Genomic DNA, 125,753 nt, shown 5'->3' on the forward strand with positions numbered 1-125,753 from the left:
TGGCCAAACCAGCCATGGTTTTCTGAAATGATAGACATGCTGTACAGCTCACCATGGGACACACCGCTGAGGAGGGATCTCCTCTCTCAGACGCACGGCACAATCTGGTATCCCCAGCCCAAGCTGTGGATCCTGCATGTGTGGCCCCTGAACGGAGTGCGCTAAACACACCAGAATTGACACATTCAGTCATGAACACCATTTTACAGGCCAGAGCACTGTCCACAAGATGCCTTTACGTGCTAAAATGGAATGTGTTTACTGATTGGTGTCTCTCACATGGCAAAGTCCTACTAAACTTCCCCATACATGAAATTCTCATATTTATTCAAGAGTGATTAGATGCAGTACTCACTCTATTTCAGGTGTACGGGGCAGGATGGGGGGGGGGGGGCTTTCTGGTGCCCCCCCCCAGGGTAAGATGGTGCCCCCCAAGGGAGTTGGTGCCCTACACAGACTGCGTAGTCTGCTTATAGGGAGCGGCAGCAGGATGGTCTTCTCAAAACACAATCGCAAGGTCTCACTCTTCAGTCTCTACTCCTCTCTGTTTAGAGCACTTGCTATTCATTGGCCAAATATATATATATGCTGATCCCTTTAATGACCAGCTCCCCATCTTTTTAAACAACCGCCTGCAATCAGGCCATTGTAATTTACCTTAAGTCACAAGCACTTGCATTATAAATGAACTCCCTTCCCGACTGGGTTTGTGAAGGAGTTAACTCGTACTATATGGCTTTAGTTCATATATTCATTCTGAGACTCCCCTCCTGGCCCAACATAAGGGTCACACACTGTAGAATACTCATGTTGAACGCCATCCCACGAGACTGTGGCATCAGCCTTCTTTTCTGGGAGGTTATGTCCTGTAGTGTGGCGTGATGGGATTCTGTTCCCCATATGCATTAATAAACACAATGTCAAGTGTACTGAGTCATAAGGGAACGTCTCGGTTATGTGAGACCCCTCTAGTATTGGTGTGGCCTTCTTTACTCATTTGGATTCCACTCATCTCTGGGGTGATAAACAGCTTTGACTACAAATGTCAGATCACATTACACAAAAAGGTGGTTGGGCAATCTGCAGGCCACCATATGAAGACACTGAATCACAGATAAATGAACACATGTCATGCATAACTTAAATATGCTTGAAAGGGGCCTTAAATTATATTTTACTTATATTTTATTTATTTTGTGTTTAATATGATTCTTTTGTAAACTGAAATAATATCTCAGATATGCCAAATCAAGCATTATGTCCTCTGACCAAGTCCTTATTCACCCTTCCCATCTCTCTCTCATACACTCTTTGGATGCGGCTCCACCATATATAGCTGTAGGACGGTTGTGCTAATATAGCTTAGGTTATACCATATCTAATTTGAGAACAATATTCACTAAGCAGCTTTAGCATGGTTTTTAAGAGCAATCAGTGAATAAAAACATATACCGCATCATATACACCAAAGTAACAGTGGTCATAAAATGTGGGTGTGCATGTCGTCCACCAAAATCGCATTCATGTAGTGACAGTTTAAAACATAATAATAAATGTACAGAATTCAAAACATTCTCACAATGCACAGTATACATATAATATACAATATACACATACAACACAGTATACAGAATGTGTAAATACTTTGCGGTTTCAGTGGCAGTTGCAGAGCTTTACAATATACAAAGTATACATGTCATACATGTGAAATGTGCAGATGCAATGGTCCTTTAAAAAATATATTGACATCAGACAACTAACTAGAGCACAAAACATTTATTACGAAATGCTTGCCAAGGAAGTATAAATAAATAAAATTATTGTTCAATCTTATTACTAATAAATACAATATTGTTGCCTACAGTAGTGCAGTAGAAGTTACAGAAGGTTTTGAAGTATCTTCAGAGAAGAAGGTCAGAGGACAATGGTTATGGGCCCAGTTGCCATGATTAACAGTATGAAAACCCTTAAGTTACGAAAAGCCATTGTAATAATTGTAAGGCTGTTGCAACTAAGGGTTTTCTTAACTTAAGGGGTTTCTTGCAACTAACTGCAGGCCCTAGAAAAAGAGGGAACATAGATTGTTGTTTTATAATACAGAGATGCAGTGCTTTTGGATTGAAATCATTTTGCTGTCCATCCATAGCACTGGTACTCCCAATAATTGCAAAAGAATTTATGCTGTTGAACTAATCTACAGGAAGAGTGAGCTTAAATCTTACAAATAAAATATAATAAAGCTGAAGATGTTGGAAGTATCTAGAGTAAGATGGGGGAAGGAAACAAGTGAAGGAGAAACTAGCAAGATATCAAATTAACCTTAAGAAGGAAAAGAATGCATAAAGAAGACAGAAGTGGACAAGAAAATGACTGATGAATTGAACAGAAAAGAAAAGTAGAGTACAAGAAGCAGACAAGTCTGTTTGGCTATTTTGGTCCCTCTCAGCTGTCCATGCAACATGTTGCCGCCTCCTTTTCTTAAGCCTCAAATTTCCCCTCTATGTCCCCTACCAACCCCTCACTGAGCCGTCCAATTCTTGTGTGCACAAATCATCCCAAACTGAGGATGAGAAGAGAATAATATACCTGCACATAGAGCAGCCTCCCTTGAGGCTCCACAAATCAGATCTCACGATTTCTATTAATGGGTGACTGCAGATAAGAAAGTGAAAAATGGGCATGGCATATGGTGGAGGAGATTGTGTTTTGGGGGGGGGTTTAGGGGGCTCAATCTTTTGGCATCACTATACTTGGAAAGGCATTAAAACCTATTTTCGATTAGGGCAAATTTAGAAAGTGGTGAGGGCAAGGGTTAAGAAGCCAGAATAACTTCTTGCATACCAGATAGAGGCATGTACACATCCTTAGATCAATAATTGTTACTAATTATCACTAATTATTAGTCTCTATTACTGTAAGTCCCCACACCCAATGTTCCAGTTATAGAGTTGTTATATAACTGCATATAATTTTTCAGGTTTAATCCCATTTATTTCAAGAGTTATGTGATTGTCCGTGCTAGCATGTCAGTGTCTGAAGCCCAAACAGTCCCTTACGTTCATGGCCATATTAGTCTACATGAGACATGAGGACTGCTGCCATATCCCTGGAATATCAGATTTATCCCATTCCAAGACTCACATAGCTATTTCTGATCACTGTAAGATGATAGGGCATCCCACCCTCTATTCCTTCATCTCTCTCTCCCCCTTTATAGTTTTCCCTTGGTCTATATCTGTTATTTCCCAAGCCACACTTAAGGTTGGATCTATAATTAGCAAGAGGCCTTGTGTAGTATATAAGCCCAAGGAGAACAGGTCACTATGCGGCTTCACACTATCTTCACTTCTTGTGCTTCTTAGGCTTCACACCGTCACATACCGTCTTGACATGGTGAGTAACCTATAACTTAGCGGTTACCTGTCCACCTGTCCATCTAGGTGGACACTTAGGAACCAAGAATATTACACACGTGAGGCTGTAACACTCTCATGGATAAGAGCTCGATTTTGAGCATCTTTTTCTTGGATGCTTCAACTGTGGACTTACAATATGACATTGCTTTTTTTATCCCAAACTTGTTTTTGGAACAAGGACGTTAGGATTTAGGTTGAAATCTGAGCGATTTTACTCTTTTTTTTATTAAATAAAACACTTTTCATAAATTAAGTTTCATAAATGATTATTTTAATAAAAATAAATATGAAGGGATATCATATAATATGATATAGATTTTTTCTAGATAATATATTGCTAGCTAATGCTAGATAGTAGATACCATTCAACAGTTGAAAAAACTGTAAATAACTACAGGCCCTTGAAACTTGTTTATTTATTAATTATACCTGTGGTCTATTGATCATTATTTGGATGTATACCATGCATAAACATTTTTAATTAATGTGTAGCTATTCATGATTTTATTTGAACTAATCAATATACAGTAAGCCACAGTGTGCTCATTAGAATGTGTTAAAGCAGAACAAAACTCCAACTTTGTTCTGAGAATCTGGTGTGTGTAAAAGGTGCTATGTGAGGCAATGAAATGTAAATGTCTGTAACCATTAGCTGATTTTGAAATTGCATTAGTCAATTAGTCAAAACAGAGGAAATATCCACATGATGCATTATATGTGCATGCAAGTATGTTTTTGTAATGTATTTTCATATAGCTGTGCTGCTAGTTGCTATAAACGCTATATTTGTGCATATCTAGTCACCCAAGAAGGCCAAGAGGAGGGCAGGAGGAGGAGAGGGTTCCTCCAATGTCTTCTCCATGTTTGAGCAGAGCCAGATTCAGGAGTACAAGGAGGTGACAACCGTTACTTTATTTAACCTGACAGCTAACGTGCTAGCATGTGATAAATGTTATTTTGTCATTCTCAGCTACATTGGTGCTTATTAGAGGTCATATTTTGATGTTATTATGTATTGTGGGATGTTTTAGGGATTATGATTACATTTATTTCACATAATTATGGATTATCAAATCAAAATCAATAAGATGATATCGGTTTAATCCAACATTAAACAAATGATCACTGTGAAATACCTCACAGAGGCTGTTTTGAATGGGAATACTTTTTTTAATGTTAATTCTGAGTCACTTTTAACCTCCCACAAAGAGAAAGGCCACATCTATAGGTTTATTTGATGGTCAGTTTTATAGTAAAGCCAGCAGCTGTTCTGAGTCAACAGAGTGACTTAATCCAGTCTTTGTCTTATGTGTTAATTTAAAAAGAAATATCACAGCCTTCCTCTTCTCTGATCTCCCATTTGCCAGCAACTACTTCTGCTCTGATCCCACTGGACCACAGTGCATATCTGACAGATAGACAGATAGATAGATAGATAGATAGATAGATAGATAGATAGATAGATAGATAGATAGATAGATAGATATGATGAATATGATGGATTGATAGATAGATATGATGGATGAGACAAAAGAGAGAATAGAGTGAAGATTCAAATTAATAATGTAACACCGAATAGGCCTATATCTTGGACTGAAAGGACATTATTTTAATGTGTCCTTGTTACAGTGTAATTACAAAAGTAATTACTGATTATTACTAATTAACAACATGTACTTACTATAGGTTTAGGGTAAGGGATTGTTGCTTGTAATTACACATAATTAAATGTTGTTACTATAAATATATGTAATATGTGTTACAAGGACGCATTAAAATAACGTGTTACTATTTTTTAAGGTTTATGTTGAAGGGCAGATTTAGTGGTTGCAGGAAAGGTGCATTAAATGTACATTAGCTTTCTGATTGGGCCTTGAAATTACAAGAATAATGCACAAAGGAAACTATGGCGAATAGGTTCATTCAAGTAGTCAAACCTCCTTATCGTTCTTCAAACTCATGATTAACGGGCATCAGCATCATTATATAAGAGACTAAATAAATATCGTGCATATATGCGTGTATGTGTACACGCTAAAAGTGTGAGGTGACAGTGGAATTTGTGTTAATTCTAGGTAATGTGTGATTGAGCCAAGTAAGGATATGAAATGGTTTGGGTAGTTTGTAAGTGATACAGCTGTCGTCAGTGCTACTTCAAATGTCTTACATTTCAGTTGGGAACACTTATCACAGATGGAAAGATGCATCAGGGAGGGTTTCTGTGGGGGCCGGGTGGGAGTTAGCAGCTGTCGTTATATATTTAAGCTAAAGTGCATCATCTTGTGTTTCATGTGACCGAGAAAGGACATTTTACTAGAGTCAGGCAAGATATAAAAGCTAACAACAGAATGGAGATTGAACATACAAGAATTGAAAAAATCCTTGGGTTCACAACCATTACCATTGGTTGGTCCCTTATTTCTATCATGGCTAACACCTGTAACAATGTTCTTGATTTCTTTTTCTGTTTTACATCCACAGGCTTTCACAATCATTGACCAAAACAGAGATGGTATCATCAGCAAAGACGACCTTAGGGACGTGTTAGCCTCAATGGGTAAGTCAGTTTATGTCCCATTCCAGTTTGTGTTCTATCATCATAAATCTGTGATCACTCATTCCTGTGCTGATTATTCTCATTCTGTAGGACAGCTGAATGTGAAGAATGAGGAGCTGGAGGCCATGATCAAGGAGGCCAGTGGCCCAATCAACTTCACAGTTTTCCTGACCATGTTTGGAGAAAAGCTGAAGGGTATGCAAAAGGTTTTTTTCTCTTGACTATTGTTGTATTCAACGTTTTGCAAGTGTGATGTAACTTGCTCTCCATGTCTCTGAAAGGTGCTGACCCAGAGGATGTCATCGTGTCTGCCTTCAAGGTGCTGGACCCCGAGGGCACTGGCAGCATCAAGAAGGAATTGTGAGTCTTTATTTCCCAGTGAAAAGCAAATCACAGACTTCTGAATCAATTGAAATTCCATCTCTGACTGCTCCTCTTGTCTTTTTGTGCCTTTCCAGCCTTGAGGAGCTTCTGACCACTCAGTGCGACAGGTTCTCTGCAGAGGAGGTGAGATCAAATTTTGCTCTCCTGTGTTTTTTGGGATTAGATCATAAGTCAACAACTTGTCAGCATTTTTAATGTTGGTTAAATATAACAAGTTCTTTGTTCTTTTACCACACATTTAGATGAAGAATCTGTTTGCCGCCTTCCCCCCAGATGTGGCTGGCAATGTTGACTACAAGAACATCTGCTATGTCATCACACACGGAGAGGAGAAGGAGGAAGAGTAAAAGACAAGGGGAAAAAAGAAAATGCATCCGCTGCTTTTCTCTCCCAGTCTGCTCTTTGTCCTCCTTCTCTTACTTTGTGTTTCTTCCTCCCTTTCTTCCTTTCCATCCATCTTTGTCAATCTCAAGCACTTACTCTCACTCTCTAAAACAAAGACTTGTCTCATCGAGACTTAATCAGGAGGGTGGAGAGGCTCATGACCACAGTGTCTGTCAGTGGGGACATGGGATTGTTTTCAATAAAATTATCTTTTTACAACATTTCCATATCTCTCACATACTCTCTCTTTCTCCGTTTCTCATTACTCACCACCTCTCTTTCATTTTTCACTTTTCCATCACTGTCAAAAGCATGCATTAAAGTTGCAGCATCTTCTGCTATTGTCTTGAGGACTGGAATGAAGACATCTCATGCTCTTTTCTGCCTTTGGCTTAATCAGCTCTCTAGCTATATCTGGAAGAGTGTTGTGAGCCCGATCTGGGGAAACAGAAGCAAGACAGTGATCTCACTCTATAATAGAGGAACCTGTAATCAGTCTAGTTTAGTTCCCCCACCGGTTGACTAATGGTGAAAAAATGACCAAATGAGGTTTGTACTGAGAGAGCTTGGTTTCCTAAAAGTGATGCCAGCCTTATCACTGAGAGAGCGAGAGAGACAGACCATCCAAGGAAAAGAGGAGGGTGGGGACTGAAAGAAAACATATCCTCTTCACTCCCCCTCTCCACTGAACTATAGCTCTGTCCATGTCTTTTTTTTTTTTTTTATCTACCCACTCTTTTACTTTCTGCATCTGGGCCTGCTTTCCTCTGTCAGATACTCTTCTGTAACCAATAAAAAAAAAAAAACTATGAATAAAACATCTATCTTTTGTAGAGCTGTGTCTGTGTGGTTTTTGCTCATTCTTAGTGAAAAATCACTCACAAAGACTTGGAGTTTTTGATGCCAGAAAAAATACTTTATTATCATATAACAGAGCTAAGTTGTCCTACTGATAGAACTTATACATAAGTAGGTCTAACAAGGCATGGATAAAACACCCCATAGATTTTGTTCTGTGTCTTCAGCCAGTTATTTTTAAGAAGGGAACATCTGGAAACTTTTAAAGGGGCCTTATTCAATGAAAAGAGGTAAATAACACAAATGCAAGATAGGGAAAATTGCAATAAAGCTGCAAGTATTTGATGCCATAGATCTTAATGTTTGGCTGGTTAGCAAGGGCAGTAGATTCCATAACTACACCATCATTCAGGTGTTGTGCCGAAATCTGACTGCCTGCCAGATTCTGACTCCCTACCACCTGTTTGGTCCTTATTCCTAAAGCCCACCCCTACACCCATCCCTAACCTCATTGGTCCCTACCCCTAAACATAAGGATATTAGGGGGTTCAAATTTGACACTACACCAGCATCTTTCTTCACTGCCAGTCATTCAAAAGAAGCAATATATTCCGATTATACATTTAGTCATATAGCAGATGCTTTTATTCAAGGAACATAGCAAGCAATTTGGCTGAAGTGAATGGAGTAGTATAGAAGCTAGAGAAGAAGAAAGAGACAGACATTTTTATTTTTAAATAGTAAGTGCATTTAGTGAGGATTGGTTAAGTGCTCTCAGAACAGACATGTTTCAAGCTGGTTCTTGAATGTTAAAGCTGGTTTTGATTTAACACAATATGCAAAATACTAATGAAATACAACTTTCAGGAAACAAAGAATAAATCCCAAATATTTTGTTATGTTTTGTGAGGGACCAGTTTTTAAGGGCTCTTAAAAGCATTGAATTCACAATTTTCCTATCTACTGCATTTGATATCACAGCTCAGGATAATATGAGTGAAGGTCTTAGTACGTTGCACGTTTTGGTTGTGCTATGTGCCGAGTGCTATGTGCAGAGTGATTAGTCACATGGCATATACACCAATCAGCCACAACATTAAAACCACCTGCCTAATATTGTGTAGATACCCATCATGCTGAAAAACAGCGCCAACCCACATCCCAGAATAGCATTCTGAGAGGCTATTCTTCTCGTACAGAGCGGTAATCTGAGTTACCATAGACTCTGTCACTTCAAACCAGTCTGGCCATTCTCTGTTTACCTCTCTCATCAACAAGGTATTTCCATCTGCAGAACTGCACCTCACTGGATGTTTTTTGTTTTTGGCACCATTCGGAGTAAATTCTAGAGACTGTTATGTGTGAAAATCTCAGGTGATCAGCAGTTACTGAAATACTCAAACCAGCCCATCTGGCACCACCAATCATCCATGCAATTATCTAATCAGCCAAACATGTGGCAGCAGTGCAGTGCTAAAATCAGGCAGATAGAGATCAGGAGCTTCAGTTAATGTTCACATCAACCATCAGAATGGGAGAAAAATGTATCTCCGTGATTATCTCAGCCGCTCACTCTCAGAGGGGTGAGATCTGCATCAATGCACTTTGTGAATATTTGAGGAGCCAAAGACAGTCCGAAGGGCAGGACTTTGAACTGATATTCTGTTCCTTTGAATGCAAATCTCAAAAACATCCTGTGATGTAGTACAAATTGGATATGAAAGTACGCATCCTTCAGATCTATCAACGCAAACCAATCTTGTGGGCGTACATGCGATAAGATCTATTTCTGAGTAATTATTTTGAATAGGCGCTTTACAAGTGCATGATTTAAATGTATCAGATCCAGGATTGGCCGAAGCCCAACGTCTTTCTTTGGAACCAAAAAATAAAGGCTGTAAAACCATTTTGTGCTTGAGAATTTGGAACAATCTCTATCGTGTTTTTCACAATGAGACTGTGTATTATGGCTCTTAACACTTGCACGTCATCAGACGAAACCGTGGAAGACAGAATGCTGTTGAAATGGGGTTGCCGGTGTGCACCCATTCTAAAATACCCGTTGGGCTCGCCACGCATCCGAGTAATGGGACAGAGGGCAATTTGGTTTGCTCACCGTATATGATGCGGCGCTCACTATAGGGAAAAGGGGCCTTTATTGAGAATGTGTGAGCATCTCGTGCATTTGCAATGAATGCTGTATTCTTTTTTGCACTTATAGCAATTTTGTATTGCATTTATTTGAGTCTGACACAACACACGGTCCTCATTTTTTGGTAAATTATTATATTTTCCCCCCCGAGTCAAAGCATGAGATTACACATAAGTAAAGCTCTACTGTGAAAAGCAAAAACAAAGTTATTATTCATAATGTGTATGTAAAACGATCCAAGTTCGTGGGCAATGGAGGAGTCAGGAGACAGCGAACATTTGAGTATTTTATTCACACACTTTAGCTTAATATAAACAAGTCTCTGTCTTGCTGCTGGTCCTTCAAACACTACTTCTCTGATCCACATTCTCTCTCCCACACTGACGCTCTGCCGTGCCTTTTCAGGACTCCCTCCACCTTCACTATAATGAGAGACAGGTGTTAGAGATAACTTTGACCCAGGTGACAAGCCTACCGCTCTCTCTGGAGATAAAGCCAGCCACAACCATCTGTGCCCCCAGTCTGTCGATCATCTCAAACTTAAAGGCCTGAAGAGCCAGATACCAACAGGCGATCTGCATGTTAGTATCTTTCATGCGGTGGAGCCATTGCAGAGGAGCATGATCGGAACAGAGGGTGAAGGCTCACCCAAGCTGGTAGTAGTGGAGGGCAAGAACAGCACACTTAATCGCAAGACACTCCTTCTCCATGGTGATGTATTTTGTCTCCTTGAAGGAGAACTTGCGACTAATAAATAGCACTGGCTGTTCTTCCCCTCCCACCTCCTGTGAGAGCACCATGCCCAGCCCCCTGTCAGATGCATCAGTCTGCAAAATAATGGGGAGAGAGAAATCAGGTGCATGTAAAAGCAGCCCCCACACAGTGCAGACTTAACCTTAAGGAAAGCCTGTTGGCACGACTCTGTCCACTGGACCGGATCGGGAGCCCCCTTTGTAGTAAGGTCAGTCAGCGGCCTGGTAACATCAGAGTAGCTAGGCACAAACCTTCGGTAGTAGCCAGCCAGCCCCAAAAAATGCCTTGCCTCCTTTTTGGTCTTGGGTACCGGGCAGGCTGCGAGCACTGCGGTTATGTTAACCTGTGGACACACCTGCCCATGACCAAGTGGAAACCCAGATACCTAACTTCCACCCACCCAATTGCAGATTTCTTCGGGTTGGCCGTGAGTCCCGCCTGTCTCAGTGATCTCAGGACAGCCCTCAGATGTTGTATATGCCGCCGCCAGTCATTACTATAAATGATAATATCATCCAGCTATGTAGCAGCATATGCTGTGTGCAGTCTGAGGATCTTGTCCATAAGGTGCTGAAATGTGGCTGGGGCTCCAAAAAAACTGAAGAGTCACAAATTGGTGTAATCTGAACAGTGTGGAAAAAGCCGCCATTTCTTGGGATATTGGAGATAAAGGGATCTGCCAATAACCCTTTGTTAAGTCCAGTGTTGAGTAAAATTGAGTCACACCCAACTGATCGAGTAACTCGTCAATTTGCGGCATTGGATAAGCATACAATTTGGACACCGCATTCACTTTCCTGTAGTCAACACAGAACCGGACCAAGCCGTTGCTCTTCGGTACCAGAACTATCTGGCTCTCCCAATCGCTGTGCGACTCCTGTATTACGCCCATTTCAAGCATTACCTCTAATTCTTTCTGAACAAACTTTTCTTGTGTTCAGGAAGATGATGTTTGACGAATTTCTGACTGAGAACAAGGAGTGCGTCGCTCGTGCCTCAAGAACTCTGAGTCTTGTAGTGCGGCTAGCGTTCTCAATGTCTCGTTCCCTTCGTCATAGGGAACCGAGGTTACGTATGTAACCGAGACGTTCCCTTACGACTCAGTCCACTTGACATTGCGTAGAAATGCATATGGGGAACAGAATCCCATTATGCAGCACTACACAACATAATCGCACACCACCCCCCCAATTTGTGTTGGAAGCATCAGTGGTCACCACTTTCTGCCTGACAACTTGGGACTTCAAGTACCAGAGGGGGCAGTGGGTATTCTCCACTGAGGCAAATAGATTGATTTGCCAGATATTTCCCAAATCCTCAATACAGTTTGAGGGTGAAGTCTCCTGAATTCCGCCTTGGCGGTTTATATATGCCACAACTAGTTTTATATTTCTGACTGAAAGCCTTTAAGGCTAGACAGCTGTTGGCTGCAGGCACTGTGTGACACTTGCCCCAGCGTGACACCTCGCTGGTAAAACGCAGGAGGAGCTGTCTGTGGTGCTAAACAGTGGCAGGATATATTGATGTGCATGTGTCCTTTGCACTAAGCACGTCGCCGCACACAGCGCTTCAGCCAACACTGAAGAGGTCTCATGTGTAAGAGAATGGAATGGAATGATGGCGGATGCCAATGCTTTCTGAAACAAGTTTCAGTGGAAATGTTCTCCCCAGTTTGAAATGAGATACACTACATTCTATAGAGGGACTATTGAGAGCATCCTGAGCAGCTGCATCAATGCCTGGTTTGGATCTTGCACCGTTACAGACCGGAAAGCCCTGCAGAGGGTAGTGAGAACAGCTGAGAAGATCATAAGGGTCTCTCTTCCCTCCATCAAAGGCAATTACATAAAACGCTGCATTCGCAAAGCAATCATCATTGTGGACGACCCCACACACCCCTCACGTGAATTCTTCACCCTCCTGCCGTCTGACAAGAGGTACCGAAGCATTCGGGCCCTCATGGCCAGACTGTGTAACAGCATCTTCCCCCAAGCCATCAGACTCCTCAATACTCAGGGTCTGGACTGACACATACACACACACACACACACACACACACACCTGTACACCATCCAACTTTTGCACATGTCCAGAGTTGCACTTTAATTATTGTCACTTTATACCTGGCTGCTACCTCAATAACTGCTATGTCCAAAGAACACTTTTTCATAGTATGTCATGTTTACATCGGTGCCTATTGTCCTGTTCCTTTTAGTAATTTATTGTACTGTCCCGTACTTTTTGCACAAGTTGTGCACGTGCACTTTATGTAGAAATGTTATTTAGTCTGTGTAGTCTCATGTGGTTCTGTGTTTGTCCAATGTTGTTTTAAGTAGCACCATGGTCCTGGAGGAACGCGGTCTCATTTCACTGTGTACTGTACTAACTGTATATGGTTGAACGACAATAAAAACCACTTGACTAGAGATGAGATGGACACTGTAAAATGGCTGAAGCAGTAAGTCTGCGTTGGCATAACAAAGCCTCTGATTGCAGCAGTTACAGCCAATTGTCGAGGTAGTAAAAGATGCGCATGCTGCTCACTCTCAGAGGGGTGAGATCTGCATCAATGCACTTTGTGAATGTGTGAGGAGCCAAAGACAGTCTGAAGGGCAGGACTTTGAATTGATATTCTGTTCCCTTGAATGCAAATCTCAAAAACATCCTGTGATGTAGTACAAATTGGATATGAAAGTACGCATCCTTCAGATCTATCATCGCAAACCAATCTTGTGGGCGTACATGCGATAAGATCTATTTCTGAGTAATTATTTTGAATAGGCGCTTTACAAGTGCATGATTTAAATGTATCAGATCCAGGATTGGCCGAAGCCCAACGTCTTTCTTTGGAACCAAAAAATAAAGGCTGTAAAACCATTTTGCGCTTGAGAATTTGGAACAATCTCTATCGTGTTTTTCACAATGAGACTGTGTATTACGGCTCTTAACACTTGCACGTCATCAGACGAAACCGTGGAAGACAGAATGCTGTTGAAACGGGGTTGCTGGTGTGCACCCATTCTGAAATACCCATTGGGCTCGCCACGCATCCGAGTAATGGGACAGAGGGCAATTTTGTTTGCTCACCGTATATGATGCGACGCTCACTATAGGGAAGAGGGGCCTTTATTGAGAATGTGTGAGCATCTCGTGCATTTGCAATGAATGCTGTATTCTTTTTTGCACTTATAGCAATTTTGTATTGCATTTATTTGAGTGCAAGACACAGAAACAAAATTTTGAACAATATTGTGAACAAAAATATCCCTTACCCGACAAACAATAGTGGGGAGATTGGGAACAGTGTTTTGTGCCTCTCCAATCTAGCCTTTTTTGGAGCAGACCCGGAGGGAATCGCGGGCTCTGCTTTCCGCTTCAAAGGGTTTTGCCCGTCAGGAGTGCTTTTGCTGCGTGTGCTGATACGCAGGTGCCTGTGAGGCAGCAGGTATGGGCACGCCCGGATTAAGAATTCAGAGACCCCTGGGCACAATGTCTTGTAGGGCCCCCCACCCCACCCACACAATCAAGCTTTTGAATTTTTGGATACTATTTGCTGGTAACACCTATAGCGAGCAACTAGCTGGCATATGCAAGCACATAGTGCCTCACCTTTACCAATCCAGTTATATGAATCAAATTCTTCCATAATTAACACACAAACACGTACACACACCCATTAATGTAGCTTTCCTGTCTGTCTCTCTCTTCCTCTCCTGTCCTCTACTCCTCGGCTCTACAGGGGCTGCCGCTCTTTGTCTCTCTCCCCTCTCCTCTTCCTGTGATGAAAAGGATGCAAACAGTACAGGTCATCTTAACTCAACTTTTTTACTCTTCTTTATACTAAAAAAAATTCTGCACTTATGTATTTAGCACTTTATTATTCATGGCCCCTAATGGCACTTTGTTTAATGATTGAATGATAGTGAAATGGTAGTAGACACATTACAAGATGCTGTAAGTATTATGGTATAATATTGGTTGCTTACAATACAAATTACAATTGCTGGTGTATGACCTGTCCAACTATTGACAAATGTACTACATGTAAGTCGCTTTGGATAAAAGCATCTGCCAAATGCCCTAAATGTAAATGTAAATCAAATGTAAAATAAAGCAGATTGTTTTTTTTTTTTTTTTGATAATACTATATTTCATGTAAGTTGTTCTCTCTCTCTCTCTCTCGCTCTCTCTCTCTCTCTCTCACACACACACATGTTGTGTTTCCATGTTTTATGGGGACTTTCCATAGACATAATGGTTTTTATACTGTACAAACTTTATATTCTATCCCCTAAACCTAACCCTACCCCTAAACCTAACCCTCACAGAAAACTTTCTGCATTTTTACATTTTCAAAAAACATAATTTAGTATGATTTATAAGCTGTTTTCCTCATGGGGACCGACAAAATGTCCCCACAAGGTCAAAAATTTCGGGTTTTACTATCCTTATGGGGACATTTGGTCCCCACAAAGTGATAAATACACGCTCACACACACACACACACACACACACACACACACACACACACACACACACACACACACACACAATACCTCCTCCTCTCCTCAGGGTCTGTCTGTCTGTCTCATGCTCTCCTCCTCTCCTCAGGGGCTGTCTGTCTATCTGTCTGTCTTTCTCCTCCTCTCCTCAGTTTCAGGGTCTGTCTTTCTCCTCCTCTCCTCAGGGGCTGTCTGTCTGAGTCGCTGCTGCTGCTACTGGTAACGTTACAGCTAGCAGGTTGTGCTGCGCTGCTAACACTAGCCTCCTCAGGTCCCTGGTTAGCTTGCTCGTCAAAGTCTACCACACATTCTTCTTCACCCTGATTTTCCTCCTGGTCCTGGCCCTGGGCCTGGCTACATTTGAAGAATGTTTTGATAGATGGAACCTGCCTTAATAAAGACGCCTCCCTCTCCTCTTTTTCTCTTTTTCGTTTGAGTTTAGTACAACCGCTTCTCTCACTAATTTTTTTCTGAATCACAGTCCGCTCGATTCAGCGCGGGGTTATTTGAAGACTGCGCAGTACCTGCATGTGTTGGGAAAAGGGAGAAGAGCGAGTTCGGCAAAAGGCGGATTCGAACTCTGGCCGAACGCGTCAAAAGCTACCATCATGCACCTCACGCCTTACGCTACAGTAGTTATTTTGTGTCGAGCGTCTTTTTGCTAAAAAGACAGGCACCGGGCCGGCACGTAGTGCAAATAGACGCTCCGTTTTCGGAAATGAAAAAATAAATAAATAAATAATAAATAAATAAATCTAACCCTCGCTTGGGCCCCAAGTGCGCATGGGCCCCTGGGCTCGTGCCCATAATGCCCATTGGGTAATCCGGGCCTGGGTATGGGGCTTTAAGTTGGGCGCTGGCTGGAAACAGAGCGAAGGCGAACCGGCTGTGATATACTCCGTGTGGGCATAAAGTATCTCATAGCCAGTGACTGCTGTGAATCGTGATATACCGCTCAGCAAACGTATTCATAGAGCCGCCAAAAGAGTGGCTTTTTCCTTATCACTCATTTCTGCCCTGGAGCACTGCCATTGTGATGATTGCTGATCCAGCTTGTTCTGCTGCCGAGTAAGCTTTTCCCACCAGTGCGGACTTTTGTCGACACGGTTTGGAAGGATGCACGTTACTCGCTGTGCAGAGGTGTGCCGCTACTGCCTCCTCCACAGGGGGTAATTGGGCATAACCGTTTTGTTTCCCGTGATCCACATTAAAGAGGATGGCGTCACCGTGCGAGCGTGGGATACAAGGTCGCGTGCCAGGACTGGAATAGTTCGTTATGAACTTCAGGGAAGAATTGTGCGGGATTCTGCCGTTTGACGGCGTCCGGACTGCTGGAACCATTCATCAAGGCGAAACTGTTCAGGTTCCTCTGGGGGAGACCAGTCAGAGTGAAGCTCTTGGACTGCCAAACGAGACGAGGCCGCACGCTCCTTCAGAGACCGGAGCTCGTCTCGCACATAGCATACTGGGAAACATGCACTTCATGGATATTGAGGGGCTCGTGGGGCGTGTGCCAGGACGAAATCCACCTCAAATTCATTTTGCTCGATCTTGCAGCCCCGCCTCCCCAGGATGTTTATTTTATTATATTTTAGATATTATATATCTATATAAAATTTATATCACAAAAATACAATTGCTTTTTAAAAGGATGCTCTACACCTGCCCTCGCGCTGCGGAGAATCAAGATGCTGAGGTCCGTTCACCAGCGAAGCGTCAAGCGGCGAGGCAGAGAGATGTTCGCCGGAGCACTGCAGGGGAGCAGAGTCTTCTCGCTGCCGTGAAGATTCCGTCCGCTGACTAATGCATCAACGCCGAAGGGTAGAGGAAGAAATTCTGAGGAAATGGTGTCTGTGCACCTGTTTTATAGCGGTCAGTTTTGCCAATATTGGCGTTATTATAGAGAGGTTTCAAATAGGTCATGTATGAAGGCACTCCCCATATGTGTTACTACGCAATGTCAAGTGGACTGAGTCGTAAGGGAACGGTTCAGCAGTGACGTCAATTTGTAGGCGAACTCAGAAGTTTGGGTTTGGATTTTCCTATTGGGTTTTAGAACTTATGAATAAACTAAAGGTCTGTGGTACACATTACCTGACCCATGACAATTATCTTTCGGGTTTTTGGACAAGCTGAACAGCTCTATTCGTCTAGGGATTAATACTCTCTGTATCACCAGTTACATTTGTGACATTTCAAAAATGACTCCAGTTGCTCCAATTCCAAAAATACACCAACAAGAAAGCTTTTATTATATTAGTATTTATTATTAATCACAACTGTCATCAAATAAATTTTAAAATACACTGTGAACTTCCTTTTCTGTAGTAACTGAACAACCGTCTAAATGGTTTAATTAAACCGGTACATGGTTTAATGTAAACTTAGAAACAAGCTTAAGACATACAAGTGACAGGATGAGAGAACACTAAACCTAATCAAAAACAAAAATTTAAATAAAAATTTAAAAATAAATAAAAATTAATTTTACAACAATCCTACAACATACATTGGGTCATATTGACCAACGCAGAAATCCATTAGACAAGTCAAATACTTTACACCCTGTCCCAGCGTGTTAGTAAACCAACCTTGGATGACCCTTGCATCAAATCTTGATGAGCGTAGAATACAAACCATTTCAAGTCCATCAGTTTTAACCTTTGCGATACAGACAAGAAGGTGGTGTTATTAATGTTGGCCTGATAGGTGCAAAACAGGTTTATGTGAGTGGCTTTTATTCTTCAGATGAATCTAGATGATCAAAGTGATCTAATTTTAATTAGATCTAACAGGCCAAAGACACCACCACTCCACCCTTTCTACAGCAGTTCCAGTGCTGATATCTGTTTTCAACAGATAGAAACAGTGAAGTTAGTTTGGGCCCTGTGGTGGCCACAAATTATAGATCAACATTACCATTGTGCAGACAGTTTGGAAATTAAAGTTTGCATAGACATCATTTGTTTGCTTTCCATTTGAATAGTTGTGCCATTAGAGGAAGCAATGACTTCTAAGGGCCAGGAATGACACCACTGGAGTTGAGAATTAACAACTTAACAACCCAGTCCATAAACTCAAGAGATGCCATTAAAACATTGACAGAATATTTGGCAACCATATTGCAAAGGAAATTTCTCTTCACCAAGGCTCGGTCCCGAGAAATCCCACTTCAGGTCTGTTGTCTTGATGAAAACTCTAGAATACTATATACAGAGTATGAGCCTTACAAGCACAATAAAAACCTATGAAAGGTCAAATCACCTAGTGAAGTTATCAGAATAATTCATAACACTGATGGGGTTAATGGATAATGGTGGAGTAAGTCCTCAATTTATCAGTGTTCACTTAACATCAAGAGTAACAATGTTCAGGTGAAGTGTTTCATAAGGACACTCTTTAATAATTTAACTAACAAAGAAATGCCAAGCAAATCTTATTTTGAGCATGTCTGGACCCTCCTTCTCTCTCAATCATAAAGCAACTCTAATGTGATGGGCACATAATTGCAAAAAACTAAACGAAAGAAATCAGAATAGAGTGGAATAAATATCAGTATGAAATCACAATTACAATCTCCCATAATTTAAATACTGCAGCAACATCAGACACATTTGTGATTTAAAAATTTCTAAAATAAATGAAAACTGCTTGGCTTTGTTCTCCAGGAAGTTGGAAGAAAATATGCAAAAATAAATTTCAACGCTTTACAAATAAAACAGAAATAAATCCTGTGATTAAATACAAAGTTCTCCACAACACTCTCTTAACAGTGGGCCCTCTTTATGGTGAAAGCTCACAGTCATTCCAGTCTATCAGGCCTCCATAAACTGTAGTTGCATAGAAAAGTAAAAAATCTAATCCAAAAGAAGACTAATAGATATCATATGATTTTATCTGATTAAATTAATACAAGTTTGTACATCAAAACATTACAACCTGAAGCAAAGAACTTCAAATATTAATGGTACACTGCTGCACCAAACCTTCCATTCCAAAAAGCACAGATTGAAGTAGTCAGGTGAACTGTATTAGAGAGTGCCCTACATCAGAATCAATCAAGGTTAGTGATGAAAATCAGCAGGCCTCAGAGCAAAACTCAATCCACATTATTAGATTATTAACATCAAACCACACTGAATGTTTGGAGTTTTGTACACGCTTGGCAGATGTTAACATGTATTGCAGTTTATGCTAAATCAAATCAAGTTTTTGATTTTCTGGGTCAGAGAAAATGAAGTGTCAATGAAACAGCGATGGACTGATATTTAAAGTTTCTGCAGTTATTGAGAGGTAACACTTTTTTTTAGTGTCTCCCCTTAAAGTCAATTTACATATTAGAGGCTGCAACATTAGTCAACAAATCGTGCATTCAGATCTTATTATCAGCTCTTTCACTCCCCCTAAAGGCCACTTCCTAACTCTTTTTGCTCACTTTCAAATTACGTGGGTGTGACTGGAAGGAGAAGCTGAAAAGAGAGAAGAACCTAACAAGAGCTATCTGCAGCACAAGACTGTTATACAATTTACTATACTGCCAAGGCACAAACAAATAATAACACACACTAATAACAACATTACAGTGAATAAATAGGTCCTCCAGAATATTCACACTTTAACAATTATTACTAGCACAGGGGCTAAACTTATTTTCTTGCTTTTCTCTGTGCATTCATTTTTAGAAATGTTTTATTCGTTCTGTATATTCTGGTTGAGACGCCTCTCAGGTGGTGTACAGAGGGGATTGTAGGGCTGGCACAGATGGGCCCAAAGCCGCAAGTGGTTTATGTAAACCATGACACCTAATATACTAGAACTTAGAACTACTTGCACTGTCAGGCGTCCACCTTCAAAAAACTAATAAAAAAAACCTACGTCAGCCAAATAATAATTAATTTCACGTTTCGTCAGGTTGACATCAGCTTTGAAAGCAGAAGCAATGATGAGAGGTGGAGCATGTGGTGCAGGTGCAGTGATCCAGTTATCCATATGAAATGAGCACTTCAGATGAAATGGACGTTACAGGAGATTGCTCATTTATCCTCTCTGTCTCTCCCTCTCTTTTATTCTCTCACTCTTTTCCCCACTATGCAGTCGCTTTGATTCCTTGTCCTCTTTTTCCCCCCATCCTCCTCCTGCCCTCCTATCTGAAGGAATGACAGGTCAGGAATTAGGCCAAATCTTTTGCTGCTGCGCCTCCATTCTTCTCCCCCATCTCTCCACCTCCTCCTTTGTCTTTTTTCTTCCCCCCCTTTTCCTTTCTCTTCTCCTTCTCAGCTTTCTCCTTATCTTTCTTCAGCCGTTCCTTCTCGGTCTTTTCCCTCTCCTTCTTTTCTCTGGATTTCTGCTTCTCCTCCTCTTTTTCCCTCTTCTTGTCCTCCTTGCTTTTCTTTTTCTTCTTTTCATCCTCTTCTGCTGCCTCTGCAGGTGCTGTTTTTGTAGACTCGGGGCACGGTGGTAATGGGGCATTGTTGGCGGTGGGTGAGGGGATGGTGGGGGTGATGTGCTCAGAGATGACTTTTGGTTGGTGTGTGTGCGCACTGGATGCGTGTGCTGTTGGAGCTGGTGCCGTGGTAGTAGAAAATGATGCAGCTAGAGGACTGGGACCATGTGGTGCCTGTGGACGCCCCCCAGCATCATTATTATAGGGAGGTGATACAGGAGGCTTTAAGTGTGTCATCCCGGTCGAGGATGGTGGTCCCACTACACTAGTGCCGCTTCTAAATGGCTGCAGTGGGACAGCATCCTGGCCTGAGCTGCCAGAGGTGAAGCCCTTCTTATTCTGAGAATGGAATGGTGTCTTAGACTTTCTAAGGCCGGAAAGGGAAAGGAGGCTTGATGAGGCACGCAAGGGGCCAGGCGGAGGACCGCCCAGGAAGGACAGGCTGCCCCCAGAGCTGATCGCAGCAGCCCGGTGCTTTTGCTCGAAGATCGCCCGTGTGCCATGCAGCCTACGGCCTGGCTGGTGGGTCAACTCTCCACGAGATTCCCGCCACTTCCGCACCTGAATACTGCATTCTCTCTCTATGAGAGCCTCTGTCACAGACAGAGTGACAACCTAAAGAACAGAAAGTGGAGAGTGGGAGTATCTCAATACTACTACTCCATTCTGTCTTCTCTTTAAAGCTCTATTTCTGAGTGTGTTTGTGTCCTTACCTCTTGCACAAGAAATTCATCTCGGATTGCTTCAGGTGGAATGTTCCTCAGTCGCTCCATGGTCTCGTACATGCCCTGCAACTCACGGAGCTTATCCACAGATCCTAACATTTGCTTGAGTAGAACCAGACCCACCCGGAAGACAATCTTTACTCCTGACACAAAACATTAATAATACTGCTTGAACATCTGAGAATTCCACATACTGGACAAGTACACCCACGCACAGTGTTCAAAGCTTAAAAGCCTTTATAGTCACAAAATATTTCTGTAATGCAAAACAAGATATTCAACAATCTCAAAAATGTAGGACAGGACTTGATTTAATCCATCAGGAACTGATAGGATGGTGAAAATTGTCCATTTCATACAGGAATGGAGCCAGACCTGAATGAGAGTTTTCTAAAACAATGCCTAAACAGCAATTTGTTCATTTTAATTTCATGTTGACTATTAACATACAGCACAAACCGATCAGGTTTCTTCATTCTCTTTAATGTGTAAAAGACTGACCTTCACAGAAAAACATGTCCCAGACACGTAGGACGGAGGCCCAAGGCAGAGTACGGGAGAAGATACACATGAACCACTCTGTCATGTACAAGATGGGGTCAATCTTAAATTTCTTTAGGTGACGGTAAGCCATGGGACACACTCTCCTCAGCAGAGAGAAAAAAATCTCTCCATCAAGTTGGATAGCTTCCTGTGAAATAAATTTGAAAAGTATAACAGTATCTGCTTTATTTTTGTGGTCCTATTAAGATTATAGAGTGTTTGAGTTTGAGTACTCACCAACCCAGCACTGTAGTACCCAGGCAAGTATTTCTCACAGATTTGCACGAGACACCAGAAGGCTTGCTAAAAGAAAATGACACCAAAGATGGGGTTCATTATGAAAAAGCAGGCCCACTCAAAATCTTCACCCACAGAAAGTATCACAGATTTTAGCAGAATTTAAAGACTGGGTCATTCACAAAGTTCCACACATTCCGCCTCCCCTTGTATGTATGTTTATTAAATATTTAGGTTAATTTGATTGTGCTTTCAGGGAGCAATAAGGGTGCATTACTGTAACACAATTTTATCATGTCTGAATTAGGGATGGGCATTTTGGTCATTTTATCTACTCTAATACTCGGACTAATTACTCGAGTACTTGTCGAGTACTCAAGGGGCAATTACATGTTCATAACATGTCTGACAAACGTCTATGGCTGCTGCATTGTGCCTTGTTTTTCCAGTGTATCGTCTATTAATTATTATAGGCTGTTATAAAATAATATGTTACAAAATGAATCTTCCTTCAGGTTACCGTAGTAATTTAGTAAGCACATACCAGTTTTTTAGTAACTGTCTGAACCGTCTATTTTCAAATAACAGGAGATGCCATATCCATTTCGTTTTTAATATGCGTGTTAAATTTAAGAACAGTTTGAAGACTGCCCTCTGTCTAGCTCTGTCTAGCTGTTCGAAACACTCGCCTGCTGTATATGGTTTGCTTCAGCGTGTTGAGTCCACTGCCACACACGCCTGGTGTGTGTGTGTGTGTGTGTGTGTGTCCCCAAATGTTCGCTCTTGTGAGGAAAGCAACGATGCTCTGTATTGTTGTTGTTGTGGTGATTCATGAAGCATTCCAGTCAACTTGGAGAGTCTGAATTTCCACCTTTCAACTAGGGAAAGTGCAACGGAATGACACTTTATATTGGACATCTAACTTGGAAACTCATGAAAAAATCTTTAACTCCCATTTCGTCAAGATGCAGGTGCGTGTTACTTCATGCAGGGCAGGGAGGTTTACAGTCAGTGACAAACATTTACATTTATTAAATAATATCCATTAACGAGTCAAAGTTCTTAAATTAAATGATAATAAATCGTGTTTATCCAACATTTTGCAGAGACAGGGGTTCAAAATACAGTTAATCACACTCTCTTTTGATTATCATAATGATAGCATTGCAGTGTTGTATCAGTTTGGTTGCTATGAGACGTTTCTGACAATCAATGTACCCCTCAAAACCACAACGTAATCAATCTCAAAATTTAAAATAAGCTCCCTCTTTTTAGTGTGTTTTGTTGTCAAGTAATTGTCACCGGATTTCAAATTAAGTGAAAAGTCACATCATGCGAGATCACCATCGATCATCGTTTTCATGATCGATCATTGCTGCAATGTCCGAATACCAGAGTACACGTGCCCATCCCTAGTCTGAATCCATTCCACAGATTCCCAGAAAATCAGACCAGAAAATGTGAAAAGTCTGCAGATTCAGTCTGGGTCTGACTGAGGTTACGCTTTGCATTTATTAATGATAGTTAAATAAACTCTCTCTCACCTCAGCAGGCATGTGCATGAGCAGCACTGCTGCCACTGGTGCCTGGGCCTGACAGTAGCCCTCATCAGGCCGGTAAATGGTGTAGGCTTTCAGTATACGGTACAGGTCCTGTTGGCTGGAAACACACATAAAGGTTAAGAAATAAGACTCTGACCCATAGCAGAGTAGAGGTTTGAGGATATAGGGAAGTTTAAAACAAAGAGGTAAAGCACTAGGCGAACAAAGAGTAAGACTCATCAAATGTCACCATCTACCCATGATATTGATTTTAAACACTCATGGAAAAAAAGCCTTCCTTCAGATTCCCTTTGGGCTCTTCAGATATAGGTAATGCTCAAAATAAAAGCCTTACATCACCCTATCCTTTGATAAACCCCTCAGCTGTATTTACCCATGTCCTCCCCGAGCAGCAAACATCTCATGGAATGGGAACTGCCTGTGCAAGTCCTTCTCAATGATGTCCAACCACTTTGGATCCCCCGGCTCTTGCTCCAGCTCCTGTGAGACAAAGACAACAGGGGATAGAAGAACAATGTGCTTGTACTAACAGAAAAAATTCTCAAACATAGGCGGTGTAAAAAAACCTGATAATACCTCAAACTTTCCAGGATTGGAATCAAGAAGCTCCTGGCTGTTGGAGAGCAGCTGCCAGGCTTTAGCTCTGAGCGAAGAGGGGATTCCTTTTCTGCAGCGCTGTTTTACCTATAGAAACACATATTGTACATATATACATAACTGCATAGTTACCTAATCAGGTTGTCAAATGTCATTTACAGTGTTGTAGATAACAGTTGTTTACTGCAACTGTGACCTCACTAGAATAGTCCTTAGTCAGAGTAGACATCATATTTACTTTAATTAATGAAAACGAGGATGTGAGGGTAGTTTGTTCAGACTTACTGTGTACTTAAAGGGATAGTTCACACACAAATTAAAATTCTCTCATCATTTAATCACCCTCATGCCATCCCAGAAATGTGACTTTCTTCTGCTGAACACAGATGAGGAAGATTATTTTTAGAAGAATATTTTAGCTCTGTAGGTCCATACAATGCAAGTGAATGGGGTCCAACACTTTTAAGCTCCAAAAAGCACATAAAGGCAGCATAAAAGTAATCCATATGACTCCAGTTATTTAATCCATGTCATTTAAGGCAATTTAGTCAATTTTGGGTGAGAACAGACAAAAATATAATTTCTTTGTTTTATTGTACATTTTGCCATTGTAGTCTCAAGACACGATCATGATTTCAAGCTTGATTATACTTTACACAATTGGCAATATAGGAAGTGCAATTGAGTTTGAAACCATGATCGCCAAGGAGACTGCAGATGTCAAGATTTATAGATAAAATTGAGTTACATTTTGGTCTATTCTCATCCAAAATCGATGAGATCACTTCAAAGGACATGCATTAAACAACTAGAGTCCTATGGACTACCAATATGCTGCATTTGTGCTTTTTGAAGCTTCAAAATGTTTGACCCCATTCACTTGCATTGTATGTGCCTACAGAGCTGAAATATTCTTCTAAAACTCTTTGTGTTCTGCAGAAGAAAGTCATACACATCTGAAATATTATGAGGGTGAATAAATGATAAGAGAATTTTCACTTTTGGTGAACTATTCCTTTCATAGTGATTGTTCAGTTGACATGGGTTGAACAATTATTAATTACCTAAGACTTTAAGACAGTACAACATATTGAACCGACTGTACTTCTGTCCCTTACAGGCTGTCTTTCGTGTCAAATTAAATATGGTGTTTACTCCTACTAAATTCTATTCACATTCAAATTAATAGTATTTTCTAATCCAGTCAGGAATGCTTCAGTGACCCTTTAAGGAACAGACCTTTTGAAATCGTCGAGATATCCACTTGTCCCAGTTTCTGAACATGTCCAGCCATTTCATCTCTCTTTGTCTTGCCACAGCCACCTGCATCTCCGCCTCACTGTAGATTCACAGGAATTCACATAGAAGAGATGGAACAGACATGGCATAATATTACAAGCACCCATCCTGGCCCCAGATCACTATGTTTAGGCTTTTGACAAATGGCTCAAGACCTGAGAGGGTTTATATGAATTCTGAGCAAATAGATGCATGCAATATAAAAAAAAAAACCCAGCCATTTTTATTCTAAAAAAACAAACAGAAGCCCCGGTATTAGCGGTTACTGGTGAATGTGGATTTAAAAATTGTGTTTGTAGCTTTATAAAGTCATTAAGTAGAATAAGTGAACAGGCATAGCGTTGCACAGTAATAGCGATACAAGTAATTGACACCAGAGAAGGAAACTTGAGTTTGAGGCTTGGACACAATTCACACCAAAGCCACAAATTGTCTTAATTTGGACTCCAAATTAGAGAACTCATATCTGGTGCAAGTGAAAAGAAAAGATAAAAAAATAATGTCTCTGAATATTGCTACATGGTTTAGATGCAAGAGAGTCTCTTGTGCACTCTATATTACCAGAGGTAATGGCGGTAGAAATATCTATATAAAAATAAAAGTCCTTCACATAGCACATAAATGGACAAGTCATATCAAATGAAACCTCTCATACCCAGTAGTGTGACTCTACAGTATATTTTGTTGTCCTTATATGACAGTATCACAAAGAATCACAAAGTGAAATTAGATTTCTGTAAATCAAATACAAACGTCTCTTTTAATTTAAACACTGATCACTGCTACTGTAAGCAGTGCACCAAGTAGCCTTAAATATACAAGGCAGAGATATTCAATGAAATAACAAAAGTGGTGCTTGAACTGAAAATTAGACTGAATGTCTATAGATGAGCACATTTATGAATAATTTGAGTATTATTTTTAATTTGGGGGGTTTTCTGAAAAATGTAAACTAATTTTTTGCAATTAGTCCACAATATGTGTGAATGGTGCGCTTTTAAATTTGAGTGTGTAAAATTGTGGGTGGCAGCACAAAAATGCACTAGAGTTTATGTACAAGGAAGTCCCTATAAATAAATAATTTAAAAACATCTATGACATAAACAGGGGCTATAAAACAAACATATGGCAAAGAGAAAACTGTTACTAAAAGTGATTTAAGATTTGCATGGACTTGTGACAAAGATTTGAACTTGACCTTTGAAGACTTGACTTCAGGGTCTTGTGAATGTGTATGACTGACAATGATTGAAAGAAAAATCGTTTCATAAATGTTTCGGAACATTGCCGAGATGAGAAAGTCTAATTTAGTCCTAACCCACACTGGCAGATTTTAAATAGCTGAAAAAAGCATGTGGTGGTTAATAAGTTAATGCTGAACATGAATAAAAAATAAAAATAAAAAAAAAGAGGAAATGTTCAGCCACTCTGCAAACACAAAGGACAGTGTTAGTGCCCATTTTAGCAGAATTAGTCAGTACTAGAGATAAAGCGGAGACAGTCAGGGGGAAGACAGACAAAAAGTGAGACAGTCAGTATACACTGATTCAGATAAGGCCTCTCAGCACAATCTGAGTCACTCACAACAAAAAGAGATGTAGGACACACAAAGAGAAAACACACTAAATGCTACAGAAGGGCAGAGATGATTTAAAAATGCATTTGATGTGAATAAACAGATGGATGGGTATGGCATTATACACTTCCTCATTCTGCTCTCAGTTGAAGGCATCAATTATTAATAGCCTTGAACACTTCACATCATGTGCTGCCTCACAGAGGACACAGACATGCTGTGAATCTGCACTAATTATCAGACAATTAACTTAACTGCCTCATTTATGAACGCTTCATCTGATTTACTAAACAGACCACAAAACATACAGAACCATACAGCAGAAGGTGAGAATAATGAAAAACATTTGATATTAGCCTATTTCAATTATATACAAATAATTATCTTGAAATACAACTCAAGTCTACATGAAATCAAAATGGACCCCATTTACTTTCGTAATTCACATGAACTTACAGTGCAAGATTCATTGCTGGATGTTTTCCAATTAAATTAACTGTTTGTCTTCATAATCTTTCATCAAAATGTGATGAGAAACCTTGCATCTGACATCACAAATTGCCCTTTCTTTTTCAAAAACTCCCCTACAACCACCTGACTCCATTCAAGTAGGTAACGTCCACTTTTCTCGATTCAATTTCCAATGAATAAAATCAGTTTACTGACATAAAATGGGTTGCGAACAGCATTTAATGTTGACTTTACATATAATTATATAACTGACATTGTAATACAATTATATTAATCTTAGAATTAAGATATCATTTGGAAGCACATGAGTAGTAATAATGCAAAATATATATATATATATATTTTTTTTTTAAACATCCTGAGAAAAGGAAGAATTTAAACATTCGGAAATACTCTTTTAATGCTGAAATGTGTCATTTCTGGGCCACCAAACGGAACTGCAAAAATAGATATTGTTTTCAAACAGCTTTTGCAGAGGCCTGTTGCATGAAGCCAGTTTCAGTTACAAACCATGTACTGTAAGTTGGAGATTAGTGTCAAGGAAGGTGGGGTTGTATTTACTGGTGTTCATCGCTATAGCAACTTATGCTACACGGCTAAAATGCTCCAAAACTGGTTTTATTCTTGGTTACACATCGCAAACAGATACCGAACCTATCAGCTATGAGTAAAGTGACATCTGTGATGCAATGAGGTCACTCCCCCTGTATCTCACACTACAAATTTAAGCATGCTTCACAGGGAAATTTCAATATTTAATTAATTTAGATATATATTAAGATTTAATGTATTAGACCTATATAATAAGATATTATAAAATGGTTTATTTGAGAGATCAGGGAACATTATATCTTTTGAGCAGCACATTTATAATTAATTATTGAGTTTCTTTGCATTTAGTGGGCTAAAGCACATAACTGTTAATCAGAAGGTCGCTGGTTCGATCCCCACAGCCACCACCATTGTGTCCTTGAGCAAGGCACTTAACTCCAGGTTGCTCCAGGGGATTGTCCCTGTAATAAATGCACTCCAAGACGCTTTGGATAAAAGCGTCTGCCAAATGCATAAATGTAAATGTAAGGATGGCCGCAAAATATTTACATGCCCATAGCAAGCATTGTCTTTCATAGACACAATGGGGTGAATAAGCCATTTGGTGTTTCCCAAGTGAACTTGACTCACTAAATATACACTTGACTGACTGAGGAAGCTGGGCGCAATTTAAAAAAAAAAATATTTTTTGTGCTGTTCCGCCTAGTGACTGGAGTTTGTTTTGTGGAATAAATCTCCTTCGGGACAGTTATGGATGAATCTGCATGTTCCTTGTGTTAATACCTCCTATTGACTGGAGTTTGTTTTGTGGAGTATTCTTTGCAGGACATTTGAAGGACTAAGTCATCTGCTGCACTCATGAACTGCGGCACACTGAACATCAGTTTGACTGTCCGAGGAAACAGAATTATTATAATTTTTTTTGTGCTGGTTCCGCTAGTGGCAGGAGCTTGTTTTGTGGAGGAGCATACATTTGATACAGTTTTGGGAATTAATCTACATGTTCTTTGTGTTTATTTTGCCTATTGGCTGGAGTCAACAAAGTTGTCACGGGTGGGTTCTCGTAGGCGTACATGGACTGTTTGAGTTTAGAGGGATGGACGCCGGTTGGCACTGTTGTGCACTCGGTTAATGCACACGTTTTTCTTTTTCCTGTTTGTTTGGTTAGGGGGGTTTGATTGTTGCACTAATGGGGAATGTGTTCTTTATAATTTTTATTTTTGACATGTCAAAAGTTAATATGAATGGATTATCTCTCTCCACATGGAAAGTGAATGGGTTGGGGCACCCCATAAAAAGAAGGAAGGTTTCATAAATGCAAGAAATATGATATAGTGTTTCTGGTATTTTATTTTTGTGTATTCTATTTTGTGACCACAGGGGTGTTCGATGGGGGTGGGGCTGGTGATTGGGGAGGGGTAATAGTGGGTGTTAAATGTTGTCTCAATGTATATATGTTGTGTTTTTCATTTCTTATATGTTTGAGTATATTAAACAATATTAAATTAATTTTATTTTTTTTTTAAATACAAAAACATAGGAGAATATGCTTTCTGTCATTCAGTCCAATGTGTTCGTACACCCACCTGGCCTCACTATATTGCGTTCCTCCCAGGAACCCATATTTATCAGTGCGTCGCAATGGGCCGTTGATCTCCGAGTCGGACCCCAAAGAACTTCCATCCTCGCCGAGCCCTGACAGAGAATCCAGCGTGCCCGACATCATGCTGGCCGACTCCAGGTAGCTCAACGTGTCTGGGGCCGGCCGTGTGTAAGTGTGGGGAAGACCAAGGGACCCACTTGACTCGTGAACCAGTACGGCTGGGGGCTCAGTCTTTGAAGGTGTGCAGGGAGGCTCAGAAGTACTGAGGGAGCTGGGAGTGTTGGGTTTGGGGTTCTGGGTGGGTGCTTGTGCTTCAAAAGGACCTGTTGATATTTGGCCAGAGTACTGTGATGAGTGAGAGGGGGCAGGGTTGGAGGTTGAGAGATGTTCAGTGGAAATGTGAACAGAGGGAGGGGGTAGCTCAGGTGGAATGTCATTGGAGGGTGCAGGATGGGAGATCTGGTTGACTTGAACATTGGGGTACAGATTAGGACTGGGATAAGGAGATGGCATCTGTTCCTCCTGCTCTGAGCCCTGAGTGACTGTGTGGCCAATTATAATATTTTCCTCATAAGTTCCTCCATCTGCTGCAGCTAGTACATCCACAAGTGGATAAACAGGACTCTTTGTTGTTGTTGAAGAGGGAGTGGCACTGTTCTGGTTAGGTGTGGTCTCCCAAGTTGAACCTGGGGAAGAGGAGTTTGTCCCACCTCCTGCCTGTAATGTAGGATTCCCCATCACTGCTCGGTCCCCATATAGAGATGATTTTGGGATGGGTGTTTCTGACAGGAGAGGGAGTGGGCTAGAGGGAGCAGGCACTGATTGGTCACCCATACCGGGAGGTGAGGAAGTGAGGGCGGAGATTTCAGCCATAGCTGCCCCTCAATTTAACAGCTGAGAAAAATAACAAGAGAAAAAGCCAGTCAGTAATTATTCCTTGAAACACAAGATTAAAACAAACAAGATGCATTTTTAATACTTATCATATACTATATATAAGCACCAATCCTTTCTGCAAAGCTAATGGCTACAATCAAAGAGGTGTTCGAATGTGACCTATCCCTTTAGTGTGCAGGGAAAGAAAGGAAATGTTGACTTCCAAAAAATACCTCTCTTAGATCAGATTACATCAGCATGACTCAAATAACTGCTCTCTTGTTTCACCTTTAAATAATAACATCCACACAAAATACAGATAAAACTTGCTGTGCCAAGAACAATCTCTGAGCACCTCTGACTATCTCTTTCACAATTAATAAGACTCAAACATCAGCCTTTCTATTCATTTAAAAATGATTCTGTAAAATACTATCTATTTGTGATATAAACTGCATGGGGTGGGAGGCTGCACTTCAATCTAGACTCAAGAAAACCCCCAAAAAGCAGCCCAGATAGGGAGCAGTTCTTATCTACTACGAATACAAATTCCAAAGAGTTACCATCCAATTACCCTGATTCTAGACATTAAAATATTGTAAAAAATGTGGGCCTGGGTAGCTCAGCAAGTAAAGAAGCGGACTACCACACCGGAGTCACAAGTGATTCAAGTCAGGCTTCCTATGCAATCAACAGGCCTGGTTGCTAGGGTGGGTAGAGTCACATTGGGTTAACCTCCTTGTGGTCAATATAATGTATGGTTCTGTTCTTGGTGGGGCACGTTGTAAGTTGTGCTTGATGCCGTGGAGAATAGCGTGAAGCCTCCACACATGCTAGTTCACCGCGGTAATTCGCTCAACAAGCCACATGTCAAAATGCACGGATTGATGTCTCGGACGCAACTGAGATTAGTCCTCCGCCACCTGGATTGAGGAGAGACACTACACCACCACAAGGACCTAGAGTACATTGGGAATTGGGCATTCCAAATTGGGAAGAAAATCCAAAAATAAATAAATGTCAAAAATTTTGGATAACCAATTAAATAAAGTTATGGCATCTCTTATAGATCAGGCAGGGTTTATTTGGAGCGGTAACTCTTCTGATAGCATTAGGCGTTTCATTAATGTCATCTGGGAAGTAGCGAACAACCAGAATCTCACTTGACTCCGAAAAGGCATTTGATATAGTAGAATGGTCTTATCTTTTTAAGATTTTGGAAATGTATGGGTTCAGGAATACTTTAATTGGGTGGCTTAAGTTACTTTATAGACACCCTGTAGCAGCGGTTCAAATGAATGGATTAATTTCAGTTTCTTTTATTCTGGATAGGGACACCCAGCAGGGTTGTCCTCTTTCCCCCTTATTGTTCTATCTTGCCCTGTAACCATTAGCAGTCATGATGATTTTTGAGGGGTGATGGCAGGAGGTGTGGCACATAGGGCTGCACCTAATGATTATTTTTTTTATCGTTTAATCTAACGATTAATTTTCCAATTAGTCGGTTAATCTAACTTGCTGATTTTTCTACAGATTTTTTATTATTATTACTTGATTAATATAACAATTAATTAACCAAAAATAAATATAAAAAAACTTGTCTCATTAATATTTCAATATTTTAATAAATTATCTTCTGTTAAACACAAACAAATGTACAAGAAACAAAGTGTGCACTGCAGGGCATTATTCTGCAACAAAAATAGCCATGTCTTAACTGGTAATCTCCATTTTACAATCCAACATTAATTTAATTTTGGAGAGCTTATATGTCGGACTGCTAAACTCGAGGTTGCACAATGTTTTGATATTCCTCCTGAAAGTGACTTGAATTTTACATTTGTTTCATTTATTTTTGTTGTTGATTTGCTAAATAGAGTAGATTGCACTTTCCTTTTACACAAATTGAACAAGCTCTTACTTAAAATCACTCCAAAATAAAATTAAAGTAATCTACATTTAGCAATCCAACAACAAAATAAATGAAACAAATGTAAAACTCAAGTCACTTTCAGGAGGAATGTGCAACCTTGAGTTTAGCAGTCAAACATAAAATCATTTTACAGTAAAAAATAGTAAAGTAGTGCAATTTGAGTAACACAAATGTTTTTCTAACAGGAATAACTAAAACTTGTGCATTCTTAATCAACTCTCGGTAATACACACACCCAATTTAGCACATACACACAATGTCTCTCCTCCTCCTCCTTTCCCTCCCTCCACAATCCACCTCTCCTCCTCTCTCCCTCATCTTACAGTAAAATGAGTGCAATTCGAGCAACGGTTAACGTTTTCTAACAGGAATAACTAAAACTATTGCAATCTGCATTAAATCTCAGTGGGGCAAGGAATATAATTGAAACGATTTACAGACTGTAACAGTCACAAAGTTTACGCCATTTTCTCACTCATACATGGATGTTAAAGTAAACAGAAAATATAAACGGGCAAATAACAAAATTAGATGACGCATGGTGTAAAGTTACGTTAGCAGCGGTGCAAAAATTTGTTTTAACATGGGGGCGATGAGGAAACATTTAGAAAATCTATTTTAAGTGACTACTACTAACAGAAACACGTGTTGTAATACTATGTTTTTAATACATGTTTGGGTGGGGACAAAAAGAAAACAGGACTTACAGTGCTGCCGTCTTGACAAGCACTCCGGGATGCTTTCGCTTCAAGTGTTCGTTCATGGCAGTTGTACGCCTGTGATAAGCCATTTCCAATTTGCATATCTTACACAGCACCACATCATTGGGTCTCCGGCTAAAATACTCCCATGCTTTAGATCACCATAGGCAAGTTTTTTTTAGCTGCAGCTTGTTCTTCGGGGAATCAATGCTTAAACCGGGTGCTGCCATTTAATTATTCCATTGCGGCACACCAACGCATGTTATGCAAATCGACGTATTTCTGTAATCGATGACGTCAATTACGTCGATGAATCATGCCAGCCCTACTGGCGCATAAGCTTTAGCTTTACACAGATTATATTTTACAACATATCTCCGACCCTACTAGATCTATGCCTTGCCTCCATAGAATTATCAATTCCTTTTCTAAATTCTCAGGATACAGAGTGAATTGTTCTAAATCCGAAGCTTTGGCTCTGACAGCATATTGCCCTGTAACAGCTTTTCAACCGGGCATGTTCCAGTGGCCCAAGCAGGGCGTTAAGAATTTGGGCATTTTATTTCCAGCAAATGTGATAGATTTGGGGCTATATAATTGATAACAATTTATTCTGTGTATTCACGCACTGTTTGTTTAAATTTGTGTATAGAGTCAATAAAAATTGTTAATTACAAAAACATTTTTTTTTAATAATACAAATTCCAATTGTGTTTTGCAGACGTGAATGGTACTGTGGAGATTGTGTGGAAGATGGTATATTATTCTTATCACCAATCATTTACAAGCTTTGTAATATCACCCATTTATCAACACTAGGTGCCTTCTAGACTACTAGATTAATTTACAAACCTCAATGATGAAATAATATATGTCATTTGACCACCAATTTACCTTAACCTTCCTTTGGTATTTGCGGTCATTTCTGACCTGAAGGTTTATGATGATGATACAATTTTTTTCATCCCTTAAGTAAGAACGATTAAATAATGCATTTATTTGGGGATTTTATGCTATTTTTATCTTATTTACATCTCAATTTTACCATTAATTTCCATATACAAATAAGCCAAAAAATGTAAAAAGTTAAATTAGGAACCTACACTTCAATAAGTTGAAACATGAAGAAAATAGAAGAATGTGACATACATAAATTGGTGAACAATATATAAATAACAAGACAGTAGATGGCTTAAAACACATCTTGAAACTTTAACTACAACTGCCACTGTTGACATGAAATGAGGTCTAATAGATTCTACCGTTAGACTTTTTCATAAGAAACTATAACATTTTGTCACAATATAACAGTTACTTTTACTCATGTAAAATTGTGAAACAATTTTGTAAAGGTGATGTCTAATAAAAAAAAACTTTTTTAGTGCATATAGTGTTGCTCTTTTCCTCAGTGCCGTTTTAAACTAGAAAACACTTTAAACTAGAAAAGTCTCACTTGAAATTGGGTATATTAGTTTTGAGGACTGCACTCAGCAATAACAAGGGAAGCCCAGTTGTTGCACAAGCGCCAGAGAGCAGAGTGTATCAGGATCGCAAGCTAGTTCCGTTACACTCGTGCGAAAGTGCAGATGAGAAGCCTTTAGCTGATTGCAAGATTATCATTAAATCTGCATCTTCAATGGGAGAACCATGGCATTGTTCTTTCCCTGCTGTCCGCGACCCAGTCCGAATAGACCTGCGACACACCATTTGAGAAACACTACCTTAACTCACACACACACACTCACTTATGTCAGACCCCCTCGCCTGGCTTCTCCAACATTTTCTCTGCTGCATGTGTGTGGGGCGCAAGTTGATGAGTCTGAAAGGCAGTCGAGGAGGAAAGGAGATGCGCATGCGAGATTCTCCATCCGGTTGCATTTTTTTCTCAATACCGTAGATAAGCAAATATACATGGTATGATAACAGTCAATTTTCATACCATGGTATACCGTGAAACCGGTATAGCGCTGAAACCCTAGCTCACAAATGGTGAATCATTAAGATAAGTAGAAAAACCATAATGATTTGATTAAGATGTAAGGCTGCACTACACCACACAGGTCCAGTCTAGCTATAGTGTAAGGAACAGTTACTGCTATTTTCTATTAAACAAAAATCTGTCTCCCAAACTACATGTTCACAGGAGGTAAAAATGAAATTGTTCCTTGAGAGAAAAACGTGCATCCCAAAACGATCGCACACGCCTAGGGAGGGTAAAAATGCTGTCTAGGTAGGCAGCTCACAAGGTTTTGAGACACTGTGGATGTGGAATGTTACATAAAGCTAAACAAACAATCACACACAAACAGCCAAATAAACTATTATTAATCTGAATGCAACGCTCTAATCAAGATGCAGATCAAAGTCAGTCACAGTTCAGCTCAGCACATGTGATGTGACTGGACAATAAAAGTGTACCAGATACCGGTGTTATGGATCAACTGGGGATTGTGTTAACAGGGTATGTGCGTGTGCACGTGAATAATTTTACTTGCATTTTCAGCAGATTCATATTCATGTAAATTGCAAAGGAGCCAAGTAAATACGTTTGGCACATCATAAAAAACATGTTGTATCATTATTGACCTGCTTTGTATGATCAATGTCAATTCTAATGAACCTGACACAGCTTAAGAGCGATTTTAACAGTTTCACAGGGTAACAAGGGACATTGGTTTGAATGGGAACTGGGGCCGGTTGCACTACTATACCTACGTTACAACTTAGCCTAGTTGTGGCGTAAATGTCCACGAAATATTTGAGAGTTGCACCATTAAACTTAGGTAGGACGTAACCCTACATATAAACTAAATCTCAGCAAAAAAGAAATGTCCTCTCACTTCCTACTGCTTTTATTTTTAGCAAACTTAACATGTGTAAATATTTGTATGAACATAAAAAGATTCAACAACGAAGACATAAACTGAACAAGTTTCACAGACATGTGACTAACAGAAATGGCAAAATGTGTCCCTGAACAAAGGTGGTCAAAATCAAAAGTAACATTATCTCAACAGTACTTGAGATCTAGGCTCTTTGCACAGAACGAGCAGTATGGCTGATGGCATTGTCATGCTGGAGGGTCAAGTCAGGATGAGCCTGCAGGATGGGTACCACATGAGGGAGGAGGATGACTTCCCTGTAACGCACAGCGTTGAGATTGCCTGCAATGACAACAAGCTCAGTCTGATGATTCTGTGACACACCGCCCCAGACCATGATGGACCCTCCACCTCCGAATCGATCCCGCTCCAGAGTACAGGCCTCAGTGTAACACTCATTACTTTGAAGATAAACACGAGTAAGACCATCGCCGTCTTGTGGTGAGACAAAACCGCGACTCATCAGTGAAGAGTGCTTTTAGCCAGTCCTGTCTGATCCAGCGATGGTGCGTTTGTGCCCATAGGCGACGTTGTTGCCGGTGATATCTGGTAATGACCTGCCTTACATCAGGCCTACAAGTCCTCAGTCCAGCCTCTCTCAGCCTATTGCGGACAGTCTGAGCACTGATGGAGGGATTGTGTGTTCCTGGTGTAAGTCGGGCAGTTGTTGTTACCATCATGTAGCTGTCCCGCAGGTGTGATATTCGGATGTACCGATCCGGTGCAGGTGTTGTTACATGTGGTCAGCCACAGCGAGGATGATCAGCTGTCCTTCCTGTAGCTCTGTCTTAGGCATCTCACAGTACGGACATTACAATTTATTGCCCTGGCCACATCTGCAGTCCTCATGCCTCCACGCAGCATGCCTAATGCACATTCACGCAGATGAGCAGGGACCCTGGGCATCTTTCTTTCTGTGTTTTTCAGAGTCAGTAGAATGGTCTCTTTAGTGTCCTAAGTTTTTGTAACTGTGACCTTAATTGCCTACCGTCTGTAAGCTGTTAGTGTCTTAACAACCGTTTCACAAGTGCATGTTCATTAATTGTTTATGGTTCATTGAACAAGCATGGAAAACATTGTTTAAACCCTTTATAATAAAGATCTGTAAAGTTATTTGGATTTTTACAAAATTATCTTTAAAATACAGTCTCCTGAAAAAGGGGCGTTTCTTTTTTTCTGAGTATATTTACGGAAGCCTCCGACCAGAAGTAACTGATGGAATAAAGAAGCAAACTCCTTTAATGACATCAATGAGCTCATATTTTGGTTGACAGGCTTCAATCCTTTCGACAAATATGATCATTTACATTTACAGGAGAAAACATTATGTAAAAACTTAAATATTCAGCATGAATAGTGCACTTTCTTGTGTACTCAAGTTATCAAGTTTTAACATATCGGCTACGAAATATATACGATTTTAAAATTAATAAATGCCTATTTTTCCAGCCTGTTGTATAAGCAATTATTTATTTATTGTCCCTTATTTGTTTTTGATACAGTTATAAAATATCGTTATTTACATAGGCTAAATATAGCATTAATGAAATCTTGTTTTATTACTGTGGAGCAGAGGAGGGTGGGGCCAGGTTGGAACAACGCATACAATTACATATCGAATGGGGATATAATTTATTACAACTGACAGTTACGTGAGCAAACAAGGTTTGAACATCAACCATGACAAGATCAAACTGAAACTCACAGCTTTTTAACACTTCTGTGTACAAATTTCAAGTCTTATTGGATTATTGGATCAATTAAGGTAAACGTCATATTATGCGACCACGCATTACTTTACGGAGAGCTTACGACCAACTAATTAAGTCTTGCCTTAAGAACAGGTGGTGCAAACAAAATTAAGCACTGACTTTTTTAAACTAACTAGCAGTTACTAAGCCCTTAGTGTGAACTTTATGTCCTAACTTACGTGAGAATTTACGCACAGCTGGTGCAACCCTACCCTGGTGATTACACTTGTCAGAGCAGTATATCACATGTGGATGTCTTTAATTTGCAACATTAACCCTCTGGGGTCGACTGACGCACCGACGCATCCTGCACGATTTTTTCATCATTACAGCGAAAACAAAATAAAATTCTCTGTCATTTTGGGGCATACAGATAAGTGTAAGACATCATTAGAGACTATAAAGGGTCTACTTTTATTTGTGTACACGCACAATAACAGCAAAACCTTGTGCTTTTGTAAAATAAAGAAAATAAAAAGGGTGAGCTGTAAGCAGTCTCTGGGTTCGCGAACATATATCTGAAACGCTTCACAAAAATGAACAAACTCCGCGAAAACGTATCACACAAACATGAAACATATGTCTAAAGAAAGCTTAAAATGTCTACTTTTAAATAAAACAATTCAAATTTAAAACAAATATTCTCCTGCTATGTAATTTGTATGAAACAAAGCGATGTAGTTTTTACTGGCTCAGCTAATTTATCTCTAATATGATCACACCCACCAGCAGAGCACGCCAGTCATACGCTAATGTGCTGAGACGATCAAATCAAATGGTTAACGCCCCCGACTGTGCCTTTAAGGGTAACTAAACCCTAAACCAACTTTTTTTAGTTAATGATCTGTAAGCATGGGGCTTTATTAGTACTGGTCATTGATTCAAGTAATTTTTTTGACATTTGTGTATAAAGTGTTTTAATTCTACAATATATGGTGTAAAAACATCTGAGTGCTGCCCTCTTCAGGTTGAACGGTGGCTACTGCAGTTGAATTTTCCTATTGGCTGTTGCGGTACTTCCTGACGTAAGCGGTGACAGCTGACGTAAGCAGGTTCCAGCTCACCACGCCAGATTCATGTACATGTCGTCTTGCGACCGTGTGAGGAATAATAATAACATAGAGTCTAACAGCAGCTGTCAATTAATCCGTCACTACGAGTCTCAGGTGCCGCCCCCCCGCTCAGCCCCGCACTCGGTTCGTTCCCTCTATCCCAGCCTGGGGCTGCCCACTTTTCCTGCATTTTCAAATATTTCTAGTGGGTGGAGTCAGACTCTGAGCAGGTGTTTAGTTACCCTTTAAAAACAAAGTCATTCACTTTTCTGCGCATTTTAAAGACTTTTAGAAAATCAAGTTGTTATAAAAGCATCATTTACTTTTCAAAGGTTCTGTAAATGACAATGTCATTTGATTATGACTACTCATAACACTGCTAAAGGATGATCAGCGCAATTTTTTGTGGAGCACAATGTACAAGCAAATTGACCAATGGGTGAGAATAAATGGTAATCTGAGGACGCATGAGAAAGTTCTTCAGAAACATAATGATTTGGTTTGTTTGGCAAAATCTTAAGATTTTCAATCTTAAATCTTAAAATGTATTGACTAGTTTTAAAACGACTGTTAACTATGTGACAAGATAGTTCATTTTTTTTTTTTTTTTATCAGTAATTCAACCATTCTAAGAAAAGTCAGTAGATTTAAATTATACTGTATTTACTGGCTGTCAGATTCAGTGTCAATTTTGATATATTTTTTTAAAGAATATAATAAAGTGTTTTTTTATCCGTGTTATACAAAATGATTTTAAATAGATCTGTTATAAATACATTATAACCTGCAACAAAGCTACAAATGATCCAAATTGATCAGGATTTGAACCCGGGTCACTATGTATTCTACCCCGTAAACTTACCATTAGACCAGCACCCAACGTTACATTTCTTTGGTTGGATAAAGTTACTCAAACTTTTATGGTTAATCAAGCCATTACTCATTACAAGAAATATAAGCAATTGAAAATATATTATTGGCACATGACAGCCTATATTGCTTTAGTGTTAAAAGACTTCCACGTGCGATTTACTGTTCTGACAAGTGTAATCGCCAGTTCCCATTCAAACTAATATCCCACGTTAACATGGGCAACCATGTTACCCTGTGACTGTGGCACCTGTGGCTGTACGGCCATACGCACTGTGCATACCATGAGCACTCTGACTGACCTGAGATATATTTACTCTCAGAATATTTCACAAATCATGAAATATGCCCCGTATTTCTGTTGGCTGTTTGAAAGAAACAGCTATGCCCAATTTGCGAATGGATCATTCGGAGTCAGTTCTTTTCAGTGAATTGGCCAAACAGGCTTGTAAAATGGTCTGAATCATTCGTGATTCAGTACAATTAGTTTGGACTGCTCTCTCAATGAATCATTTGGAGAGGTTTCTCACACAGTAAAACAGTATAGGGATATTTACGAATACAGAGAACAAACAGCACTGGATACATTATTTTCCATGTAAACATTCGCTAGAAGGATGTCTTTTGACAACTGCGTCATGTTTCCCTGTGTTTTTAGTATCTCTCATGGGAATGCTGCATTTTTGACGCTGTGTCAAGTTAAAAAAGAACTTTAACTGTGTCTTGAGACACCTGCATTCTGCTCTATTCATTGTGGTGCACCACTACTGCATGAACGCTACTCATACTGGGGAAAATAAATAAATGCTTATCTCAAAGTCACCAGAATTGAAAACTTTGGTGTTGTTTCTTGCACACAAAAAACGCCCCCAGACCCCCTAGGTTTATTAGGCAGATTTATGTACATACCCTAAGATTAAATTCAAATCGCTTTTTAACTGTCAAATTCATTAGAACAGACAAAAAAAAAAAAATCTGTTTAATGATATATTAAAAAAAACGTAATGTGCAAACTGTCTTTTCTTTGGTCTTGACAATTCACATTCTACGAATCTGCTGAAAATGCAAGTAAAATGATTTACGTGCACGCGCACATCCTCAGTTAACACGATCCCCAGTTGATCCATAACACCGGGAAAACCCAGTTTATGAAAGGTCAACGTTCGTAACGTTTTCATGAAAACTACATGCTTTTACATCGCACGACTGCAGTCGTAAAACACATTCCAAGGTCATAAAGTGGGTAGATAGCAATTGAGATTGCTTAACCAGCAGGAGTCAATGGGTTTGTGACTGGCAAGTTTAACCTAAAGCTGCTAATCAGGCCCGTCCTGACGGATCAGTCATGCAACCAATCCCTTTGAGTCTTTATAATATATAAAAAAAATCACCATCCACACCATGCTACATAACATATATAGAAAGCGGAGGAAGTTTTAATTCTAATGTACTAATCAAAGTGGTGAAATTGGCCTGCTAACTCGCTAGCTTGTGCCTTCGGTTCGGCCGATCAGCTCAACTTCCCGGTTTTAAGCGCAACGAAACGGCGTTATTACATCGACTCTGTTCTCTGTTGGCCACCTTCGAGTATATATGTCCCGACTGAGATTAGATATCATCTTTGGTATAGTCAAATGATCATCGCCCAGACTCACCCGCCGCTGTGTTTTCCGTCCCGGGGGGGGCTCCTGTCCGCTTCGGTTACCTTGACCCCCCCGCCGCTGAACGGATGAAAGGTGTGAGTGTGGCAAGCCGTTGGTCAGACTTTAAGATGAGAGTAAAGTTTGAATTATAACATCAAGAGAGAGCGGTAACCCGTGTGGTTAGGGCTCTTTCTCTGGAGGGTGGTGTGTTGTTGGGCTAGCAGATGTGTTAGATAAACAATGCCGCTGTGCGCTGCAATCCCACTCATCTGCATGAAACCTGATCCTCGTTAATATTGGCATTGAGAAGACATTTGCGGTTCGCTGTTAAAATTCATGAAAAATCCCTGAAGTGTGAATTGGGCCGCATCGCTGGAAGAGATAAGCACGGCCCTGCTTACATCTCGTCGTGTCCGCATTTCGAGTGACAGGGACGTGCGCGCACCCGCAGGTGCGAGCCATGAACTGAGCTATGAACTTCGGACGCGCGCAGCAGCGACTGACGTCACGACGCACATCAATGCTGCATCCCTTTAGCTTTGTAGAAGGTTTTAGGGCGGCTATGCTATCACCTCATACATATATTGTTACCAGTAAGATAAAGAACAACATATTTGAGTTAAATAATAAGTTGTTTACACAACCTCATGCCATCCTGTGTATGACTTTCTGTCTTCTGCTGAACACAAATATTTTTAGAAGAATATTTTAGCTCTTTAGATCCAAACAACAGCTTACCCAAGATTTTTGGTGATTGCAGAATCTTCTTTCTTCATTATTTACACACGTCATGTTGTTCCAAACCTGCATGACTCACAATTCTTTAGATGAACAAAAAGTTGACAGGCAGAATTTTTGCCTCAGCCATCATATATTTTATTAAATTAAAGGGATGTATATAAAAGTGACTGAGGCTCAATTTAAATCTTGTAGGATTTAGGGGATTGTAGTGTGGCCTTGTTAAAGCAGACATGTGGGTATTATTATTATTACCACTAGATGTCGTAGTTGACCTACAGTTAGTTAAAAATTTTGTTAAAGTGTTTGTTTTATTCATGATCACTAGTTCAAATGGAAGAAAATGAGAACCACTCCTGTTATAAATTCACTTCTTTTATTTGAAAATTATAGATTTAATTATACCAGCATGGAATTTAAACTGGAGTCATTCTGCATAAGTACTATTCTTACCCCTGACACTGTGTATTTCAAATAGTACATAAGAACATATAAATATTAACAAAGTAATAATATTAATATTAGTTGAGCAGGGTGTTAAGAAAAGTTTTTATTGTATGATCTTACTTGATACGATACATGATGCATGATGATACAAAGCTAAATTATTTTTTCTGATTTTACATGTGTATTACATTTTGAGGAAGGTTAGTGGGTCTAGGGGGACCCACCCAGACACATTCAGACACTGGTAGTACCACGTCCTCAGGGTTAAACCTCAAATAGTTGGTGTTGTGTTCAGCTGTTTTGGACAATATTCCACTTTATCACTAACATAAGTGTCAATATTATGAAGGTCACTATGGAAACTCTCTTTTACGAAGACTCCCTGACATAATTCATTTCAGTTTAAGGGAATACCCTTGGATTGAAGCCAGTTAGGAACACCCTCTCTTCTTCAAGGTTTGGACTGTTGAAGAAAACAGCCCAAGAACCCTCATAATGGACCTCTATACTGTATAATCCAACTGCCACAAATTAGGCAAAAAAAAAGACACTCTTCTCTTGTATATAATGTATTTCAAACCATCTTGTAAATATGTGGTAATATTTAAAATGACATGGCTAAATGTGCAACACTTTTTTATTGCTGAATAATACACAGATATAATATCAGTTTGCAAAACTTTGTTCCTTGTCTTCTGCATTGCTATTATACAACCACTATAACAATGGGAGCTAATGTGGCTGCGTATTAACACTCATCTGGAGTAAATATGTTGCCTACAGTTTGCATCTGCTTCGTTACTAATCGCTAGTTTGTGCTCAAACATCTTTACCTTTGTACTGAATAGTCACGTTTACAACAGTGGGGAGTGTCAATAGATTAAAATAGGCCTACTTATCATAACTAACCCATTTAATGCCAACATTTTCCCAGCTACTGTAAGTGAAGACATGTATTTTACTACAAACAACAGGTCTTAAAAAAGTTAAAGTGTTTGTTTTATCCTTGTTCACAATCCAACCGCGGTCTACAGATATCGAAAGCATTAAACTAAAATAATGTAATGAATTTTACTAACTTGCATTTGTGAGGAAAAAGGGAATGATAAACCAAGAATATTGCATATTTCTTTTTAATGTTACTTTTTAAAATGTATTATAACAAAACTTTAAAAATCTGCAATTTTATAATGAAACTCAATTCCTGTACAAAAATAAGGCTCTGTTTTCCCACTGTTCACAATTATGTCTGCCAACATGTTTTTTTGACCTGTGAGTATGATTTACATGAGCCAGAGCAATCATATTAATAAATCAATAATCTTTTTTTTATATATATATATATATGTAGCAAATATGGTAGTTGTAAGTGTATTGTGACAGGTTTTACTTGCTTACTTTTATGTAGCTTTGACACAGTCATCATCTTTCAGAGGGACACAGTGGAATTGAATGGCTCTAGTCACATGAGAAATTGTGCCACCAATGTAAAAATGTACATACGAAATCAAGAAACGATGCACTTTCATATATAATTGACAACTCTGCGTAAAATACATCAACAACTGTTTTTATACCCCTCAAATATCAAACTAAATTTTGGTCATAAATATAACCGGTGGGTTTAAATGGGTTAATTTAGTGATTCAAGACGTTTCAGGGACTGTAAAAATCAAATGTGATAGGGCTACACCATGATGTTAGATAATTTCAGCATTTTAATTAGGATGTTACATTTTAATTTTATTAATTTCTTTAAATAATAGTCATCTTGAGGCCACACTGGAAGTTTGCAGATTCCCCCAACCCCCTTGTTGAGAACCATTTTCCTAGGAAATGTTTAAAGTACTATGTTCACCACTGGTTTGGGATGTTAATCAAATCAGTTAAATCACTAGTTAATATGGAAGAAAATGAGAACCACTCCTGTTATAAATTCACTTCTTTTATTTGAAAATTATAGATTTAATTATACCAGCATGGAATTTAAACTGGAGTCATTCTGCATAAGTACTATTCTTACCCCTGACACTGTGTATTTCAAATAGTACATAAGAACATATAAATATTAACAAAGTAATAATATTAATATTAGTTGAGCAAGGTGTTAAGAAAAGTTTTTATTGTATGATCTTACTTGATACGATACATGATGCATGATGATACAAAGCTAAATAACTTTTTCTGATTTTACATGTGTATTACATTTTGAGGAAGGTTAGTGGGTCTAGGGGGACCCACCCAGACACATTCAGACACTGGTAGTACCACGTCCTCAGGGTTAAACCTCAAATAGTTGGTGTTGTGTTCAGCTGTTTAGGACAATATTCCATTTTATCACTAACATAAGCGTCAATATTATGAAGGTCACTATGGAAACTCTCTTTTACGAAGACTCCCTGACATAATTCATTTCAGTTTAAGGGAATACCCTTGGATTGAAGCCAGTTAGGAACACCCTCTCTTCTTCAAGGTTTGGACTGTTGAAGAAAACAGCCCAAGAACCCTCATAATGGACCTCTATACTGTATAATCCAACTGCCACAAATCAGGCAAAAAAAAGACACTCTTCTCTTGTATATAATGTATTTCAAACCATCTTGTAAATATGTGGTAATATTTAAAATGACATGGCTAAATGTGCAACACTTTTTTTATTGTTGAATAATACACAGATATAATATCAGTTTGCAAAACTTTGTTCCTTGTATTGTGCATTGCTATTATACAACCACTATAACAAAGGGAGCTAATGTGGAAAATGTAGCTGCATAGTAACACTCATCTGGAGTAAATATATTTTTAGTTGTCCACACAGAAATGGAACTTCTCAGATTTTGGGAGAAGGGGATGGGTGGTTATGGTGAGTGAGTCAGCTATATAATTATTTATGTTTGTGGTGGTTTGGAGAGCAGAAAAGGTGTTTCGAATTACTTATGCTATTAAGCTATGTGTAAATAAAACCTGCAAGTGTTGCATTCAAACGACTAAATATTTTTAAGAGAACTACAATAGTTAAGATAATTACATATGTATTATAAACAAGTAAATGTGGTGGTGTGTATACAATGTTGTATCACACTGATAAAGACCTTTCCTGTAGCTAGCAGACAAAATAATGACACATTTCTGTATTGCCAGAGTACTGCCAACAAACATAAAAATGTTGCATGTGATGTAAAGCTTATGCATCCAACTGCTACCATTACATCAATCATTAAGTCATATTCATTTTAACTATCAACAGGAAATACATAACACGTGTAACACATTATTTATTTATTGGTTCCTGGGTAGTAGGTGTTGTTTCCTAATTGTTTAAGCCTCAAAAGAATAGAAAATGGCTATTGTTCCCCACAAACTTTGCTTTTGTGACCGGGACATTGATATTTTGAAATGCGATTGTTAGTTGGATACATATCTGCATTTTTCTGAGATGGCATCAAGACGCTACAAGCATCCCGGCAGACACATTTTGCTATGCCTGTGGCCAATTTATCAAGACAAGAGTGAAAAAGCATCTGCTAATATGTGGAAGGCCTACAAGACATATTTCGGCATGCCTAAAGGGGATCAAGACAAACCCTGGGCACCTCATTTCACCTGCGAGCACTGCAAAAAAACTCTGGAATGTAAGATGGACAATTGTTGCTCAGAATGTTATGTTATAAAAAAAATACTTTTTAAAACTGTAAAAGTTTTTAATTTTAAAATGTTTTTTTGGGATGCCTTTGGGACAGCAGGGATACCAAGGCGCACTACCACAGGTGGAACTGGCCACACCAGACAGAGTTCTCTGTGGGGAGGAACAACGTCAAGTGGGAGCCACTGGCGGGCTGAGGTGCAGATGCCACCACTGCACATCAAATTGGACCTTATGAAACAATTTGTCAGAGCTCTAGAAAAGGAGTCGGCAGCCTTCAATTACCTTGAAGACTTCTTCCCTAAGCTGTCTGAGGCAAATGTCAAAGCCAGTGTCTTTTTCAGACCAGAGATAAAGAAGATCCTGGAGTGCAATGAATTCCACAAGAAGCTCACAAGTAAGGAGAAAGCAGCTTGGAACAGCTTTGTCACAGTGGTTCGGGGCTTCCTTGGCAATTAAAAGGCCAAAAACTATGTGGAGCTGGTTGAGACTCTGGACAAGAACTATGGCACAATGGGCTGTAGGATGTCCCTCAAAGTCCATATATCCTTGATGCTCATCTTGATAAATTCAAGGAGAACATGGGAGCGTACTTGGAGGAGCAAGGTGAGCGCTTCCATCAGGATATACTGGACTCACCGCTACCAAGGACAATATAATGAGAACATGATGGGTGAATACATTTGGGGGCTGATTTGTGAAAGCGATTTACAGTATAATCATAAATCTCGAAAACGACTTGCTTCTAAATCTTTTGTAGTAAATGTTTTTATTACTTTAGTATAAATAAATGTTAATTTGGATTCATGTTGTTTTTTTCTGACTTTGTGAACTAAAAGACACAAATTTGCCCGTTTTATCATTGGAAATGGGTACATTTCAAAATATCAGTTTGTGCATAATAATAGCCATTTTCTATGCTTTTGAGGCATAAGCAATTAGGAAATAACACTTACTACCAAGGAACAAAAATGGTGTTACATAGTGTAATAGATCATGACAGCAGTAATATTATGAAACTGTGTTCCGTTGAACTATGCTTGTTCTAAATGTTAACTGTGCTGTAATATATCAGATTTAAACAGTATGGTCTTTTCTGAACAGTCTGGCATTACAAAAGCTATGGGTGAGAGAAACCTATTGCTTGCCACAAGAAATTGACCACAGGTGTTACTGTAATTATATATTAAGCAGCTGCTAAGTGTTCTTACTACTGGTTTCTAAAGGGAACGTGTTCACCCAGCATTGTGTACGTGCCTGGCATTGCTCCCAACTGTAGAGTGGTTTGTATTGAAAGTGGCGACATGCCTTGTCTGTGCTCACAGTGAAGGATGTGCGGGCCACGGCAAGTGTGTATCCGTTGAGCAGTGGTGTGTAGTTGTAAAATGGTTTAAGGAGCCAGCGCAGCAGGTCGTTCATCCATGCTACGAACCATAGCACCCACACTGGCATGTGCAATGATCGGAAGTTGAAGGCCGAAAGAAACTGCATGTTGAAGTCTTCGTAACTTTGGTATGGGGAGTCATCGTAGCAAAAATAAAATTGCCCTCCCAGCTTTTCAGGATGCTCTCGCAGAGCACGTGCTGCCAGCAAATGCATCCACGCCACATTACCTGCGTGCACCAGAACACATCCATGCTATTTAAAATATTACTGGGTGGAGTGGATAGAAGTAAATTAACGACAAATGTCTTTCAAACAAAAAAAAAAAGCACACTAAATTGCACCCATTTAAAAAATAAACACATTGCATTTCCAGTGTTTGCATTTTTTGAAGGTGCAATTTCATCAACATTCGCCACCTAGTTGTGTAGCGAACACACACACAAGATGAGACAGTCACAATGTAAGTCAACAAACTGCTTTTATTAAATAAAGAGCAGGCGAAGGTACAGTAAGGAAAATCCAGAGGGAGAATGGTCAGGGAAAGCGTAGAGTCGAGAGCCGGGGAACGAGGATATAACAAAAGGGCAATAGCAAATAGAGTGGTCACGGAAAGCAAGGGGGTCAAAGCCGGGGTAATCAGAATAACAATAACAAGAGGGTCGAGGACGGGAAAACAGTTAACAACTAGGGAGCTGGCAAGCTAAAAAGGTAACGAGTAGGGAGGTCAAAACTAGATGAGACTAGCGGGGGCAAAACTAGATGAGACTAGCGGGGGTCAAGACACGGGGAACTAAATACAATAACCAACAGGATACAAACGGAAGGATGGTGTATTTATAGGGGCGAGTGCAGGTGTAAACAATGACAGGTGATAGGGACGAGTGCAGGTGTATACGATGTGTGGGGATTGGAAGCGCGTGAGTGCAGGTGGTCATAATGTTCAGGCTGAAGCGCGTGAGAAGCGAGCATGAGTCAGAGGGGGGAGACAGTTTACGAGCGAGAGCTCGTAATAGCAAAACCGGGCGTGGAAGCCCGAGGGAGGAAAAAGAGCGTACGAGCTCAAGGGGGCGGAGCGAGGGAGTGGGAAGCGAGCACGCTTGTGGAGTGAATGTGTGCGTGCTCGCGGAAGCGGAGATGGGGCAGAGGAGCGGGGTTCGTGACAGTACTCCCCCCTCTGAATAGGACGGCTCCTGACGGCCACGCTGGGTTGCGTGGAGCGCGAGGGAACAAAACGAGCGTGTGGGCTCGCGGGGGGCAGAACGAGCGTGTGAGCTCGCGGGGGGCAGAACGAGCGTGTGAGCTCGCGGGGGCAGAACGAGCGTGTAAGCTCGAGGGAACAGAAACACACCAACAAAATGAGGGCAGTCCAAGGGGGACAGAAGGCACAAAGGGAAATGAAACAGTCCATGGGGGTCTAATGGGCAGTTCAAGGCAAGGTCAAGGGGAACATAGCGGACAGGCGGGTGGTCGGGAGATCTAGGGGGCAGCCTTAGGGCAGAGACTGGGTCAGGGGGTCTGGAAGGCGACTGGAGAACAGGGACTGGGTCCGGGGGTCTGGAAGGTGACCACCGGACAGGAATAGGGTCCGGAGGCCAGGGAAGAGGCCACTGGACAGGTAGAGGGTCAGGAAGTCCGGGCTGAGCCGTGAAAGGCGGAGCCGTCAGAGGCGGCACCGTAGGTGGCTCTGGAGGTGGGGTCCTGGAAGGCTCCGGAGGTGGAGCCGACGGAGGCTTTAGGGGCGAAGGCCTGGAAGGCTCTGGAGGTGGAGCCGAAGGAGGCTTTAGGGGCAAAGGCCTGGAAGGCTCTGGAGGTGGAGCCGAAGGAGGCTTTAGGGGCGAAGGCCTGGAAGGCTCTGGAGGTGGGGCCGAAGGAGGCTTTAGGGGCGTAGGCCTGGAAGGCTCTGGAGGTGGAGCCAAGGGGGGCTTTAGGGGCGAAGGCCTGGAAGGCTCAGGAAGTGGAGCCCATGGAGGTGGCGCCGTAGGAGGCTCCAGAGGTGAAGCCCTGGAAGGCTCTGGAGGCAGAGCCGAGGGAGGTGACGCCGTGGGAGGTGGCGCCGTAGAAGGCTCCAGGAGTGAAGCCCTGGTAGGCTCTGGAGGCAGAGCCGGGGGCGGTGGCGCCGTAGGAGGCTTGGGAGGCGGAGCCGCAGGAGGCTCGGGAGGCGAATCTCTAGAAGGCTCTGGAGTCTTAGGGAGCAGAGCCGTAGGAGGCTCGGGTGGTGGAGCCGTGGAAGGCTCGAGAGGCGGAGCCCTAGGAAGCTCTGGAGTCTTTGGGAGCAGAGCCGTAGGAGGCTCAGGTGGTGGAGCCGTGGAAGGCTCGAGAGGCGGAGCCCTAGGAAGCTCTGGAGTCTTTGGGAGCAGAGCCATGAGAGGCTCGGGAGGTGGAGCTGTAGGAGGCTCTGGAGGGGGAGCCGTAGGAGGCTCGGGAGGCATAGCCATAGGAGCCTCTAGTGGCCGAGCCCTGGAAGGCTCGAGAGGCTTGAGGGGGGGAGCCATGAAAGACTCGAGAGACGAAGCCATGAGAGGCTTGAGAGGAGGAGGAGCCCTGAAAGACTTGAGAGGGGGAGCCCTGAGAGGCCCGAGAGGGGGAGGAGCCCTGAGAGACTCGAGAGGCGAAGCCGTGAGAGGCCTGAGGGGTGGAGCCATGAAAGACTCGAGAGGCGGAGCCCTGAGAGGCGGAGGAACCCTGAGAGACTCGAGAGGCGAAGCCGTGAGAGGCTTGAGGGGTGGAGCCATGAAAGACTCGAGGGATGGAGCCCTGAAAGACTCGAGAGGCGAAGCCGTGAGAGGCTTGAGGGGTGGAGCCACGAAAGACTCGAGGGATGGAGCCCTGAGAGACTCGAGAGGCGAAGCCGTGAGAGGCTTGAGGGGTGGAGCCATGAAAGACTCGAGGGATGGAGCCCTGAGAGACTCGAGAGGCGAAGCCGTGAGAGGCTTGAGGGGTGGAGCCATGAAAGACTCGAGGGATGGAGCCCTGAAAGACTCGAGAGGCGAAGCCGTGAGAGGCTTGAGGGGTGGAGCCACGAAAGACTCGAGGGATGGAGCCCTGAGAGACTCGAGAGGCGAAGCCGTGAGAGGCTTGAGGGGTGGAGCCATGAAAGACTCGAGGGATGGAGCCCTGAGAGACTCGAGGGGTAGAGCTCTGGGAGGCTCGTGAGGAGTAGCCCTAGGAGGCATGTGAGGAGGGGCCCTTGGAGGCTCGAGAGGAGGAGCCCTGGGAGGCTCGAGAGGAGGAGCCCTAGAAGGCTCGTGAGGAGGGGCCCTTGGAGGCTCGAGAGGAGGAGCCCTGGGAGGCTCGAGAGGAGGAGCCCTGAGAGACTTGTGAGGCGGAGCCCAGGAGGGCTCTGAGGGGCGAGCAGAGGCTGACCGAGCCGTGGAAGGCTCTGAGGGCGGAGCAGAACCTGGCAGAGCTGTGGAAGACTCTGAGGGCGGAGCCGAACCCGGCAGAGCCGTGGAAGACTCTGAGGGCGGAGCCGAACCCGGCAGAGCCGTGGAAGACTCTGAGGGTGGAGCCGAACCCGGCAGAGCCGTGGAAGACTCTGAGGGCGGAGCCGAGGTCGGTAGAGCTGTGGAAGACTCTGCGGGAACCTCTGCGGTCTTGAACACAAGACGAGACTGGGGAGAAGGAGCCCTCTTCCTTCTCTTACGTCTTCGGCCAACAGGGGACGTGGCCATGGGGACGGTCGAGGCTACAGGTGCTATCTCTGGGGCGGTCGAGGCTACAGGCGCTGGCTCGCTGACCGTGGCAGACATGGGCGCTGGCTCGTTGGCCGTGGCGGGCATGGGCGCTGGCTCGTTGGCCGTGGCGGGCATGGGCGCTGGCTCGTTGGCCGTGGCGGGCATGGGCGCTGGCTCGTTGGCCGTGGCAGGCATGGGCGTTGACTCGCTGGCCGTGCCAGGCTTCGAGGCTGGGACCGTGACAGGCCTCGGGATTGGGGCCGTGTCAGGCTTCGGGACTAGGGCCGTGTAAGGCTTCGGGACTGGGGCCGTGTAAGGCTTCAAGACGGGGTCCGTGTAAGGCTTCAAGACGGGGGCCATGTAAGGCTTCAAGACGGGGGCCGTGTAAGGCTTCAGGACGGGGGCCGTGTAAGGCTTCAGGACGGGGGCCGTGTAAGGCTTCAAGACGGGGGCCGTGGAAGGCTTCAAGACGGAGGCCGTGGTAGGCTTCAAGACGGGGGCCGTGGTAGGCTTCGCTGGTTCAGTTTCTGCCTCCCCCACGGTAAACGAGGAACCAGCGTACAGTAGGGCGAGGTCAATAAACTGAGCCAGGTTAAGGGAGCAGCGACCACCAGGCATTAATGATGAGGTTGGCTCATTCAGTCCACATTGAAAAATGTCTTTCAGAGCCACCTCATCAAAATTCACCTGGTACGCCAGGGCACAAAAATCAAACCTCCAAGGGTTGACTCCCCTGACGCAACCCCAAGAGTCGGGCTGCTGGCTCCCTAATGTCGAGCGCGGGGTTATGGGTTACACAACCGCTGCCTCGCATAAAACCCCTTGGTCAGCGTCTGAAGAGCTGAAAAACCTCTCCGGGGGTGGAGAGCTCACAGCGCTCGGACATGCATAGGACGCATAAACGGGCTCAGGGGCAGACACAGGTGAAATCGGGTGAAAAAATCAGAAATAGCGCATACCTGCTGCCCCGGGCCGTGAGCGCGTGGTCATCACTCCCAGCTGCAAATCCGCGCACAGAACGCGCCGCGACAATCCGCTCTATTGAGCTGCGCGAATCCTCCGCGTGAAACATTGTGACTGTCTGCGGTGAGGTTGGTTATTCTGTAGCGAACACACACACACAAGATGAGACAGTCACAATGTAAGTCAACAAACTGCTTTTATTAAATAAAGAGCAGGCGAAGGTACAGTAAGGAAAATCCAGAGGGAGAATGGTCAGGGAAAGCGTAGAGTCGAGAGCCGGGGAACGAGGATATAACAAAAGGGCAATAGCAAATAGAGTGGTCACGGAAAGCATGGGGGTCAAAGCCGGGGTAATCAGAATAACAATAACAAGAGGGTCGAGGACGGGAAAACAGTTAACAACTAGGGAGCTGGCAAGCTAAAAAGGTAACGAGTAGGGAGGTCAAAACTAGATGAGACTAGCGGGGGGGGCAAAACTAGATGAGACTAGCGGGGGTCAAGACACGGGGAACTAAATACAATAACCAACGGGATACAAACGGAAGGATGGTGTATTTATAGGGGCGAGTGCAGGTGTAAACAATGACAGGCGATAGGGACGAGTGCAGGTGTATACGATGAGTGGGGATTGGAAGCGCGTGAGTGCAGGTGGTCATAATGTTCTGGCTGAAGCGCGTGAGAAGCGAGCATGAGTCAGAGGGGGGAGAGAGTTTACAAGCGAGAGCTCGTAATAGCAAAACCGGGCGTGGAAGCCCGAGGGAGGAAAAAGAGCGTACGAGCTCAAGGGGGCGGAGCGAGGGAGTGGGAAGCGAGCACGCTCGCGGAGTGCATGTGTGCGTGCTCGCGGAAGCGGAGATGGGGCAGAGGAGCGGGGTTCGTGACAAGTTGTGACGTATAGTAGCAGAGAGTGAAGATTGTGCATCTGCACTCTACTGCTTTTCCTGCAGCAAAAGGATGTACAAGTTTAAAATTTCAGTGGTTAATATTCGGTTGGAAATTCAGAGACCAAAACAGAAATATAAATGGACTGAATATTTCCTGTTGAATAACAAAAATTAAATTTTTAACTGAATTTTGGAAGGTAAATATTTATTATTGAATTTGTAATGATTTTTAAATTTCATATTTACAGCTTAAATATACAATTATATGAAATTGCATCTCCAAAAAATGCAAGCACTGTTGATGCAATGCATTTATTTTTCAATTAGTGCAATTCGGTGTGCTTTTTTGTTCACTTCAATAGGAGTGCATGGTGTCGGATTCCAGAAAGAAATCTTTTAACAGGGATACATAGTAACACCTATAACAACTGTAAAGCCATTAAGTAAATATAAACATCACCAATAAAAAAAAACAAAGTCCCAAGTACTAGGTTAAAGTCAAGATGGAAACTATTTTCTGAACCAAAAAGACATGGGTAGGGTTGCGCAAACTGTCCGTAAGGTCTCACTTAAGATGAGACGTCAAGTTTACACTATTGGCTTAGTAACTAATAGTTAGTTTGTAACTTTTGGAGAAAAGCTTTTGCCAAATGCATAAATGTAAATAAGTCAGTGCTTAATTTGGTTGCACCACCTGTTCTCAAGGCAAGACTTAACTAGTCGGTTGTAAGTAATGCGTAGTCATATAATATGATGTTTACCTTAATTGATCCAATAAGCAGACTTGAAATTTGTACACAGAAGTGTTAAAAAGCTGTGAATTTCAGTTTGATCTTGTCACGGTTGAAGTTCAAACCTTGTTTGCTCGTAACTGTCAGCTGTAATAAATTATATCCCCATTCAAATACAATACGTAATAAAACAAGTTTTAATTAATTACATACTTAGTTATTAAATATCGTTATTTACATAAGCTATCTAAAACGAATAAGGGACAATACATACTAATACAACAGGCTGAAAAAATTAAATCAGAACCAAGAGTCTGATGGCTGACCTGCATAGACCCGTCCATGCTCTGTATCCCGTGGAACTCCTCTGATAACCCAACCACCTGTACGGATCCCAATGTTGTAGAAGTCCTTCATGAGCTGATGCTGTTCCCCATAGATACCTGTTGGTCGCAGAGAACATGTGTAGATAGTAGCTCCTCCCTTTACCTAAACATTGTAAGTGGGAGAAAATGAGAGAGAGAGAGATAGAGAAATAAAAATGTATTTCATTATTTTTTTGTAGCAGAAAAACTAATAGGATTACATTAGAAGTCACCCAGATGTAGATCTTTAAACAGCATTACAGATTTTGAAGCGTCTAAACACTGTCGAAGATTTATATTGATCAGTGTGAAGACAGGCCAGTGAATGCATGTCATTCTGAAACACCAAGAGCAAATGATCTAGACCTCTATTAGGATTCCAGCATTAGTCAATGCAACAAGTGATTGTTTCCCATGGGTTTGGCAGGGTTCAGTATTGTGCAAAAACTGGAAAATGGCAACTAGGCCAGTGTAAACATCAAACAAGTTTAAACAAATTCCATCAAACGTTCATGGACAAAATTGCTATTATATGTTTGTTGTATCATCATTCTTGATGATAAATTGTCATTCAATATAATTTATGGAGTAGTCTATTAGATGATCCAGTTTAAAGGAAGTTCACACAAACATAAAAATTCTCTCATCATTTCCTCACCCTCAACAATATTGTGTTATCTCTACATCCGTTTTTGTGTCATGGTCACTGAATTCAGATTGTGAAAGAGAGATCATGTAGTACCTTTGTTCCATTGGCTTCCAGCACCATTCTTTCAGCTGCTGCTTTGGTCTTAGGGTAAGCCATCTCATGGAATACATTATATGGTGTATCTTCATCCCCTCTGTGTCAAGGGACGGAAAACACAGAATGGTGACTGATTCTAACATTTTCCTTTTTGTCCTTTTCCCGTTAAGTTGAGGCCCAGATTTTGTCTTATTTTTTTTTATATAGTTGGCTAATGCAGCACAGGAATTTTCCAGCAAAAACAATTTTTATAATTGTAAACTTAGAAAGACATGTTCATGGCAAGTTACAGATTTTTAACAACACTATTAAATATCAAAACACACCACAGGCACCAGATCAAAAAAAGATGAAAGATACAATGAAATAATGTGATCATTACTGACAGCTGGAGAGGATGAAATATAATCTTGTTGTTTATAAATTCCTGTGATCAAGGGAATAAATGTGTGTAATGTGTTTGTTAGCATAGTTCCAAAGATATATAAGACTTTGATATTTAATCTGTAGGAGGCAGGAAAACAATCTTAAAATGGAATATGAGTGCATGTTAGTTGCTCTCCAGGGTAAATGTTAATGTTTGCAGCACGTGGCAGTAACTGAACAGTTTCCAGGTTTTGCTCTGTGTGTGTGTGTGTGTGTGTGTGTGTGTGTGTGTGAGTGTGTGTAATTACAGTTCTATGCACGGCTTCAGTTAAAACCCTTTATTTTTGAAGCAAATGTGATACAAAAGTCATCCTTAAGCTGTAATTTAGATATAACCTCTACAAATCTTTATTTAAAAGATTGTGTAACATATTTTTCTTTGAAAATAGCCAATTACTAGAACTGCAAAGAAAACCCCCTTTGTTTATAACATATTGTGGCAAATTTGATTGTAGTTTCAGCTACCAGTAAGAGTGTAGTTCTCTCAGTTTTGACACATTTTAACATGATTAAATATGTTTATATATATATATATATCACTGATTTTCCTATAAAGTCTGCAAATTCTGTCTGAGCCTGCTGACACAAGATAACAACACAAAAGCATTTTCAGATGTTAAGATAGTACAGAGAGCATTCACAGATTATGGCTGTGGCCTTGTGACAGATATTTCAATATATGCATGAAATGTTGGCATTCTGTCTGGAATGCTGGCAAGACATTCTGTAATGAATTCAGCATCTGCAATCCAATCCAGTGATGTCTCCCAAACATTCTCTCAATAATATCTACAGTACATTCTTTAAAAGTCTAAAGTATTTAAAATGTATATAATATTTTTAAGATAAACTCATATGATTATGTGGAGACACTTTACATTAAAACAAAGCCCAAATTTTAGATACATTTTATATAAATACCTGATAAAATGATCTCCTTTTACATTTGGACCAACCACCTCCATGGAGCTTGTATAGATCAGATACTGAATGCCAATTTCCACACAGACATTTATTACATTCTCCGTTCCTGTTGGATAATAACATTGAGAAAGAACAAGATATCAAGTCAGCTTCTTTCATTTAACTAAAAATCATTCAAACACATGACAAACAGTTAGAGAGGGTGAAGAAAACAGGACTGTCTCACATTGGGAAATCCAATTGGGAAAGCTAAAATGAAACAACAAACAGTAGAAACATTGCATTGATGTGGTTACTTCAGGAATCTTGTTTGAGTCTGTGTTAATATATTTGGTTGGAATGAAAAAAAAAAAAAAAAGTTTATCCAAACCAAAAGAACGGTTACTGTCATAAGGGCTGGACTGGTGATCCGACTCCATTGCTTACAGAGCTGACACTGGCTCTGCAGACAGGGTGGAGTTAAGCGGTGCAGAGTTGAGCGGTCTCTTCACTGCAAGTTGCTAACTAGTTTGTGAAATATATACTGGAAATTTAATAAATAATGACCCCATAATTTTTGCTTTTCAATATAACTAATATAACGTTAACCTTGTCCTGACAACCATGTCACTCATGTCTGTTTTCTGTTAGCCAGCTATAGATTGTCAGTGCAGTAAGTAATGTAGCAGATTGAAAGGTAAACAACAGAGCATCTTTTTGCAGCTCATCAGACAACGGTGCGGTGGTGGATTGTGTCTGTTGAGCGTTCATTTCACACTACGCTGTTGGTGAGATGCTGTTACCTAGTTGGTGAGACGCAATGCTGGTCCATCTTTTACTCTCCATGACAACGAGCTTATAGCTAACTAGCTAACCAAGTAGCTACTTTCATTGCTTGTCAGCGGAGTTGAACAGTTTGATGTATTCCCCAAACTGTTTTGTTCAGGATTCACAGTTTGGTACCCTCTTCAACCAAACAATTCCAGTCATTGTATTTATAAAATGTAATATTTAAGTCTGTTTTCCACCATTGAAAGTTTCCTCTGAACTTGTAAAGCAGAATATGGTGTAACACCGCTGCCGCTATTTATCTCTTGACTCAGCAGGTGTAAATGCTTCTAGTTTTACAACCTGCCAATAATTGACTGTCAGTATTAATATGGTCAGCGTTTGACTGATATTAAACAGTAATGCTGATGTTTATTTAGCTATTTATTGTATTTTTATTTATTCTTTATTTTCTCTGTGTTCATTTCTACAATTGGTTCACAATGTATAATAATAATAATAACAAATATTCTTTGATAAAAATAAGAAAGCAGCCTTCGGAGTAGCTTTGCATAGTCTTATCGGTGCAAAATCGGTGAACAATCCACACACCAGCTCAAAACGTAACTATATCAGCCACCATATCGGTAATCTATGAATTTCCCCCCTCTAAAATTGGTATCAGTATCAAAAATCCCATATCGGTCAGGCTCTAATTTGTATGTTGAAAAAGGCTGAAAAGTAACGAGGTAGATTGTAAAACAGGGCATCAAATCTGTGATGAATGTTGTTTCCACCAGTGTTGCAGTTTGTGCTGAATACATCTAAAATGTCAGACACATTTGGAACTAAGATTGAGATCCATTCAATGAGTTGAAGAATATGTGAGTCATTGCATAGTAAACTAAACCACAGTATTGCTGAAAGCCACATGATGTGCCCCTGCAAATGGGAGGATATTTGAAAATAAACACAAACAACACACAAACAACAAGCAAAAGAAGTACTGCCTTGAGTGAGAGTAAATGATGCACTTCCTGTCCACACTGACTGTAAAGTTTTATGGTTATTGTAAATGTTACTAAAGGAAAACTGTGGGAGAAACCAAAAGCCAAAACAAACACATTGTGACATTTATTTATATTAAAGTATATATTTTTGAGACCGGCAGCATTCAGTGACTCATTGACTCACGACTTACTGTTGTATTTCATTCCTTTGGAGCGTTTATTTGTATTCAATTCCAGCCTATTCATTTTTTTTTATCAAGTTTCTTGAACTCTTTTCCTTCACTTACTTTTAAAGCTGAAAAGTTTAAATTCTGTGCCTCTAAATGCAAAAATAATGAATGTTTTCAGATAGGTTTCCTGAATATACCCCCGTTGGCCATTGGTTGAACAAACTAATTGTCCTGCCCCAAACTCATTGGCTGAGTCAGTGTTGCTGTGTCTGGCATATTAAGCTGGGATAAGAGAAAGAGTTTTAACATCAGAAGAAATTAACACTTTGACATTACTTCTGAAAACCCCTCTCTTTTAATTTCCCTGATTTATTTCTTATAAGTTTTCTCACTCACCTTGTACATTGACTGCATAGATGGTCTTTTCAGGGACTTTGTACCAAACATCAACCAAACTAGCTGTGTGGATGATCAGATCTGCTCCCTGGAAGGCATCCTGTACACTCCTGTAATCTGTTATATCTCCCTGTATCAATACCACCTTCACATGCTCTAAGAAAGAGAAAGAGATTGTTCAGTTCTGATATTCAGGCAACATTTATAGGTATTTCTTATCATTCTTCATGTATTTTATGCATAGGATTTGTTTTTATTATTATTATTATTATTATTTCTTGTTATAAAACAGAATAAAAACACTTAATTTTAATTGAATAAACTAAGAATAAAAGCTTGAGCGATGATGTACAGGCAGTTGCTTTATGACAATTTTATTTAAGGGGCCATTCAAACACAGAGCAACAAATATTACAGAATGCATTTGCCTCGAGATGCACTTTTAAAAGTTGATATTGACTGTGTCCAAGTATGCACACTTTCCTACATATAAACTCCGCAAAAAAAGAAACGTCCTCTCACTTCCTACTGCTTTTATTTTCAGCAAACTTAACATGTGTAAATATTTGTATGAACATAAAAAGATTCACAAAAAGATTGTGACACACCGCCCCAGACCATGACGGACAAAGACAAAACTGTGACTCGTCAGTGAAGAGCACTTTTAGCCAGTCCTGTCTGGTCCAGCGAAGGTGGGTTTGTGCTCATCGTTGTTGCCGGTGATGTCTGGTAAGGACCTGCCTTACATCAGGCTTACAAGCCCTAAATCCAGCCTCTCTCAGCCTATTGCGGACAGTCTGAGCACTGATGGAGGGATTGTGTGTTCCTGGTGTAAGTCGGGCAGTTGTTGTTGCCATCCTGTACCTGTCCCGCAGGTGTGATATTCAGATATACCGATCCGGTGCAGGTGTTGTTACACATGGTCTGCCACTTCAAGGATGATCAGCTGTCCTTCCTGTCTCCTTGTAGCTCTGTCTTAGGCATCTCACAGTACGGACATTACAATTTATTGCCCTGGCCACATCTGCAGTCCTCATGCCTCCATGCAGCATGCCTAATGCACATTCACGCAGATGAGCAGGGACCCTGGGCATCTTTCTTTTGGTGTATTGCAGAGTCAGTAGAAAGGTTTATTTAGTGTCCTAAGTTTTTGTAACGGTGACCTTAATTGCCTACCGTCTGTAAGCTGTTAGTGTCTTAACAACCGTTCCACAGGTGCATGTTCATTAATTGTTTATGGTTCATTGAACAAGCATGGAAAACATTGTTCAAACCCTTTATAATAAAGATCTGTAAAGTTATTTGGATTTTTACAAAATTATCTTTATCTTTAAAATTCAGAGTAGAGCATCCGAAACCTCAGTATTCATAAAACAGTAGGTGAGAAATATCCGGATGACCCACCCACCGAGTGCACATCCACCGGACACTGTACTATCGCATAATACCACAGGAGCCGAGACGTCAAATTCAAATTGCTGAATTAAAAAAAAAAAAAACAGGTGGCTCTTTTTAACTTTAAGTGCCAGACATAGCAGGAAACCTGTTCCTTGTGGTTAAATCAGAGTTGTTAAACAAAACCAGAGTAAAATATTTTCACAGGTCTTGTATTCAAACTATTTGCCTGCATTCCTAAAGAACTTACTTTATTTAATGGCCGTTAAGTATGTTCTTTAATAAATGCAATACATACTCCGACAATATGCAAATCTCGGACACAGACGTTCTCTGATATAGTGTAAAAAGCTAAAAAAAAACGCAGTGAATCACGATCCAAAGTTACATAGAAAAACAATGGAAAAATAGTGCAGATTGACACAAAAAAAAATAATTCTCAGAGCACTTTACGTACGTGTACAGGTGTTCCTAATATTCATGCGATTATCTAATCAGCCAATTATGTGGCAACAGTACAATGCATAATATCATGGCGATATGGGTCAGGAGCTTCAGTTATTGTTCACGTCAACCATAAGAATGGTGAAACAAATCTCAATGTTTTCAACTGTGGCATTACTGTTGGTGCCACACAGGCTGGTTTGAGTATTTCTGTAACTGCTAATCACCTGGGATTTTCACACACAACAGTCTCTAGAATTTACTCAGAATGGTGCCAAAAACAAAAAACATCCAGTGAGTGGCAGTTCTGCAGATGGAAACACTTTGTTGATGAGAGACGTCAACAGAGAATGGCCAGACTGGTTCGAGCTGGCAGAAAGGCGACGGTAACTCCGATAACCTCTCTGTACAAATGTAGTGAGCAGAATAGCATCTCAGAATACACAAAACTTGAGACAGATGGGCTAAAACAGCAGAAGACCATGCCGGGCACTTTATTAGAAACACAATGTTACTAAACTGATAACAAGTGTAGCATGTATTGGACCGCATTGAGATGCATGAATGTGTTTGTGACAGATGCTGTCAAGACCAGCATCTACATTCTCATCTCTTTCATTTACCTCAGAATCAGAATGAGCTTTAATGCCAAGTTCACACACACACGCACACACATACACACACACTCACACACACACACACACACACACACACACACACATGTTGTGTTTCCATGTTTTATGGGGACTTTCCATAGACATAATGGTTTTTATACTGTACAAACTTTATATTCTATCTCCTAAACCTAACCCTACCCCTAAACCTAACCCTCACAGAAAACTTTCTGCATTTTTACATTTTCAAAAAACATAATTTAGTATGATTTATAAGCTGTTTTCCTCATGGGGACCGACAAAATGTCCCCACAAGGTCAAAAATTTCGGGTTTTACTATCCTTATGGGGACATTTGGTCCCCACAAAGTGATAAATACACGCTCACACACACACACACACACACACACACACACACACACACACTTGTTGGTCTACCTATCATTATGAGGACTTTCCATAGACATAATGACTTTTATACTGTACAAACTATAGCTTCTATCCTCTAAACCTAACACAACCCCTAAACCTAACCCTCACAGAAAACATTCTGCATTTTTACATTTTCAATAAAACATTGTTTAGTATGATTTTTAAGCGATTTGAATTATGGGGACACTAGAAATGTCCTCATAAATCACATTTATAGCATAATGACCTTGTAATTACCAGTTTGTAACTTACAAAATTGTCCTCGTAAATCACAAAAACACGCACACACACACACACACACACACACACACACACACACACACACACACACATACACACACACGAGTAGCAAGGGAATGTAATGGCAGGAAAGGTATGTTATGTTGAATAAATATAAATAGACTAAGCTGTGTATTGCCCAGGAAGTTTCCTGATGGCAACATCTTAATGGTCTCATTGTTTGTAAACAATCTTCATTCTTGCTAGGGTCCTGAGTGCACATCACTGACATTCTTGTTGACAAAGATACAGTTATTCACACAGGAACTATACAAAGTCTCTCTTTCTCAATCCACACATTGGAATCTAAAACCTCTCCTTTCCTGGTAAACTGATTTTATTGTTCTCATTCTTACTTACCATTGACTTGTCATAATAATGAACAAAGATATTTATAGATATTCTGCAAAGATTAACAGCCTCTGGAGTCTGCACAGAACAATGCTGCATTCCAAATCTCAAAAAACTATGGCCTCTTTACTGCACTAAAGGCAAACAATAATTATTACTATTGGAGTAGCATAGCAGCAACAATGTTAACATAATGCTCGAGTAATGGTGGTTTACAATCTTAAACAGCATCATAAATAATGTCTGCCTAAGAGCAAATGCTTTGACAAACAGTCATAGAGATTCATGAACATGCAATTTTTGCATGTTCACTGTACCATTGGGTCAACGTTAACTTCTGATAAGAAGAGCTTATATAACCTCTTACTTTTGCCATTTGGACTGTGACCATATGCTAAGATGGAGAAGATTTCACATATCTTTGTGGAGTTAATGCAATTTTCCTTCATTGACCCAAACTGAAATCAATGGAAGCAACTCTTGTGAGACCAACAATACACAAAGGCAGGACAATGGATCCAGCAGAGTATGTAACAAACTCTAGCTAGTAAAGAACATTTAATATGCAAACTGGAACCAGTTTGGAAACCTTCAAATCTAACTTCCAAACTTTGTATTTATTTCTCAGGCAGATTACATAATGAAATAGAATAGTTAAAAAAGGACATGTGCCCCAGCTAAGCAAGTTGTCAACTCACAGCTATGCTGTTCATTTATCAAACTGATTTATTAATAATTATAATTAAGTTTATAATTGTTGTACTGCTGAAATGAGATACTCTAAAACATAACACAATGAGAGATCTGACTCATATGAATTGTTCAAATATAATGCTTTTAACGATTATTGTCAGCTAGATCGCTGAAATCACTGAATATGCACCCTTTGTGCTGAGCATGTCATTGGATGGATGGTGCATCCTGGACCCTGGTGGTGAAAGAGGAGATGAAAGGAGGGAATTGGATCGGATGGGAGAGACTGATGTTGGCGGCCCTGACCTCGCAAGTAATTGCCCAAATATGTTCAACAAAGCCAAGGCTGTCATCACAGTGACGTGAAAGAATGTTTTCATTTCCTATGTCATGTTATGAATACACGTTTTCCCGTCCTTTGCAAAACGGTAACAACAGATGTTTCCCCTTTGATGCACAGTAAGGTATGCATCACTGATATTTGCTAATGGGTCAATGACGTGCCACTCTTTTTTTCTTTGTAGTAACTCAGGATCTATTGAGTTATTCATCAACAATACATTAAAAATTTAATTCATACAAAACATTTAATTGAATACTCCTCTATAATGATGTTTTCAATTTCTAAGTCCAAAGTCTTTTTTATATTTTGTCTGGGGGTTAAAGTCAGAAGTATCCAAGCGGTCTATCTGTCTGTAGCCAGTAAAAAAAAAAAAAAAAGAAGAAAACAAAAAGGGTAAAAAAGCTGAAATTATGTTAGTATAAATAACTTGGAATAATCTTATCCTATTATTTCTTTTAAAAAATAAAAAAGAGGAGAATATACATTAAATATTATTAATATTTCCAAAAACTATTGTCCATCAAATCAAAGTCAAGTGGCATAACCAACATTCATATTTTTTACATTTATAAGGCTTATTTTGTTCAGGTCAAATGGAGTAACCCTAAGAAAACTTGATATCCGTGACTCAAAAATGTATGATATTTGTAAAAAAATACAAAAATAATTATAATTATATAAATAAATAAAATTTTAAAAAAAGAAGTGTAAAACCACTTTGAAATGAATGATTAAGTTGTGTACCCTCACGTCTATTCAATAAGCATTGAAAGTATTTTAATACATTTTACTTGATGGTTACACCACTTGACATTTTTAAGTAATCTTTTTATGTTTTTCATAAATGTATGACACCAACATGCACACAAAGATTATATTTCTACAAACATGACACACGTGTTTTAAACTAGATCTCATTTTTTTCACCTCGGACAATGTTTGTCATTGTCAACGACCCCATACATAGTGAATCACAGAGACAGCAGAATACATATGTGACGAAAAATATAAATGTTATACACTATTGGGGCGAAAAAATTAAGACATAAAAGCAAATGAACTGCAAAGACGACCAAAATGCACCCTCACTAGGTGCGCGCTTCACTAGGATTTGAGACGCAAACATACACGTAGCCTAACATTCTAGTCTAGTATAAATCAGTATGCATAAGAGGCAAACAGCATAAAAAAAAAAGAGTTCCAGACTTACCTGTACTGTGACTAAGAAGATTTGGGTTAATATGTTTATCAAAAAGTCTGATCTCCTTAATATTTTCTTCTTTCTCCAACAAAACTTGCAGCAGGTGCTGTCCGAGAAAACCGCACCCTCCAGTTATCACATACGTTAACTTCGACTTTTCATTCGACATATTTGTACTCCGTTAAGTCTTCTCCGTTTATTGATTGACGTGTTTATCCGTCAGTGTTGCTTGCCGTCGTCAGTCAGCTCTTCACCAAATGTTCTGCGAGCGGAAAACAAGAGAACTTCAAACTAAAGTCCAGCGTAACAAGGGCTTAATGTTAAAGAGGAGCAACTAGATGAGAATGCACAAATTTCCAAATTTAATAGACACTAGACAATTAATATCCTATTGGCTCAAATGTCCCTCCTCCTCAACAACTCGTGTTCAAATTGTCTATAGGTCCCACCAATCAGATAACTCTAAAAATGAAAAAAAAAAAAACGCATTTCTTACCTCACACTCGTTTGGGTATTTTCTTTAAACTTGTTTTGGCAGGAGAATAAAAACACTCAAAAAGTGAAAAATTCAGAGGGCAATGATTATATTTCTTTATGAACAAGATTTCAATTATATAATCTGTGATAGACTATAAAAAATGATAGACAGAGAGACTGCTAAACTGAAAATATGATTTGCCACTGGTCATCATCACTGTTTTTCAGTTGACTTCTTTCATTAGTGTTTTTGTAAATGCTCACTCAATCAAAAATACCACAATGGCTTGCAAATGCCATCTCAGTTAATCATTTACAAGCTAATGAGAAGACATGAATTCAAAGTCATGCAAACATTCAAAACTAGTGTGATAGATTCTCTAGGTTTCCTTATACACACTGTCTGATCAAAACACTATATATGTGAGTCAGAGTAGTATAAGTAGGCTAGTAAACAATACTTAGTTCAGATGGCTAATATGTAGACTGTTTTGTCTTATGTGGACCAGATAGAATAAAGTCTGCTGCCACGTAAAGAGTTTAGTCACAATGTCCGGGTATAGTTAAATATGAACATAATGACCCTCTTATCACAAACCTGTCAAGGACTAAGCCATATCAAATATGCATTAACAGAGTTTACCTGTTCAAAGATAACACGTGAACAGGGTTGGGGAGTAACGAAATACATGTAATGGGATTACTTATTTAAAATACATAACATTAGTAACTGTATTCCACTACAGTTACAATTTAAATAATTAGTAATTAGAATACAGTTACATTCGAAAAGTAATTTGATTACTGAAAGATTACTTTGCATTTTATTGTCATTTGTTTCATTTAATATTTAGTCCTTTCAGATGGAAAACATTTATACATATAAATGATGCAATACAAAGTGCATTTGATCAGCGGTGAAACTCTTTCTTATGATGTGTTACATACAGACAGAGAAGTAAATTTCATGTAAGTTTGGAGCAGAAGAAATATAGAAATATACCTTGTGTAAACTGTCAGCTTTATGCTAAGATAAAATACTATTTATAGCCATTTTACATGCATGTTACCAGACACAATCATATTTTTTATCAAGAAAATTCATTTTGGATCATAATTGGATCATATCAGGGCAAAAATCGTATTCTTGATAATAATTTTTGTATTGTTTTCCTGTACAAATATCTAAAAATCCGTAAAACAAGATCAATTTGATTTATTTTGTTTAAGAAACAACTCTGCATTAGATATTTAGGTTTTTCAGAGAATGTATTTTTAACATGTGTATTTTGTCTTAATTTACTGACAGAGTTTTTATAGTCAGAACAAGTGAAAAAATTCTAGATATGTTGTAAAGAATGAAGAAACAGTTGGCAGTTGCATATTTCAATAACTGTCATAATTCTTCTCTTTGCAGTACTTTGACACTGCATGGCACAAATTGTTCATGAAAGGAAAATGAAGCAAGAGAATTTGCAAAGCAAAAAAACATTTAGCAGTTGGACTGTTACCAAACATCTTTCATCAGAGCAACAGATCTCAGTGAAACTTCACTTAAGAGCTGGAACATTATAAGCAAAGGACACTTAAGCACCTAATGACCTCTCAGTGCCTTTTTTTTAAAGACTTTGGACATTGTGACCAAATTCAAGGCCAGTTAAAAAACAAATAAGTTGAAACAATGAGGCATCACAGTCCTCAGGTTTATTTAATGAGTGCTATCGAAAAATATGTACTGCTGAACAAGTCAAGAAATACTGTACATAATTGGACTTTTAGATGGATAGTTTTTTTGGACAGTATCGCTTGGCAGTTTGAAAGTCTTGCTGTCATCTTTTAAGTTATATAGACTTGATGAATTAGCCTCAGCTATTTTAATGTAAAAAAATGAAATACAATTTTTTTTTTACACTTGTTTGAGACAAAGGCTACTAATCAGATAGCACACTTACATCACCTAGACGTCTATTTGATGTGTCTTTACACCTGAATTACATATTTTTTAGGTTATTTGCTCATCTGCAATATGTCTAAAAGACATTTCCTCTCAGATGTCAACAAGACATATTGCAGATGTCTTTGAGATGTTTACGACCAAGAATGTTTGTAAATCTGATCTTTTTAAGATGTTTAGCTTATGTTAATTAAATAGTGTGATGTTTTTCAGATGAAATGTAATGAAATGTCGAATGTGAATGACATGAACAGGAAATGATACACAAATGTCTGAAGTGGCTATTTGTTATTGTTTGCATAAATGTAAAAATTTTGCCCAACAACTTACAGCCCCTATTTCAAAACCATATCACTATAACCCTATACCCAGTGTGTGGGTAAAGCACAAGTTTACATTTTATTAGGTTTGGGCATCATTGTTAGGGTCAGGGTCCAATTAAGAGGTTGTGGTTGTTTATTTTTTATTCACTTGGCAATGGCTTTGCAAATAAATAACAAACTGCCATAAAAATACATTATGAAATATTTTAACTTCATCAAACCCTAAATATTGAAGAATTTAACAAATAGGCTGTTACAACATCTACGGATGGGATTAGTGAAACTTGGCAAAGAGTTCACGCAGTTCTGGCTCACGCTGCTATTCATTTTCAAACTCATCTGAATGAGGTGCGTTCCATTCAGGAGTGATCATCCCTATTCCCTCTTTCCTTTAAAGACTTTACCCTCCATTGTGAGAGCTTTGAAGGGCTGAAAGGTGTGTGGCTCAGAAATTGTGGTCTTTTGGTCATTTTATTGTAAATTCTGTTTGCAATGTCCCTACAGCTTGGCTACCATTATTATTCACAAAAAAGCCCTGTGAAGTCATAATTTATGCCAAAATCTCCTAGACTACATTATATGTTCATGATTTCAAACTTCAACTATCAAAACTTGCACACAAGCCCTTTAATCAGTTTTAAAATGCTCTCTTATTTCTTTCTTTCTTTGTCTTACTGTAAGTGGCTCAAAAAATGTAATTTGAAACAGTAATGCAAAAGGGTTCTATAATAGGACTGGGGGCTGTCATAGTCAAAGGGCCCAATTGAGGGGGCCTTGTATAAGCTATGGGGCCCACATATTCAAGTGTATATTAAACATTTGTTTTCAAAGTTGATAGGCTGTGAGACCTTACTTAGCCAAGTAGAATTAAATGGGAATACTAAGAGAAGGACTGAGAATCTGTAAAACAGGACTTAACTGACTGGGGCTAAACGATGAGTCGAGAATCTATAATAGAACTTAGACAAATAAGACTAAACGGGTAAAACCGAGAACCTATGGGGACTTACTAATATCTGAAACTGATTAGTTTGTAGTTAAAGGACCTGCCTCCGGGCCGGCACAGGACCCAAATAACATTGAACAAATACAGTATAGAAGAGAGAATTACTAAAAATTTTAAGATACAAAACTTAAATTCAAAGCATGGATACATCAACGAGTTTTTTTCATAAATGGAGTCAGATGAAATAAAGAAAACAATAAAGGATAAGATTAATAAAACATGGAACTCAAATCAAATAATCAAAGTATTATTTAATGCGCACGATAAGACAGAACACGCAGGAGATCTTCAGCCACGCAATTGGGTTCTGTCCTTGGAGCGATAGGTGGACATTCCTTACACACCTATGAGTGAACATAAACTTCAGCATTTAAAAGAATGAAGCGTTTGGCACATCAGCAGCACTGGGAGAAAATTCCTAAGTAATGATTGCATATGTGGACTTAAAGGCTGTAAGCTATCATTTCATGGAATGGTATGCAGAAAATGTTCCTTCATGAAAGCTATTGCTGAAATAAGTGTCCTAAGATATCTCACTGGTGACAGCACTACACTGTAAACAGTAAACAAAACTGTGACCATGGGCACTTTAATGTGCTTTCTGGCTGTCAATAATTTTTGCACGTTCTCATAGTTGATGCGGAACATTCAGGTTTAAGGTCATTTTCAGATTCAAAACTGTTTAATTCATGTTTGTGTTAACATATGTAGGGTACAATGGGGCTAAAGGCACACCTTAAGGAATTTTTTTTTCTGGTCACAAAATGCATCAAGATTCATAAAATACATTTCTTGTTATTGAATATTGATGGAGCAACATCATTTGTGTGCAAAGCAATAACAACAGAAGATTGCTTTGAATAAAATTAATTTTTTAAAGGTGGCCTTTTACCCCACACCAGGGTAAATTGGGGTAAAAGTCCCCCAGGGGGGTTATATTGATATAGTGTCGATACCGGTCTAAAAGTTATAGTCCACAATTTGTCAACTCATGCAAATACTTTTGAGACAGCAAGATGCTTTTTGAGTATCAATTTAAGATAATGCTTATTCAATATATCTACTTTGGAAAAGTTTGCATAATTTCTTGTTAATTACAATCACATTTGACATTTCTCTTTATATATATATATATATATATATATATATATATATATATATATATATATATATATATATATATAGTCACCTTGAGCAACACTGAAAATGATAAATACGTATTTTGTCAAAATAAATGTGATAATTTCCAGGATTTATATTGTATTTATTTACATATTTGGTTATCCACCATGCTTACACAACGCGGCTCAAGACCTGCTGACAGAACAGTTCACCAAACACCTTTAGCGGTGCGTCAGTGTCTCATGAAACCCACAGTCCAAACTGCTACATGACCCGACTCTTTCCCTTTAGGTACAGTGCTAACTATAGTAACGAGTGTATGACGTAACCCTGCCATTCAGAAAGGATGTCTGACTGGCAATGATGAATAAATTGAGAGTCAACAGCTCTATTATTGGAAAGGCGGGATGAATTAATGTTTCTCGATAATGGCATCTGCATTCGCTGTCATTTATGTCCATCAACTGAATATATGCCCAAATATTTAGAGTGGTTTAGAAAACATTAGGCATATAGCAATGACTCAATTTATTTGCATTACACTCCCATTTGAATGAGTTGTTGTCATATTGTTCACCTGCGCAGACTGGTTAGAATCCGGGTGTCATTTCCTCTGCACACTGGGTATTGTGTTTATAAAAGGAGCCCTTGTTTCAATTCAGTGGGATCGAGTTGCATAATTTACATCCTTCAGGGGTTCTGAAGTAATCTTTCTTTAGTTCTGTGAGGGACCGTTGTATCCAGTCCATGGCTCCGCACTTGACTCAGAATGTGGATGCAGAAACTGTGTCACTGCGGCTATGTTCCGTCAACAGTGGAATCCTTTCACGTCTGTTGAGAGTTTGCCAATAAGTAGTCACACGTTCACTACAAAAGCTTTTCTTTTTAGACCAGCACTATACTGTGAACTAAAAATAGCAATAGTTCATTATAAGCCCGCCAAAAATAGCTACATGCTTAACCCTCTCTCCTGCTCAGAAGTGCAGTATTCTTATTATCTTGCTTTATTTATATCATTGTTGTCTTTAAAATAACGAGATTAGTAACTATTAAAAAACAGCAGCTTAACATTGCCTCAGTACCAGTGCATTCCCATATTGTGCAGTACATCCATTGAGCTCTACGTTGATGTTCCTATTTCCTGTTTTATTTCACAGCTTTTGTGAAGGTGGTGTGCATCTTCCTCTACAAATCGTGAGTTTCCGCCACACATATCAGAGAGACTGAAAATGAGTGGAAGAGAGAGCGTCTTTTGATACTTCTTTAGTGGTACATCCAAAACTGAAATAAAGCTGAAATCATACCTTAGTCCTTTCAACTTACAGTTAGTTATATGCCTAAACAATGCCTGAATACACAGGGTTCAATACAAGTTTAGCTCAATCGACAGCATTTGTGGCATAATGTTGATTACCACCAAAAATAACTTTTCTTCCAAAAAAAAGGCAAAAATCGAGGTTACAGTGAGGCACTTAAAGTGGAAGTGAATGGGGGCAATTTTTGGAGAGTTATAAGGCAGAAATGTGAATCTTATAATTTTATAAATGCACAAAGTAATTCTTCTGAAAAAAACAGAACAAAACTATTTGTGCTGTAAAGTTGTCAAAATCATTGTTTTTACAGTTGTTTTAGGGGTTGTTGACATTACATCGTCTTGGCAATGAAGTCAAAGGGGTTAGTAAGTGATTTTATCACACTATAATCATGTTAACATGCACATTGTTTGCAGCTTGCAGTCATACTTTGAAAAAGTGAGTATTTTAACGTTTACAGATTGACCCCATCCACTTCTATTGTAAGTGCCTCAGTGTAACCCAGATTTAAGCTTTTTTTAAGAAAAGGAGGTACGAGTCAAAATACTTTATAACATTATGCCACAAATGCTATCTATTGAGCTTAACTTGTATTAAACCTGGATATTCCCCTAACCCTTCTAATGTCTTTGGCCATTTATGACCAATTTGATTTTTATTTATTTTTAATAAGAATGGTTTCCTTCACCGGAGTGTTATAAGGCTTTATGACTTTTCCTTAATTTGCCATCTGAACACAAAAAATTCTGTATACATTCTGTGAATCTATGTGGTTGATCAAACAGTGTTACACCTTTCGTGTTGCTGATCAAATTTGAGCATAAGAAACAAAAACAAAAAATGTTACTTATGAAGCACACAAACACTCTCTCTCTCTCTCTCTCTCTCACACACACACACACACACACACACACACACCAAAAAAAAAAACTTTTACCTTCATGAGGGTATTTTTGTCTATAATGGGGAAAAAATAGCATGTCATTAATTTGTCAAATACTTCAAACTCAATATAAACTAGATAGGCCCGGAATGGAATATAATTAAATAACATATAAAGGTTAGATGATAAATGACCAGAGGAATTCCTTTTTAGGGCTTTTTTTTTTTTGGCCCATATTTTAAATATTTGCACTCTTAGAAAAAAGGGTGCTGTTTAAGGTTCTATAGGGCTGTCACTGGGGTGGTACCCTCAAGGAGAACTTTTCTGTACCTCTTGCTAAAATGTAGAACTTGTTTTGGTTATTCATCTCTGACTCTACTTATGCCTTGTCTCCACAGGATTATTAATTCATTTTCTAAGTTCTCAGGATACAGTCAATTGGTCTAAATCCAAAGCTTTGGCTCTGACAGCGTACTGCCCAGTAACAGCTTTCCAGCCGGGTATCTTTGAGTGGCCCAAGCAGGTCATTAAGTATTTGGGTATTATATTCCCAGCAAATTTGTGTCATTTTGACCCTTTAATAAAAAGGTTTTCAAGCAATGAGGGCAGGTGGGCTTCATTACATTTATCTATGATTGGGAAGGTTAATGTTATTAAAATTAATTGTATTGTAAAGTTTAACTACCTGCTACAATCTCCCCCTGTAAATTTCCCCCTCTCTTATTTCAAGCAATTTGATAGCATAGCGAAGTCCTTCATTTGGAATGGTAAACGTCCCAGATTACATTTCAATAAGTTACAAAGGTGGGCTAGACCTACCCAAGATATTGATTTATTATTATTATTCATTCAGTCTAAGACATATGGCTCATTTGTCACTTCCACCTGAGAGAGCCCCTCCCTGGTTTTGTATTAAACAGGAAGTCATTGCCCCTATTTTGCCATTGCAAAGTTTTTCTATCAAACTAACCGGAGAAGTCACATCCTGTTATCTCATGGGCATGTTGAATGGGCAAAAGTGCCCAATAATTAATTCAGACATTTATTTAAAGGGGTCATATAATGGTACATGCACTTTTTCAAGTTGATTGTACTGAAATGTGTGTTGGCTGTGCCTGTACACAACCATCCTATTATGATAAAAATCCATCCAGTGTTTTTGTTTTAATCTCCTTATATATTTTCCCCTGCCTCAAATCGAGCCGTTCGACCGTGTGACGTCACACGGTCGGACGCCCGTCCCAGGATTGTTGATTGACAGCAGTGTTTCAACACAGACCCGCCCTCGCTCGTGAGCGAGCTGTCAATCATAGTCCGTCATCATTGTTGATACACTGGAGCAGAATGGCGCCTAAGCGATTGTGGTGTCCTGTTCTTCGGTGTAATAACGAACACAGCAGTCATTTTGATGTTCCTAAATCTGAACCGCTGAAGACGCAGTGGCTGAGTTTTGTTTACGATGGGAATATTTTTCACCAGACTGCTTTATAAACGAGGGTCAGTATAAAGCTGGTTTTGCTAAGAAGTTGCTGCTGAAAAAAGATTCGGTACCAACTATTTATATTCCCTCTGCACCTCCAGAAGAAATAAGTGTAACGTTTTATTAACCTTTATATTAATCTTTGCAAATCGCTTGCACGCTTCACAATGAATGTGGCTAATGTTTACACTCAGGGTACATTACGGCATGTTTTCCATAACGTTACGACGTTCTCAATATAATTCATAATCCCACGTTTATAATGAACAACGCGTTATGGTTATTGTGTTATTAAAAACTGTGTACGCAGGTGTTACAGTTAACATGGTAACACTAAGTTACACCTGGTTTACTTGTATGTTACTGATTAAGAAGTAATGTCAAAAAAACAGTTATACGGAGAATAACTCCAGAACGGAGGGGCGGGGTGACCAAAGCTCATTATCATTTAAAGTCATATGCTCTGAAACGGCGTGCTGAAAACAGAGCTGTTTTTGAGCAGGTAAAATTAGTGTTTACTTAAAATACTAATGAGAATTTTTAATAAAAGTATATTACAAAGTTTTCATTTAGACCCTAAAGATTCATATTAACTTGTACAAAAATGGCATTATATGACCCCTTTAAATGTTGCTTCGAGCATATGGCTGAGCCCAAAATGATGTATTAATAGGTTCCCTTTCTGCTGGACAGAGTGGATTGTGAGGGGGTTACTACACTCGATGACCTATATAAGAGTGGAGTGTTGAGATCTTGTGAGGCTTTAGTTCATCATTTTTGGATTCCCAGTTCTCCGTTTTATAGGTATTTACAGCTGCGTCACCTGCTCTGTATTGTTTTTGCGGCAGATAATTTGGTAGTGGTGATTACTGCTATTGGAAAAGGTCATGAGGCATCAGTCTATTACTCCCTGCTAATTCAGAGTCTGGGGACAGAGCTTTAACTTCTCTCAAGGGATTATGGAGAAATATTTAAACTTGGTATTGGAGGAGGGAGTGTGGGCAAGAATTCTAAAAAAACGTCAAGTTTGCATCTAGAGATGCAAGAGTGCGCCTTATGCAATTGAATATTTAAAAAAAAATTATTTACAAATTTAAGATTTGGACCCCCTCTAGATTGTATAGGCTTGGCCACTTACACACACCCACCTATTGGCGATGCCAAACAGAAGTTGGAGACACAACCTATGTCTTTTGTGGGTGTGTTAAGATCCAAGATTTTAGATTCTGAGTTATTTGTGTGATGTTTTGGGCACTAAAATTTAACTGTACCCCAGACTTTGTATTTTGGGACAAATTATTTTGGTGTGCAGAGATGCGGAGGGTGGCAGCTTTTGACAAAGGGTTATCTAGAAGACTGGAACAGGTGGTAATAGAGGGTATTAAGGATTGATCCTGTTTGTATATGTTTTGCTTTTATTTGTTTAATATATGAATCAATAATAAAAAATGAATCACAAAGAACTTGTTTTGGGAACATAATTGTACCCTAAGGATCTATTATAAACCCAATAATATTGCCATCTAGAATCTGTAATATCAACAAATATGATGTTGCAATACTTAATCATTTTCCAAAGTTTGCTATCCCATATTTTAATGGTCTGTTACACAAAGCTCAGCAATTGTTAGATAGAATACATGAGAGATTCACCCAACATGTTCTTAACTTTCTATCTGTACTCAATCATGTCTGTAAACAAAGCTTGCTAGGTCATATTTCCCATAGTATTAATGTACAGAACCAGTTGTGTCTGACATATCTCTATTTAAGGAGTGCCTTTCATGTGCAACAGATGCATTCACTCTTTTTGGACTGAAAAAAAAAAAAAAACTGAACAGCAAACATTTTTTTAAAAATATTTTAATGCACCATTAATAAAGGGTCCAACGCATTAATACAAGAGAAATATCGCAAATAATATTAAAACTTTAAGTCAAAATAAAAGGGGTAAAAACAACAAAAACAAAACATAACTGAATGATAGCTATGTACAATTATATTCCTGCAATGGTAAGTAGGAAAAGGATGAACATATTTACAGACTAGAACCAGTGTGTTTCTACGAGAAACAAACACCTCTACAATATTTACATGTTATTCTTTAAACTTTTTTTTTGTCCTTTTCCAATTTTTTATGGTTATGCTTCAGTGTATCAGTTTTTACTGAAAGACTGCAATACATCCACATATTTAACAGGTCTTATCTCAAAGGAAAAGAATGCTAGCAAGGCCCTCAAAGTGGAAAAAGGGAAGGAGGGTGTAAGAGGCATGTCAACTTTTCTGGCACTTACTGGCAGAGAAGAGCGAGAGAGAGAGACAGAGAGAGAGAGAGAGAGACACACCAATAATAAGAGAGGACAGATCAACATACATCACCCATTCTAGTTAATCGTTCTATGTGCTTTTAACTCTTGGGGGACTTGGGGACATCCAAATTGCTTTAGAATATGCACTTAATGTGGCACCATTTGCAAAATGCTAAACTTGGCTCTTTCAAGTCTTTTATAAATTATAGATGAGACTGTATACATTTTACAATTGTTCTTCACCAGAGAGAGGAGTTAGGATTAACTTGTCCCAAAGTAGAGTGCATGATCTCTAAAATATCCTCTATTCTTCCACATTTTTAATGAACAATTCTCAACTTTAATGGACCACAAAAAATCCAAGCAGAAGAAAAAACAATTTCATCCTTTTATATTATCTTGCTAAAATACTAATGTGCACATATTGAGCACACACAAAAAGACTGCCTCTCCAAACCAGTCCTCTTTATATGGCTAAAAACTTTGGATGAATAAAGGAAAAATGGATACCATTCATGAAAGGTATGTATTAAAATTATAGTTATCATGATTATTTCAACTTAAGAAAATAAACTAAAATAACCATGTACAATGTGACGAATTGTAAATACTTTATAGTTTTAGAATACCAGCACTACTGTCTTTCTGGTAAGAGGGACATCTTTCATTAAGATCGTTCAGAATCAGAAATATCCCAGAGCGCGAATGTGCCTAAACTGCTCCATATTAAAACTAGGCTGACCTGATTCTGTACTGTTAGTCTGAAGAGGGTACAGCAATAGAGTGCTTAGGTCTACATGAATGCATAAATTCACTGAAATGTGAGAAGAACAGGGATAGTAAATATACTACAATAACCAAAATCAGTACTCTCTCTTACGACTGGGGTGCTGAATTACAAAAGTCTTACATCCATGTCTGTAGGTCTTTAAAAGTTGCCTTTGAAAAAGCCTCCGTAAAATAAAAAATAATAAAAATAAAACTTTAAGGGTGTTTGCCACTGCCAAATTTTGTGCATACATGTGCGGAATATATGTGTGCACAATAATTTAATCAGCTTATCAGTTGTACTTCCAAGCATAGACCTTCGCAAAACGATATCACCAAACACAGCTGCATGTGGAAGAAATAAATTAGACATGGGCCTGGTCAGGAACAGAAAACACTACTTTAGAAGTGAAGACAAAACTATTTTAGAGGTGTAACTCAAGATTTTGTGGCAGTGCTGACATCCCAGTGCTCCTGAGCTGAACATCCAATCCAAGAACTCTTCATGGGGGACTGGTGTGTCTCTTACAGTTAGACAGACTGAGTATGTATGCATGTTGAAGAAACTTTTTTAGAGTTGGACCATATGTTCTCGCATCACACTACCAACATCTGTGCGTTCAGAGAAAAGTAGCTTGTGGGCCGGCAAAGTTGATTGGCAAGGACTAGTTGAGGGTTCCTCTGCAGTTCTCTGTTCCACACAGGCACGGGATTTTATTTTCTTCAATAGGGAACTTGTAATCATATGTGATCTCCTCGTTCACACCAATAGGCTGCTTTGAGTATATGACTATTTTCTTCTGGGACTCAATGGTGATCACTTTGGCGTAGCAGTTGGGCTGTGAACGTAAAAGTATGTGAAACCATAAATAAAACAAAGAACAAATATGAACTTAATGCATTTAATTATGTTCGCTCGGTCTTTGGAACCTTTGTTTTTTATACTGTTTTCTTGCATAGCTCTATTGGGAATGTGCCCAAAAAAAACAAAAAAACAAGCTTATTGTATGGTTACTCTTGATAGAGGGGATGATCACATAAGGTGAAATCATAAATTCCATTCACAGATGGAAAAAAGACAATACATGTCCTTTCTTGACTTTAACAAACAATGTAAAATAGAGCCACATTATTAAACATTTAGGTGAAATCAATGTATGAAAGTCTCAAAGTCGACTCTATTAACTGAGACATGATTAAGACTTGAGCTTCAACTACCATTATGGTCTATTTTAGGCATCATTTAAGGAACCTTAACTTTAAGCAAAAACAACTAATCCACCCGACAGAACATCTATAATCATCTCTTTACATTCATCAGTGATTAACAGGCATGTATCAAATGGGTATGGGAAACAGACTATATAACCTTGATTAACCCTGCTGAACTTAACTGCAACTTTCCAGGAGCCCTTCAGTTTAATCCAAATTTTCTCTGATAGTGGAACTACATGATGCATGCAGCTGTTCATAGTGGGAGTGGCAGACATTTGCTTGACAGAGGTCACTTAACCCAAAGAGTGTTCAATGAGTGTACTTACTGTGCAGCAGTGGTTAATAAATCGAGCCAAATTGCCACACTTTGTGGCATCAATGATGGTGTCATGGTCGACACGGAATAGGTAGCTGCTGCCAATGCCTTCTTGAGCGTAGCGCTTCTCCCGATTATCAGCTACCATCTGGCAACACACAAAGTTTATTAAAACCCATAAAAGCATGTGACTTGACTAGGGTTGTGCCAATACAATCATATATAAATATATATTGTGCCATTTCTTACAATATTACATCAATCATTTAGATTTCTGCATCAATATTTATGGTGTGCATTCTAGGGGTGTAATGATCCATCGCTCTGGATTGATTTAAATAACCATGGATGTGATGTCATCGATGCAGCCATAAACATCAAAGTATATATTTTAAGATGCCTTACACCTTTATTTTGATACTAATGCCAGCCATATCCGTACGCATTTCTGACAGGGATGCATCAACTTTACAATATATATCTCGCTTTATAAACGATAAATATGCTTCTCATGTGGGACACAAATGTGCACAGAGTGATGGAAGCCTGAAATTGGGCTCAGTTCTATCAGTGCGCATGCGTCATCCGTGCTTCCCTTGAATTGCAAGCTCTGGTGACAGGATAGTGAAGAGCAGCTCACATGCGTGATTAATTCAGGCATCAACCAAATTAGCAATTCAAACGGTTAAACAGCTGCACTATTTTGAACAGTGTTGATGAGGGAAAGAGAAAACAGCTGCCCTGCCCCAACATCAATTACAAGACTTTTCACATATTCACATAAACACCCTTACTAACATTTATCACAATAAACTGTAACAAAATGTTTCAATGCAACTGTGGAAGATGTAGCCAAGAAAATACACTGATAGCACATACTCCTGTCAGTGGGTAAGTATTTTGGATTGAAAAACTTTTGAATTGAATTGTTGTAGAGATGACAAATTGTCACTGCAGTGTTTACCTCATACCACAATGCAAATTATCAGTCATCACATGATTGATAATACAAATGTTTTCAACAACTGAAGTACCTTTTGTTGTGGATGCCCCAATCTTGATACTGGATTTGCACTTTTCAGAGAGCTCAAAATATTCAAATTATATTTTGGGATGCATTTGTGAGATAATTTGTGGCTTCGGAACTCATTGGATCTCTATATCAATACAAGAGAATCAATATAAGATCGTATTGTGAAGAAACTTGCGATTTACACACCTAGTGCAGTCATATCTCCTAAAGTTCAATTAAAAAAGAAAAAGCAGGTTGTCTAATAGGCAGAAACTCTGAAACTGGCTTAGTTTAAAGGGGTACAATTTAATTATGTTTACCCATATAAAATTAAACATTATTTAAATGTTTTTTCTTTATCATTAACAATGGTGATCCACTTATGATATTGTGATGAATCACAGTGTATTGAATCAATATTATTAGGGATGTGCACGGATAGTCATTATTTTTGGTTAACCGTTTGTTATTCCCATTTTCGAATAGAGGTCTTAAACTCCAACAGAAGCCATTGGGACCTAGCCTTTGGGCCAGGTTCGGGTCAGTTTTTCAAGGATAGGGCAAGTTTGGGGTCATTCAAAACTGTTATAGAGTGCATCTGCGCTGTTTTTCTGAAAATATGTTGGGTGGACATCTTTGACCGATTTACCACATCTAAGTACAGTTTGTAAAGAGGACTTCATGTGACTGTTACACTGTTACATATAATTCCAGATTTGTTTTCACTACGTTTCAGCGCTTGATAGGGTTGAATTCAGAAGTCTACATAAACTTAGGTTGAAGTCATTAAAACAAATAATTTGTTTGTATAATATTTAAGGATTTTCCATTATACAACAAACACAAATCAAAGAAGAAAAACTAAATGGAAACCAAACCCAGAGAACAACCCAGGCGTATTTAAAAAAAAGCATTGAGTTACGCTACTGAATAGGTAGCACACCGTATTTTAGCACAAGCACGATGTAATGAAAATGATTTTGATCTTTCCTGGTTTGTGAGAATGGAGCAAGTTGGGTGAGCATAAGTTGTAACTCTACGTCTAAGCAAAGAGCACCCACCTTATATTTATTATACATTTTGTTAATTAATCTTCGAAAGTTAAATAATGAAAATCTATTAGGCATAAAGCCTGTTTGGTCCACCTGGACAATTGATGAAATGTATTTATGTAATCCGTTTGCTAACATAAGATTTTCATGTCACAGTTCAATAATGCAATAGGACGAAAAGATGAGGGCTCAGTCTTGTCGCTACACTCTTTTAGTATTAATGGAATACTGGCTTCATATAGTATGTCAGGAAATTCCCAGATGCCAAATGAATGAGTAAACACATCCTAAACAGAAGGGGAGCCAACTGCCCAGAATACTTTTGTACAGTTCAAGACCAAAACCATCTGGGCCCGCAGTCTTTCAATTGGGAAAGGATTTAATAGCATCGAAAATCTCTGGAATAGTTTAAGAGTTTAAGGCCTCTCAGGCAGCATCACTCAACTCATGTCCCCTTTTGCCTTGTATAACTGTTAATAATATTCTCTAAAGCAATAATGTATACCCCTAGGTATCAATAAGTATGTCCCCAGATATTGATCTGTTTTTGTGTATAGCTCTATTAGCTTGTAAGCCTTTAAACTCTCTAGTCAGTAACTTATGGGGCTTTTTCCCCAGCTCAAATTTTTTTTGTCTCATCTTAAACAGTTGATCCCATACCTGGCCAGACAAACTGGTGTTATATTCATACTTCAGTTTAAGAAATATTCTGTAACATGGAAGGGCTGGAGGAAAATATATACAGTGCATCCAGAAAGTATTTACAGCGCTTCACTTTTTCCACATTTTGTTATGTTACAGCCTTATTCCAAAATTGATTAAATTCATTATTTTCCTCAAAATTCTACAAGCAATACCCCATAATGACAACGTAAAAAAAGTCTGTTTGAAATCTTTGCAAATGTATTAAAAAAAATAAATCACATGTACTGTACATAAGTATTCAGAGCCTTTGCTCAATACTTTGTTGAAGCACCTTTGGCACCAATTACAGCCACAAGTCTTTTTGAGTATGATGCTACAAGCTTGGCACACCTACTTTTGGGCAGTTTCTCCCATTCTTCTTTGCAGGACCTCTCAAGCTCCATCAGGTTGGATGGGGAGCGTAGATGCACAGCCATTTTCAGATCTCTCCACAGATGTTCAATCGGGTTCAAGTCTGGGCTCTGGCTGGGCCACTCAAGGACATTCACAGAGTTGTCCCATAGCCACTCCTCTGTTATCTTGGCTGTGTGCGTAGGGTCGTTGTCTTGTTGGAAGATGAACCGTCGCCCCAGTCTGAGGTCAAGAGTGCTCTGGAGCAGGTTTTCATCCAGGATGTCTCTGTACATTGCTGCATTCATATTTCCCTCAATCCTGACTATTCTCCCAGTTACTGCCACTGAAAAACATCCCCACAGCATGATGCTGCCACCACCATGCTTCACTGTAGGGATGGTATAGGCCAAGTGATGAGCGGTGCCTGGTTTCCTCCAGACATGATGCTTGCCATTCAGGCCAAAAAGGTCAATGTTTGTTTCATCAGACCAGAGAATTTTGTTTCTCATGGTCTGAGAGTCCTTCAGGTGCCTTTTGGCAAACTCCAGGCAGGCTGTCATGTGCCTTTTACTGAGGAGTGGCTTCCGTCTGGACACTCTACCATACAGGCGTGATTGGTGGAGTGCTGCAGAGATGGTTGTTCTTCTGGAAGGTTCTCCTCTCTCCACAGAGAAACGCTGGAGCTCTGTCAGAGTGACCATCAGGTTCTTGGTCACCTCCCTGACTATGGCCCTTCTCCCCCGATCTCTGTTTGGCCGGGCGGCCAGCTCTAGGAAGAGTCCTGGTGGTCCCAAATTTCTTCCACTTATGCATGATGGAGCCACTGTGCTCATTGGGACCTTCAATGCTGCAGAAATATTTCTGTACCCTTCCACAGATCTGTGCCTCGATACAATCCTGTTTCAGAGGTCTACAGACAATTCCTTGGACTTCATGGCTTGGTTTGTGTTCTGACATGCACTGTTAACTTCGGGACCTTATATTAGACAGGTGTGTGCCTTTTCAAATCATGTCCAATCAACTGAATTTACCACAGGTGGACTCCAAGTTGTAGAGACATCTCAAGGATGATCAGTGGAAACAGGATGTACCTGAGCTCAATTTTGTGTGTCATGGCAAAGGCTGTGAATACTTATGTACATGTGATTTATTTGTTTTTTATTTTTAATAAATTTGCAAAGATTTCAAACAAATTTCTTTCACATTGTCATTATGGGGTATTGTTTGTAGAATTTTGAGGAAAATAATGGATTTAATCCATTTTGGAATAAGGCTATTACATAACAAAATGTGGAAAAAAGTGAAGCGCTTCACAAGAAACTTCCCATGACAATAACAGCATTCACTGGAAATGTGAACCTTCCTGGGCAGCGCACATATCAGATTACTTAATTTACATATTTTCCATTGGTTAAGAACATGGTTAAGTTTGACTTTTTCATGAATATCTATGTATTGTGCTATTTAGTTTCAAAGCTCAAGAGTGGATTTTGTTCCCTGGTACTTTGAGTAGTGTTTGACACATATCCATTGCAATAAATGTTCTTTATTCCCAAATCCAGACTCCAGATGAATAGCAGAAAAAAAACTTTTGTGAACTCTCAAGGTTAAACATATATTAAAAACAGTTACCATGCACATCGCTAGTTTGTTTTGCAAGGTGTATTGTATTGTGAGGTTGCTGATGATGCCCTAGATGCAAGAGCACTGTTGTATTTATGAAGGCCTGTTATGTAATGACTGTCATTAGATAATCAGATAATAAATAATTTATTAGCTGTAACTTCAACACAAGGTACCAAAAGGACAGGTTAACACTATATAGCGTGAAGAGATTACGTTGCTTACCTGTCTGATATTCTGTCCCACATATTCAATGACCATCTCATCTGCGGCAATGGGTTCCATGGCAAAAAGGCCCCATTCATGGATACGACTGCGGCCAAACCTCAGCTTCTTCTTACGGAACTGAAGGGAGAGGATTTATAAGAATGAAAAATATGTAACCACTTATGTAATTGAGGCCTCACACTAACAGGCTAAGACAAGTTGCCAAGTAGGACTGCATAAATGAAAAAGTGAAAACCATCATTGGTAATTCAGAAGTAACTAGAAGATTCACATGAACTAGATGTCAGTGTAGATGTACACCGCAAGCGACATGACAAAAATAAAATGCTCCTGTTACAATCAATTTCTGCACTGCAAGCGAAGTAAATATAATATTTATTCTGCAGCTTAGTTGATGGGAGTGTCACAGACAGTCCAGAAGTACAGATCAGTGAGCTCACACTGAATATCAACCTGAAACAGAAAGTGAAATCATGCAATATATACAGCTTCGTTGATTATAATGGGAGCATTCTAGGTTTGTTGTCTTTGTCTTGATTTACAGATGTATAAAACAGCAATAAAGTAATTCAGAAACAATTAACAACTTGTTACTAGATCTGAATAGACAAGGCAAACAATTGCTCTAACAAAATAAGGATTTTTATGTAAATTATATTATTTGAAATCATGATTACTTTAACCACATCAACAGGAAATAATCAACATTTAACATTTATTCATTGAGTAGACATTTTTATCCAAAGCTACTCTGACAAATTAGGAATGCAAAAGCGATTTATCCGAGGAAATAACACGGAAAGTGCTGCAATAAAAAGTTCCAAAACTGCTCAGAAGAACAGGCCAGAGTAGGGATAAGTGAGAGAGAATTGTAAATGATTTAAAAAAAAAAAAATAAACATTGAACAGGTTAACCAAGAGTGTCACTTGGTTTTAAAAATTGGTGGGGGAGGGGGTAACATCAAGAAGTGGTGAAACTCATGAATATTCATTTTCTGCAGATAATGTCAAATAAACTTTTACTGTTTTGATACTTTAAGAGCTCCAATAAATAGTTCACATAATTAATTTGATAACTTGATCCATACATCTGGCACTGTCACTGGGATTTTGTTAGTCAGTGGAATAAAAGGATCAGTAAATTTAAGCCAGAATGACTGATTGGTCTCATGGAAAAGTTTTTGCCTCCAGTACAAGTTGTTCTAGGTTCTAATCTGCCCTAATAAAAAAAATTATTTGAATAAACAAAGAGTTCACCTGTAGGTCACTGGATGTATATTATGAGCAGGGACAAATCTGTTTGAGTTTTTTTTTTGCGATTAACTGGAAATTAGTGCGTGCTGCAGCTCCATTAGAGAGAACATCGCCACCCACTGTCACTCAATGCCACTGATAACGGCTACAACGTGCACTCATTATGACATCAAAAAAACCTGAATGGGCCAAATAATTATAATTGCATTCAGATGACATTGACAAGTAGGTGTGACAAAGTTGGTAGATCCTCCTTAGTTACCAGCAACATTGTGCGACTGATTAAAATCTTGCTTTGCAGTGAATAACAGAACAGAACATCATAGGCCCATTGAGTAGTATATATGATTTACTAGCTCCACAATTATTTTGAAAAGGGTGAACATATATTTTGTTTGATTTACTTGACAAAACATGGAGGGTATTCATTCCATCACTCAGTAAGAGGCCATTAAAGCCTAGTGCACACTACATGACTCAAGCTCATCTCCTTTAATGTTTTGAGTCGGCAACTGGTCTGCAATGAAAAGTCTCACAACGAACGGTCTTGTTGTGTGCACATTCCTGCGAAAGGCAGAGACGAGTCCCAGCTTAATATCTAGATGTCTTGTCGTCCAGTGTGCCCACTGTCCCAATGAGCAAAAGACAGATAGTTAGGCACAGCCAATGAAAAACAGAGAGAGCGCAAGAGGAGAGCAAGGTACTAGGAAACAGAAGACAAAAAATTATTAGAAAATAAAAGAACTTCTCCCACATCTCCCTGCCTGCTGTCTTTATTATTTTCAGTTGTTTTTCTTAAATTTTTCCTTTTGCAAATAGAAAAACAGGCACAAGCCCTTCTTTTATGGTTGTTGAAAGAGGAGAGCAAGTTTTTGGGTAGTAGGAGACCAAACATTTTTTTTTAAATCATCCAGATCTCCTTACTCGCTGTTTTTGTTATTTTCAGCTGTATTTTTTTCTCCTTCAAATGGTGCCAATAATAGCAAAAAACAGACGAGATCCATTCTTTCAAGTTTGTAGACTTGTTATCAAGAATAAACTGCATGATCTTGTGAATGAATTTCGCCATCTTAATTTTAAGATGCAATCTGGGCAATCTGTTTGAAACAGGATGACGCTAAAGAGCTGTAATGGCTGGTTTTTCACTGGCTATGTGCAGATTTAAAGGCGAACAAAAGTACTATCAGAATTTAAATAAGTGAATGCACAATAGGGACACAGATATGAGTAGCTTGCACATTAGAAGCTCAATTACAGGTATTGCACTAAAATAACAATGTTGCAAAAAATAAAGAGAAACTGTGTGCCGTTTTTTTCTTTTACTTTTTTGCACTTTTTTATCATTCAGTAATATACAGATGTAATGATTGATGTATGTCCTCATGAAATCAGACACTCTCTCCTCGATATCAGAACACAAATGGTCAAAAGAGACGACCTGGTGTAACGGTGCTGTGTCTCGCTTGTACATTTGTGATCGGACGCATCTCAAAACACATAATACCAGTGTACACATGGGCTCAGTTGGGGATGAATGGTTGTGTAATCGATACACTACAGTCAAGTAGTGTTCACACCAGCACGACTAAAAAACAAGACTAGGCTTAGCGTGCTGACTGCAAATCATGTAGTGTACACTTGGCTTTTAAATAAGGACTTAGAAACAGCCTTTATTTCGAATTCATCAAAAGTTCAACTTTTTGAAATTCCACACCAAGTATACCAACTGCCAGTCCTGCTGATAAGGATCAGGTTTAAAATGTCATTGACACAGGAGCCAGCAGGGTTTATAATCTTGCTTAAATTATTCTATTGCTCAGTGAAAACATCAGAGTGAGAAGGTTGTCCAGTAAAGAGAGATCTGCCACCTGAATCTACCTGTCCAAGCTACTAAATGCCAGACACTATAAGGGTATCATTCTTATGTCAAACATAAAATAAAATGATAGGAATTCTTATTTGAAAAAGCTGAGGGGTGTTGGGAAAATGGAGAAGAGGTCACTGTAATCAATGCTGATAGTACAATCAAGGTCACTGTCGAGTGAATGTACTGAGGAATTTTACCTTCAGCTGGTTCAGTTTCAAGAGGTCCGAATCCATCACTGCTTGAGTGCCGATAGCACTGAGGAGGCGCCGCTGTTCTGAGCGCCTTTCAGACAGCAGACGATTGGAGCCCTGTAATTGAAAAAGATAGGGAGGGATGGTCAGAAGGATAAAAAATATATGACACAGTTATGCTCAACAGAGTAACACAAGGGCAAGTAATAAAAGTCCTTTAGTGAAGCAATCTATTTGAAATAATACTTGATTCCAAAAAATATATATAAACGCATACATTTGAAGGTGAAGTATATCATTGTGTGTATATATAAATAAATATCCTATCCTAGCATCACCAGAGTCAAAAGTTTGATTTCCTCAAAAAGTGTAAACAACAAGTGTAAACACTGTCACGCTATCAAACCATTAGTCTGTTGGTTTGCGCATCCCAACCAGCCCACCAAAGTAACAATGTCTGAACCAATGAAGAGAGTTTGGGGTGGGACTATATGTTTGTCCAACCACTGGCAGGCTTGGGGAATGTTCAGGAAACTTGTTTGAAATTTGCAATTCCATTTGGTTATGATAGTTCTGCAGAAATTACACACTTCAGCTTTAAATTTGACATTATCTTGCCAATCAAACAAACTATGAGTCAGTCTTCAAATACAAGCTGAATGCATTGCTGCATTTCCACAATGAAAAGGGAGCTTACTGCTGTGTCATAGTCTCCAACTTCCTGCACAGTCACTGGTTGGTCTAGTTCGAGGTAGACATCTTTCTCTTTGCGGCTGATAGCATAGTAGCCCTCACTGCGAGCACAGCCTGTAACATGCTCTCTTAGCTGCCCAGATGCTGCCCTCTTTTTCCGCCGAGGGTTCGGGATGTTGGTAAGTGCAGGCAAGAGGTTAAGGATCAAAACATGGGGAAATCACCAACTGAGAAAGCCCTGTGTAAATGAAGCTAGTTTCAAACTAAATATTTGTGGTAAAAATTATCTTTAACCTCTGTTGTTCTGTGCAATGTAATGTTTTAAACAAGTAGCAAAAACAGCAAATGTTGAGGACACAAAAACCTTTTGGCACCTCTTTTCTTTAGTTTTACATTTTTCAGCCTTCATCTTAAACTATTAATTTCATCATATCCTCATCCCATTTGTAAAGAAAATTTACAATTTAATAAAAAATATACAAACTTTTACAGGCACATATTGAAATACATTGCTAAAAATATATGTATCATATCTCTAGAACCCTGAATCTCTTCCATAAGCAGAGGTAAGGATATTGGTATGAGGGACCCAGTGTGTGTCATTGAGCCAGTCAGTTCCACGGTCATCTTGCAGCAGTTTCTCATAGGTGCTCATGAGGAGCCTCATATCTTCCTGGTCAAGGCCAGTGTTCCAAATGTCATACAAGATGGTCATCTGCTCAAACTCACTGCGGTTCTTGTAAGTGGGATGTGGTGCAGGTGCCGGTATGTGCAAGGTGGTGTGTTTGGGCTGCCGCTGGGTTGAGGGGGTCATGCCAGCCTCCTGAAGGAAAAGACGCTCGCTCTTTCTAACCTCTTCCTTCTCAAAGTCCACAGATCTGTCCAGACCAAAGTCCAAGTCTCCAGAATCAGAGCTGGAGCTGGAAAGCTCACCAGACTCCAGCTGCTCAACATCCACATATTCCTCAAACTCCTGACAACAGAGAAAATGTCAAGAGGGAGAACAGACAATATGCACGCATATAAAAATAAAAGGGAAACACATTTTTTTTGACAGTAATTGAAAACGTTACAATATTACTAAGCAATTCTGTAACAAAGACTGTGGAAAGCAGTTTGTGGTGTTCTGTGGGTTTTTAGGCTGTTATTTTGAAAAAGTTCGAAATTTCTACAGGGTAACCCAAAGTGGTGAAATAATTGCATCAGGTGCTACATTTTGACAATGATTGGCTGCAGTCAACTAGGATGTAGACCATTAAGAAAATGTAAGTACTAAAATGTTGCAAACTGTATTGCATAAGCACTAGTGCTGAGAAAATCTCATTGAAACATGCTTCCCAACGTAAATTTTTTATACACATAATTAAACTAGGGATGTGCCAAATGACTAATTTCACTGGCATTTAAATTACAATTTTTAAGCCGACTAGTCTAAAAAGAAACAAATCTTCAGAAATCAGTAAAAAACAAAAAACAAAATTTTATGCGACCTATTTAAAATATTTTATCTATTTAAATCCAGTGCTAAATTCCACTGCAATGGGGCATTTATCTGCAACATGCTTGTCTTGCATTATGATCATTGTACATTAAATTTAGAACATGACACACATTCACTGAATCAATGTTAGCGAATATTTAACAGGCATATTTATTGAAACCAATTGAATGAATAGTACAGGACCAATCGAGGAACCAAGCCTGTTCTAAATGGAATTCACCAAGTAAAAGTTACTTAACATACAGTCAGGAAATTGTTGAAAATAATTAACAGGTAGGCCAAGCAAAATCTGAGACAAAAAAAATGCACCGAAAGTAGCGCATATTTCATGATGTGCGGTCATGCATTAGCCATTGATCTAATATCACAGCTGTTCGGTAAAGAACGTTAAACAGTAACAGTTAATTTATATATATATATATATATATATAAAAAAAAGTAGATATAGGATAGAAACAATAGGCCTGCGATGTAGCTTAAAATAAACCTAATTTATTCTTAACATGATGTACACACAGAATAAAAGATAGTTTAACCGGTTAATCTGTCTGCATATTGTTGAAAATAGCCTTCTTAAATCAGCAGATTTTAACATTGGCATACCTAGCCTAAAACAGTCAATCTGCTCCAGATATCAACTTTTTAAATAATATTTTTATTATTAATTCTATTTAAAATATGTAACATTAATATGCCAGTAATTTAAGTGCGGCCTCTGTAAAAATATAAAGCCAAACGTAAATGTGTAAAAATGTTGATCAGTTTAATGGGGGGAAATATTAACCGACTACTAATTCCAGTGTCGACTAGCAGCATCAGAATCGTTTAGTCAACTAGTCTTGCACATCCCTAAATTAAACGGCACACAATCCACAGTTAGCGCTAACAAATAGTAGTATTTCAGAGGGCAATTTCAGTTTATATATATATATATATATATATATATATATATATATATATATATATATATATATATATATATATATATATATATATACACACACACACACTCACCTAAAGGATTATTAGGAACACCATACTAATACTGTGTTTGACCCCCTTTCGCCTAATCTTCGCTTAATTCTACGTGGCATTGATTCAACAAGGTGCTGAAAGCATTCTTTAGAAATGTTGGCCCAAATTGATAGGATAGCATCTTGCAGTTGATGGAGATTTGTGGGATGCACATCCAGGGCACGAAGCTCCCGTTCCACCACATCCCAAAGATGCTCTATTGGGTTGAGCTCTGGTGACTGTGGGGGCCATTTTAGTACAGTGAACTCATTGTCATGTTCAAGAAACCAATTTGAAATTATTCGAGCTTTGTGACATGGTGCATTATCCTGCTGGAAGTAGCCATCAGAGGATGGGTACATGGTGGCCATAAAGGGATGGACATGGTCAGAAACAATGCTCAGGTAGGCCGTGGCATTTAAACGATGCCCAATTGGCACTAAGGGGCCTAAAGTGTGCCAAGAAAACATCCCCCACACCATTACACCACCACCACCAGCCTGCACAGTGGTAACAAGGCATGATGGATCCATGTTCTCATTCTGTTTACGCCAAATTCTGACTCTACCATCTGAATGTCTCAACAGAAATCGAGACTCATCAGACCAGGCAACATTTTTCCAGTCTTCAACTGTCCAATTTTGGTAAGCTCTTGCAAATTGTAGCCTCTTTTTCCTATTTGTAGTGGAAATGAGTGGTACCGGTGGGGTCTTCTGCTGTTGTAGCCCATCCGCCTCAAGGTTGTGCGTGTTGTGGCTTCAAAAATGCTTTGCTGCATACCTCGGTTGTAACGAGTGGTTATTTCAGGCAAAGTTGCTCTTCTATCAGCTTGAATCAGTCGGCCCATTCTCCTCTGACCTCTAGCATCAACAAGGCATTTTCAGCCCACAGGACTGCCGCATACTGGATGTTTTTCCTTTTCACACCATTCTTTGTAAACCCTAGAAATGGTTGTGTGTGAAAATCCCAGTAACTGAGCAGATTGTGAAATACTCAGACCGGCCCGTCTGGCACCAACAACCATGCCATGCTCAAAATTGCTTAAATCACCTTTCTTTCCCATTCTGACATTCAGTTTGGAGTTCAGGAGATTGTCTTGACCAGGACCACACCCCTAAATGCATTGAAGCAACTGCCATGTGATTGGTTGATTAGATAATTGCATTAATGAGAAATTAAACAGGTGTTCCTAATAATCCTTTAGGTGAGTGTATATACACACACACACATACACACACACACACACATTTTATAAATCGATCAGCCACAACATTAAGACCACACACATTTTATAAATCGATCGGCCACAACATTAAAACCACATGCCTAATACTGTGTAGGTCCACCTCATGCCACCAAAAGTGCCAACCTGCATCTCAGAAGCTAATCTTTCACCACAATTATATAGAGCAGTTATCAGAGTTACTGTAGACTTTGTCAGTTCAAACCAGTCTGGCCATTCTCTGTTGACCTCTCTCATCAGCAAGGAATTTCCATCCACAGAACTGCTGCTCACTGGATGTTTTTTGTTTTTGGCATCATTCTGAATAAATTCTAGAGACTGGTTTGAACTGACAAAGTCTACGGTAACTCTGATAACCGCTCTGTATAATTGTGGTGAGAAGATTAGAAAATAATAACTTCTTTTTGTGATTAGAGCACTAATTCAAAAAGTAAAAAGATACTGAATACCCTAGAAGCAGAACTAATATCACAGTACAGAAAAACACAGTTAATGTAGTAGTACTGCTACTTCTAATTAGTTACTCCCCAAAACTGAATCTACATTATATCAATCCAACTCTCCTGATCAGTCTAGAACAATCCTCACAGGTCAATGACAGTAATTAATTGCAACTGAATTTTCAGGCAGTGAGTTCTCTAATAAGTAGCAGACAGGACCACAAACCTCTAACTTCCGTTTCCTCTGTTTCTTGATCTGTTTCTCCTTCTGTTTCTTGGTGATCTGCAGTTCCTCGTTCTCTTTGTCCTTCCTACTCCTCTTTTTGCTTTTCCCTTTCATCCGCTCTTCCATATGCACCTCCCTAACGGATCCTTTCCTCTTGTGTGGAGGGCCGATGGCCTTGATCTGTGTCTCAGCCACATCCCTGGCTTCGCATAGTATAGAAAGATCTCCGTACAGGGGTGCTGGCTGCCCCCTGTTTGCATGAGCTTCTTCAATAATCTCTTCTGGTGCTTCCTGAACACCATGCTGGTTGAGGTCTGCGGGGAGCAGGACAGTAGGGTCATGTTTCGGTCTCTTTTGAGGAGAGGTGAGGAGTGGAAGAGCAGGAGTTTTAGAGTAGTTATGTTCCTGCTGAACGAATAGACCCTCTGGATTCTGGAGTGACTTGCGAGGGTGAGGAGAAAAGAAGTCTCCCTCTTCCTCCTCTAGCTTGTGCTCCTCTGCCTCATCTGAGGTTTCTGTCTCTTCGGAGTCGATGTCTGCCTCTGGATCCATCTTCAACGCCACGTCAGCCAGCACAGATAGGTCAGGCTTAGGGGCAGAGGCCAGCTGCAGCAGGCTGGACACTCCCAGCTGCTCCCTGAGTTTCAGCCGCTGCTCCAACTCATCTTCATCATCTTCCTCTTCCCAAAGAGCAGGATGCAGGAGGGAGGAGTGGCTGAGTGTTCGAGGGTGGCCACGTTGGCAAATCTTTTGTGTGGACGAAACAGGGACTGGGTCCTCGTAGGCCATTTTGACCAATGAGGCGTGGTCCAGTGGTAGGTTCTGGACCGTGAGACAGACAGGTGCAGCATGTGTTCTGGGTGAGTCTTTGCCCGCCCCACGTTTAGAGGAGTTTTTGGGAGATGGAGATTGTGGAGATGGAAGGGCAGCTGGACTCTTTTTGGGCTCATCAGGCCGCAGAGAACGCACAGGTGGAGAGACGGTAAGAATGGTGGAAGGGGAAGCAGGGGAGGCAAGGGCATTACCCTCGCTTGGACGAGACGCAAATGGAAGGAGCATGGGGAGGGGCTTAGAGGTGGCAGGCAGAGTGGCTGCTGTGCGTGTGCTTCCAGGAGAAGCTGAAGTGGGAATGTTTGGAGCTGGAGACTGCGAGGAAGGAGTGGGAGATGGAGAGGGAGCAGAAGATGGTAGAATGGATGGCTTGAACTCGTTTTCTTCCATTGAAAAAGAAACAGTCTTGCGCCGTTTCTTGAGAGGGGGGAGGAGGAGGATAGGAGAGGAAGGACGGGGGTAAGGAGAAGATGGAGGCACAACTGCAACAGATTTGTCCTCTTCTAGAAAAGAGAATACATTTTGAATGTAAAAATTAACTCTTGAAAATTAAAATCAAGACCGTAAACCCATGTATTTTCACTTTAGTTCCCTGATAACATCTTATCGAAATGGTGATTTTATTTAACTGACCTGCTTTGACCTCTGTAATAGTCACAGATGATTGGTTCAGGTTTGCTTTGTCCCTAAAAGTGACACAAGACAAAATTACGTCAATGTATGTGTCAACTGATGCATCTTCCTTTATTGCTTCACTTTTCTCAGAGAGACATACCTTTCATCTTTGTCTGCATCCATAGCCATGCTGTCCATTGTAGACTCATCCATTGTATCCAATGATTCACTCTCTGCACCCTGCTCACCTTCTTCTTCATCTTCCTCATCTGAGGATGAGGATGACGACGAGGATGATGATGAACTCTCAGAGGAGGATGAAGAAATGCTCTCATCATCACTATCTGCACTATGGGCTTCATCTGTGAAACAGAAGGCATGAGTAGAAGAGAAAATATAATTACTTACATGTAGATCAAAAACACACTGATCTACAAGATAAGATTGGATAAATAATTAAAACCCTAAAAGGTGCACATAGCAACATGAGCTAAAATACTTAAACACAGCTCAAAAGAAAAACAAGATGACTTCTTACCTTCTGACTCAATCACTTTTTCACTGTCGTCATCATCCTCCTAACCAGAAAAATTAGTTAGCAGTTATATAATGACAAAAACATGTCTAATCTCATCTGTTGTTATGGGAATTACTCAAGCAGCAAAGAGGAAGTATTTTAGGGTAAAAGACAAGGAGAGAAATGCCGCCATCTAGTCATTATTCAATGCAATACACCAAATAGGAAAAAACCACAAAAGATCAAAGACCAGCAACATACACATAACGGCTTACAAACATTACAGAGCTAATCAACCTAAATAGCATTTTGGCCTTCATAGGAATCTCAATTCACAAAATTGTTTATATCGTTTTAGACATGGTGCATGGAACTGAGCTTGTTCCTAAATATGTGGCCACCATTACACAGACACACCAAGAGACATACAGAACATCAAACAGCTATATAGAGACACAAATACAAACCTTTTCAGAGGAGGAGCCGTTTGACGTTTCTTCTCCCTCGCTGTCCAAGTCGTAAGACTTGCGTGGCCTCGCTCTGTTCCTTCTGCGGGCTGCTTGTCTGTCTGCTGTCCGCCTTATCTCTGTTCTTCCTGCAGCACAATCCGCAGATTTACCCTGATAGGAGTCTACAAGAGAGAATACACAAAGAATATATATACACTACAGGTCAAAAGTTTTGAAACACTTGACTGAAATGTTTCTCACAATCTTAAAAATATTTTGATCTGAAGGCGTATGCTTGAATGTTTGAAATTAGTTTTGTAGACAAAAATATAATTGTGCCACCATATAAATTGTATTATAAAACTAAAATAAAATAAATGTATGACTTGGACCAAATAATAAAGAAAAGCAGCCAATAAGTGCCCAACATAGATGGGAACTCCTTCAATACTGTTTAAAAAGCATCCCATGGTGAAACATTAAGAAGTTTGTTGAGAAAATGTCAAGAGTACATGTCTGCAAATTCTAGGCAAAGGGTGAGTACACATTGAAGATGCTAAAATATAACACAGTTTTGATTTATTTTGGATTTTGTTTAGTCACAAAATAATTCCCATAGTTCGATTTATGCTATTCTATAGTTTTGATGACTTTACTATTATTCTAAAATGTGACCGTAGTGTGTGTGTGTGTGTGTATGTATGTATGTATATATATATATATATATATATATATATATATATATATATATATATATATATATATATATATACATACACATACAGAAAGTGCATCCGGAAAGTATTCACTGCGCTTCACTTTTTCCACATTTTATGTTACAGCCTTATTCCAAAATGGATAAAAAAAAAATTTTTCCTCAAAATTCTTCAAACAATACCACATAATGACAATGTGAAAGAAGTTTGTTTGAAATCTTTGCAAATTTATTAAAAATAAAAGCTGATCACATGTACATAAGTATTCATAGCCTTTGCTCAATACTTTGTTGAAGCACCTTTGGCACCAATAACAGCCTCAAGTCTTTTTGTGTATGATTCTACAAGATTGGCACACCTATTTTGGGCAGTTTCTCCCATTCTTCTTTGCAGGACCTCTCAAGCTCCATCAGGTTGGATGGGGATCATCGGTGCAAAGCCATTTTCAGATCTCTCCAGAGATGTTCAATCGGGTTCAAGTCTGGGCTCTGGCTGGGCCACTCAAGGACATTTCACAGAGTTGTCCCGTAGCCATTTTTTGTTATCTTAGCTGTGTGCTTCGGGTTGTTGTTCTGTTGGAAGATGAACCGTCACCCCAGTCTGAGGTCCAGAGTGCTCTGGAGCAGGTTTTCATCAAGGATGTCTCTGTACATTGCTGCATTCATATTTCCCTCGATCCTGACTAGTCTCCCAGTTCCTGCCACTGAAAAACATCCCCAGAGCATGATGCTGCCACCACCATGCTTCATTGTAGGGACGGTATTGGCCAGGTGAAGAGGTTTCCTCCAGACATTACGCTTGCCATTCAGGCCAAAGAGTTCAATCTTTGTTTCATCAGACCAGAGAATTTTGTTTCTCATGGTCCGAGAGTCCTTCAGGTACCTTTTGTCAAACTCCAGGCAGGCTGTCATGTGCCTTTTACTGAGGAGTGGCATCCATCTGGCCTGATTGGTGGAGTGCTGCAGAGATGGTTGTTCTTCTGGAAGGTTCTCCTCTCTCCACAGAGAAACGCTGGAGCTCTGTCAGAGTGACCATCAGGTTCTTAGTCACCTCCCTGACTAAGGTCCTTCTCCCCCGATCGCTCAGTTTGGCCAAGCAGCCAGCTCTAGGAAGAGTTCTGGTGGTTCCAAACTTCTTCCATTTACGGATGATGGAGGCCACTGTGCTCATTGGGACCTTCAATGCTGCACACATTTTTCTGTACCCTTCCCCAGATCTGTGCCTTGATACAATCCTTTCTTAGAGGTCTACAGACAATTCCTTGGACGTCATGGCTTGGTTTGTGCTCTGACATGCACTGTTAACTGTGGGACCTTATATAGACAGTTGTGTGCCTTTTCAAATCGTGTCCAATCAACTGAATTTAACACAGATGGACTCCAATCAAGTTGTAGAAACATCTCAAGGATAATCAGTGGAAACACGATGCACCTGAGCTCAATTTTGAGTGTCATGGCAAAGGCTGTGAATACTTATGTACATGTGATTTATTTGTTTTTTATTTTTAATAAATTTGCAAAGATTTCAAACAAACGTCTTTCATATTATGGGGTAATTGTTTGTAGAATTTTGAGGAAAATAATGAATTTAATCAATTTTGGAATAAGGCTGTACCACATAACAAAATGTGGAAAAAGCAAAGCGCTGTGAATACTTTCCGGATGCACTGTGTGTGTGTGTGTGTGTGTGTGTGTGTGTGTGTGTGTGTGTATGTATATATATATATATATATATATATATATATATATAAACACCACAGTTGGTTCCAGTCATCGAATCTGATTGGACGAGAGACGTTCCATGAGCACTGATGGTATGACAGCATCAGCACTCAGAAGCTTCACTGTGTGTGTATCACTCCGCGTTCATGCTGTTCTAAACTAAAGTGCATCTGTTAGGAGTTTAACAGATAAAGGAGGCTTTATTTTTGAAATTACATATGTTAGCCAGCAGGTGGTGGCAAAATATATTTTTTGTGTGTAATATGAGCCAGTTGGTGACAAAGTGAATCTGTTAGTCATTGTTTACATAGAACTGCGCTCCGTGATCTCTGTATTACTAATACATTACCAAAGCTAGGAAACAGCTTTAAACGGCCAACTTCAGGATTAAGGCTCATTCTGAGAGACACAACAGACTGATTTATTAGTGCTCAAGTGCTTAACTTTTATCAGAGTTACCACATTGAATACATACTGTTTAAAATGGCGGAGGATATCGCTGTTTCTATAGTGAATGACTCTTGCGCACAGGCTAGAGCGAAATAGAGAGAAATACCCCGGCTTGGGCGTCTATTTTCCACTGAAAAAGCTAACAAGATCTCTAATTGGGTGTGGCAACAGGTGATTTATCTCGCGCTCTCTCCCTCCCTCTCACATACACACATCCAGCCATCTATCCTTATTTATCCCATAACTTGTTACAAATAGCACAAGCTGTAATACTATTTCTGAAGTGAACATTTTGAATTACTAACGGAGGCTTGGACGCATCATTTGTTTTGAACCAGCAACGGCAGATTCTGATCAGTCGCGTAATAAAGTAGTTCCATGCACAAATGCGTTTTTATGACCGTACTCATTTTTTCTAATAAAATGTACTTGTTCATTGAACTGTTGTATATAAGCAATATCACACTCACAATCGTGCTATACGGCCCTACATCAGCACTGCTGTAATTACATACGGCACTCGGCCTGCGGCTGAATCACAGCAGTGCTGATGTAGGGCCATATCGCACTCTTGCTTGTGTGATATTGCTTTATATATATATATATATATATATGAGAGAGAGAGAGAGAGAAAGAGGTTAGAATCAAAGTACAATTTATATAAACATTTAAGAAATAATGCATGCAATTTATCTGGTCGTAAGCACAAAATATGAGCAGTACCCTCATCTTCCTCATCAGGTGGAGTGGAAGGCCTGGCTCTTTTCAGCTCACCACCATCTTCAAGCTCCTGAGGCTCCTTCCTCTTCACCTGCATTACATATTCCTCATTAGTAAACAGTATTGTACAGATCATAAAATCATGGTTAAGTGTGCCAGAATGAATCCAGCATGTTTATTAGGTGAGAAATAAGGCCAAGTACCTTAAAAGAAGGCAAACGCAATGCTCCCCGCAAGGAAAAGCCCTCCATGCCTCCACTCTTGGCCCAGTCTACAAGAGACATGAGAGGCTCCCGAGGCCGGTTGCTCATCTTCTCTTCTTTCTTTTCCTCCTCACGCACTATTGACACTCCCCGCATGGACGTCTGGAATGGCTTAGCAAACAACAGAATAAGAGGTTGAAAAACAGCTGAAGAACACCTGAGGAGCAATGAATTTTCCAATTGTCCCCAATTACTAAATAAAGAGTAAACTACATTATTTTACAGAGATTGCCCTCACGGGAGCACTTTTTATACTTCAAACATGACAAGAAATAATTACATTGACTTTTCAGATTTACACATTTCCATGAATTTTCCAGGCTTTGAAAAATCGCAATTTTAAAATGTCCTTGTTTTCAATGACTGTGGGAACCTTTGAAAATACAACATCTGATTTGTCTTAGCCAATTATCATATAAGATATGCTTAGTGTTTGACCTGTTACACCAGAGAGGGATTACCAATAATGTATAGTTCCACAGTTTGATTTCAAGCATAAAAACAAGACAAATACAAAAGGTGAACAATAAATCATGAAAGCTACCTTAGCTTTCTGTTCCTTGCGGTCCCACCACTCATCGAAAGTGCCAAAGGCAACGTTCTCTACAATCTTGCGATTCAGGTCCCTCTGCATGATGTTTTTCATCTCCTCGATCAATGCTGCCAGTACCTGCTGCACAACAGACTCATAGGGGTTGTGCCCCATCACGGCTATCTGGTCACCTGCTACACCATACAGCTCTCCATCCACACCAGACACCGTGCCAAATCCAGGTGGAGGGTAGTGGGAGGGGTACTGCTGGGGCTGTAAGTGGTGAAGCCAGGGGCTGTGAGGGGGTGGAATGGTATGTAGGTGAGGGGGAGGAAGCTGTGCGGCATGAGGGTCTGGGTATGGGTACACTAAGTGAGGAGGGATGTAGCGGTGGTCCTGGTCATAGTGGGTGGACACAGTCCCATCTTGGTCCATGTATGGGTGATGTGGGTGATTGGGAGGGGGTATAGAATGGAGGTGAAATGAAGGAGCATATTCAGAGGTGGGCAGAACTTCTCCAGAAGCTGCTGTACTGCTATTGGCAGAAGCCATTCGCATCTGGTAGAGGCGACTGAGCATGTGTGTCTGCATCTGGAATGACATGGGTGCTCCGCCACTGTACTGGCTCATGAGCTCCATGGAGCTGGCATAGTCATACATGTGTGGCAGCAGAGGTGGGTACTCGGGGTGCAGCTCCATGTGAGGAAGCGGAGGGGGTATGCCAGGAGGCGGAGGGGGCTGCAGGGAGAACCCAGGTGGAGGAGGGAGGTGAGGGGGGTATGACGAGATGGGTGGAGGTTGCATTGCAGTGCTAAAGTGCTGGCTGCTGTCTTGGGGAGGGCTAGCAGAGGGATCTGGGGTTTGGGAAGGGAGGGCAGATTGCGAGGAGGTCGTTGGTGAAGAGGATGAGGAGGCAGCGGGATGGGTGGTTGCTGTGGTGATGTTGTCATCTTCATCTGAAATTTCCATATCCTCCCCAGAGGAGTGTGGAGATGGCTAAAAAGAGCGAGAGAGAGAGAAAAAAAAAATAAAAAAAAAAATGGCAAATTCAAGCCAGAACCAAAAATAGTAGTATAAACAGAAATAATACAACACAACAGGTAGGCCGGTCAAGAAAATTATTATTGACTTATTGTACGATATATGGACTAGTGTTGTCAAAAATACAGGTACTCCGGTACCAAGTCGGTACTGAAACAAAATTTTTTTTACGATACCAGAATTTCTGAAGGTACCAGAGTACCAAGTACCGGGTCTACCCGGTTCCCAAGCATAGTCGGGAACTTCTGAACTCTCACAACAAGCAAAATATGGCGACAAGCAAAGCTGCTGCGGAGTCTCAACTGAATCTTGTCGAAAAGAAAGTGGAAAAAGCCAGGTTTGGAAATTCTTTGAATTTGAGGCTGATGAAAAGGGAAACATCATAGATCAGCAAAAACCTATTTGTAAACGCTGCTTTTGCAATTTTCTGACGAAAGGAGGAAACACATCAAACTTAATAAAGCACCTGAAAGACAAGACACCCGGATTAATTCAAGCAACCAAAGCAGGTTAGTTTAAAAGCATATTATAATAATGTCGATAATTAGTCGACATTATCGACAACGTCGGAAATAAAAAAATTACGAGAAAAATGTTCATTGTCGAATAGTCGTTTGATCTCATTTAACGTAAAATTAAATCAAATTAAACTAATGATGCGTGAGAGCAGCACTGCAGTTCACGCCTGACGGAGAAGAGGAATAATCACACAGATCACAGTCCAGATGCACTCGAAACTTTCACAGCTTCTTATGTAGATCCCAAAGTATGTAGGGAATTATAAATATATATATATATTATATATTAAAATTCAGAAGCAGTCTCGTTTTGGAATAAGCGGAGCCGAAGCTCTTTAAATGAAAGAGCTTCGGCTCCGCTAGTTATATTTAATGAGTTATAGATTTATTAAAGTTCAAATAATACAGCAGCAGGTCATGTTAATGACTTTAAACACTGTGTGGTAAGCGCCTCTTCAATGAGTTGCGCGAATGTCCCGATCTAAGGGGGAAGAGATTGAAACTGTACCCGGCTAAGAGTGACTCGTGTGACGCTCATCCCTCGAGCGCTGATGCTTAATGCAGCTAGATTAGAACACGATTGCTCTCGACTGATTTAATCATAATATGTCGCTGTGCATTTCTTATTGTGAAGAAAAATGGCAATATGCAGCTTTATTAATATGAGAGCACTTTGCACATTAGTTTCGAAATAGTTTTTTATTCATTCCATTGTATGCTGGTTTATTTAGTTTTTTTTTAGTACTTGGTAAAAACTTAAGTTGCAAAAGTTGAAGCAAATCTTAAATACTTTAAGCATGGTACAGTTTTGTTATAATTCAAAAATAATATATTTAAATTAAAGTGTTGCTCAGTGGTATATTTCTGTTCTTAGTTCTGCTGCTAATGTTTTGTAGACTTTGTTAATAAAAGAATGTTGTTTTGTAACCTGTTTTTGCATTGGTACCAAAAATGGTATCGAGTACCGTGAAATTTCAATGGTATTGGTACCACTGAACTGAAATTTTGGCACCGTGACAACACTAATATGGACATGACCTCGATCACTTTTGCTGACCTCGATATTGTCCATTGTGTTTACATGCGTGTTTGTTTACATAAGATTGAATGTCACCAACATTTTAGCCAGTCGCGCTGCTTCTGTCCTCTCATCTGCTCTCTGTGTCGAAGACGGGGCTCAGGCAGCTCCTCCTCACACACAGAGCGGACAGCAATAGGTGAAGTGTAAGATGTTACTCGAGGCTAATAGGCATTTTACCTGACGACTGCATAATTCCAGACAGAAAGTTTCAAAGCCGCATTCTACAGCTCCAGTGTGGGAACATATTGGCTTTAAGCTGAATGAGAGAGGAGAGCCCATTAACGTGAACGAGTCGGTATGCCGACTTTGTTTAAAAACAGTGGCAACAAAACTAACCTAAAAGCTCACCTAAAATATAACCATCCCATCCAGTTTTCCAAGCTGGGAACAAGCAGTGGGAGATGAAGAGGGGCCTTCCAGTCTATATTATCTTTTTATTCTTAAGAATTAAAATTGAATTGCTCTTTGAAAGGGTGTACTTGCATTATTATGCAATTATATTATCATTATATCAGTGGCATAAAATGGTCTTAAAATGACAATAATATCGTATAACGCAATTATTTCTGGGACAATATATTGTCCAACAAAATTAGTTATTGTGAAAGGCCTAACAACAGAGCTAGTCAACTAGAGGTTTAAAAAGATAGCTCAGCAAAAAAAAGAATAGTTAACAACAATCAAAAAAAAGAAAACACCATTCACAACCCATTTTACATTCATAATGTGACATATCAGAAGGAATATTCTGAATCAACAACAACAAAAATATAGGATGGTACTTGATTTTATTAATTAGGAATTTAATGTAGAGGACTACTCCTCTCCTGAAACACCTCTAGCACCCAGTTTTTTGGTGACTGAAGGTCAAGTTAGCATCTTAACATATCCAAATGGTAATGCTTCTTCAAAATCTTCAAATCTAATGTTATTCCATATCCAATATTATTATAAGTAATTTTGATTTTAAATCCAAACGTTTCATTTGATATTGTTTAAGGCATTGAAATAGTATGAAAATTAATTTAAATCATTGTGATTCTTTGTTTTACATGTAGTTCGAGTTGTTGACAGAAGAAAAGCTACCGCGCTATATCTGTTGCGAAGGAGAAGAATGAGACACATTTGGGTTCACTCCGTCTTTTATTTAGGGTAAAAAAATCATATATATATATATATATATATATATATATATATAATCATATATGTATGCATATATATATTTTCCAACTTTTGGGACTATAATCATCCTTTTTTTTTCTTGACCCTGTAATTTAGTAACTGTAGAACACATTAACTGTAATTATGCGTATATGATGAAATTATTACAGTTTCTTGTCAATCTATGTCTATTTTAATGTGAACGATGCGCTGCCACTTTAATTCAGTGCGGTGCAGTGCACAGCAAAAATAGACTCTGTGCGTAAACGATCGCTGTACTGCTGTATCCGCACCGCAACTGGAACGGATCGACGGACTGCATCCGCGTGCAGTGTAAAACCTCTAACCTGTTAACATGGGTACGGAAAAAAATACGCACCGCATACGCACTGCAAACGGAGTATGTGTGAAACAGGCGTTAAGTCCAAAGTATAATTCGGTCACACGCAAATCTCGTCATCAGTAGAGTGCTCGAGCACTGAACTTATTTTTCTAACCGTACGTCTTTGAACACGCAGACTGCGCATGTGCATGGAATTATCTGCATGGATCTTCAAGGTGGCAATGCTCACATTTGAGCCATTGCTGTCACGAAGAAACAATCATCGGTAAATAACAGGAGACGAACGTGTGTGTGTGTGAGAGGAGGTCAGGAGATATCTGCATTTGTAAAACTTGAGTCTGACACAATATAAAATACATATTTTATGGGTTTAAACTCCTGAAGAGAAATTGTCTGGCGTCTCATAGTGTGCATGCGCCAAACACGTGTATATGCGAGCGCCGTCAAATGGAGTATACTTTGACATGCTTACATTTGACATAACGCAGAGCGCTTAGTCTATTTGAAGAATCAGATATTCAAATACACAAAGAAATGCTTCCTTCAGTCTTCCTTCATGAGAAATAAGGGCTTGAGTTTAATCAATTAGCCTTAAACTACTGCATAATATAATATCTCGGAGTTCTAAAACAGTGTAAATGTAAAATGGACCAAGACTAATGTTGACTAAAAAGAGAGACATGTTTAAGTGTTTGGAAATATTTTGATATTTATTTATTTATTTTTTTTACATTTAATTCGTAAGTTTTTAAAGCCTTAAAGGAAATCATACATCCCATTGTTATTATATGACTCCCAAGTTAAAAAGGATTAGTTCACCCAAAAATGAAAATTCAGTCATAGTTTACTCACCCCTGTGTTGTTGTAACCCCATATGACTTTATTTTTCTTAACAAAAAGTAAAAATGTTGTGCTTTGTGATATCATACAATGGTAGTTTATGGTCACCACCTCTTTATGCTCATGAGAGTCCATGAGAGCATCAGAATACACAGCTCCCGCTCGTGAGATGGTACGTTTAATTGAAAACTTGAATTTTTTACAAAGTGCCACAACAATGGTAAAACAGAACACAACAGACCTGCGCACAAATCAATGAGCAGAACTTACAAAACATGCCTGAAGCACTTGAAGTCAAAGAAAAGATGCATTTCTATGCCCAGCATTATTTGATAGAATTGGAGTAATTGGATATCAAGAGGAGGCTGATGAGGCCACACATACACACCCAGAAGTTAGTCAGACAGTACAGGAGACTGAAGTGTTTTGGGGTTTTGCTTACCGAAAGTGAACAAATCATCGCCATTCTGAACCAGTGTGTGTGACAGAATAGTCAGTAAGTTTGACATCAAAGTTTTGTATGATATAAATGCTGTTATCCAAACTCAGGTGCACACACATGAACCACAACAAAGTACACTTGTAAAAGGTGGTCTGGGGTACGGTTAATGTGAACTCCAGTATGGTTCGCTGTTGATAAGAATGCTATCGTACCAAATCTCGGAAATAAACTGCTATTGATGATGTATAATTCACATCTTTGCAGGCTTGCGATTGCAATTATGTTATAATGCATATCTCATCCCTGCTTATCTCCAAATAAATTGCCTTCATAGAGCAGCTCACATTCTTCATATCTTATGCAATGCATCCATTAGGGTACAATGTTATAATGCCTCTCTTACCCAGTTATCCAATGTTTGCCGATACCTCAAAGTCTACTGTGATGAGATTTCGATTCAGGGGCCTGTGATCAATATTACAATATTATTATTATCATCATCATCTCACAAGTGCATCAAAACATTATTTAATTATATATATATATATATATATATATATATATATATATACACACACACACACACACACACCGCCAGTCACCACTAAGTGGCAGTGACGTCACCATGGCGCTTGTGCCAGGATATGTGCATGTTAAGGCCACGTGAAGTGTCGAACGCCCGCTGGCAGGAGGTCACAGGACAGATCCAACAGGTGACACGGGTCGATTGACTGAGATGACTGGCTGATGCACCACCTGTGCCCCCTACTGTGCCAACTTGCTGTGCTTTAGCCACCCGGCGCTCTGCTCGTTGTTGTGAGTGTTGCTCCTCTGCCCTCCGTTGTTGTTGGAGGGCGAATGCCACACATACACGTGTGTGTGTGTGTGTGTGTGTGTGTGTGTGTGTATATATATATATATATATATATATATATATATATACACATACATACATACATACACACACACACATACATATATATTAGAGGTTGACCAATTAACCGGCCGGCCGATTTTTTGCATTTTTTTTTTACATAATCGGCATCGGCCAATATCCAAGTATATCAAGCCGATTATTAGGCAGGCGCATCTGTGGGCAGCCTAGTGTTGTTGTGGAACGCGTGTTCGACGCACGCTGCCCCTAGAGTCATTTTCCAGCAGAGTGAGCAGACCTCATCCAGTGCCTAAGGAAGGAGCTAAGTTCCTTGAAGAAAACAGTAAGGATTAAATTTGTATAACTTCTTTATATTTAATTAAAAACTTTTGATATTTTACTGCCAACTTCAAGAAAAAACACGAAATGACGTTCGGCTACTTTGGATATTGATAGCGTAGTTGAAGTTGCATTGTCACAGCAGAAGGGTTGCTATCATGTCACAATAAGTAAGCAAGAATTTTGCAATTACAGACAGTGAATCTGAGACTTTTATTTGTTCTGTTTGTGTGTCTTATATTTGAGAGGGTTGTCACCAAATGCAGAGAAATAAGTAATAAAAAAGATACCAACGCGCTATAGGCTATTGAAGGACTGGCTTTGGTAAGTTCGGACGTTATCGGTTCTGCTGTCGGTACTGGAGAAATTAAGAAAATACATTCTTTATTGCTATAAAGAGAAAGTTATTTTATCTTGCCAGCCATTTCTATGTATAATAATATGAAACCATTTGTCTGTGATGCAATTTAGCTATTCGCAGTCAGAGAGAGAGAGAGAGAGAGAGAGAGAGAGAGAGAGGAGATCTCGCGCACAGCGAGCACAACACGAGCCCTGCTTAATGAGTGACAGAACGAAACATTCAAACGTAGCCTGGTTTAGATCTATGATATTAGTCTGATTTTATTTTAGATTTCGCCTTCCAAAAATTATAAAAAGAATATTTATACATAAGCCGCATTCTGTCTAGCACAACTTCCTTCCCTTCACAGCGGTGCACTGACATTTCTCCCTAAAACTCAAACTTGATGTCAGAATCAGCACGATCGGTGATTGTTGTAAAATACAGTCTAGCTACTGTTGCTAAATTGCAGGACGCGTTTAATAATAAAAAGAGCACAAGAGATACCGTTCCCAAGGCGACTCGCGCTCCGAAATGGACCACAACGAGACAAGCAAACTATAGGCTACTATGGGTTTCATGGCAAAACGACCGGCTTGGAGATTCACTTAAACACAGTTTATGACTTAAATTGACGTAGTTATGGAAATAGTTGGGAGAAAATATGGCGCATCAGGAGCCTATTAGACCCGGTCTTAAAGGGGAAGCAGTCTAATGAACATGCTGACGATTGAGCCATTACTGCGAATCAAACAACAAAAGGCAAAGAGAAAATCACTTACAGCTCTTGAATGAATAACTTCTGCATTAATAAGCATTAATCTATGATAAACTATGCAGTGTTATTTTACAATTGATTACTTTATTAGATTTATTTTTAGACCACACCTGAACAGTAATATTAGTAGACCTTCCTGAAATTAAATCACTGTGCCTATATAACGTTTATCTTTTTAATTATATATATATATATATATATATATATATATATATATATATATATATATATATATATATATATATAACAAAAAGAACCGTTAAGAATACCATTAAAGTACCGGATCGATAAGATGGTAATACCATTAAAACCTTAACGATACCCATCCCTAGTTATGCCTGTGCTTCTCTTGGATGCTCTGAATATTGGATTACGTGTCTGGATTGCCCCTTAATTAAAGCTGCATTTGGATATCAACCTTCGTGTCTCGGAGCAGTTCGTAACACCTGCTTTGTTTATTTAATATATTTGTTATACATTATTTATACAATATGTTTTTATATTATACATTTTTTATTTAAGTGTACAAGTGCAGATTGGTCAAGTGTTCAATAAATGTATTTGTTGAGAAATTTTGTCTATCTTAAGTAATTATTTGTGTTACATTTTATCTTTAAAAAAAAAAGGTTCAAATAAGATGTTAAAAACAAGCACATGTCGGCCAAAATAAATCGGCAGCATTAATCGGCCATCGGCCGACCCGGATTTCAGAAGATCGGCATCGGCCTTAAAAAACCAATATCGGTCAACCTCTAATATATATACACACACACATATATACAGTGGGGGAAATAAGTAATGAACACATCAACATTGTTTTCAGTAAATATATTTCCAATGACTTTATTCACTTTGGTATTAACTCAAGAAATCCACACACAAAGAAATCCAAACATTAAAGTCCATAAATTAAGTTATGTGTAATAAAGAGGAATGACACAGGAAAAACGTATTGAACACGCTAACTGAAATGTATTTAATACTTAGTGGAGAAGTCTTTGTTTGTAATGACAGCTTCAAGACGCTTCCTGTATGAACAAATTAATCAGCCGTGGTATTCAGGTGTGATTTTGTCCCATTCTTCTAAACATATTGTCTTTAAATCTTATAAGATTCAGGGGGCCCTCTTATGAACCTTGATCTTTAGCTCTTTCCACAAATGTTCAATTGGATTCAAATAAGGGCCAATCTAACACCTTGATTATTTTCTCTGAAACCGTTTGAGTGTTTCTTTTGCTGTATGCTTTGGACCGTTGTCCTGCTGGAAGGTCCACCCACATCTCATCTTCATAATCCTGGTGGATGGCATCTGCCCATAAAGGGCTCCATTCATCTTTCCTTCAATTTTATAAAGTCTGCCAGTACCATGCGATGAAAAATAGACCCACACCATGATGCTTCCACCTCCAAACTTCACTGTTGGTATAGTGTTTTTAGGGTGATGTGCAGTGTCGTTTCTTCTCCAAATATGGTGTGTAGTATGACAGCCAAAAATTTCAATTTTGCTCTCGTCTGACCAGACTACACTCTCCCAGTATTACATAGGCTTGTCCAAATGAGTTGTAGCAAAATTGAAATGAGCTTCGACATGCCTTTTCTTTAGTAATGGAGTCTTGCGGGGTGAATGTGCATAGAGGCCATGGCAGTGGAGTGCATTGCCTATTGTTTTCTCAGTGACGATGGTACCTGCTGCCTCAAAGTGTTTCTGGAGCTCTTTCAGAGAGCTCTAGAAACCTCTGCTCCTTGGGCTACTATTCTGACTATTCTTCTGACTACCTGGTCAGAAATCTTGCGAGGAGCTCCTGTGCGTGGCCGGTTGATGATGGAGTGAGTTGCTTCCACTTGCGGATAATGGCCCCAATGGTGCTTACTGGAAGAGTCAGAAGTTATGAAATACGTCTGTATCCGATTCCATCAATATGTTTTGCAACAATAAGGTTGGAAAGGTCTTGGGAGAGCTCTTTGCTTTTACCCATCATGAGATGTTTCTTATGTGACACCTTGGTCACGAAAAGCCTTTTTATAGACCATCAATTTACTAACCCAGCTGATATTAATTTGCTCAGATAGGAGGTATTATTATTATCTAATTAAGAATTTCAGCTGGTTCCTTGGCTTACCTTGCAGAACTGCTTTTTCTGAGCGTCTCGAATACTTCTTTCCTGTGTCATTCCACTTTATTACACATAACTTTATTTATGGACTTTAATGCTGTAAATTCTTTACATTTGTGGATTTCTTGAGTTAATACTGATGTCTGGTGAAAATTTCATGTAAAACCTCATTAAAATGATATTTACTGAAAGAAATGTTGACGCGTTCAATACTTATTTCACCCACGGGGTGTGTGTGTGTGTAATATATATATATATATATATACACACACACACACAGTTGAAGACAAAATTATTAGCCCCCCTATGAAATATCAATTCTTTATCAAATATTTCCCAAGTTATGTTTAACAGAGCAAGGGGATTTTAACACAGTATTTCTTGTTATATTTTTCCTCAAGAGAAAGCCTTATTTATTAAAATTTGCTGGAATAAAATAATTATATAAAAAAACAAAACAAAAAAACAGCTAAGGTCAAAATCATTAGCTCCATTAAGAAATTATCTGTTTGATTGGCTACGGAACCAACCACTGTTATCCAATGACTTGCCTAATTAACCTAACTCGCCTAATTAATCCCCAAGTCTTTAAATTGCACTTCAAACTGAGGATTAGTATCTTGCAAAACAACTAGTGAAGCAATATAAAACTGTCATCATGGCAAAGACAAAAGAAATTTGTGAGCATTAACAATTATTTTTCTGAAGTCTAAAAGCAGGAGAAGGATATACACGTTTATCAAAGCATTTTCAGGTGTCAAGAACTGCCGTGAGAAGTATTATCAAGAAGTTTGAGGAAACCCACACAGTGGAGGAACAATACTTGCAGAGGCAGGAAGCGAAAGAATTCAAAAACCTTGGAAAGAAAACTGGTGAGAGAGGTTTCTAAACAGCCAAGAACAACTACTAAGACACTACATTTAAGCGTTTGGCAGACGCTTTTATCCAAAGCGACTTATAGAGCCCTTATTACAGGGACAATCCTGTAACTACATATTTCAAAGGGGGCTAATAATTTTGTCTTCAACTGATATACATCTACACACCCACATTATATTAATTATCATAAATCATTTGATGAATGCTCCATGCCTTGTGGAATGAGGTAAACACTACCATGACAATTTGTCATCTCTACAACAATCAAGTCTTTCAATCCAAAATACAAAAAAAGTTTTTTTCTTGGCTACAACTTCCACAGCTGTATTGGAAAATTCTATTAAAGTTTTAAAAGTATTAAACATTTGTGATAAATGTTAGTAAGGGTGTTTATGTGTAGATGTGAAAAGTCTTGTAACTTATGTTGGGGCAGGTGTTCTCTCTTCCCCTTGTCAGTGCTGTTCAGAATTGGTTGAACTGCTCCATAATGCTTTAAATAGAAAACTTCTCATGTAGAATTCAAATGTTTTGCATGCGCCACGATATCAAGGGAAACCCGATTTAATGGCAAATGGGTTAAAAAGCACAAAAGTGTTGTTTTGTGTCATTTAAGTTTTGGTGGTAAATACAAAGAGACTAACACTTTAACATAGTGAAGCTGATATCTTCTTGAGATTGTCCTCATGTTGATGACATAATCGGACAGTGGTTTGCACTCAAATAATAAGATGTGAACAGAGAGAGACCAGCGGGGGCAGGGAAATTAACTCAAGCAACTGAAGTGTGAAAGCACCCAAAATAATACATTAGATTTCACCAAACAGTACCATATGCATACAAAACAAGGCAGGAGTAACATACAACAATTTATTAGACTTCTGAATTATACTTTTGCGTACTTCATGAAGCGGTGGTCACCACACACTGCCATTGTATGACATTCGCAGAGTACAAATTTTTTTCAAAATTTCTCCCATTGTGTTAAGAAAAGGAAGGGGTTATAACAACCCAGGGGTGAGTAAACAATGACTGAATTAAACTTTTTGGGCAAATTATCCTTTTAAACATGAATAAATAACTTCTTAAAGTTTATTAAGCACGTATAAACCTTAAGAATGACAAATTATCACGAAAGCCTTAAAACAGACAATTAATCATCATAATCGCAATTATTTGTTTGACAATAAATCATAAGCAAAATTTCATAATCGTGACAGCCCTACCGTAACCTTTATCACATTAATGTTAGCCTAACTCACATGAAATTTCGGTGTTAACTAATGCCAACATTTTAGAAAGGCTTGCATTTTCAACAATAGCCTAAAATACGTGTAAGAGTGCTTACCTGTGTCACTCCGTTGTAGGTGGGAGGGGTATTTGCACCCCTTTGTGTGTCAGAGTCTGTAAACTCCCCCAGAGAGGGAGGAATTTGGCCATGAAGAGACTCTAAAACTAAACCATGGGTGGCAGGGGTGGAGGAGGCAACCTCTGGAGGGGTTTTCCTGCCTTCTTCGCCTCCACCACCTTGCCTCTTCCCTCTACTGCGGCGCCCATCTTTATCTCGCTCTCCTCTCCTCCTCTGTTGCCCACCCTCTTTCTCTCCTTGTCTTTTGTGGTTAAGCCTTTCTCCATCCTCTCCTCTCAGTTTGTTTTCTCTTCCTTCTGTATTCTTATTTACTTTCCTCCTCTCTCTTTCCTCCTTTTCATCGTCCTCATCATCTGATGCAAGAAAGGAAAACTTGGACTTTTGTTCCTTTAGCAACATTTCAATACGTGAGTCCAAGCTGCTGCTGTGGTGCATGAATGGCAGGCTCTCATTGGTGGAATCTGGCTCTGGGGAGGAGTCACGTTGTGGAGGAGGTGGAGAGAGGGATGCTGTAGAAGAGGGGAGGTGGTGAGGCAGGGAGGTAGAGGAAGGAGAGGTGGAGGATGAGGGGATGGAGGCATGGGGAGGTGAGGAGGTTGGCGGTGTGTGAGGGGGAAGGGGTGGGGTGCTGGGATGACGTTTAGGTTTGGTCCACTGTTCTTCTCGAACAGGGCTCTCCTGGGCAAAATCCAGAGAGCCAAGTGTTTCAGCCACAGCAGCTGCAATGACGGAGGCTGGCGGGAGTGGGGGAGGTGGAGGTGGAGGAGCCAGGTGTGTGTGGTGAGAGTGTGTACGGTAGTCATTGTCCATACTCCCTCCCAAACCAAAGCCCTTCTCCCCTGTACCCTGCTGAGGACGGAAGGCTGGTGAGGGCTCCAGCCGTGAGGAGGAGGGTGTGTCGTAAGGGGACAGGTCTTTAGTTGAGGAGTATCCTCCATACGAGGTGGTGGCAGGGGGAGGAGTGAGACTGTTGGACGAGTGGTGGCTAGAGTTTAAGTGGCCTCCATAACGTGGGTCAGAGCTGTTGGAGAAGTCGCCTTCTCTGTCTCTCTCCCAGTCTCGATCTCTGCTACTCCGTCGCCTGCTTGACCCACCTGCCCCACTGCTGTGGTGGTTGTGATGGTGGTTTCGATGCCTACCATGGTCTCCCGAGCGAGAGCCTGAACTGTCCCGCCGATACCCTCTGCCATCCCTATCCTCTCGTCGGTCAGTATGGTGTGAGTGGTGCGAATGGTAAGATTTGGAGGAGGAAGAGTTTGTATCCTGTTGGTAGTGGTAAGAGGAACGACGGGAGCTTATCCCACCTACGTAGTGCCCTGCTGTGTCTCTGTCCCGATCCCGGTGTCCCCTTTCTCTGTCTCTCTCTCTGTCAGACAGAGAAGGTAGCTCATACTGAGGCCCTGGAGGAGGTGGCATAGGTGGATGTAACGGCATCTGCATACCTGACCCTCCTACACTGGGATAGGGATGTTCGTTAGGACGGAAAGGTGTAGATTGGGGATATCCCGGTCGACCCCTCTGGAACATAGAGGATTCTTGTTGAGGTTGAGCATGTAGTTCGTCATAGCGAGGGGGCTTGAATCCTGATGATGAGGACACAGCTGAGGAGGAGCAGGAGGAAGATGGAAGCATATCCTGTGAGGGATAACTGCTACTGAGTGAAGCACTGCTAAATCCACCAGGCCTGAGGGCAAAAAGGAAGTGATCTTATGGACAGTTTTTCTAAAAAATTTTATATTAACATTTTGATTCACAAAACAGGATTGAAGAAACCGAACATACACAGAATCAAATTATATATTCCTCCCTCTGAACATCCCCCACTACAACAAACATCCAGTGATCTAACACTAAATGAAATTATACACATACAAAAAATAAATAAAACAGACAAGAGGAAACACTAAATAGATAATAACATTTTTTATAAAAATCACACATTTAAAACAATAAAACTCCCTACAATGCCCCTTTCCGAGAACTCTCCAAAAAGACCAAATAATTGCCCCATTTTTATTAAACACTTCCATGTTACCTAGCATTCTATGTGACATTCCCTCAAATAGCTGCCACCCTGCCCATCTCTGTGCTCTATTCTTGAAACAAGGGCGCTCCAGCCAACCTCCATCCCCTAAGAATAATTTGTCTGTGAATCATAACACTGGCTAGGACCCAATTTTTTATGTATTTATCCACAATATTAATGACCACCCCATCACCTAAAATGCAGAGACTGGGCAAAATGAAATTTGAGTTCCCAGTATGTCACACTTAAAATTCTGAACCTCAACCAAAATTCTTGGATCTTACCACCACAAAAATACATGGGTTGTTTCCCCATCATCAGGTGGCACAGTTGTAAATATCAAAAGAATAGAAACCTGGGAATCCCAAAATGTTGAACCATATTTTCAAAGGATCTCAACACTTCACTCTCCGTTCACTCTCTAGGTCAGGGGTTCTCAACCTTTTGCAAGCTGGGCCCCCCCAAAGCTGGTTCATTGCAGTTGGGGCCCCCTGCCCCGCCCCATGCTTTATTGTTGTTGTTATTATTATTATTATATAATAATAATAATAATAATAATAATAATTTGCAGTAGCACCAGACTTCTAATGTGAGCTTGCAAGCATTATTATTATTATTATTATTATTATGAGCAGTAGTAGGCCTATCATCATTACTAGGCTAATGCTATATAATTATATGAGGTTACATGCTTTATTGTTGTTATGATTATTATTATTATCATCATCATCAGTAGGCCTATTATCATTACTAGGCTATTGCTATAATTGGGATTGGCACCAGACCTCTGATATTAATTTATGCTTTATTATTGTTATTATTACTAGGCCTAATAGTAGGCATCATCTGCATTTTTTACAGAAGCTTGCTGGTAGGTGATGTTAATGTGAGACCTGAGCCTGCTTTGCCTTGCAAAGATCCTCAATTCTTGGCTAAATGTTTGATAAACATAGCCTCAAATCATCCTCGATTTGTGCACGATTGCGGTATTTCGTTTTGAGTGCAGTCATTTTTGAGAATCCTGCCTCACACAAATATGTCGACGCGAAAGGAAGGAGAATCTTCACGGCGACGTCACAGAGTTCAGGGTATTCCTGCATCAATGCTGCCCAGAATGACAAAAGAGGGCAGGAGCTAAAGAGTTCCTTCAGTCTACTGTCACTCTTCAGCTCAATAAGCTGTTCCTGCATATCAATTGATAGCCCGTTTGCTGTGCACACAAACGGATCTCGAACCCACACAAGAGCGCGATAATCCTCTTTAAAGTATGTCGCAAATTGAAAAAATTTTTCTCATTGCTGACAGGTGCAGGAGACGCTGATTGAAATAGGGAGGAGAAATCGTGTGACGTGCCTGCATCAGTGATAAAGTCTGCAAGGCTGGGGAACATGGCACAGTTCCCTCGACTGATGCGGCCATGCCAGAGGTCTAGTTTTTATGTGAAGGCGTGCACTTTGTCTGCAAGGAGCAAAATATGAGTTTCGCGGCCTTGCAAAGACAGGTTGAAATCAAACAAATGAGCACCGTTTTCTAAAGTCTATGAGCGCAGAACTCACAAATAAACTAAATTGATATACTGCAGTTCAATTTCAAAATGTGGTGTTTTTATATTTATAACATTTGAATACAGTTCAGCAACATACATCACACGACCTGACGACCAAGAGAGCTGACAATTGACCATCACTTAATTTACCATCACCTCACGATTGAAAATGTGACACTGATTTCATATGACAGTTCAACAAACAAGTTAATAATATTAAGTCACTTACATTTTAGATGAAATAATGATTGTTTTGGTCTATTTTAGCAGCGAAAATAGAGCCGATGAATCCAAACAAAGATCACAGCATAGACATAGCGCATCTCACAGCAATACTCAATCGTGTTTTGAATGATTCAGTGTTGTGAACGAATCGGTTGAGTCAAAGATTCAATGACCCATTCACAAACATCTGTCTCATTCTTGATAAATCGGCCGTTTGAACGAATCGTTTGAATGAACGACTCAATGACTCGCTTAATGAAACCGCTTGCTTATCACCTGCATTTGCGCTCACTATCGACAAACCAATCAAATTTGTTCAAAACTTTTTTTTTTAAATCAGTCCAAACACATTTTAATTTTTATTCAGGAGTTATGTATATACAAAACTATAACTTTTTATGACAGTAGTTTAGTGATAAAAAAAAAATGTACCCCAAAAATTTTTTTTTTTTTCAGTTTTTTTTCCCCCTTCCATCGTAGCCTACTCGCGCCCCCCTGGGAGAGTGTCCGCGCCCCCCCACCGGTTGAGAACCACTGCTCTAGGTCACCGAGCGTATTACAGTTTTTCTACTTTAAAGTGCTATGGACCCTTTACACATTTCCATTGTTGGAATGCAGAAGTATATCAAGTATAGCAAAACATACATATTTTCATTTGCTCCAACAGCAAAAAATACAAAATCCACTATTACATTACCACGACTTTCCAAAAGAGGGAAAGCATTTTGGGCGATCCATTCAAAAGAGGACATGTGTCATCGCCATTTACACCTGGTAATGTCCTCTGAACACTTGTTTTAGGATTTTATGGGGACGGCCTCTAACTTCATTATGCATACATCAATTATTACATCAGGGTGTTACTGTTAGATGATAAAGCGCAAAAGAACATAAAAACAATAAGCATGAAAAAAGTTGGGCAATGTTTCGGACAATTATACTATAGCAGTTGTTCCCAACCCTGTCCTGGAGGCCCAACACTACACATTTTGGATCTCTCCCTAATCAAACACACCTGATTCAACTCATCAGGTCATGAGTGAAGACTCCAAGACCTGAATTGGGTGTGTCAGAAAAGGGAGATATACAAAATGTGCAGTGTTGGGGGACATCCAGAAACATCCAGGTTTGGTAACTATAGCATTTAATCCAAGCGAAAACATGATGTTTAGAGCAGAATTCTCAGTTATTTTAATATAGTACCTGTAACTGAGCCTAAGTTGTGTGTGCTTCTCCTCAGTGTCACTTTGTTGATATCAGGCACATTGAAAAGGTTCTGTGAACTTGAGGATGTATATGCAACTTTTCAAATCTTCAGATTGTACGGTTATTTCATTTAGAAGCCGTGAGTAACTGGCAAAGTTTTGAAATCTTGTTTTAGCACAGTGGGTGACTGACAGGTAGAATTTTCACCCATTACAATGGATGCTATGCCACTGAATCCTAGTAGTCCTCCTAATGAAATGAAAACAAGACTTTTACAACTCAGTCTGTCAGAGGGATGGATAAAGTTTTTTTTTTTTTTTTAGCGCAACCTCTGGACATCACAGTCTCAAAGTTGCAATTAACATCCAGCCTCTCCCAGACGACATGGTGCATTACACTGAGCAAGACACTCATAAGTAACAAATGCAAGTTTATTAAAAAATCTGACATCATAAGAAACCCGCAATAACGTGACATTTATTCTCTGCTTTTCACGTTGAATGTGAACGGGTATGAGCACAACACTTGTGCACATATTATTTGCTAGTAATGACGTTGTTAATATTTACCGCTAAAAACAATTATGTGCACCGATCTGTTTTTGAACAATCCTCAAATAATATTGGATTATGCACATATATCGTAAAACCAGAGGTCAGGTTCCACTTGAGTTTTTCAAAATAACATTGAAAGAAGTTTTTTTTACTTACTACTGTCACTTTAGCTTGTTCACAGATGGCTTTAATACATTAAGGCATGCTTTTCAATAATGCTACATTGAAACAAAAGTGTATTGTGAAAAGTGCTATACAAACTGCTTGTGTAGACAAACACATTTTTCTCAAGATAAACATGAAAATTGTGAGTTAATTTGAGTTTCTCATTACAATGAAACGAAACAAATGAATTGCTATTGTTTGAGTTACTTTATTATAGAGCTCTGCTTTTTGTTGCCAATGTCAGACATTTATAATTTAAGACATTTATGTAGAATCCTTTAATGGTTTGAGCGAAACATTGTGTTTTTATTTAATTGTATCATGTGGCTTTGCATCGTATCATGCAATTTGTGTATAGTTATATGCCTAGCTTTGTGGTCTGCGCGGTGATATCAAGTGGCTTCCACTAGTGATCCACTATGCACTATCCTCTTCATCCCACACTTTAGCGCACTGTCTGCAGTGGCTTGGGTGATCGACTAAATATTTTTAATGCAGGAGAAACCTTGCTAAAGAAATTAAACCTTGCAACAGTTCTAATCAAGATTGTGTAAATCCAAAAACCAACCTGCCCACAGAGTAGCCCGAATCTTGGGAGAAAGGGGTCAAAGAGCGAGGGGTGTAAGGAGTGCCCCCACCCTGTGAAGAAGCAGAGGAGCCAGGGGTATAGGGCCCCCCCAGTGAGGAAGAAGGGGTGTCTAAGCGCTGGTCTCCTAATCCAGTGTCCACAGAACAGGGGGTGGTACTGCCTGAGTTGAGAGTGACAGCAGTAGGTACTGCCATCTGGTCAGTAGAGAGCCTCCGCCGGATATCAGAAGACTAACAATAGAAGAAAAGAAAATCACAGCCATTAGAAATTAATAGGATGTGGAACATTTTTTTTTTTTTTAACCAAGGTAATCCAAGACCCCTAGAAATAAGATTGGTTAGGGTTGGGAGGGCTACTTTTGAAATGTATTGCACTACAGATTACAGAATACATGCTGTAAAATGTAATTTGTAAAGTATTCTGTTGGATTACTCTAGGTCAGTAACATATTCTAAATACTTTGGATTACTTCAGCACTGGTAGATTTTTTCACTTGTTTTGACAATAAAAACTCTGTCAGTACAGTAAGACAAAATACACATGTTAAAAAAAACATTCACTGAAAAACCTAAATATCTTCTGCAGTGTTGTTTCTCAAACAAGATACATCAAATTGATCATGTTTTATGGATCTTTAGATATTTTTACAGGAAAACAATACAAAATCAAGAATATCATTTTTGCCCAAATATCAAAGGTCTTACTAGAAAAAAAGAAATTATGATCCAACATGAATTTTCTTGATAAAAACATTTTATCGTGACTGGTAACATGCATGTAAAATGGCTAGAAATAGCATTTTAGCTTAGCGTAAAGCTGACAATTTATACAAGGTTTATTTCTATTTCTTGTGCTCCAAACTTACTTCAAACTTCTTTTTCTGCTCGTATGAATGTAACACATCATAAGAAAGAGTTTCACCGCTGATCAAATGCACTTTGGATCGCATATATATATATATATATATATATATATATATATATATAAATATAAATGTTTTCTATCTGAAAGGACTAAATATTAAACTAATCAAATGACAATAAAATGCAAAGTAATCTCTTCAGTAATAAAAATACTTTTTAAATGTAACTATTCTAAATACCGAAGATTTAAATTGTAACTGTAGTGGAAAACAGTTACTTATATTTTGTATTTTAAATACGAATTCCCATTACATGCATTTCGTTACACCCCAACCCTAAGAATGGTACACATGTAACATGGTTACTGAAAATTAAGATATTGAAACACTGAAAACAATCACATACATGGAGTAAAACAATTTTCAGACTTGCAGTTGTTTTTTAATGAAGGCTGAGATACAAAATAGTCTCAACCATCCTACAAAGCTAGCAGTTAAGTGAGAAAAGTTTTTTTTTCTATCTTGTACCCTTCTTGCCATAAATCCCAATTATGCAATGAGATTGAGGCTTGAGAGATCCATTTCAGACATTTTGTGGTCTACTCTCATACCACAGTGTATTTGAGTAACTGTAGGTTTTTGCTGGTAAAGCACCACACAATTGCATTACTTAAAGGAAAGCAATGCATTCTTTCCAGTGTAGATGAGCTCATGGTACTCACCGTGTCTGGCTGAGTTGGAGCTGGGGGCAGAAATTTCTCTGTGAGAGCCTTGCCTCCAGTTGGCACGGTCTGAGGGGTGTATGAGCCACTCACTATCAGGTCATAGTATTTCATTCTCTGTTGGCCTTGAAAACACACAAATATGAATAAAATTAGAGAAGGATGAATTTATGTCCATTAAGTAATCAATATGCAAATCCTCCAGACCACTTCCCACATTCTAAAGAATTCAATCAATCAAAAAGCCATTCCCCTCAAAGTTCTCAGCATGTCCTTGATTCTGTACTATAGTTAGCAATGGACATATATACAGTAGAAGTCAGAAGTTTACATACACTTGGGTTGAAGTCATTAAAACAAATTTTTAAACCACTCCACAGATTTCATAATAGCAAAGGTGTTTAGGACATCTACTTAGTGCATGACATGAGTATTTTCTTGCAGCAATTGCTTACAGACAGACCGTTTCACTTTTAATTGACTATATCACAATTCCAGTGGGTCAGAAGTTTACATACAAAGTTAACTCTGCCTATAAGCAGCTTGGAAAATGTCCAAATATTATGTCAAGCCTTTAGGCAATTAGCTTCTGATAGGCTAATTGGAGTCAATTGGAGGTGTACCTGTGGATGTATTTTACGACCTACCTTAAAACTCAGTGCTTCTTTGCTTGACATCATGGGAAAATCAAAAGAAATCAGCCAAGACCTCAGAAAAAAATTGTGGACCTCCACAAGCCTGATTCATCCTTGGGAGCAATTTCCAAATGCCTGAAGGTACCACGTTCATCTGTACAAACAATAGTACGCAAGTATAAACACCATGGGACCACGAAGCCATCATACCGCTCAGGAAGGAGTCCTAGAAATTAACGTAGTTTGGTGCGAAAAGTGCAAATCAATCCCAGAACAACAGGAAACGACCTTGAGAAGATGCTGGAAGAAACAGGTAGACAAGTATCTATTTCCACAGTAAAACAAGTCCTATATCGACATAACCTGAAAGGTTGCTCAGCAAGGAAGAAGCCACTGCTCCAAAACTACCATAAAAAAAGCCAGACTATTGTTTGCAAGTGCACATGGGGACAAAGATCTTGCTTTTTGAAGAAATGCCCTCTGGTCTGATAAAACAAAATTGAAATGCTTGGCCACAATGACCATCGTTATGTTTGGAGGAAAAATTATGAGCCTTACAAGCCGAAGACCATCATTCTAACCGTGAAGCATGGGGTGGCATCATCATGTTGTGGGAGTGCTTTATTGCAGGAGGGACTAGTGCACTTCACAAAATAGATGGCATCAAGAGGAAAGGAAATGATGTGAATATATTGAAGCAACATCTCAAGATATCAACTAGGAAGTTAAAGCTTGGTCGCAAATGGGTCTTCCAAATGGACAATGACTCTCCAACGTTGTGGCAAAATGGCTTAAGGACAACAAAGTCAATGTATTGGAGTGGCTATCACAAAGGCCTGACCTCAACCCGATAGAAATTTGTGGGCAGAAATGAAAAACATATGCGAGCAAGGAGGCCTAAAAACGGACTCGTGTTACACCAGTTCTGTCTGGAGGAATGGGCCAAAATTCTAGTTCAAAAATTCAAAATTGTGAGAAGCTTGTTGAAGGTTAAACAAAATGTTTGACCCGAGTTAAACAATTTAAAGGCAATGCTACCAAATACTAACAGTGTATGTAAACTTCTGACCCACTGGGAATGTGATGAAAGAAATAAAAGCTGAAAGAAATAATTCTCTCTACTATTATTCTGACATTTCATTAGGGCTGCCCCTGACCAAAGATTTTCCTAGTTGACGTGTAGTTGTTGGTTTAAGCCATTAGTCGACCAGTTGTCGCACGTTTATTATATTAATTAATATAATAATTTATAATTTCGGAAAATGGTTTGAGTTCCTGGGCTGAGAAAAAATTTTATATGTAACATTGCTAACACTGTTACATAACAGAGAAATACTAATCCATAATAATGAGCCTTTAAAATATAAAAGGCACAAGCACACGCAAGAAGCGAACTGCAGCAACACAGGCAAAAGCGGTAATGATTCTGAATGTGTCTGAAAAACCAGCAAGGAGACTGTCTGAATATTTGCGACTAAACGGCCAATTAAAACTTGGTCGACCAAGACTTTTCTCATTGACTAACGTTTGTTCCACTTTTGGGGGTAGCCCTACATGTCACATTCTTAAAATAAAGTAGTGATCCTAACTGACATAAGACAGGGAATGTTTTCTACAATTAAATGACAGGACTTGTGAAAAAAATTAGTTTAAATGTATTTGGCTAAGGTGTATGTAAACTTCTGACTTCAACTGTGTGTGTGTGTGTGTGTGTGTGTGTGTGTATATATATATATATATACACACACACACATACTGGAGGCCAAAGGTTTGGAATAATGGTACAGATTTTGCTGTTTAGGAAGGAAATTTGTACTTGAATTCACCAAAGTGTCATTCAACTGATCACAAAGTATAGTCAGGACATTATTGATGAAAAAAACATCACTATTTGAAAAAAGCAATTTTTTATCAAATCTAGACAGGCCCCATTTCAAGCAGCCAATACTCCAACACTTTATCCTTGAGTCATCATGCTAAATTGCTAATTTGGTACTAGAAAATCACTTGCCATTATATCAAACATAGTTTAAATATATTTGGTTCGTTAAATGAAGCTTAACATTGCGTTTGTCTTCCGAGTCGCCACAGTATGCAATATACTGGCAAGTCTTAAGGTCAAAAATGGCACAAAAAAAGAAACTGCTTTCTCAAGAAACTCATCAGTCAATCACTGTTTTGAGGAGTGAATGCTTGAAATTGCCAAAAAACTGAAGATTTCATACAAAGGTGTACACTACAGTCTTCAAAAGAAAATACACAACTGGCTCTAACAAGGACAGAAAGAGATGTGGAAGGCCAGATATACAACTAAATATGAGGATAAGTACATTAGAGGTGTGAATCTTCACTGGCCTCATGATTTGATTACGATTCAAAGGGTAACAATTTGATTATAAAATAATTCTCGATGAATCATAATGCATCTTGTCCTTCAATATCTTTCTTTTTCAGTTTCTTCAAAATTATTTTTTACTCTCTATTTTTCCCTTTCAACTTTTTAGTTAACAGCAGTTTTAAAAATCAGAACGAGTCACATTACATAAACTGGCCTTTTACCTTCAGTATGAGCTGTGAACAAAACATGGAACATCCACACGATTGAATAAATGGTTCTATAGTTTAAAAGAGTACCTCAGTTTTTCAGTTTCTTTCTTAGAACCTTAGAAAATAAATCTCTTAAAAGCAAAAAAAAAAACAATATTGGTTCTCCATCAAAACACACTGAATACTATTACTTCAACTGATTATTTTCTTATTTTTAAGCATTGTAAATCATTTAATAGTATTTAATTATCATTTAAAATTAATCTTTGCCATCCTATTAATTTAAATTTTTAAGCACAAATGGAAGTTGTGGTCCAGGATGAGAGATATATCTGCTTCTATGAGAGTTCAGCTGTCACCTTCTCCTCTCCTGCACAGGTGATAGTAAAGCCGTTTATATAGAACAGTTGTTGCTTCAAAAATGTATCAAGCTTCCGTATGTACTGTTCCATCTGTTTGCTCTGCGAGTAGAAGATAAAACATTTATCATCAGGTGTGCGCACTTTCCTGAGAAATGAGTGACCAACAATGACAAAAGCCAATGAAATGGAAAGCGTAAGTGTAGAGAAAGGCATCACCTTTAAATGAAAACATCACCAACATCTCCCGAACCGCTGCCTCATCATTATTCTGTGTTTTCCCCCGTTGTGTGCAAATCAGTGTAATTATGGGAGCGAGCTTGTCTTTCATGTTGTTTGTTGGCTTCTAATCACGAATAAACTCTCCCGTTGCTTTCTGCGTGGGTTTGTGAAAGAATTTCAGGATCATAGTTTCATTCGGGCACAAATGGTCATGTGTTTGAAACAGCATGTCTGCAAAGAGTCGTGTTTGTGCACTTGACTTTAGTGTATGCATTTAACTTGCATCTTTGTTTCCACATCTGTCTTTGTCGTGCACCACAGCTCTGCTGTGATTTAAACCGAACTCAGAATCGATTCAGATTCTTTTGAGAATCGATTCAGAATCAGTTGAGTATCCTGATCTATTGAGTATGCATCCCTGAAATTATTTTTTCCAACAGCTCTTAAGTACATCAGAGTCTCTAGTTTGAGAAACAGACACCTCACATGTCCTCAGATGACAGCTTCATTGAATTCTACCCACTCAACACCAGTTTCATGTACAACAGTAAGAGAAGACTCAGGGGTGCAGGCCTTATGGGAAACATTGCAAAGAAAAAGCCATTTTTGAAACAGAATAACAAAACAAACATTTTTTAGAGTGGGCAAAGAAACAGACAACAGATAATTGGAAAAGAGTGTTATTAGTCCATTACTTTTGAGCTTTTGTGGGATCGGCTAGACTGTAACGTGCATGAGAAGTACGTGAAAAGCCACATCTATGGCAAGTGCTACAGGAAGCATGGGGTGAAATGTCACCCAAGTATCTGGACAAACTGACAGCTAGAATCTGTTGTTGCTGCATGTGGAGGATTTTTTTGATGAGGACACTTTGAAGTAATCTAAGAAGTTCTGAAAACATTTTTTTTTTTAAATTGTAATAATAATTTTTCACGTTACTAATGTCTTGACTATACTTGAGTGATCAGTTGAATGCCACTTTGGTGACTAAAAGTACCAATTTCTATCCATAAGAGAAAAATATGTACATTATTCCAAACTTTTGGCCACCACTGTGTACACACACATATATATATATATATATATAAATATTTTAGATACATTTATAATATAAATAAAAAAAAGAGATACATTTTCAATACAATAAAGCAAACTCTAAATTTAAGATGATTAATGATCAAAGATGATGTACCTTTGATATCCAGCTGGACATGGACAATGTTGCCCATGACAGAAGTATTGTGCAGGTGTTTGACTGTATCCTTGGCCCCTCTAGTGCTAGTGAATAGGACACGGGCCAGGCCCAAGTGCTTTCGGGACTTGGGATGAAACAAAATCTCCATCTCTTCAACCTCACCAAACTTGGCGCACATCTCTGCCAGGAACGGCTCCTTGATGTTGTCATTCAGCCTCGCAAACGTCACTTCCTTAAGCGGAATAGGGCCTACATAATACTCATCCAACTATGGGGAAGAGAGCAACAGAGGAATGGCTTAGCATGTAGAATAAAAGCGATATGCAGCTCTGGAAAACATGTATAGATCACTGCAAAATTATCAGTGTCTCTGGATTTTCTATTTATAAGCACGTGTTTGAGTCAAATGAAAATTTTGGTTTTATTCTATAAAGTACTGACAACATTTCTCACAAATAAAAATATTTAGAGTATTTATTTCCAGAAAATGACAACTGGTCAAAATAACAACAACAAAAAGCAGTTTCCAGACCTAGAATAATGCAAAGAAAACAAGTTCATATTCATTTTTAAACAACACAATACTAATGTTTTAACTTAGAAAGATTTCAGAAATCAATATGTTGTGGAATAACCCTGATTTTCAATGACAGCTTTCAAAGACGGCATGCTCTCTACCAGTCTTTCATATTGCTGTTGGGTGACTTAATGGCATTCCTGGCAAACAAACTGAGTATTGTTTTTTCCAGCAGGACAATGCTCCATGCCACACAGCCAGGTCAATCAAGGTGTGGATGGAGGACCACCGGTTCAAGACCCAGTCATGGCAAGCCCAATCTCCAGACCTGAACCCCACTGAAAACCTCTGGAATGTGATCAAGAGGAAGACGGTTGGCCACAAGCCATCAAACAAAACTGAGCTGCTTGAAGTTTTGCACCAGAAGTGGCATAAAGTCACCCAACAGTAATGTGAAAGACTGGTAGAGAGCATGCCAAGACGCATGAAAGCTGTGATTGAAAATCAGGGTTATACCACCAAATATTGATTTCTGAACTCTTCCTAAGTTAAAACAATAGTATTGTGCTGTTTTAAAATGAATATGAACTTGTTTTCTTTGCATTATTAGAGGTCTGAAAACACTGCATTTTTTGTTATTTATTTTGACCAGTTGTCATTTTCTGCAAATAAATGCTCTAAATGACAATATTTTTAGTTGGAAATTGGGAGAAATGTTGTCAGTACTTTATAGAATAAAACACAATTTTCATTTTACTCAAACACATACCTATAAATAGTAAATCCAGAGAAGCTGATCATTTTGCAGTGGTCTCTTAATTTTGTCATGGTATTTCCAGAGCTGCATACAAAGAGCTTTGTATGACAAATTTAAGAGAAAATCCAGAGAGCACAGAGAGGGAGGCATACCTTAAATTTGGGCACTGGCAGCGACAACTCTGTGTGTCTAGACCAGATTCTGCGGGGTCTTGGATCCCGCAAGTCTCCCACAGGTGGGAATCCAGAATCCTAACAACAAGAAATTCACACAGACATTATATAGTAAATTTCATGACAAAAGCAAAAAATATGTGAAGTGCATCACTTGCTATTTAAGTAAAATAACTTTGGAGGTGGGTTAGATTTTTATAAACAAGATTTTACACAAACTAAAACATTTGAATATCCATACAGGCAAACTAAAATGAACCCCATCATATCTGTAGATTTTCTGAGTAACTCTTCGGAGAGCAGGGTCTTGTACTAGCTTATAGCTCTTCCATTGCAGATTAAGAGTTCGCTGAGTGTCCGCCCCACTGTCTGGATCCATGCTCTCACTGCAGAGACAGAGGAAGATACTGAGATATTATACAGATGTTCACAGCACAGAATGACTCGTGATTAAGTACCAATAAGAATAGCTTTTAAAACATGGCTCATTTATTTCACCAGACAATAAATTTGACGGTGTCCAAATGCAGAACAGTAGCAAGCAATTTATGCAAGGCAACCTTACATTGTTATCAAACACTAAATCACAGACAATGAGAAGGGTGGCATATTAAAAGTACCCACTTAACAAACCAATGCCACTTTCTTTAAACACACACACACACACACACACACACACACACACACGACAGATATTTAGGGAGTTATTAACTGTTCCCATCTGTGGCACCTTTTTGGTGAAAATTATTTTGCTGTCAACCTGACAAGCAGATCTAATATCCCTTATATTAAAGTTAGCCTAGATAAAGATGCCATATTTAACTCGAATTGTTACACATACCACAGAAAATATAGCGGGGAAACTAAGGATTATTACGAAACGATAAACAAAATATTGTACTTACAATAAAAAAAAACGCTATTTGACATACTGACTAGCAACAACAACAAGCTAACATAATAAACACTGGAGATGCTAACTGCTCATAGCACTAGCTTGCTAAAGACAAACTTCCAACTGAGGAGACAGTAAAGCACATAACAACAGCCAATTACTTCTAACAAGCGATTTAAGACTAACTCTTGAAATTAAGAAGTAGTCTTCAACGGTGTGCTAAAAGACTCACATAGCGGAGCGCGGGTCTTGAGGAGGTTTGCCCAGACACCGCGGACGGCCGCTAGCTCGCTACAGCTAGGCCTGTGTCGGGCGGGGGAAAACGGACAACCCTTGACGAAAATCTAGCTCCGTTTTTATGTGTGCACCCTAAATCTGGTCTAAAACGGCGGCGCTTGAGTTCCAGTGCCACACAGTAGCTGCATGAGTGTTTAAATTCCAACAGAAAGCGAAATGTAAATATAAGAATAACATAATACAGTGAGCGGCCATCACTAACCTGTGAGCCTCGCCTGTGAGCCATCAGTCACTAAAAATAACATCCATTGGATTCGGACACGCATTTTCCACACAATTCATGGCGACATGCCTTTACTATAGATAATTTATTTAAAATAAAGTTTACAATTGATTGTCACAATGATTCTTATAAAAAAAAAAAACAGAATATGAACCTAGACTTGCATGAAGTTTACCCTGCCTGTACTTTTCTACAAATACATCAAGATGTTTTTTTTTATTTCGACCACTGTACTTGGCTGTAATCGTAACTTTGTAATGGCGAATCTGCTGTTTCATTTCATTCACACTACGTTGAT

At 39.4% G+C, this 125,753-nt stretch overlaps 4 protein-coding genes across 5 annotated transcripts; 1 reads left to right on the forward strand and 3 right to left on the reverse strand.

Annotated features, from left to right (window-relative positions):
* Positions 1-3,258: 3,258 nt before the first annotated feature.
* Positions 3,259-7,574, forward strand: LOC127652946 (myosin regulatory light chain 11). Its single transcript, XM_052139414.1, has 7 exons — positions 3,259-3,393; positions 4,217-4,312; positions 5,898-5,973; positions 6,064-6,168; positions 6,255-6,333; positions 6,432-6,480; positions 6,600-7,574. The coding sequence occupies exons 1-7, from the start codon at positions 3,391-3,393 to the stop codon at positions 6,702-6,704; spliced, it is 513 nt and encodes a 170-aa protein (XP_051995374.1). The 5' UTR covers positions 3,259-3,390; the 3' UTR covers positions 6,705-7,574.
* Positions 7,575-17,228: 9,654 nt separating this feature from the next.
* LOC127652878 (TBC1 domain family member 10A-like) lies at positions 17,229-41,672 on the reverse strand. The gene is made up of 10 exons (XM_052139298.1): positions 41,275-41,672; positions 29,538-30,448; positions 25,293-25,392; positions 24,033-24,140; positions 23,830-23,936; positions 23,439-23,553; positions 21,895-21,960; positions 21,616-21,805; positions 21,103-21,257; positions 17,229-21,004 (listed from the first exon to the last, which is right to left on the reverse strand). Exons 2-10 carry the CDS (start codon positions 30,425-30,427, stop codon positions 20,117-20,119), a joined length of 2,619 nt encoding a protein of 872 aa, XP_051995258.1. The 5' UTR covers positions 30,428-30,448; positions 41,275-41,672; the 3' UTR covers positions 17,229-20,116.
* A 702-nt stretch (positions 41,673-42,374) lies between these two features.
* On the reverse strand, positions 42,375-64,628 carry LOC127652919 (3 beta-hydroxysteroid dehydrogenase type 7-like). The gene is made up of 6 exons (XM_052139376.1): positions 64,272-64,628; positions 58,512-58,667; positions 56,186-56,294; positions 54,836-54,935; positions 54,055-54,217; positions 42,375-47,703 (listed from the first exon to the last, which is right to left on the reverse strand). Exons 1-6 carry the CDS (start codon positions 64,429-64,431, stop codon positions 47,288-47,290), a joined length of 1,104 nt encoding a protein of 367 aa, XP_051995336.1. The 5' UTR covers positions 64,432-64,628; the 3' UTR covers positions 42,375-47,287.
* A 10,064-nt stretch (positions 64,629-74,692) lies between these two features.
* LOC127652867 (histone-lysine N-methyltransferase SETD1A-like) lies at positions 74,693-125,451 on the reverse strand. 2 transcript variants are annotated; one of them, XM_052139282.1, is made up of 21 exons: positions 125,435-125,451; positions 124,282-124,426; positions 124,020-124,118; positions 122,591-122,861; positions 117,636-117,760; positions 116,031-116,281; positions 109,720-111,424; positions 97,637-98,620; positions 97,033-97,203; positions 96,833-96,920; positions 93,241-93,404; positions 92,795-92,834; positions 92,417-92,618; positions 92,275-92,327; positions 90,811-92,144; positions 86,963-87,359; positions 86,391-86,569; positions 85,700-85,810; positions 82,379-82,498; positions 77,439-77,576; positions 74,693-76,736 (listed from the first exon to the last, which is right to left on the reverse strand). In XM_052139282.1, exons 2-21 carry the CDS (start codon positions 124,417-124,419, stop codon positions 76,563-76,565), a joined length of 6,744 nt encoding a protein of 2,247 aa, XP_051995242.1. In that variant the 5' UTR covers positions 124,420-124,426; positions 125,435-125,451; the 3' UTR covers positions 74,693-76,562. The 2 variants fall into 2 exon arrangements, with proteins under 2 accessions (XP_051995242.1, XP_051995243.1); XM_052139283.1 differs by lacking the exon at positions 125,435-125,451 and adding an exon at positions 125,168-125,299.
* Positions 125,452-125,753: the final 302 nt, after the last annotated feature.

This window comes from Xyrauchen texanus, chromosome 12 (genome assembly GCF_025860055.1).
Source record: "Xyrauchen texanus isolate HMW12.3.18 chromosome 12, RBS_HiC_50CHRs, whole genome shotgun sequence".
Taxonomy (NCBI): Eukaryota; Metazoa; Chordata; class Actinopteri; order Cypriniformes; family Catostomidae; genus Xyrauchen; species Xyrauchen texanus.

Bases quoted from the DNA above. Each gene is read 5' to 3' on its own strand.
- LOC127652919 (XM_052139376.1), bottom strand. From the start codon at position 64,431: ATGTCGAATGAAAAGTCGAAGTTAACGTATGTGATAACTGGAGGGTGC. The intron at 58,668-64,271 runs GTAAGTCTGGAA...TCTCTTTCTTAG, and splicing joins TCTTCTTAGTCACAGTACAG to AGCATGTGAAGGTGGTATTG. The intron at 56,295-58,511 runs GTGAGTGAGAAA...ATTATCCAACAG, and splicing joins CTATGCAGTCAATGTACAAG to GAACGGAGAATGTAATAAAT.
- LOC127652946 (XM_052139414.1), top strand. The intron at 4,313-5,897 runs GTGACAACCGTT...TTACATCCACAG, and splicing joins AGATTCAGGAGTACAAGGAG to GCTTTCACAATCATTGACCA. The intron at 5,974-6,063 runs GTAAGTCAGTTT...CTCATTCTGTAG, and splicing joins GGACGTGTTAGCCTCAATGG to GACAGCTGAATGTGAAGAAT.
- LOC127652867 (XM_052139282.1), bottom strand. From the start codon at position 124,419: ATGGATCCAGACAGTGGGGCGGACACTCAGCGAACTCTTAATCTGCAA. The intron at 96,921-97,032 runs GTACTTGGCCTT...TATGTAATGCAG, and splicing joins TGCGTTTGCCTTCTTTTAAG to GTGAAGAGGAAGGAGCCTCA. The intron at 92,145-92,274 runs GTCAGTTAAATA...TCTCTTTTCTAG, and splicing joins TATTACAGAGGTCAAAGCAG to AAGAGGACAAATCTGTTGCA.
- LOC127652878 (XM_052139298.1), bottom strand. From the start codon at position 30,427: ATGGCTGAAATCTCCGCCCTCACTTCCTCACCTCCCGGTATGGGTGAC. The intron at 25,393-29,537 runs GTGGGTGTACGA...GTGAATCTACAG, and splicing joins ACGCAATATAGTGAGGCCAG to TGAGGCGGAGATGCAGGTGG. The intron at 23,554-23,829 runs GTAAATACAGCT...GTGTGTTTCCAG, and splicing joins GCTGCTCGGGGAGGACATGG to CCAACAGGACCTGTACCGTA.